Source organism: Sminthopsis crassicaudata, chromosome 5 (genome assembly GCF_048593235.1).
Source record: "Sminthopsis crassicaudata isolate SCR6 chromosome 5, ASM4859323v1, whole genome shotgun sequence".
Taxonomy (NCBI): domain Eukaryota; kingdom Metazoa; phylum Chordata; class Mammalia; order Dasyuromorphia; family Dasyuridae; genus Sminthopsis; species Sminthopsis crassicaudata.
This window is the reverse complement of record NC_133621.1, coordinates 289,109,934-289,254,112: the sequence shown is the minus strand read 5'-3', so window position 1 is coordinate 289,254,112 and position 144,179 is coordinate 289,109,934. Positions and strand designations below refer to the sequence as shown.

The window sequence follows — 144,179 nt, the reverse complement described above, 5'->3', positions numbered from 1 at the left end:
TTCCCCCTGCCCTATTTGTTTAGCTAGGTGTTCTTAACCTGGAATCCATGAACCCCCAAGAAATCCATAGAAAGATTTCAAGGGGTCTTGTGAATTTGGATAAAGGAAAAAAAATCACATATTTACTATTCACTAACCTTCGTTTCCTTTGTAATCTTCTTTGTTTTGTTTTATGTATTTAAGAGCATTATTCTTTTGGGGGGGAGTCAATTGGGGTCACACAGCTAGTAAGTATCTGAGGCCAGATTTGAATTCGGGTCCTCCCGACTGCAGGGCTGGTGCTCTGATCTGGTAGCACTGTGTGGCCAAGTAAAAAAAGCATTACTCTGAGAAGGGCTTTTAGCAGGCTGCCGAAGAGGGCCATAGCCAAAATAAGATTAAAAAACACTCTGCTATAGACCCTGGGAAATGGGAAATCTAGGGATGTAAAAATGAACAATTTGATTTTTTTTTTTAATGGATAGGGAAAAAAAAATGAAGGTGATACTGAGACCCAAAGTGATTTCCCAGAGGTCCCGCAGCTGAAATCTGAATTCTGGTTCTCTTGATCCCAAAACCAGTGCTTGCAGCAACTGACATCTCTCATTGTCCAGGTCTCCAGCAGCATAGTACAAAAGGATTTGATGAATAGAAAGGAAATGGAGTGAGTTTATCTCAATAAATACCATATGCCTGTAGTTTCTGGACTGGCCATACTTTTTAAATCTCCTAGGGATCAGTTTTTTTCACCTGTAAAATGAAAGCCCTTACTAAAATACCTCTAGGGTACCTTCTGCCTCTAATTCTAGGATCTTATGATCCCATGTCATCACGTTGGAAGCCTGAACAAGAAAAGTACTGACATTCCTCCCTGGATAAAGGACATTAGGAGAAGAATTCAGCTCTCTCAGACCACACCTGCACTAGAGTGGAATCTAAGTTAGATATATTTGTTTTTAATTAGGGGAAAGGAAGATTTAATTAACAGGTCCCCAGTCCATAAGCTTATCAAGTCTAGAGTAACGTTATTCAAACAAAATGATCTGGTAACATTAGAGGGGGGGAATCATTAAGCTCATGTAGCCAAAAGAAGTTCTTATCTAATTTTGTTTTCATTGTCTCAGGGTCAGAAAAGCCACATGAGCAGCAACCAATGGGTTTCACATAACCCTGGCTCTAGGCTGGATCCCAATTATTTGTTTTAGAGCTTCTCAGAAAAAGAAACCACTTCACTCTAACCCCATGGGCCAGAAAGTTTTCAGGTAGCATTGAGCCAAAGGGTCTGGTTTGGTTCCGTGAGCCAAGGCATGAGTCGAGCCATTTGAGCTGACTAGACACATATGCGAGAGAAAATTCATCAATTTAGGTGGCCAGATAGACAGAGGGACAGATGGACCACATTGCATAGTCACAGCTTAGATTTGTATTTCTGTGCATCTCTATACGTATGTGTGTGTGTGTGTGTGTGTGTGTGTGTGTGTCAAAGCCCATTGTGTCTGATGGGGAGTAATAACAGAAGTGTTTTCATTGGCTCTGTTTCCCATTGGCTCATCCTCTTTACTGGATGTAGACCTGAGCCAGTGCCAGGCCCTAAATCCTACTCATTTACCTACCTCTCATTTCTTGACATTCATAAATAGACCTTTGCTCCCTCTGCAACTTATCCAAGACTATAATCAATCAATGGCAATCAACAAGTACTTATTAAATGTCAGGCACTGTCCTAGGCCCTGGATGATGCAAATTTTAAAAATGAGGTTATCCCTGCCCTCAAGGAACTTACATTCTTCTAGGGAGTAACAATATGGGCACCTCTAAGTAAATATGAACTATACCATAGCAAATCAGAGTAATTGGGTAAAAGGCACTAGCAACTAGAGGGATCAGGAAAAGTTTCCTGTGAGAGGCGACGTGATCTGACTTGTCACTGTGTGATCTTGGGTAAGGCAGTTTGTCTTCCTCATCTAAAATTTAGGGGATACCTCTGAGCTCCTTTGTAGCTCTATGTCGACAACCCTAGAGATTCCAGGAGGTGGTGGTAAGGGGGTAAGGTGTTGAATAAATGAATAAAAATAGTAGCTAAAATTTATATAACTTACCATGTATGCTAAGTGTTTGATAATCATTATTTCATTTGGTTCTCACAACAACCCTGGAAGATAGGTGTTCTACTGTGTGCCAGACATTGTGTTAAGCATAGAGTATATAAGTATAAAAATTAGCTAGTCCCTGCCATCCCAGAGCTTACATTTTTCCCCTGAGGCAATTGGGGTTAAGTGACTTGCCCAGGGTCACACAGCTAGGAAGTATTAAGTGTCTGAAGTCAGATTTGAACTCGGGTCCTCCTGAATGCTCTATCCACTGCACCACTTTGCTGCCCCCAGAGCTTACATTCTAATAGAAAGAGAAAATAGATGCAGAAGAAAGATAGCAAGGGAAGAGAGTTTTGGTCTAAGGAATTGCAGAGATGGTGAGTCGGTTCATTGACATAACATTTTCAGAAGCAATGATAGTACTGATTTGATTACTGTCACCAGAGCAAGAGGGAGAACAAGCTTATGGGTACCCATCAGTGGCTGGTGGCAAAGTGGCTAGAGTAGACAGACACATGGGTTGTATAATATGGCCTGATTTGGAACCACCTAAATAGAATGTGCCACATGAGTTTATTATCATTCATTCAGACCCAAATGGAAGTTCCAAAGCAGAATGGATTACCTTTTCCAGGGATTTTCTCCCACTTAAAAATGTCTCCCTTATCATATTTCTATTCATGCTTCTATTCACCATGAAATTTTCCATTTTCCATGTGGTGACTATTCCAGGTAAAGTTCTAAAACATGGAGCTAAGAATAGCATCTACTTCCCAGAGTATCTGTGAGGATCAAATGAGCAAACATTTATACAGTGCTTTGAGAACCTTAAAGTATGATATAAGTATTAGCTATTATTATTATTACCACTAATACAGATAGGGATCTTCTCTGTAATTTATCAGTCTGAGAGAGTTATGGGCTAGGTAACAGCATTGAGAAATCAAAAACCAGTATGTGTTAGAGCCAGAAATCAAATCCAAATTTTCCTGGTCTTGTGTGTGTGTGTGTGTGTGTGTGTGTGTGTGTGTGTGTGTGCATTCACACACACATACACACATATATATTAAGTATATATGTGTGTATTTCTACATGTGTATGTGGAAAGAGAGAGAGAGAAAGAGACAGAGAGACAGAGAAAGACAGAGAAACTACAGAATTTCAGAGCAGAAAAGAAACCTCAATAGCCAAATGGGTAGAAGCCTAACACAAAGCCTTCATCTGAAAGCTTTCAAGGACGGGGAGCACATCACTACTAGAGGCAAGCCATCTCACTCTGGGATATTTCTAATTGTTAGGAAGGTTTTTCTGACTTTGAATTTACAGAAGTCCATTAGCTAAACTACCAGTGACCACCTCATGAAGCCAATTTAAGACAGACCAACGCCATTAAAATCTCAATTTATAGCTTCTGTTATCAGTTTTAATTCTGCAAGTTGTCCAGATAAATCATTTAATCCATCTAATATGCATCTACTTTTTTAGCAATGCCTAAAAAAGGAGCCTCAGTCAATAAACTGGGGATTTTTAGCCAGACTTACGAAGAACATATAGTTTTCTTAAAATGTTTAAAAAGTGATGCATGGAAGGCAAATGTCATATGCTATTAAGAGGATAGAATCAAGAATTATTAGTATAAATGACAGGGAAATAGATTTTTTTCCAATATGAAGAAAAATATTTCAACAATTAGAGCCATCCAAACATAAAACGAACTTGCCTCAGAGGCAGGTTAGGTTCTCTCAGTTTACAGACAGGAAAATGAAACCAAAAAGAGGTTAAAATCCAGGATCACAAAGTACCACAAGAAATTTCAGGATATTATTCATTTCTTTATTTTGCTGAAGCAATTGGGGTTAAGTGACTTGCCCATGGTCACACAGCTAGGAAGTGGTAAGTGCCTGAGATCAGATTTGAACTCAGGTAGGTCCTCCTCATTTCAGGGTTAGAATTTCAGGATATTATTAACCCAAAAGTAAAGCATAAAGCTCATCTAGATATAAAGGAATTTGAAATTTGTATATACTGAAACAAAATGAATAATAATAGCAACAAAAAAACAATTTGTACAATGACTGCAATAACGCAAAGTAAAATAACATTAAAATACTTAAAAACTTTGATCAGTGCAGAAACCAATCTTGACTTCAGGGGACCGTCATGGAAATGTGCCTTCTTCCTCTTGGCAAAGAGTGGTCCATAGGTGCAGAGTGAGGTATATGCTGTTACATGTAGCTGGGAATGAGTCCATTTTGCTTAATTATGCTTCTTTGTCACAAGAGTATATAGAACTGAGTGTTATTGTTGTTGTTTTTTTTAAAGCATCAGTAATTTTTTTTAAAAAATAACATTCAGCATAATTCCTTTGCAGGCCTCTAGTTTAGTCTGAAGTTTGCTATCTTGTTTATTCTAGAGAAGTTGTCTGCTAAATGGTCTGCTAACTTTGTTGATTTAATTTTCTAATGTCTTAACTATTAGTACATTAGTTGACAATATGTTGCCAAAATTGCATAACTGAATAAAAGCTTTCATCTTGGCCTTGCCAAAATTTTGGCTGTATTTTGTTGTAGCTTATCAACCATTATTCGGAGACCTCTAACATGTTATAATCTGTTGATCAACCACCCCCTTATCTAAAATGACCACCAAATCTGCCAAACAATCCTTTTTATTGCCTAAAAATGATATAAAGTTGCCAGAGGAAAAAAATAACTCCTCACAAATTGTCAACAAAATTGATGTCTTTAAGGCTCAGTGAAAAATATATTCATTGAGTTCAAGGAAATGATATTGATCAGTCTAGAGAAAGAAAACTTATGATCAACAAGTCAATAAGAATTTATTGATCATTTTGCATGTGCTACTCACTGGGCTAACTATTGGGAATACAAATAAAAGGAAAAAGAAAGACAATCCCTGCCTTCAAAGAACTTACACTCTAATGTAGGAAGAAAGCACATAAAGGAAAGCTAAAAGGACTTTAATGACTTAAAATTTTGGGAACTAAATAAATACATGTAAAGATAGATTAGAAGATGGAGAAATAGGAAGGTATGTAGAGAGAGAAAAAGAGATAGAAGGACAGAGAGGGATAGGTAGATAGATGTTGGAAATATTGTACTTTTCTATTATTATAAATAATATAAATATAATGTTTATTATATTTATATACATATATATAAATAATAAATATAAAAATAATATAAATGTACTATTTTAGCTTTGTGATCTCTTCTATTTGGAAGTTTTTTCTAAGGTAGGTTGCCACTCCCTACCCTATCCCTAGGTGTACATATGTATCACCATCTACCTGCTATCCCTCCCCTTTGCTCTTGCAACATAGCCAGTCCATCTTATTTTCCCACCACAAACTTCCTTGATGACATTTTTTCTCCATTCTTTTTTTAAAGCTGATCATTCCATAAAAATTCTATAATGCATACATGAGGAAAGATATAATTTTCCAACACTTAATATACCACTTATTAGTCTATAAAGTGATTCCAAGAACTCCTCCTCCACTAAAACAAGGCCAGAGAGATTTATTTATTACTGAGAAACAGACCTTGGCTTGTTGGGGACTTAAGGTACAAACATTAAAATGCAACGAACTGGACTACAGCCACTATTCAAGGGAAATATTTAACAAATATTTAATTTGAAAAGAAATGCAAATAAAGCCATAGGAATTTCTAGCTACATTAAATGTCATTAACCACATTTATTGACTCTTGCAAGTCACATCAGGTTTCAAGGGAAGCTACCCAAGTTTCATATTAACATAATTCCACAGAATAGCAGTCACTTCAAGAATGATTATGCCGGTTGGATATGTGCTCAATGAGCATCATTAAGTTCATATTAACAGAGCAAAGAACTAGCCAATTTGATAAGAGTCCAGACACTTTCGGGGAATGTTTATGCTATTTGCTGACATAGATGCTGTCATTTTGGTCTTTTTTCATTATCTGGCAAAATTATAGTGTGTGAAGACTAAAAGGGGAAAAACTAGGCACTTTGTCAGATGCTTAGTATATCTGGATACTCCCAGACCCCACATCTTAGAAAAGTTCTTTGGTGCTGGTGTCCTCAAATTTTGGCTAGGTCCTTGCACTCCATGATTCCTTGCCACTAGTTGCCATATCTCTCTCATCCATCGAATTTGAGGTTGGACAGCATTTTGTTCTGTTCTAATGAAAATGAGCTAAGACATTATACAGCAGAAAGGTTCTACTTCTCCCCACCTTTCCAGTCTTTGTACATCTTACCTTGTCCTCCCCCCTCCAAATACTCTTTGATCCAGTCACACCGTCTTCCTTGCTGTTCATCAAACAAGACACTCCATCTCTGCATGCTGGGTGTTTTTCTGGCTAATCCTCAAGCCTAGATTATGCTCCACCACCTTCCATTTCTGCTTCCAGCTTTCTCTAGCTTCCTTCAAGTCTTAGCTAAAACCCTACCTTCTTTGGGAAGCCTTTTTCAAATCCTCTAAATTCCAATGCTCTCCCTTTCTCTGTTGACCATTTTCTAATTTTCTTGCATTTGGTTTATTTGTAAATATTCACTTGTATTTCTCATCTTTGTGTCCTCAATGCTTAGCACAGTATCTGGCACATAAACACTTAATATGTGTTTATCAACTGATTGACTGGACCTACCCTGGTAATCCATTGCAGGATTCAATGTTTTGTTTTGGCTTTTTTAATCACAATATTTGTTATAGATAACGACTCAAATTTATTATTTAACATTCGGTTTTGCTCAGTCCTCTCATGAAAACTTTCTGAGGCATGTGGGAAGAATACTTTTGTCATCTCCATTCCCTAGGGGAAGAAACAGTATTTGAGAAGCTATGTGTTATCAATATAAAGAGCTCTGGCTTTGGAATCTAAAGATTCAAATTCTGATATGACTCTGGGCAAGTCACAATCCCTCTGGGACTCAGTTTCCTCATCTATAAAAAGAATAAACTGGACTAGATTATATCTGAGATTCATCTGTGATTCCATGGGTCAGAGTGACTTATTTGATTCCTAAGTGAAATCAATTGATGGAAGGAACTTGGAATGTTTTGCCTGGAAAAGAGATTTATGGGAAATGTTACAGCTGTCTGAAAATGTCTTTCACATGAAAGAGTGAAAAAACGTCTCAGAATAAGGAATAAGGAGTTGCAATGAGGTCAATTTAGGGGTTGATAATAGGAAAAGCTTCCTAACAATGAGAGCTGTCCAACAGGGAAATGGGCCTCCAGAATCTAGCATATTTTAAGGTCTTCAGACTAAATGATTATTTGTTGAGTACATTATGAAAAAGAATTCTTTTTGAGCATATGGTGGATGGCTGCTAATGTCTCTTCTAACTCCGAAATTCTATCGGTTTGTTTTTGTTTTTGTTTTTTGCTTCTTTGTTTTGGTTTTTGCAAGGCATTTGGGGTGACTTTCACATAGCTAGGAAGTATTAAGTGTCTGGGACCATGTTTGAATTTAGGTCCTCCTGATTTCAGGGCTGGTATTCTATCCATCATGCCATCTAGCTGCCCCAATTCTGTAGTTATCATAAAATATTTAAGATAGGATTTGAACCCACATCTCTTGCCTCAAAATCATGCTCTCTTTTCCATTCCACCATGTTTCTTCTCAAGGAGAGTTTGCTGAACTGACCTATGAATTCTTTTTTCTTTTTCTTTTTCTCTTAATATTATCATCACCTAGCATAGTAACTTATACAAAGTAGTATTTAATAAAATATTACATATATATATTTATTATACATTATATTATATTATAATATGACTAGAGTTATCCAAACCTTAGGGTTGAACATCCCACTTTGCACTATGTAGATAACAGAGATTCTCAGGAAATATTCCTTAAATTAAATTCTTACCTAAGCTTATTATTCAAAGGGGACTGGGCCATAAATTGACTTTTCTTTGGAAAAAAATAAAAACAACTTTATTTTACAGCTAAGGAAACCAAATTCCAAATCACATTTTCCAAAGTCATAAATGTAACATAAGCATCAAAGGGAGGATTCAAACTCAGGTCCTCTGACTCCAGAGCACATGTTCTTATCTACTTTACCATAATGTGTTTAGTAAATCACTTAAGAGAAGAACCAAGCAAGATTCTCTCCTCGGATGACTTTTGAAAAGGCAGTTGAACACCAGGTGTACTTCGAAAACTTAACTCCATCGCATTTAAGTGACCTTTTCCTGTTGTGGAAAGCAAGATTTCTCATATCAAGCTGGGCACTTTCAAAAGTCAAACTTCTCTAAGGGAACTGGAAAAAGATGGCCCCATAACTCCAACAGGAGAACCAACCGCAGCAAAATAGCCACAGTTGGGGTTAGGTAGGCCCCTTTTCCCAGGAAGACTCTTCCAGGGAGTGTTTTTGTTTCTTGGTTTTGTTAAAATAAAACCCGAGTTATGGTTTCATAATTTCCCCATCGCCAGCCCCCAAATGAAGTTACTACAGCCCTTAAATTGGAGAGTCTCCCACTAGCTGCATAGCGAGCTTTTGTCCAAGATTCAAACCAAACTGAATGTTTGAGGGTTTGGGTTGTTTTGAGAGTTTTCTAAAATTCAGCTTTAAGTTTTCATGAACCTTGTTGCACTTCCTGATTGGGGAAAGGGATGGAGAGGGGAGGGCAGGGAGAATTGGGGACAGGGAAGGGAGTAACAAAATCTGGAGTGAAGAGAGTGGTATTTTCAGTACCAGTCATGCTGTATTCTAATACTGGCAGTACATGATGGAAGAGAATATGAGGATAGATGGGTATGGCTCCACTGAGATGAAAACATAGTATCTTAGAGCTGGAATCAATCAATAAACATTTGTTAACCATCTACTATGTACTAGGTCCTACACTGGGTGATGAAGGGATCATAGAATCATAGATCAAGAGCTGCAAGGGCCTCATAGGCCGTACATTTAATTTTTAAACTTTTTATCTTATTTTTCCAATTAACAAGCATTTATTTTTCTGTTTGTTCTATCTTCCCAAATGAAGAAAGAGAAAAAAAGAAGAGGGAAGGAAAAAAGGATAAAAAGAAGGAAAGAAGGAAAGGAGGGAGGGAGGGAAGAAGGAAGAGAGGGAGGAAGAGAGGAAGGAAGGAAAAAAAGGAAGGAAGAGAAGGAGGGAGGGAGGGAGGACATTCTTAATGCATTATGCATTTAGGTGATATTGTGGATAAAATACTGGACATGGAGTCTTTTAACCTGAGTTTGAATTCAGTTTCAGAGACTTATAAGCTCCTGGAACAATCACAACCTTACTATTCCTCCATTTCAAAATCTACCAAATGGTCTCTAAAGTTTCATCATCCTATAAACCTAAGAACTCCAACATCAAGAAAAAGTCAGTCAGCCTGTGGTGAAGCTATCAAGGACATGCTATTTATTTCTCTAGAGAATAAGAAGGTACATGTGGAGAAATGATATGAAATAAGGTTGTAGTTGTTCATCCTTCTTTCATGAAGAAGACCATGACATCAGAGAGATGATGCAATGACGTGTGAGTGAACTGGACTTAAGTGGGAAGGGTTCCTCCAGAACCATCTGGGTCCAATGGCAAGATCGATCAGGCTTGTATTAGGAGAGTGAAGTCAGATTGCAGAGGGACTAAAGAATCAGGGGAGGGATTTTAATTTAATGAGTAAGAGCCACCACTACTTTCCAGTTCTGGAACCATAATCAAATCAATGTTGCCATTGTTACCCCTCTTCTATGGCTCCAGTCACCATTGCTATGACATTTAAAGCCAAAATGCCTTCTCTGATCATTCTGACATCTCCCTCTCTGAAAGACAAGCTCCTTCAAGGTAAAGATGGGCTCACTTTGGGTTTTGTGTTTCCATTGCTTAGCAAGATGCTTGGACAGAGTATTTAATTTAATTAACATTTAATGTTTTTTCATTCATTCATTCTTCCAAGAATGTTAAAATGACATCCCAAAATGGTAGTTAATTAAGATGCAGAAACAACATATAGGATTAGTGTCTGCTAATATGAGTTGGAGTGTGCTTCCAAATTCAAATTAAGAACTCTTCCCATTTCTTTAGCTAGACTAGATTAGTAAAAGTTCCCACTCCTGATGGAATAACTCCAAGAAATTCCTACAGAAGCAAGATATATGCTTCATCCTCATCAAAACAGGCAAAGTGAAAGATCCCTGACTCTGAATTCTGGCTTAAATTTAAATCCTGTCTCTGATAATTACTGCCTGGCTAGCCTTGTGCCTTTCATCAAAACTCTCTGTGCCTCAGTTTCCTCATTTGCTAAAAAAAAATGGTGAGGTTAGACTAGGTGGTCCCTGAGATCCTGTCTTGTTTGACATCTATGAGTCTAAGTGATCTCACTTCCCGGAGCTTCAGTTCCCTCATTTGTTTTTGTTTTTGTTTTTTAAGAAGATAAGGAGGTTGGACTTCCGGCTTCTGAGGTCCTTTCTAAGGAAGATGGTTCTCATGCTCATGAGATTAATGATCTATGATGCCCCTTCATATACTTGTTGAAATATTTCCCAAAGTATAATTCCAACTAAACTTAACAGATGTGTTCTCTGCCCTCTAGAGACTGTCTAGATGTTGGTCACAATAAGCATAGGACTTCAAAAGATATCTTCATTTCTATCAATATAGCACAAGAAAAATAGATCTTGTGGCAGCTGCTAGGTCACTTTCCATCCCTGGCAAGACTCTGGCTAAAATTTTCTTGAATCAGCTACTACTCAACGATGTCAACTGTGTACTCCCAGAATAACTGTGGCTTTGAACCGCAGGGAAGCTCAATTGACGTGATCTTTGCAGTGTGCCAAAAATAAGAAAAGGGCAAGTGAGAGCATCAAGATTTCTGAACTGTCTTTGCCCACTGTACTTGATTCACCCTTGGTGGTGTCTGGAGATCTCCAGTGTAAAGGCAAAGTTGATGCCTTATAGATGGTTGGGATTCTTTTGCAGAGGCAAAATTGTCCAGTGTTCATTAAGCTGGTATCTCCCTAGCAGCTACTGCACGTGTTCAGATCTGACAGTTTTACGAAGGGCATTTTCTCCATCATCCCCCATGCCAAGATGTTCTCCCTCTTCCATATTGGTACCAATCTCCCCAAAATATCAAATCTTTAGCAGTATTATAAAGGACTATCTGATCAGCTCAGATCCTATCCCCTCAATGAAGTTTTTCCTAACCTTGCAGGACTAAAATAATCTCTCCTGATCTGATTTTCTCTAGTATGTTTTCATATTATCAAATGATGGCTACTTATCATATGCTGTCTTGTTTGGCTGATGTTAGATTTTTGACTAGATGCAAGTATGAAAAAAGGATCCTGATTTAGGGCTAATATTAATATCATTCTCTATTTCCATCCCCCAAATGTTCTTCATTACTCCAATTTTTACTTGGAGCCATTCCTTAACAGATTAGTGGTCAAAGAAGATAAATAAACTCTTTTCTAAAGGAGAATTGCAAATGACAAGAGAGTTTGTTATACAGTCATGAATTTAGTTGGGACCTGAGAAATCATCAATATTCCTCAATTTACATATGAAGAAACTGAGGCAAAAGGAGGCTAAGTGACACAGGTTGCAAGTTCTTTCATCCCCAATCCAATACTTTCCCCCAATATACCATTCATAAAATAATGCAAATTAAGTAACTTAGGTATTGCACCTCATATCCAAAACTTGGCAAAAATGAAAAAAGACAGAAGGGATCAACATTAGAAGTAGATAGGCACACCAAAATATTGTTGATGGATTTGAAAATTGGTCTGACCATTCTGGATACAACTGTAAAGTCAAGACAAACAAGGGTGTAAATCCATTCCTTGAAAAGTACTTGCTCTTTGATCAAGGATGAGTAAACTTCTTAAAACTTCTGAGCATCTGAAGAATTGAGAGAATATTAGCTCTATTACCTTCTTCACAGGCTGTTGGGGTAGATCAAGTGACTAATTAATATGAAAGTATTCTACAAACCTTAAGTATTCTATGGATTATTTTAATTGAAATCTGTGATTTCATTAGAAGAATAATAAGAGTTGATTTAGTCTCTGGAAAGCCATTTGTCACTATAATCAATAAGTTATTAAATTGTGAAAAGATGTTTTGAGACAGAAATATTATTGCTATACCTATATTCCAATGAAAGAAGAAAAGAAACCACAAATACAAGAATATTTATAGTTGTACTTTTGTGGTGGCAAAGAACTGCAAATTAAAGGACGTAACCCATCATTTGGGAAATGGCGGAACAAAATTAGAATATATGGATGTGATGGAATCATTTTGTGATGATGAAATGATTCAGAGAAATAGGAGAAGACTGTATAAACTGATGAAGAGTAACAAACAGAAACAAAAGAATAATTTATACAATAACAGCATTGTAAAGACAAACAACTTAAAAAAGAACAGTGATAAATGAAATCATTAATTGTGATTTCAGAGGACCAATTGATGAGGGTCAAAGAAGGGAATATAAAAGCTGGCTTGATGTTTAACATTAAAAAAACCTAAGATCTTGGCAACTGGTCCCATCACTTTTGGCAAGAATTGCAAGCAGTGTCAAATCTTCTATTCTTGGGCTCAAAGAACACTCTAAATGGAGAGTATGTATACTCTAAATGGAGGCTGCATGTATAATTGATCTAAACCAAATAATTTGATTAGAAATACTACAGCATCACTTGAAAATTAGTCCAATGCTATGTCTACTTTATCCTCAACACATAGTCATCAAATGTTGGGGTTATATTGGGCTTACAGCTGCTGTCAAAAATTGTTTGAAAAGGATTTGTAGATTTATATGCTCTAACTCCAAGCAGCTTATGCTAACAGCTGGCTAAATCCACATGGGACATTTAACAATGAACAAGGGTAAAGACAAGAGCTAAGTTCCCTGGTAAGATAGATGCCATTAAGTCATGACAAGTTCCTAATGAACTTTCAAGCCATATGGTGGGCTAAATTCCTAAAGAAGTTTACCCCCTCAAAAAGAGTTACTATAAAAAAGAGAAAGACACCACAAGACATAACAAGTTCCTAGAAAACGGGAGGAGAGGAAGGGGGAGTGTTACAGTAGACGAGGCTCTTTGATAAGGGAAGAATAATTTCAAGAGTTAATATCATAACTTGACTTTCTAATTGCATACAGTAATTGTGGATCCTGTTGGTTTGGTCAAAGCAAAAGATTTAGCTAAGAATTCAATCAGGGACCTCAACTTAAAGAAAACTTAAAGATCCACTTAAAGGTAACAAAAGGCCCAATTAAAATCAAAAGGTCAAGATATTCAGTGCTCCTCCCAATTAGCCTCTGAGTATGGCTTTAGCTATAACATATAGGCTTTCTCTCCATAGCACCACTTATCAAAAATTTGCTCAGATCAAGAATATGGAGGTCTTTTTATCCACCCTTGTCAAACCCTTTCTCCAACTACATTCAACAACATGTGAACAAGATTATTTCCACTAATGGGGACAATTCAGGATTGGGTTCTAAGAAAGAAGAACTTTGGAGTCAGTAAATTTCAATTCAATATGTGCCTTTTTTTATCTAATACTTGTATGATGTTGGTCATGTCAGCTTAACTTCTCTGGACCTCCGTCCCACGTCCCACCCCCACCTAAAATAAGACATTTGAACTCAATGACCCCTTCCAGTCCTAAATCTATGACCTTCCAACTCAAGGGCTGAAGATAGGATCAAGATTTTGAAAGGAATAATGACAGTGCCAGACAATAGCAGAAGGAGGACAAGGAAGAGGAGGAAGAGGAGGAGGAGGAGGAGAAAGAAAAGGAAAGGAGGAGGAAGAAAAGAAGAAGGAGGAGGAGGAAGAAGAAGGATGAGGAAAGGAGGAGAAAGAAAAAGAAAGGAGGAGGAAAAGAAGAAGAAAGAAGAGGAGGAGAAAGAGGAGAAGAAGAGAGGAAGGAAAGAAATAAAGAGGGAGGGAGGGAAAGAGGAAGGGAGGAAAGAAGGAAGGAAGGAAAGAAAAAAGAAAGGAAGGAGGACAAGGAGAGAAGGAAGAAAATGAGGAGGAGAACTAGTGATGAGATTAGATTCAGGAAGCCAAAATGATGAGATTAGGGTTCCTGGTGGTCAGGGAGTTAGATGATGAGGTTAGGGGCAGGTTCGAGGTTCGGGGAACCAAATGAAGAGGTTTGGCTCCCCTCAAACCCCTTTGGATTCCACACAAGGTAAGGACTTGTGGGAATCCCCTTCTGGTGATGCAGAGTTCCTTCGTAAAGGAATTTAAAAACTCGAAAACCTAGAGTGATAAAAAGAGGTTTATTATTAGCATTGGGAAGTCAGCCTTTGCTATGCATGAATAGAAAGACTGAATTCCTTAGTGGCAAAGTCCCAGTAGAGAAGTGGTTTCTAGTCGATAGATCCTGACCGAGAGGTATCAAGTCTGGTTAGGGAAATAGGTGAGGGAGATAACGAGAAGGTAACGCTGAAAGAGAATAGCACTTCAGCGGGCAAAGGGCTCCTTGGCATAGCATGGCATGTTAGGTCCTCTGCAAGGACTGAGCTTTAAATTGGCTCATTTTATAATGGCTACAAGCTGGGGTTGCTCTTGATGGGGGCTGGAATTCAATAGAATTGGATGCCTTTCTTTAATTTAATAGGGTTGGAATTCTCCAGCTCTGGACTAGATAAACCACTCTTATCTTGATCCCCTGGGGCAGGTCTCACTCCCAGAGGCAGGGTGCAAGGAGAATTTCTCCTTCAAGGAGCTTCTCAAGTCTCTACCTTCTAGCTCATTCCCAAAGTCAGAGAGAGAGAAAGCATTTCGGGGCTCCTCTAGTCATTAGGAGAAGACCTCACATTTATATGGAACTTGCTATATGCCCTGGTGGGGATGAGGTGAGGGAGCACCTAAAATAAGCCCAGAATGCTATGCTTCCTTCCACCTTCTGAATCTCAGACCTAGATGGGTCTACTCCCATCATGCTACTTAAGATTCAAATTTTCCCTTTTGGTTATTTGGTACTCATTGCCCAGTGGTTCTGCCTTCTGGGATTCACCCTGGCTTTTGATCTGCAGGAAAAAAAATAAAAGACATTTCTTCTCTCATCTATAGTATTCCTATTTTTATACTCTCTTAGAGAAGCCTTCTCCACCCTCTGCTGGGATGTCTTCTGGCTCCTGACCTCAAAAATTCTTCACTGCAAATTGATTGTCTAACAGCATGTGTCTGACAGTCTTCTCCCTTGAACATCCATCCATCAGCCTATCAATCATGTCTACTGGGCAAAGTCTTAAAATGGGCTCTCTGGCATCTTTTCCAGAGATATTTTAACTTTTCTTTCTCTCATGGTACTCTTTGGCAGTTTGGTGAATCTAATGGACCCTTCTCATATTAAATACACAAAATAAAAGACATAGGAGTACAAAGAAAAATGATTGTGTTGAAATATAATTATTTGAAGTGCGCAGACCTTGGAGGAACACAGAGTCTCCATCAGTACAGGTCAGGGAGGGATTTTGTCTGTTCCCTGCCATGGGAAAGTTTCTCTTCATCATAGGCTTGGAAAACAAAATGTCCTTCCTGCTTCTTACATCCTTTGGCTACCTCAGGCTTGCCCAGATGGGTTATTCTGCTGACAGATAATCCTGGGGTATTTCATTTTTCTGAATGCTGATAGCATCTCCTGGAATAGTAGTTAAAGCAAAAAAGCACCTGAAGAAAACTCAGAAGAGCAGTGTTTTATCTGGGTTCTGCCATTTACTAAGTAGTGAATATTGATCATAATTTTGCTATTACTGATGACTCAGATTTTTATTATGAATAGTAATTATAACAAAAATGGTATTTATTTTGCATTTTAAGTTTTGTAAAGCATATTGCAAAAATTATCTTATTTGATCCTTACAACTCTAAGAAGTAGGTGCTATTTATTATTGTACCCATTTTACAGTTTATGAGGCAGACAAGTGTTAAGTGACTCATTCAGGATTATACAGTTAGTGATTTAAGGCATTATTTGAACTCAGGTCTTCCTGATTTCTGATCTAACATTATTCTCTTCCTCCTCAACAGCTCAGAATCCATTAGGTAATCAGTCAATAATTGTTTAATAAATCCTTTTAATGTCAGGGATTCTTACTTATTTTTGTGCCACCCCATTGGCAGGTCAGGAAAGTCAATGGACTGCTTCTCCAAATCATATTTTTAAGTGTAAAAAGTAAATTGCATAGGCTCACAAATTGTATTTTGCTGTAATTCCTCAAATACAGCTATCAAAAAATATTTTAAGACATTCACGGAGGAGCAGCTAGTTGGCACAATGAATCGAGCAACAGCCTTGGAATCAGGAGAACCCAAATTCAAATCTGACCTAGCTGGGCGACCCTGAAGTCACTTAACTCCAATTGCCTCACCAAAAAAAAAAAAAAGTTCACTGACCCTAAATCAAAAACTCCTATTAAAACTATAGAATTTATAGTTTTTAATTTACCAAGAATTTAAAAAATAATAAGTGAAAGTGGCTACTTTCAAAGAGCTTTACATTATATTGGTAGAGGCAACATATGTGTAGACCTACATACAAATGTCTGTGCACATACATACATACATGTACACACATGTGTATATTGTGTATATATACCTATATGGTGTCATCCTGTTAGGAGAGCCTCCTTGGCAGGAGGTTTCCTAACATGGCAGTCTTACTCCTGGGCATGCCAAGGATCTCTGTCCACTGGAATCCTATTTCTGGTGCCCTTTTATCTTTACCTTTTACTAACTAGACTTTAACTTTACTTCCAAACCCCATAATAAACCTCCTTTATCAATCTTAAAAAAAAAAAAAAAAAAAAAAAAAAAAAAAAAGAGGAGAGCCTCCTTGATATCAGGGAATAATTTGCTTTTCTCTTTGCATCTTTGCAAATGCAAAGCTGTTTAATTAAATTATTGATAATTAATGCTTTAAAATTATCCATACAAAAGGATATGCAAAATACTAGGTAATTAATTTGGGGAGGAAAATTCTCTAACAGCCAAAAGGATCAGGAAAGACTTCCCATAGAAAGTGGTGATTTTATATAGAATTTATAATAAACTACAGATTCTAGGAGGTAGAGGTGAGATTGGAGAGTATAAGGGGACAACTGGCACAAAAGTGGGAGATGGTAGTATGGAGGTATTTGATTGTACATTAATAAATTACTCATAATGATACTGAAAATAGTAACACATTTTATAGAAAGCTCCATGGTTTACAAAGCTTTTCTCTGATGGAACTAGAGTCACTTGAACTATAATCACATTAATTTGGAACCCTATATGGGTTCAGATTTTAGCTCTAGCAATGAGATCTTATAGCAGTCACTACACATGTCATCTGTAATATCAGTTTCTTCATTTGGAAAACGAGGGGGTTGGCTTGAATAAAGGAATCTTCCTGCCCTCCATCTTGTGATTTCATCTGAGTCAACCTAGATTCCAAATCCATCACAGAATGGCTACACTAATGGTCAAAGAGGGTAATTAGGAAGGAAGAGGTGAAAGTTAACTCTTTAGAAAATGTATTTTTCCCCATTTGTTTAAAATGTTTTGGTCTTTTCCCCAAGATTTTCTAAACTACCTAAACCAGTCATTTTTCTTCAAAGTGATATTATTGCTTGGGGATACCATTCTAAGCATCATTGAAAAAAATAACTATGCTTCATTGCACATCAGAGCAACCAGTGTAAAAGCAAAGCTATCTTTTTGTATTTTTTAAAAACTTGGATTGCTTCTACATAATTAAATGGTTATGGGAAAACCTCATAATGTTCAGAGGCTTATGATAGTTAAATAAAATAAAGGAAAACATTAACCAACCTTTCTAAAACCTCAAAATGGTTTGGATTTGGTCTCAATTTGGTGTGAAGATTAGCCAAACCAGTTCATCCAGTCATAATTTAAATCCAAATGGGTAATTATTAATACTGATTATCCTACCAGAACTGCAGCAGATTCAGAGAATTCTACTCCCAAGGTACATCTTCTCTACATGGGACAGACAGTTAGCTCCAAGGCAGGTCTTCAGACTGTGGGAAACATACAAGGAAAAAACTAATAACATTCTTCCTCTCTCCCCAAAGGAAGCTGGAGGATCAAAGAAGCCTGAGTACTTAAGAGCTTTCCTCCCTAAACACTCTTCCAAAGCAAATCCATCTAATGAGATTCCAACAACCCCCTAAAGGAATCAGCTGTTAGCACCATTCACTGCAATCCTGAATCAGATGGGGGAGACAGATTATTTTAAAAGACAGGGATAATTTAAGACATAATAATGGATATGTGAAATAATTATTTGTTTTCTCCTTTAACAATTACCTAGTTTAAAAATGAACACTTTAAAAGGGTAAAACACAATGGTATTGAATGAGCCCATCTTCTAAGGTTAACATTTGATTCAAAAACAATTTAATGAACAAAGTGGATACAGAGTTCTGTGCACCCAAAAGCTAATTCTTCAGCTTTAAGAATTTTTTGTTGATGATTGACTCCATTGATTTTTAGGTTATTCAGACAATGTTTTAAACTATTTGAGTTGGGCTTCCATCATTCATTAACTGCATTGAACTGGAACTCATGGAATGTCTCTGATCAACTTTTCTTTTTCTGTTTTTTTAGATTAGAGCTTTATTAGTGAAGAGATCTAGGGGTGAAGAATATCCTCTGAGTCAGGAAAACCTACTTTTCATCTCTGTCACCTTTTTTCTATATGATAATAGATGAATCACTTAATTTACTCAGGCAATTTTCTAAGCTCTAAGTTGCAGAGAAGATGTCCATTTGTATTGGTAGATGATCAGGGTTTCTTCCTGGATAAAAACTGGTGTATAGATCAAGAGAGCAATGACCGACCACACCTCTTCCCAGATCACACTGCCTTTAACTATTCCAGGAATTCTTGTTGGGCTTGTGTCCACTTAGCATTTTTCTTTGAGGTTTTATTTGTAGATATTCATATTATCTCCTTATTTTATCTTGGTCTTCCTTACCACCACAGAAACTTTTTATGTTCAAGTTCTTTTTGTTGTTGTTTTTTCATTTTTCTAGCCTACTTTGCATTTTATATTAAAGTTGGGCTCTGCTTACCTGGCTTTAGACTTTTTTGTCCCTAGCTTTAGACTTTTTCCATGTTGCTGTTTTCAGAGCTAGTTCTGGGAATACACAAATTTTCAATGCTTCCAAGGTAGTGTGATCTGGGAAGAGATGTCACAGTTCTGGTCTATGCTCCAGTTTTTACCCAGGAAGAAACCCGGATCATTTGCCACTGTACTGTGACCAGGTCTCCTGCTCTCATTCAGTCATAAGTGCTAGTGCTCATTTCTGCCTTGGAACTGAGACCAGAGTCCCTGTCCCTTTGTGGCTGTCCACATGTACTAGTCTTCTGGAAACTGTGAACCATAATTGCATGTGGAGTTGTTTAAAGTTGTTTGGAGGGGAATGTTGGAAGTGTTCAGCTGGGTTGCTAAATCTAAAATCTACCATTTTGGCTCCATCCAAATGAGCTTTTCATTGTAAAATCGTAATGACCTTTTCTCAGTCCTCATCATTTTTGCCTTCTTTGCCGTTTTTAATATCGATCATGTCCTGATCACCTATTCCTGATTATTTGCTCCAATTGGGAAGAGGGAAAAATTGGTGGGAAAAGGGAAGAATTGGTGGGGAAAGAATGAGTTCTATTTTGGAAATATAATTTTTTTTTTTGGTTTTTTATTTATTTTTTATTTTTATTAAAGCTTTTTATTTACAAAACATATGCATAGGTAGTTTTTCTTTTTTTTTTATTATATATATATATATATATATTTTATAATATTATCCCTTGTATTCATTTTTCCAAATTGCCCCCCCTCCCTCTATTCCCTCCCCCCGACGACAGGCAATACCATACATTTTACATGTGTTACAATATAGTCTAAGTACAATACATGTGTGTGAATATCATTTTCTTGTTGCACAATAAACATTAGAATCCGAAGGTACATGCAACCTGGGCAGACAGATATTAGTGCTAACAATTTACATTCCCCTCCCAGTGTTTCTTCTCTGGGTGTATCTACCTCTGTCCATCATTGATCAACTGGAAGTGAGTTGGATCTTCTTTATGTTGAAGATTTCCACTTCCATCAGAATACATCCTCATACAGTATTGTTGTTGAAGTATACAGTGATCTTCTGGTTCTGCTCATTTCACTCAGCATCAGTTGATTTAAGTCTCTCCAACCCTCTCTGTATTCCTCCTGCTGGTCATTTCTTACTGAGCAATAATATTCCATAACTTTCATATACCACAATTTACCCAACCATTCTCCAACTGATGGACATCCATTCATCTTCCAGTTTCTAGCTACAACAAAAAGAGCTGCCACAAACATTTTGGCACATATATGTCTCTTTCCGCTCTTTAGTATTTCTTTGGGATATAATCCCAGTAGTAGCGCTGCTGGGTCAAAGGGTATGCACAGTTTGATAACTTTTTGGGCATAATTCCAGATTGCTCTCCAGAATGGCTGGATTCTTTCACAACTCCACCAGCAATGTATTAGTGTCCCAATTTCCCCACATCCCCTCCAACATTTGTCATTATTTGTTCCTGTCATCTTAGCCAATCTGACAGGTGTGTAGTGGTATCTCAGAGTGGTCTTAATTTGCATTTCTCTGATCAGTAGTGATTTGGAACACTCTTTCATGTGAGTGGATATAGTTTCAATTTCTTCCTCTGAGAATTGTCTGTTCATATCCTTTGACCATTTATCAATTGGAGAATGGTTCGGTTTCTTATAAATTAGGGTCAGTTCTCTATATATTTTGGAAATGAGACCTTTGTCAGAACCTTTGTTTTTAAAAATATTTTCCCAATTTGTTACTTCCCTTCTAATCTTGTTTGCATTAGTATTATTTGTACAGAAACTTTTTAGTTTGATGTAATCAAAATCTTCTATTTTGTAATCAATAATGATCTCTAGTTCTCCTCTGGTCATAAATTCCTTCCTCCTCCACAAGTCTGAGAGGTAGATTATCCTCTGTTCCTCTAATCTATTTATTATCTCCCTCTTTATGCCTAAATCATGGACCCATTTTGATCTTATCTTGGTATATGGTGTTAAGTGTGGATCCATATCTAATTTCTGCCATACTAATTTCCAGTTTTCCCAACAGTTTTTTCCGAATAATGAATTTTTATCCCTAATGTTGGAATCTTTGGGTTTGTCAAAGATTAGATTGCTATAGATGTACCCTTTTTTGTCCTTTGTATCTAATCTGTTCCACTGATCTACCGGTCTATTTCTTAGCCAATACCAAATGGTTTTGGTGACTGCTGCTATATAATATAGCTTTAGATCAGGTACACTTAGACCACCTTCCTCTGAGTTTTTTTTCATTAGTTCCCTTGCAATTCTTGACCTTTTATTCTTCCATATGAATTTTGTTGTTATTTTTTCTAGGTCATTAAAATAGTTTCTTGGGAGTCTGATTGGTATAGCACTAAATAAATAGATTAGTTTGGGGAGTATTGTCATCTTTATTATATTCGCTCGGCCTATCCAAGAGCACTGAATGTCTTTCCAATTATTTAAATCTGATTTTATTTTTGTGGCAAGTGTTTTGTAATTTTTCTCATATAATTCCTGACTTTTCTTTGGTAGATGGATTCCCAAATATTTTATACTCTCAACATTTGTTTGGAATGGAATTTCTCTTTGTATCTCTTGCTGTTGCATTTTGTTAGTGATATATAAAAATGCCGAGGATTTATGTGGATTTATTTTGTATCCTGCCACTTTGCTGAAATTTTGAATTATTTCTAGTAGCTTTTTAGCAGAGTCTTTGGGGTTCTCTAAGTATACCATCATGTCATCTGCAAAAAGTGATAGTTTAATTTCCTCATTTCCTACTCTAATTCCTTGAATCTCTTTCTCGGCTCTTATTGCCGAGGCTAGCGTTTCTAGTACTATATTGAATAGTAATGGTGATAGTGGGCAACCTTGTTTCACTCCTGATCTTACTGGGAAAGGTTGCAGTTTATTTCTATTGCATATTATGCTTACTGACGGTCTTAAATATATATTGGAAATATAATTTCAAAATGTCTATGGGATAACTAATTCCAATAAATTACAAAGTACTATTGAAAGTTCTTCATGGTCTGGTTCCTTTCTATCTTTCCAGTCAAATGCCACAGGAGGCCTTTCTTTCCTTGTTCTCCCAATAGCTAGTGCCTTAACTTCTGAGACTACCTTCTTCTAGTCCACCGAAATGAAGATGATAAAACAAGGATTTTTCCCATCTCCAACCAACCCTTTTTGTCCAGTTGCCCAGTCCCCCCCAGGCACAAGATGTCTACTATTAGCTGATTGGTGACCCGTACTGGAAAGATCCCAGATCCTCAATTTCCTTTAACCTTTGGACCTTCTATCCTCTTGGGACCATCTGCCCACATTACTGCCCAAGGTGCTTTGCCATCTGCTTGCTTACTTCCCCTGATTACCACCTGGACTTTCTATCTGCCACAAACTGAACATGAATATGAATTCTGTGTAGTCTTTTATATCAGAACCTTATCTCAGTTTTGTTTGTATCTCCAACACTTAGCACAGTGCTTTGCACATTGTAGGTGCTTAAAACAAGCTTTTTTGGATTCCAAGGCAAGTCATCTGTATATATCTTGTATTTACATGTTGTCTTTCCCATTAGAATACAAGCTTCTTGAGATCATGGACTGTTTCTCTAGCACACAGTAAGCACTAAATAAATGCTGGCTGATTGATTGATTGCTCCTTCAACCATCTCCAAGAAATTCTTTTTGAACCTCTCAGGCAGTTAGAATTCTGGCCCCTTCCCAATAAACTCGAACCTTTCCTTGGCATCTGATTAACACTTTTTTTAGACACATCTGAATCCTTTTCTTTGATTATCCTTTGCCCATGGATTGTATGTAACTACACTGTGAACTGCATGAGCACTGATTGTTTAATTTAATCCTTTCATCTGCATCCTACAATTTAAGCTCAGTCCTCTGCACACAGACAGTGCCTAATACATGTTGCTCGAAATTGAAATGCCCTTAGTTACCAACTAGAAACAAATACATATCATCATACTCAAAACATATTTATTGAAAATATCACTTTACAATGTACCCAATAGACTTTGGACAGAAAATGCCATCTGTATCCAAAAAGAGAACTATGGAGACTGAATGTAAGTCAACATGCTGTGTTCACTTCATTTTTCTGTTATTTTTTTTCTCTCCCATGATTTTTCCCTTTTGTTCAGATTTTTCTCTCCCAACATGATTTATAAAGCAATATATATTAAAAATAAAGAAGTGAAGCAGAAAGCCAGAAAACAAACAATTTTTATATGCAATGTTTCTGATAAAGGTCTCACTTCTAAAATATAGAGAGAACTGATAAAAAAAAATACAAGTCATTCCCCAATTGATAAATGGCCAAAGGATATGGAAAATTTGGGAGATTGTGCTTCACATTTTTGTAATAAATATCTATTATTCCTTTTTTATCTATTCATTAAACATCTCTGCTTTGGGGGGAAAATGCTTTAACAAAATGATGGATGAGATATACTGTGAAATTGTCTCTTTTTTGCATCCTCAGCTCTTAGCACAGTGCCTGATATACAGTAGGTGCTTGATAAATGTTTACTGATTGATTGGGGAGAATGATGGAGGAGGAAAAGTAAGTAGAGAACTAAATCCAGTTGGGCAAATGAGGGTAAGACTCTGGCACCTACAGTAGGATGGGCAGAATCAGGACTTTTGTGTGCACAGACCACCAACCCTTCTGGGTGCTGGGCCTCCCGGACTCATATGTCCTAGTCAGGTCCTGGATGATAGATGCAGTCATAGAGGGAGAGATTGTCTCAGGAGCTTTTGTCTGTTCTTTGTTTGACCATGACATGAGGGAGGTAAAATCATGACATGAAAGCAAATTGAGTTGAAGGGAGGGAAGGCTGTGTAATTCACTTTCCCCCCCAGAGCCTTCGGGGTGCAGTGGCCAGACAATGTATCATGGTGAGGGCTTCCTGGAGGTGCCCTGGATTTCCCCCTTCTCTCAGGTATACAGCAAGTTCTCCAGATCTTTCCAGTGGACACAGCTTCTGGAATTGGTTCTGGCTCAGACCCAGGGGCTGCTGCCTCAGCTGGCAGCCACAATCCCACATTCCATCCCATCACCAAAGTAGTTGCCATCTGCTACGAACTTTGAGGCGATGGATAGCCCTCTGCTCATCTAAACCTCAGCATGAAAGCAACACGTAGCCCACGTTATGGTTGGAGATGATCTGGAGTATCACTCATGACCAAAAGCTTCAGTGGTCTCCAACATCAATGCTGCCCACATTCACCATCAGAATTTCCTGCTTTTCTACCCATCAGGGTCGTCCAGTCAAGTGTCTGCTTCTATCAACACCCCATTGCACTGTGACCAGGTCTGCCCTTATCATCTTTCTCTTTAGTGTTAAAGCCTGTGGGGAGAGCTGACTATACTCCCCAAATCAGGATTTTCACTGCACATTTATAACAATCAGATTGCTCACCTTACCTTCTGAGATGGTCCTTGATTATATTCCTGAGGCAGGGGACAAAAAGACCCTAGCTGATTTCTGATCATTGTTAAGATGCCGTCAATACCCAGGATGGTTCCTACCCTAGACCATCTGTCCAGAATTGCTCTGAGAAGGAAATCTTTAGAATCTAGCCTTTGCTTTAGGAATTTGCAAAGTTTTAAGGAAAATAAAAAGCCCATTCTCACTAATCCTGGTTGAGAACATACTGGATGACGTCCTAGCCTTGTAGATAGGAAGTGAGCACGCTCTGGAGGACTGATTTGGGGCAGGGGATAGTTACCATTGGGAAGTATGTCTTTTTCTTGCAAGAAAACAGATATTAAATTACTCTAATGTTTTATGTTTCTAGCAGAGTCACTGTACTGTAGTCCTTTTAATAATCTAAACTTTTAGAATAATACCATTAGTAGAACCCTTCCCTCATCTAGGAGAATATTGCAATGAGGGGACCTCACCTATCCCGTAGATATTGTCCAGAAGTAGAAATGATCAGAAGGGTCTCATTTAGGGTGAAAAACTAATTTCCTCCTGCCAGGTGTAAAACTACAGCTAAAATTCAGGATACCCTAACTGTTGATGGAAATGTCCTTCTGACAATGACTTGTAATGGGTTGAATTAGAGAGGGCAAAGAAGGGAGGAAGAAAAAGAAAGATCTGGGTGAACTACAGCTATATTGATACCAAATGCACATACTGGCAGCGGTGTTTTGGGAATTAAATTTTATCCAAAGGGAAAAAAATAAAATATAGTAATCAATCAACAATCATTTATTACGTGCTAGGCAATATGCTAAGCACTGAATATACAAAGAGAAAGAAAATATATCAATATCCTGTGAAATTATTTTTCCAGATATAGAGATAGACTATATTATGAATTCAGCTGTAATGCTTGAATTATAAACTTGTTTACAGTCATAGGCATTTCAATCATCAGGGATTTATTTTGTCAAGTGTTTATCAAAAAACTGTCACTTAAAAGCAATTACACCTTATTCAGGGATTAAAATGAAATAAAATCCTTCTACCTGTCATCTTTGAATAGTTGGGTTCTTAAATGCATTTAATCAGAAGGTAAGTTCTATTGAGAAGACGAGGATGAGCAGAGAGCCAGATGTCCTGTGGACTACGTTAATAACATCCCATTTACAAAGAACGTCTACTCTATTGTACACTAAGCCTTCCACAAAGAAATTTAATCACACTCTGAGAAAATTCATGCTGGAGATTAAAAAATCTACAATGGCCAAACCTATGTAAGGTTTTAGCTACACAAAAGGTAAGTGTCTTCGTTTGATGAGTCACTCAAAAAATGATAGATTTAAATCCTTGAAGTGGCTTCTCTTCACAGAGGTAAAACATATAAAAGCTAGGGATAGTGGAGGGAGGATGTCAACTGAGAAGACTTTCTTTTCCAAGGCACGAGCATCAACACCTGTGTGATCCTCGAGAAACGGCAAACAACGGAAGATGGGTTTCTCTTCCTACATGCTCATACTAACTTTGTCTTTTTTCTCCCAAGCATTTTTGCTTTCAGCGTCAAAATCCATGAGAACTGTTGAGGACGATGTGCTCCTAACTCCATTTGGACTGGGCAAATCCCTTCAGAAGGAAGACGTGGCAGACAAATCTGGAGCTGTGCCTTCCCTTGAACATTATAAATCTGAGGAGGGCGGTTTTATCAATGAAGAGGAGAGCAGAAACCCAAAGGTATGAATCAGTATCCACTTTCCTGGTCTTTAAAATCAATAGAAATTTAAATCATCTCTATCTGTCTTCTTAAAGCTCAACAAAAAATTATCTATGATTGATAGTTCTGACTTTAATGTAATCTTATTGATGCCTCAATAACATCAATTTGGTATTGTAAACCCTGGAAGGTTTTCAGTCCTACTAAAAACATTGTACATCTTTTTAAAAAATTAGATGGATGTCACTAACTAGCATACACATATTCTACCACTTTAATTTCATAAGAAAGCTGAAACATAATTCAACTTTTTCTTTTAAACAGAATGTAGGCTCCAAACATAGTTTCTTAAACCGTGGTCTGCCGTTGAACCTAGCTCTTAAGCAGCTCCCTTATCTTGCACTGAAGGGATCAGTGGCTTTTCCAGCTGACAATGGAGTTCAGAATATTGAATCAACACAGGAAAGGAGAGAGATTGGGGATGAAGAAAACTCAGTTAAATTTCCAATAGGAAGGAGAGATTTTGACAGTGAGTAGTTTTATTTATTCAACTCAGATATCTTAAAAATTGTGAAAAATGGGAAAATGGTTTTAGAAATAGGTAATTACAATAATATCAAATAAGAATACAATTATAAAAATACAATTTTTAATATAAAGTACTCAGCTCACAATAAATTAACACTGATAAATGATAGCAATTCTGGCTACTCAGAATTGCATTAATCTAATTATTCTTTGATTTCTAGTATAGTCATTGCAATGTAGTCCCTTTTAACAGCCTAAATTTTTGGAATTTTTTTTTTCCCTACAGTGCTCAGATGCATGCTGGGAAGAGTCTATCGACCTTGTTGGCAAATCTGATACCTGCAGGCTTCCATCTTCCTTTCCCAAGAAAACGAAGCTATTTGGGTGCCAGTGAAACAAAACATGAAAGTTATTGTGCTTCATAAATGTAGATGTGGTCAATGTTTGTATTTTGGAACAAATGATTGAGATTTTTCCTGGATATACTAAATGTAAACATTTTGCTGTATAATAAATCTCATGAAAATTCAGCATAATCATGACTCATTTGTCTATTTGTCCGATGGTAACACCTATATTCCACATTTCAGTAGGGCAAAGCACTAATGTACCTGACGTTGATCTTTCCAAAGGTGACAGCCATGATCTTTTCATTGATTGCTTTTTGATTAATGACTAATAAATTCAAACTCTAAAAAACTGAGTTAATTTTGCTTGTCCTGCAATTAATTTGTTCTTGGTGGCTGGTTTGCAGCCTTTTGCTGCTGATCTGGCTAGAATTTTATTTGTTTTTTTCTGTGGACTGCTTGATGTCTTAGGGATCTTACTCATTTGGGGCTGAGGCAGTTCATTTTCATGAACACAGAGGCCACTGTCACTGTTCAAATCCACCTGTTTCCTCTTGGGGCCCTTGTTTCCTGTCTGATCACTTGATCTTTTGGATACTTTTTCACTTTTACTTCTATTCAGCTGAACATTTCCAGAACTTGTTCCAAGGGTTGGTTCTCCATCAAATGAATTCATGCCTTCTATTGTGCAAGAGGTATTAAAAAAAAAAAAAAAAAAAGAGAGAGAGAGAGAGAGAGAGAGAGAAAGAAAGAAAAATAAATACCTATTTGGTACTATTGCCCTGAAGAATTCAAAACAGGTTAACACATTCAAAGGTTATATGTTTCCATCAAACATTATATAAAGCCAGGTCAGCTGATTAACTAAATAAGAATGCTCTGAAGTGACAGGATATCTAATGTAAGTTCATCCCTACCAACTCCTCTGTCTTCAGTTCTTATCACTTTATATCACCTAATTTGGTTTTCCACCAAATACTTTCTTTTAAAAAACAATCTATTCAGAATTTCTTCTCGTCCCAAGGGTTACTTATGGGAAAACATTTTAAATATTTAACTCTCCATGACTTTGAGCTAGTTTGCAATTAATCTTAAAAGTTGAATTTGTCACAAAATTTAGTACATGTTTAAAAATATTAGCCAGTTTCATTTTACATAGAATCTCTATCCTAATTTTGGCGAGGATTAATCTAGACCTAGGATTTCACTGCTAGAGGGAATTCCCAGCATGGAAACTCTACTGGTAAAAACAGGCAAATTATGTGCGGCTTAGTAGAGAGCTGCCTGGGACAACAGGAGGTGAAAAGACATATTCTTGGTCATATAAGCAATAAGTGACAAAGGCACATCTTGCATCCATATGTTCCTAAATTCTAAGGCTGGCTTACTATTCACTAACATCAAGTTTCTTCTTATATTACTACATTATTTAAAAGAATTTTGTAATACCCCCACTTAAAAGTTAAGCCTGGTGAGAAAAAAAAATGGCCATAGATAAGTAAAACACTATATTTGGGAAAGATAAACGCTCAGGGAAAAGTGATGTGTTTCATGTTGGATAAATTGTTTTTAAGATGTCAACTGGACACCCAGGAATAAGTGTCTAGACTGGAGTCCCAAAGAGAGATTAAGGCTGGCTTTATGCATTTGAGATTAGTATGCCTAAAGATAAAAACTGAACCCAAGGGAGTAAATGAACTCGCCAAGGGAAAGGGCATACAGACAGACTAGGGTATACAGACAGACTAGGGTCCACAGAGAGCTGTTGATGGATGATAATCCAACAAAGGTAACTGAGAAGTGGCCAGAGACGTAGAAAGAGAAATGAAAAACAACACTCAAGGAGGCCGAGGAGGAAAAAGGAGCATCCAGATGGAAGGGGATAATGTATAGTGGCAAGTATTATGAATACCTTAGGGCAGAAATGGCCAATGAGTTTAGTATTTAAGAGATCACATAATACTGCTGAAATAACAACATTATGGAGTACTGATAGGGTGAGAAGCCAGATGATAAGGTGGTAAAATACAACTGAGTAATAAAGAAGCAAAGACCGTCAATAAGGCCTCCTCTTTTTAGAATAGGGATTGGTAATCTTTTTTGTGTGTCATGGACCCTGGTAAAACTGATGGAACTCTTTTCCAAATCATGTTTTTGAATAAATAAAATTTTAAATTTCACTAAGAGGTTAAAAAAATTAAAGATGCGATTTCCCCCGCCCCAAGATCCTGAAAATCCATCCATGGAAATCAAACTAAGAATTTCTGTCCTAGAACCCTGGGGGTAAAAAGGGAAGAAAAATCTAGAAAGCCAGCTTAAGGAGATGTCAGTGTGAAGTAAAGGTTTCTAAGGAGAAGATCTGCAATCAGTGGAGAAGGAGCAAAATGATAGGGAAAGATGGAAAAACATTTATGGGGCAAGATCCTGGAGGAATCTAGAGGGAATGAGATCAAGGGTTTAACCTTAGCAAATATAAGAACCTTTTCTTGCTTAGAGACTGGAGCAAAGGAGAGGAAGAATAAATATGTGGAGGGGACATAACGTACAAAAGACAAGAAGTGAAAGGACTGGTGACAAATAATCATGATTTTCTCAACAAAGAATGGTATTATCTGTTAGCAAACAAGAAAAGGCATCAGTGGAGGCTTGGAAGAGAAAGGAATTTTAGGATAGTCATTGCATGGAATGGGAATGAAAATCAATCAGAAAAGAAAAGGATTTCCATTAAACAAGAAGAATGTGAATGAGAGATGAAAAAACAAATCAGTAATGGAAATTGTCAGCACTGTTAACTGCTTCCTTTCAGAAACATTCAGCATCTCCTTCCTAGACTCAGAGAAGGCAAATAGAGGAGACCAAGAATATAGGTGAGTAACAAGTAATAGGGCAACAAGGAATCAAGGGTAGAAGATGCTGGATCATTGAGCTGGTTCGCTGTAGGATTTAGACCATTTAGAGGGGAAAGTAAAGGCAGAGAAGGGATGATAGACTGGGAGAATAAATAGGTGGGGAATCAGGCAGGCATAGAATGAATATAGTTTTCAGTGAGGATAAAGAATAGGTTTAAAAAGAATAAGACATAGTAAGCTGCCTTGCGATAAAAAAAAAAAAATGATCACAGAGAAAAATTTAAATTGATATGTGTGTATAGGATAATTCTTTAAATCAGGGGTAGGGAACTTTTTTGTTGCCATGGGCCATTTGGATATTTATAACATTATTCACCAGCTATACAAAATTATCAACTTATAGAACTCAATCAATGAAGGTTGTTGTACCTAGCTTTTAGCTCCTCATCATTGTTACTTAGCAAATGATTTTAGGGGCTGGATGTTCCTCACCCCTGCTTTAAATAAAGAACAAAAATGATATATAAAATACTCAATTTTTTTTTAATTTATGAAGCTTAAGATCAATCAAAAGTTCCAGTAGAATATTCTTTGGATTTGCAAATTGTCATATAGATTCACGTAAGCAAAACAAAACATTCTGTTTCATTTAAAGAAATGTGTGCTTTCAGGATAAATTTCTAATCATTTAAAAGACTTAAGTCCATTTTGCTTTCCATTCCACTTTTAGCTCAGAGTTAACTGTTCTGATAATACGACAGCAATTACCAGTAAGAGCAATCTGCAGGGGAGTTGTAGACACTGGCTCTTCTGTGGAATGATTCCTACTGCTGCATCTTTCATAGCTAGTCATGAAATCATCCTTGTAGGTGCAAGCAAATTGGGATCTTATTAAGGTTTGTTTCATCTGGAAAAAGAAAACGAACAATTATTAATATGCTTATTGTCCAACTAATATTCATCTCATAATAACCTTCAAAATTCTTCTAATCAATAGAAATTTTGTTCAGCTTGAGTCTTGAAATTCTTTTCTGGTGGCTTGCTTCCTACTCCCTGTGTGATCTTGGACAGGTCACTTCTCTTCTCACCAAGACCCCAGTTTTCCTTCCTGATAAATCAAAGGAGTTGAACTAGACAACCTCTAAGGTCTTTTCCAATAGGTCGGTGAGCTTATGAATTCTTACCATCAATTTGCTTTTTTTTCCTAGTCTAAAATCAGTGATACTGAATTAAGAAAGTAAAATAACCTCAGAGAAAAGTATGCACTATGGATAGTATGTAGATATCTCAAGGAAATCTAAATCTGACAATTTGGGGGTCATCGGAAAAACAATACCTTGAATTAAAACTAAATTATGAAATGAATGACTTTCTAATGAGCATTAGTGCATTCCATCATTGAGTTATTGCATTCTATGACTGCTAACCTTCTGGAGGTGGTTGAAGGATTCAGTGTCAGTAAGAACTGAGTGTGAATCCTGCCTGAGACACTTAATTTAACCTTGCACAAGTTACTTAACTTCTTTCTGCCTCAATTTCCTCATATGTAAAATGGGGAAAATAATAGCACCTATCCTAGAGAACTGTTATGAAGATATAATGAAAGAATACAGTAAAGTAGCCCACAAACCTTCAAGTGTTTTATAAATGTTAGCTATTATCTTGGTTAAGAGTATCTGGAGTACACTGAAGTAAACAACTGTGAACCTTTCCAAAGACAATGGCAATGATCTCCACACCAAAAAGAAATGCTCTTCAGTCATGCATTAAACAAAATGAGAACAAGCTTCCATTCAGAGGGCACAGAGGAGCAGCCAATCCTTTCCAACAGCAGCCCATAACCCTAAAGGATAAAGGACTTTTATATCTCCCAGACTTGAATTTCCCCTGCCTATGACATCATCTTTTCCCACTAGCCCACTAAAAATCACTTTTGATTTGCCTCAATTACATGAGATGTTTTGTTTTCATTGATGTCTCTTGTTAAAGACAAAAACAAAATATATTCCCCATCCCCACCACACACACACACACACACACACACACACACACACACACACACTGCACTAAAAAAGATTATGAAGGTGGTTTTTGCTATCACAGAATACTGGTTGTCAAATTCACAGATGTACAAAGCGAGGCAGGATAACCAAGGAAACAGATGCCAGAAGCCAGATTCAAAAAGATTTCAACAGGCTGCAACAAGGAGCCAAAAGCAACAAGATAAAATTTATTAGGGCTAAATGCAAAGTCCTGCGCCTAGGTTCAAAAAAGTACTAACTACATAAGAACAAAAGGGATCTAGTTTAATAGCCTTTCATATGGGAGAAGATAGAGTGATTTTAGTCAACTGTAAGTCCAACATTGCCAATACTGTGTTAGAGCTTCCAAGAAAGTCATTTTAATCCTCGGGTCCATTAAGAGAAGTATATACAGGATAATGGTGAGGTAATAGTTCCATTATTCTTTGCAATGGTCAGGCTGCACTTGGAGTATATGCTCAGCTTTAAATACCACATTTAATGGAGGCCCAGACAAGCTGGAGAATATCAATGACTAAGATGGTGAAAAGTCTGAAAGTCAAGTTATATGGGGAAGAGTTAAATGACCTGGGGATGCTATTCAGAGTAGAATTGAGGAGATGAGAATAGCCTTTAACATATTGGAAAACTGTTATCGTGGAGAAGAAATAAGTTTATTTTTATTGTAGCTCTCTTAAACACATTACATATTAAAAGTAGCTCTGAAGGACCGAACCGAAACCAATGGGTATAAGATTAAAAGAAGTCAATGCTCTCTTAATATAATAAAGGACTTTTTAAACAAGTAACATAATCCAGAAATGGAATATAAATTCTTGAGGGCAAGAACTTCCCAGTGCAAAACAGAGTCGTACACATAGCAGACTCTTAGTAAATGCACTTTGGTTTGAACTGGTTGGAATAAGTCATCTAGTGAAATATAGAGTTTTGTCACTCAAAATGTCTGAGAGGGGCTAGCTGGGTTCCCATCAGGGATAGCAGAGAAGGAATTCTGAACTGGGAAGGAGGCTGAATTCTCTAAGGTCCATTCACATAATAAGGGTCTATTAATTCTACCCCCAAATTGGGGGGAAATGTTAAGTTGCTGCATTAGATTGTATTAAATAGAGGCTGCTTTTCCTTTGTTCATAAAAATTGAATTTCTGTTCACAAGATTAGTGGTTACTTAGAATTGAGATTGCTTCCTGTTGCAAATTTTCCAAATCTCTCTGTTTATTTGTATTGGAATCACAAATAGGCAAAACAATTCTCTCTTGAAGCAGCTTTTGAAGTGCTAAACAACTGAGAATAATGTCCAGATTCATGCGTGGCTGTTCAAATCATTTCATGTTTGAGTCACATGAGAAGAAGAGATCGAATTTTGCTTTGAGAGTGGTTCCCCCCCCTCCGCCAACCCTTTGGAAAGATTTCCACGTGCAGTAAAATTGCAATGAACTTCAAGTTTGCCAGGAATTGGTAAAGTCCTTTTGCCACAAACTGTTTTTAAACTGAAATTTTTAGGAGGTTCCCAGTTTGAGGAAAATAGTACCTCATATAGGAAAGCCTGACTCTGGATATATTAAGGAGAAGAATGAGTCAAACTACTAAAAAGTTACAACTATTATCATAAGTCAACTGCATTAACAGTGAAATGGAGTTTTTCTTTGGGGGAAAAAAAAAGTTTTACTGATGTCTTTTGTCATTCCATCAGTCATTTGGAAGAAAGGAGAAGGTCCCTTTCCAGACTGAACCCTTAAGAGACTCAAGAAAAACAATTAAGAAAGGATGGCCAATTATAATGCATCAGACAATGTTTACATTCTATTCTATCTAGCAGTTCCCTGACAGGTCTCCATGCTATAACAACAACAACAATAATAGCTAATATTTATATAGTGCCTATTATATAATCAGGCATTATATTATATATTATAATATATGTAAATAGATTATCATAACTGGGAGGCAGGTGCTGTTATTTACAAATGAAGAAACTGAGGCAGACACAGGGATGCCCAGGGATCCACAACTAGTAAGCATTTGAGGCTGGATTTGAACTCGGGTCTTTCTGACTCCAAATGTATATTTAATTATGTATTCTCTAGGACCATTATTTTGGAGGTTGGGATTTCAATTATTGAGGGTGAAAACTTCTTTAAGAATTATTTTTTCTTTTATGTTGTGTATAATAGTCTTTTGGCTCTGGTTACTTTGCTCTGTACCATTTCACTCAAATCTTCCAACAGTTCTCTGAATTCCTTATAATTGTCCTTTCTTATGAAATCTGTTTCATTCCAATCACAGGCCACAGTTTTTACAACCATTACCCAACTGATTCACACCCCTTTTATTACCAGTACATTATTACCAGAAGGGATGCAACTCTAAGTAGGAAGACTCAAACACTCTTGTGTCTGCCGGGCATCCTTGGAGCCCAGTGGCAAGATCACTGGATAAAAGGCTACAGACAGGTTAGTGCCTTTTCTTGCCTAATTTCAAACCAATATCCAGAACAACTAGATCAATTTACAGCTCCACTAAAAAATATATTGTTTTGTCAATCTTCCTACAGCCTCACGTCATCTTTGACATTTTTGGGGTGTGAAGTGAAACAGCAAATTCTGTTGTTTAATTTAATTTGCATCTCTCTTCTTGTTAATGCACTGGAAAATATGTTCAAATAATCATTTATATTTGGAATGAGTTTTTAAGGGTTAAAAATAATAAATCTTTAACTTTAAAATGATAAATATCTTTTTACATTCAATTGTTTTCTTTCTTTTTCTTTTCTTTTTTTTTTTATTTGCAGAGCAATTGGGGTTAAGTGACTTGCCCAGGGTCACACAGCTAGGAAGTGTTAAGTGTCTGAGACCAGATTTGAACTCAGGTCCTCCTGACTTCAGAGCTGGTGCTCTATCCACTGCACCACTTAGCTGTCCCCTTTTCTTTCTATCAGTACTATCTTCCCACATGAAAATTAAAATAAATTTTCTTTTTTTTAACTAAAAAAATTTTCCTATATACAATAAGCTCTTTTTATATTAGCAAATTTAAGGAAATAGATGGCACAGTAGATAGTAAATAGGGCCTGGAGTCAAAAAGTTCAAGTCTGCCCTCATTTATGGGTTGTGTGATTTTTGTACATGTCATTTAAATCTCTATTTGCCTTACTTTCTCAACTATAAAATGGGGATAATAATATTACCAACCTTCTAGGGTTATTGTGAAGATCAAATGAAGTAATATTTGTAAAGAACTTAGCATATTCCTGGCACATCGTTGTTGTCATTATATAAATATTAGCTGTTATTATTATTTATATTTTCCCACCTTACTATTACTTATCATTATTAATTATAATTAGTGTACCTTCATTTATTCCTTTTAAAAATTCTAAATTTACTATCATTCCAGATAGAACTGCAGCAGGCCAGTTTTGGTTTAATTCAAGTCATCAATTATTCCAAGTTGTTTATATTGGAAAAAGTAAGAATTACCCTTTTCAGTTAACTTCTAATTTTTGGTTCTGTATAGACTTCAAAGTAACAATTCATGTTTGACTGTGACTAATGCAAAGTAAACAAAAGGAAAACACAAAAATCTCACAGTTTGGATATATTTTTGGTTTAGTTCCTACTTTTAAGTATTCTTTATGGGAATACTACAAATGCACCAATTGACCATCTGCAGCATTTGACAGTACTGACTACCTTCTCCTTCTTAAGCCTTCCCTTGGCTTTCATGACACTCTACTGTCCTGTACATTCTCCTCTCCTTGACTCCCATTTGCCTCAACCCTCATTGTAATGAGGAAATGCTAGTTTTTTGTTTTTCTTTGTATTCCCATCATTTAGCACAGTTCCTGGCACACAGTACGGGCTTAATAAGTAACATGTGACTGATATGAAAAGCAGCAAACATGGTGCGGTGGAAAGGAGTTGGAGTGGAGCACATGGACAAAAGCACCAAGAGTGATACTTTCTCCCCATAGGACACCAGACAAGTCACTCTCTGGGATGCAGAAGACGACAATCTGCCTTGTGTTTACCTGTTCTGTGAGAGACATGTATCATTTTATAAGCAGCTTGCTCAAAGAAGAAGTCTGACCAAAAGATTTCCCTATTAATCAGAAAACTCATTCAAGCCATTCCAATTCAGTTATAGTAATGATGGAACAAAGAATGAGACACTCCAGAGCAACAAAGGAAACAGTGCCCACAGACTTCAATTATGGTTCTGAACTGTGTATCAAAAGGAACACTGGTAATGTGGGCACATTAAGGAAAATGACTTCTCCGAAAAACTAAGGACATTCCCCCTAGATCAGGTCAAAGGCTCTGATGAGTCAGGGGATTAAGAATATATACAGTGCTTTCAAATTCGAATCTGGTCAGAGATTCCAGGAAGGCCATGGACAGACACCATACCAGATTTTCATTTTTGTAACATAATGAAGGCCTGAGGGCTACAGGCTTAGAGAAGGCCTTTAGTCTTTTTCCAACTCTGATCAAGGGACAGGTCATGATGTCAAAATACCCAGCCTAATTTGCTCAGTTAAAAAAACAGCTTTTCTTGGATCTAGTGACATCCACATTCTTTCCCTTTTCTAGGCTTAAATCTAAATCTTTGATTTCTCCCTCAACTTCTCAAACTAGCTATTATCAAATCTTGCCTTCTCTCCTACCACCGGTACCGCTGTCTCTTATTCAAAGGATCTACTTAAGATAACATGTGTAAAGCGCTTGGCAAAGGTTAATCTACAAATGCCAGGTATTATTAGCTATTATTGCTCAGGCCCTTGAAGATCAGAGAAAGATTATCCCTCCTATCTTCCCCCTTCAAATTCTTCTCAATCTGAGCTGCACAATACTGCTATATTTATTTTCCTCAAACAAGGCTATTTATATTCTAAAATGGGACCCTATCGCCTAGAGCATCAAGTTCAAGCCTGGTATTCATGGCCTGCCAAAACTGGACCCTATCATATCTCTACGACTTTATTTTCTACTACTTTCCATTGCTTTGCATGCTGTTTCCTGTCTCGGCCCTTGCTGGTGCTGTTGGCCCTAGGCCAGAATGGTCCCTCTCTTCCTTTCCATCTCCCACCCATTCTTCAAGACCCAATTCAAGTTTGACCTCTTTCTAGAAGCCTTCTTGGACTACAATTATTACAGAACCAGAGATTTCGAGCTGGAAACGATCTCAGAGAATGACTAATTCATCCCCCTCATTTTCTAAAGAGTCTTTCTGTTTCCAAGTCCAGGATTCTTCTATTCCATACCTGCTTCTTCTCTAATTTTCTAATTAAAATTACAGAAATTGGGAGTTCCAAGAAATCTCAGGGATCATGCATTCCAACTTCTTAGACACTTAGGTGGCTCAGTGGATAAGAACTCTGGGCCTGAAGCTGGGGAAAACTAAGTTCAACTCTAGCCTCAAACATTTTCTAGACCCTAAGCAAGTCACTTCATCTCTGTCTGCCTCAGTTTCCTCAACTGTAAAATGGGGATAATAATAGCACCTCTCTCCCAGGGTATTGTGAGAATCAAATGAAATATTATTTATAAAGTGCTTAGCATAGGGCCTGGCACATAGTAGGTGCTTAATAAAAGCCTGTTTCCTTCCTTCCATTTGCACAGAGCTGAGTTTGATTTGGAGGATAACTGCCTATTCACTTATTTCTAGCTGGCCTCAGATCACACTTCCCATCAATCCATTCTAGACAGCGCGAGACATTTTGCTATACTGCCAGCCAGCCATGATATCTCCCTAGCTTGTCCCTCTCTCCTTCCCCCCATCTTTCCCACATACAAACTCTTCCCACCTCCTTCTCAGGAATCGGTGATCATAATACCAGAACTGCTTCTGAAAATGGTGGAACGATCAACCGATTGCTCCTTGGCTTCCCTCAGCATCCCCATGCCTCCTTTCTCTGCCCACTCCTCTCCTCTAAACATTGCTTTGAGGACAGGACAGCCGCTGGGTCCCAATCTTTAACACTAGAAAGAACTTAATGCCTTTTTATTCATCCAGAGTGGAGTCAGAATAATACAGGTTATTGACCGAGATATACGAGACAGGCAGCTCACAAATGAGTCGCCAAACATACCAACTCTCCAAAATTTAGCCTCATTTCCTACTTAAAAATACACTTTGGAAGTGTAGAGAAGAGATTCTTTTATAACTGAAAAGGAAATTTTCTATCAAGAGAGTCAGTTAAAAAGCATTTATAAGATACTAAGCTTCCCATCCATAGTTAACTCAATGACGTTGTTTTCTTTTACAATTTTGTCATTCCAACAAGTGCTGAGTGGAGCCATGAGGAAATCGGTTGGTCATTCCATCATTTCCAGAAGCAGAGCTGGTCTTGTGACTAGACTTGAGTTGCAGCTATCTGCTGACATCTTGCTCTTTTTGCTCACTATCCTTTATCACACTGGGTGAGGAGGGAGGGAGGAAAGAGTAGGGAAGAAATGCTTTGACTTTTGCCTCTATCCCATTCCTCTGGTAGTATCTATTCAGAACTCACCTAATCTCTGGAGGCTAACTCCCATCAAATAATCAGTCATGAAGGAGGTTGTGTTGTTTAATGGGAAGTGCTAAAGGACCTAGTCCTACTACTACATACACATCTTTACCGTGATCTCTTAAGATCTATTCCACCTCTGGCTGGAAACTCCTCACACCTTTTACTTCGGAAGCTGGTCATCTATGGAGACATCTACTCCCTTTCCCTTATGTGAGATCTAGACTTGGGAAGCAAGTCATTACAGGGCCATTTCCCTAAAGAAAGTCCATTACTCTTCTGTCTACCCTTATAGGTACATGCTTCAATGTCTCCCTCCATCAGTAGTCCTTCTAGAGAAAGACTAGCCTCCTATATTTCTTTCCTCCATCCAAGTCTTTTCCACTCCCTCTTTTTACCCCGCTCTACTAAATCTTACATACATATGTTCAGATTACCAAATGGTTATTCTTTCTGTGCTCAAACCCATGGCAAACTGGGATGCATCCCCAGCTCCCCTCAAACTCTCCTTTCCCATGTTGATCTTGAGTGACTTGCCTGTTTTATCTTTACTCATCCCATTTTTGAGGGAATGTGGATTTCAGCCTGCCAAACAGTAATCCAATTCCCGTCCATTCCTTCTCCTTCTGCTTTTAGCTAGCTTCTCTTAAATCTTTATCCTCGTAAATCCTTTGGTCCCTTGATAATTCTACTTTGTTTTCTTTTTGGCCTTTAGTTATTGTTTTTAAAAGGGTGGGGTGGGGGAGGTTTTAAGTCTTGTCTTACCTTAGAAAGCTGAACTGATTTATGGTTTGGTCTTTTCTTGTTATTGTACCTTCTTATTTTTTTCCTTTTGGCATTCTTTTGTAACCCTAGTGCTTAGTACAATGCCTGACTCATAGAAAGAAGACAATAAATGTAGGATGAAAGATTGGTTGAATGGTTTAGAATTCAATTTTGGCTTCTTTTGAAGGAATCAATCAAATGTTTCATCTTTGTTGAAATTCATTTCTTTTTTAACCAATGCTTAGCTTTGTAGATTATTTAATTTGGGGATACATGACAATCTTTCCCTTGATTTCTCTTAGAAAAGTAGTCCTAGCCCATTTAAATAAATAAACATTCCTTGAACTCAGTCTTTCTCTTAGCTACTTTTAGCTATTTTAATTTTTTTTTTTTTTTTTTTTGGCATTGAATTACAGAACTTAACCACTGTGTGCCTTGATGTTTCTGTCACAAATATGTACAGCTCTTGTATTCATTTATACAGATCCTGATGATTAATTCTTTGTTCTCTGTTTTTAATATTTATAAAGGACAGTTCTGTTGAGACTTTCTAGAATACTGTAATCTAATTCCATGAATGATTTTTTCTGAGAATCCTATGATGTTTATATATCATGTCTATAAGATCGTTATTTCAGCTCTCATAAAATATATATGTTCTTCCCACATGATTTTTTTGTTATTGTTCTGCTTAATTTTCTTCCATTTATCTATTTCCAAGTATGTCATTTTTTCTTATAGACACTACTATTACAAAAAAAATTCTGTCATCCTTAATAGTCTACCCTCAGACTTATTTTATTTCTTTTTTAAATATCCTGAGCCCTCCACGAATTTCCTCTAAATTTCTTCCTATAATACTTCAATTTCTCATTTAAATGTTAACCCTAGAGTTTCTTGTTCCATGATTTCTAGGGATGCTGCATAATTATTATCTTTATTGTTCATTACAAAATTTTTGTTTAGTTTTCATAACACTGTAATACCAATTCATTGCATTATGACCTTTTATTACTTTCTTGCTCATTTTTCGCTTTCTAGATGATTTTCATTATTGTTTTATTGTCTAGTTTATATCCAACCTCTCAAGAAGCTAGGTGGTGCCACAATGGATAAAGCACTGGACTTGGAGTTAGAACAACTCATCTTCCTGAGTTCAAATCTAGCCTCAGATTATTAGCTAGGTGGCTCTGGGCAAGTCACTTAATCCCATTTGCCTTAGTTCCTCAACTGTAAAATGAGCTACAGAAGGAAATGATAAAAGATTCCAGTATCTTCACCAAAAAAAAACAAACAAACACAAAAAACTTAAATGACCACAAAGAGTCAAACAATCAAATAACACCTTTCTCCTGACTTTCTGGTCATTTGCCATCTTTCCTCTGTTCTCAGCATCATTCCTCTGCTTTTGGTCCTTCCTTTGTCATATGGTTAAGGTGGGTGAGTGGGAATTTCAGGTAGTTTGACTCTCTACTATGATTTCAGCAGGCTTTAAACAACAGAGATATTCTCCACCTTCTTCCCTTTGTGGTGCAATTTTAATTACAATAAATGTGGTGGACATCTCATTGTTTTGAGGTTGCAGAACCAGAAATTGGGGCTTTAGATATATCATCATCTTTCAGATCACATGATGCCTTTAACTGCAGAATAGTTCATAAGATCCCAGTGGAGAAGGTTTGTTATTGACTGGGGAAATCAAAGAGGGACATTTGAACTGGATCTTAAAGGATCGTTAGATTTTCACCAAACAGAGAGGTGAGCAGAAGGCCTTATAGGAACCTTGATCCATGTTTAAAAAAATAAATAAATAAAAATAAAAATAAATAAAGGTACTGGGGCAGAAAACCAAAGATATTAAAACTATAAATAATGGAGAAAGTATATAGGTCTGAGAGTCAGAAGCTCTGGACTAGAGCCCTAGATGTGCCACATATTCCCCATCCATATGACCTTGAAAAGTCATTTAATCTCACTGGGTCTCAGTTTCCTCATCTGTAAAAGAAAAGGATTGGACAAGGAGACCTCTAAGATCCTTTCCTGGGGAAAAAAAAAAACTATGGATTTACCATCTTTTATGCTTCATTTTCCCTCCTCTTTTCCTTCTTTGAAACCATAAAGATTTAAATAGCAAGCAGTATATTAACCAGAACTGCAGAGAGAATTTTCATAGTTGTCTACTTAAAAATTACCATATTTTTTAAATTGATTTTCCAAATGTGTTGCATTTTACCCTGTATCACCTTTATGTAATACACTAGCAGATGTTTTTAGTTGTACTTCATATTTAAAATAATATAATTTTGTGTATTAACTTTATCCAAATTAATCATACTATACCTTTCTTTTTTTCTCTTCCATTGATTTCTGAACACGTTCTCTTAAAGGCTTGATCAGAAATTCATTTGCTTGTATTGGAGAACTGAATAAAAAAGAATTAGAGAGTGATAAAATATCTCATATTTTTAAAGATGGCTTTTTTTTAGTATACTTTTTCTTAAAGAAGCAGCATTTTTGTGATCTTAGATGATTTATTCTAAATTATGATTCTCTGAGATTTTACATAATGGTGTTCTCACCTCCTTTTTCTTTTCTTAGAATTCTTGGAGTTAATCAAATTTACAAAGGTCATTTTTAAGTCTTAAAAACTCAAATTTTATCCAATTATTTAAGATGGGAACCTTCAGGCAATTATTATGATAAAAACTATTTTAAAAACTAATTGATTTGGTACAGTTTCTGAATGCTGGTCACCATAATCTCAATACCACAGAATATCAACATTGGACAGAACCTCAAAGCTACCTATTACAAGACATACCTGAAAAAGAATCCTCCCTCATTCAGTCTTTGTTAGAAGACCTACAGTAAGAGCAGAGTTATCAGTGGGGAACAATACGGAGATCTTTAGAAGGTAGGAATATATAGGACTAAGACCAAAGCTGTAATTATTATCATCACTACTATTTGTTCTCATTTCTTGATATAGAATCTAGAACCAATCTGAGAAAAGAGGTTTTCTTATCACTTTTTTATATTTAGTGTTCTATGGTCAATTTTCCAAAATGGGTGAAATTATTATTTTTTGCACTTGATAAAGAGTATTAGAATGAAAATACATTTTCCACAGAGCCTCTATGAAAACACATTTTCCACAGAGCCTCTGAAGGCACCTTTGGAATAACGCTAATAGATGACCAAAAAGCTTTGGAGATCACTTTTCTAGAGGAAAAATCTGGTTATCATTTTTCACAAAATTAAGGGAAAAGTTAGAATCAGAGAACAAATAACTAAAAAGAATCCTTGAGAGCTCATCCAGCTTTACCTTCCCCGCTTTCCAGCAAACAAATAATTAAACTAATAAGGAGAAACAGATATGAAATTTTTATTATAGCTTTTTATTGACAGATAAATGTCAATGTCAAATGTTTAAATGTCAAAATGTTTGTTAGACAGAACATATGCATGGGTAATTTTTCAACATTGTCCCTTAGAATCACTTTGAAACAGATATGAATAAAGACATTTCCTCATTTAGCTTAATCTCTTGGCATCCATTTTTCTTCATATCTATGGCAGTTATTTTTTTTAAAGCCTGTATTACCTGCACATTTCACCTTTCTAAACCATTCACCCATCTAGCTGCCTACCCTGGCTATTCTACTTTCTGGCTGTCACTATCCTGCTTCTGCCCATCTGAACGGGCACCCACTACATCAGGCCTAAACTTCCAAGAATCCATCTACCCTTCCAGTCCTAGGGGAAGTTAATTGACTGATCATGGAAGCTCCTACTGGAGGGTAAATCTCAGTTGGTTAATGAACAAATGAATAGAAATCAGCTCTCTTAGTCTATGTCTACTGACTAGATTTAGGCACAAAACCATTATTGACTTTTATATTCTATTTAGTACTTCAACTGGCAGTCCAAGTCACTTTACCAACTATTTACCATGAACAGATAGCCCAGTCCACCCTGCTTTTATTTTCTCACTCCTAAATTCCCTAGACATATTGTTTTTCATCATAAGAATGTTAGCTCCTTGAAGGACTGGTGGTAATTTTTTTTTTTACATTTGTGTTCTTAATTTACAGTAAGCACTTAACAAATGTTCAAATTCATTTCAAATTTTCATTCATTTATTCCTCACCTAAAAAGAGTCAGGATAGGAGTGCCAGTGTATGAAGCTGTATTTTCATCTCCATACAAAAGTTCTGCTTTGTTTTCTGTAGGAGGATTAGCTGCTTCTTCATCCAAGAGAACAAGTAAAATCTTCACTGTGTCTCTGCCACAGTAGGCAGTGCCATGATTTATGGCATGAGATCTTGGCTGAAACCAAACATAATTTAAAGTTGATCATTAAAGATTGTATACACAAACACTCCCCTCTTCATCCCACTCCCCACCCCCCATTACTCGGAGTTTTCCATTATCTGTCAATACTCTCTTTTCTTGGTGGGCTGATCAAACATTATGACTCAATCAATAAACTTTTATTAAGATACTTTTTAATGTGACAGCCACCATGCTACCCAGATCCCTGCCCTCAGGGAACTTACATTCCACAATGGAAAACACCACAGACATAAATAAGCATATTCAAAATATAAACAAATTAAATGCAAGGCAAATTTTTTGAGAGAATGGCAAGAGGCTCCAAGGAGAAGGCAGTACTTGCTCTCAGTTTTTAAGGAAACAAGGATTCTGCTAAATGTAGGTAAGGGGGCGACTATTTTCCAGGCACAAGGGATAGCAAGGGCAAAGAACAGAGATGGAAGATGGAACGTCTACCACTTGTGAGGATAGGAGGTGACCAGTTTGACTGAAATAGAGAGTACAAGAAGGAGAGGCTGGAAAGGTGGGTTAAAGCCAGACTGAGTAGGTTTTAGCTTGTTAATACAAAATATCATTTTATTTTATTTTTTAGGTTAAATATGTGTTATTCTTTTAAACATAATTCCATATTTTTCATGTTGTGCAAGAAAAATCAGCCCAAAAGGAAAAGAAAAAAAAAAAAGTTTAAAATACTATGCTTTGATCCACATTCAGTATCTGTAATTCTCTCTGGATGTGGATGGCATCTTCCATCCCAAGTCTATTGGAATTATCTTAAATCACTCATTTTTGAAAAGAATCATGCTCTGGACAGTTGATCATCACATAATCTTGTTGGTTTTGTTACAATGTTTCTTGTTTTGCTTGGTTGTATAGGTTTTAAAAGCTAAACAGAAGAATTTATATTTGATCTCAAAGGGAACAGGAGCCACAGGGATATATGAGGGAGGGAAGTGACAGTCATAAGTTTGGCTTTGGAAAATCATTTTAGTAAATGTGAGAACAAGTAGAAATCACACTTAAAAGGCAGTGTCACTAGGCCTTAGTTTCCCCAACTGGAAAATCCAGGTTATAGAGTATATAAAATTTATATAGATGTAGATAGAATATAGATTAGTTATATCTTTTGTAGAAAGGAATGGGATCAAACAGAAAGAGAAGACTATATCAAGACACCCAAGCCCAAAACCTCCTCCAGTCAGGGAATGACCAAAGGTCTCTAGGAATGACACTTCTTTGTGTGTTTTTTCAAGTCACATATGGGGACAACACTCTCGGGCCGACCTCACAGGGCTGTCATGAAAATTAAATGACCAAAAAAAACCTCCAACAAAATACTGTAAACAGCTGTCAACAGGATTATAGGATGGCAGGCATCTCATTGTGATTTAAAATGGTTTTCCTTTTCCAACATTCTGTCTCAGAAACTGTGACACCAAAAAACTGTATTTATGGCAAAGTGTTCCTGATAAACCTCAAAAGGCTGGAGACATATTCCAAATGGCCTTTACTCTGCTTAATAACCTGTAGCTCTAACATCCATGAACCAATTTAAACCACTTCTAATTTGTTGTCAGGACCAGTGAATTCCATCTGTTTATCAACATTTGTTTATTGTTATACATAGACAATGTAAAAGCAAAATCAAGTCCAAGCCTCAAGTAATGTCCCTAGTCTTAGGATGGGACTTGCTTAAAAGATTACTTTATGAAACCAGGTTCTTGCTGCTTTTAACCCTTGCCACAAGAGACGGAATGCTTGCTTCTCAGCCCTCTGGAATAGAACTCACTGTTCATATTGTGCTGCTACTCTCGGGCTATTACCTGACTCAGATTAGGGTAGGGGGGCTTTAAGCAGTCAGAGGTCAAGGATCCTTGGGAGCAAGAGCTGGAACTCATCCCTTTAGGCTTAATCAAAATATACATTGGAGATGCAGAACTTTCTCCTAAGTATAGACTGTCACAACATGGGGCAATCTTAGCCATAAGGGTTTCCCTCAATATAGCTCTTTCTTTGCAGGGACAAGAATTATGCAAGAGTCTTTCTTTTTACACTGGTGCTCATTATAATTCTGTAAGGTCGATGCCATGGAGCTATTTTAAGAAAAGGTCCTAAACTAAATAATTCACAATTATTTATTATTATAATTAATAATAATATAAATATTTATAATATTTTATAATAAGTAAAAGCAATATGTTATATTAAACATATACATAATATAGAAATAATAAATAATAAAAGCCCTTAGGAAAATTCTAAAACAGAACCATCTTATCACAAAGTTTGTTTTTAGACATTAAAAGTAGTTCAATATTTCAAAGATTTCATCTCACTGATGAAGAATCTACAGTGATCAAGAATGTTAAAAAAAAAAAAAAAAATTCACCACCTGTAGGTAAGTGGGTCATGAGAGTCCAGAACATCGATCAATTAATTCCCTTCCTCTTTTTGGTATAGGTACACACAAAATTAAGGGATTTCCATAGTTTGATAGAGAATAAGAAATTCGAGAATAGGGAAAAGGGAGTTCTAGCAACAAGCACCACTTATCATGGTTTGAAACTGGCCACCAAAAAACTTTCCAGTACCATATAATGGTTGGCATGACATTATAAGTCACCTGAGAATTGAAAACAATGTCATTTATAACTGGTATCAATGGGGAAATATTGGAATATGCTTTAGACAAACTATGCTAATTAGCTAAATAGCAAATATTTACACATACCTATAAAGTACATTTAGAATATCACATGAGTTAAGAATTTTTAATATTTTTTATTAAAAATATTTTTCATGAGGAAAAGGAACGAAGATTATTTTGAATTAATAAAATGATTATACTGGAAGGGTTCCATTAGAAGCCAATTAGTCCAAACCCCACATTTTACACTTGAAAACTCAGACTCAGAAAAGTCACCTGCTAATATCACACAGGTAATAACTGTCAGAGCTGGAATTCATCCTCCGTTCAACTAACTCTAAGCCATCATTTTGTTACTTTTATTAAGTGACTTTTTTTAAGGACATGCAGTTATACGTAACGGTCAATTAAGGACTAAAACCAGGATGCTTTGACCCTTGTCCAGTGCTCCCACCACTGGATTATGCTGCCTCAGATGGTAACAGTCAATTTAGGAATATTTATATTTGTTAGAAATTGACAACAACAAAAAACTCTTACATGATCTTACTTGAAAAGATTTTCTTTGAACCACGTCTCAGTACAGAGGAAGTCACACTCCTCTGCCTTAAGCAAGTATTGAATCACATTTCCAATGAAAAAAGAGATAATTCTTTCTTTAAAAGGCTAAAAAGAAAAAAAAGCAGTCCATTACCCGTGCTGGGCTGCTGCCAGTGGTGTTAACAACTCCATCTTCTTCTTGAGAGTTGATAATGTTTTTAATCCTCAAATCCAAATCCTGAGTAACTTCCTCTGTCGCTTGCCGGAATGGATCCCCACTGCTTCGGCCTTTTATCAACTCTGTCTTTATTGCTGAGAGTATCCGACCCCCTGCGATTCTGAAAATAGGAATAAGGGATCATCCCTCATTGTAATATTGAAAATGCTTCAATAGACTTGTTATTTTGAAAATCAGATTTTCACAGTTAATCAACACTGTTAAAGAAGGTGAGTGATCTTTTAAGTCAAACAACAGCATGTTGGGAAACAGAAAGTAGTCTTTTGATGCGAGCAACTTAAGACAAAATAAAAGTTTGTTTTCTAAAGGTGAGAATCATTCTTAGTATTAACGGTAATTTCTCTTCTGGACTTAAAAGACTGGAGGAGAAAGATTTTTTTTTTTTTTAATGACAAAGTAAAGAAAATGTCAAGAAATTTTATAATGGCATCTTGGAATATTTCTAACAAAAAAAAAACTTAGTTTCTCATTAAAAATTAGGTTAGAAGAATTTGTCATGGCTGTAAATTTACATGAACAGTCCCAACAATCTCTTTTCAATGACTCTAATAAAATATATTATGGTCCATAAAGACGATAAATGATTATTAAGTATATTTCCTCTTCCATCATAAAAAAACCCTCATTTTAAAAATTAGATTACTTGCTAATTAAAATTAAAATTAAAAATAAATTAAAATATTAAAATAAAATTTAAAAGTATTAAAGACTGCTATTAATAACATTGAAAAAATATCTCTCTAGAACTATATGAAAAATACATGGAGATCTCTATGTCCCAGAAGTTCACTAGAAGTCAACAATATCTGTTCAGTCTGTGATAAAGAGTCAAGCAACCTTAGGTCGTATTAATGGAAGTACAGACTATAGGTTTAAAAGTAAGAATTGCTCTAAGAGCTAAGAGCAACTGGACTAAGAAGTCCAGTTCTGATGAAATCACATCTAGAATATTGTGTTAAGTTCTAGGAGGACACATTCAGACAAACTAGAGGATATTTAGAAGAAAGTGACTTGGACAGAGGGCACAAACTAGGTATTTAAACCAATATTCAGACCATATATTAAAATTGGGTCAAAATTGATGCAAGATTTAGATGAAAAGGAAGATACCATAAGCCAATTAGAAGAGCAAGAAATATTCTACTTGTCAGATTGATGAAGTAGGGAAGAATTCATGACCCAATAAGAAAGAAAGCATTATGAAACATAAAATAGATAACTTTGGTTATATTAAATTTTAAAATGTTTATACAAACAATACCAATGTAACCATGGTTAGAGGAAAGCAGAAAGCTGAGAAACAATCTTTATAGCAAGTGTCTCTGAAAAAGGACCCATTTCTCAAATAGAGGACTAAATCAAATTTATAAGAATACAAGCCATAACTCATTTAATAAAAGATCACAGGAAATGAACAGTTTTCAAATGAAGAAATCAAAGCTATCTATAGACATAAGAAGTGCTCTAAATCACTTAGAGAAATACAAATTAAAACAACTCAGAATCTACTATTTTATACCTATCAGGGTAGCTAATATGACAAAAAAAGAAAATAATAAATGCTGGACAGGGTAGTACACTAATGCACTGCTGGTGAAGTTGTGAACTGATTCAACCATTCTGGAGAGCAACTTGGAATTATGCCCAAAGGGCACAGTTTGATCCAGTAATACTACTTCTCTGAATCCCAAAATGATCATAAAAAAGAGAAAAGGACCTATATGTACAAAAAATATTTTATAGTAGCCCTTTTCAAACTATTGGAAATTGAGGTGATGACCATCAATTAGGGAATGGCTAAACAAGATGTGGTATGTAAACATAATGGAATAAGAAATAATGAACAGGAAGATTACAGAAAAACCTGGAAAACTGTACTGTAAAAATAAACTTTGTACAATAAAATAAGCAGAACCAGGAAAACACCATACATACCATCAGCAACATTATGCGATGATCAATGAGGAATGTGCTTCTCAGAAACACAATGATCCAAGATGAGAATGAAGACTAACTAGGGAAAATGCTATGGACATCCAGATAAAGAACTGGTGGACTCTGAATGCAGATTGAAACATACCTTTTTCACTTCATCACTTTTTGTGGGTTTTTTCTTTTGATCTGTTTCTTCTTTCATAATTGTGACAAATATGGGGATATGTTTTACATGTTAGCACATGTATAACCTATATCAAATTGTCTGCCATTTCAGAAAGAGGAGAGAAGGAAAAAAATTTGAAATTTCAAATCTTGTAAAAATGAAAGCTAAAAATTGTCTTGACATGTAATTAGGGGAAAAAAATACTGTTCTAAAAAAGTTACTGGGACAATGAAGAATCTAGAAACTATCTTTTGTGAGGATTTCTTGAGGTAACTGGGAGCATATTAAAAATAAGAAGACAGTGTCTTCCTGATGGTAAAACACCCGTTTGGAATGGTGTTAGGATTACAAGGTGAGAACTCAGGTTGTCTAAACAATTCTCTAGCTCAGAATTCACACCTTTGGTTGGGGCCTTTAAAGGGAATACACCTTTGGAATTCTGAGGGAGAATTTAAAGAAGTTTGTACCTTTAAAAGGAACAAGTTCATTGGCTGTGGGAATTCTCACAGGCCCATTCTCTGGGAAGATAAAAGAGGCAGCTTTGAGCCTGGAAGGAGTAGTCTGGCTGAGAGAGTGAGTTGAAACGGCAGTCTGGAAGGATAACTTAGAGATGACTGGACCTTTACAATTTGGTGCCCACAACGTGGGGCAAGGACTTTTGCTTATCCTGACAAGGACTGATTCTGAGCCCTTCAGAGGAGCTGGCCGGACCTTCACAGAATGGAAACAATTTAGTCAGTCAAGCTACTACCTCTAACTACATTCTCTCCTTCTGCATCATATCCCATACTTGGTATAATTGATTTTTTGAACCCAGCTCACAACTTTACATTTACTTCTATAAACATTATCTTTAGCCTTCTGCTCAAATCTGTTGAGATATTTCTGGACATTAATTTTGCTGTATTTTATGTACTGAATATCACTATTAATTTCACTTTTATCCACATTTGATAAGCCTACCAGCTGAATCTTCATCCAAGCTATTATAAAAATGTTAAAGGTTCTGACATGCAATTGCAAGAGAGATAAAGCAGAGAAAGAGAACTGTAGATCAATTTTGCTAATTAAAACTGACACAAAAATTTTAAGTAAAATTTTATCATAACATATTTATGCAATGATTGACTTTGACAAAATTGGATAGCTCAGCATTATGAAAACAATTATCATAATATATAAACCTCAATTATAACAAAAACTTACATGTAATTGGAAAAATAAATGGTAAAAAAAAAAAAAATCACAGAACCACATAATTATTTCAGTAGAGTAGAAGACAACACTGTAATTGGGGTATTAACACGATTAGTAAACATGACCTGGATGAAAATCCAACAAGTGTGAGGACTGATCAAATAAGCAGGAAGAGAATGAGAAAAGATTAGTGTTATAAATTCTATTATCAAAGAGAAGATGGTGCTCACTAAGTCAGTCAATAAACATGGATTAAATATCTGCTATGTGATAATCACTACAAAGCACTAGGGACACATATCTGAAAAATAAAGACAGTCCCTGCCCTAAAGGAACTTACAATCTAATGGGGAAAGACAACATACAAAAAGAAGCTAAAAAGAGAGGAGAGGTTGTGGTCCCTATCAGGTATAATCAAGAGTCAAAGACTGTAGAGAATTCAAGAACATTGAGAAAAGGCTCTTTGATTTGACAGTTGAGAAAATACTGCTAACTTTGGAGACAACAGATTCAAATGAATGATGAGGTGAGAAGCCAGAGTCCAAAAGGATGAGAAAAATAAGATAACAAGAAGTGGAAGTACCAAGTGTGGTCAGCCTGCCCCAGGAGTCTGGCCACAGAAGGCACAAGAGGTGGATGGTAATCTTGAGTGAGGTTGGGCAAATTAAAGGATTTTTTTTTTTAAGACCAGGAGAAAGACAAGGATATATCTGTAGATTGTAGGGAAGAAGCCAGTAGGCAAGGAAAAAATAAAGATTAATGAAAGAGTAGGGATGATAGGGAGGAGGATCTGCTGGGAAGATGTGAGGGAATAGCATTGTGTGTGTAGAGGGATTCACCCTGAAGAAAGGCTGCCTCCTCATGTGAGATAGAGTTGAAGGAGATAATGGCAGGTAGAAGAACTTTAGAGGAAATGGCTCACTTCTTATTTCAGGTACAGAGGGGAAGTTGGAATGAAACCGATGCGAAATCTATTATTGCTGTAGTATCAATTTCAAACAGAAAAGGAGGCTTTAAAGATGGCTGCAAGCTGTATATTGCATTAGGAAAACCACATATTAACATTATCTATGTTTATTGCTATTATTATTTATTTTTGTTAAATATTTCCCAATTACAGCTTAATTTGGCTTGGATTTCATTCAGGAATGTAATGGGCCCACAGGTCATGTGGCTGACACCTCCGACCTAGACCACAATCACATTTCTAAACATCTGAGTACACTAAGTACTAATACACAGTATTTCTTTCTTTCATCTTTGGCTCGTTAATGAAATACTCAGCTATTAAATTGAGCAACTACAATGACTCATGTTAGAATTCTTAATACAGACACATCCTGATTCTTTAAGAGTTAAAGTGGGACGTGTTTTCCATTTCAGAAAGTCATCAGCTAGTCTATATTGTCTTTATACGCATTTATACACATTGTCTCCTTCAGTAGAATGGCAGCTCTTTGAGGGCGGGGGCTTTCATTTCTGTCTCTGGAACTCCAGAAGATAAATGGTGCAGTTGGCAGACCTGCCGTCATTAAGATTTTTGTAAATTAGTTCAAATTTGGCATCAGACATTCCCTAGTTATGTGATCTTGAGCAAATCAATTAACTTTGTTTACTCACAAAAATATCTTTGCAAAAAAACCCAAACGGGGCCACAAAAAATCAGATATGACTGGAAACTACTGAACAACCACTCCAGCACCTAGTACAACACACCTGGTGCACGACATACATACTGGCTGATTGTCAGCTTTACAATGGCCCTGGGGCCCTCTTTGTTCATATCTAAAATACAACAGATGCTTGGGACATTATTTCCACTCACCTTTCAGATGTGAATTACTGGAATCAACTGATCTGTTTCAAATACATCACTTTAAATGTTTTTCCAATTCTATGCAATTTCCAAAAACCACTTTTCTAAAACACAATGATTGTTTCAAGCATACTATCTACCATCATTAACACTCCCTGGATTGTATCAAGAAAAAAAAAAAAAGCCTACACCATATTTGATGATTAATAATGTCATTCTTTACAAAATACTAGTTTCTTTGGATGGTTTCTTTATAAATTCCTTTATGTGAGTTCTTATGCACTGACTTATTTACTTAAGGATATTCAAGAATTGAGATACAGCTGAAATGAAGACTTAATAGAACATAATACCCAGTGGGTTATATAATATTCACTCTTTCTGGGAATAAACCCTTACTGGAAAAAGATTTTTTTTCAAAATAAAAAAAATAAAAAAAGGTATATTCAAAAACTTGATAAAATATGAAGCAGCTTCAATGCCTATTCTAAGAGCAGGAAAAATTAATTACATTATGGCAGAGTCAGCTGTGGGGACTTTTCCCTTTTTCTCATTTCCTCCACAGGAAACAAGCTGAGTTTTATGACTAATGCAACTCTTTAACTTCACTGTATGGGGACAAACTGTAAGACAGTGGCTCTTGACCCCGATATGACTTCTGGCAAACATCTCAAGAACAAGAGCTGAGATCCATCTTTGTTGGCCTGGGCAGTAGGTGTTCAGGCAAACATCTATTTGGATGTCACTAAACCCTAGAATCCTAGAGTTGAAAGTGACCTGAGAGGTCATCTGGTCTAAATCTCTCCCCATTCACTTCATGAATCCCTTCTCAAACATCTCAATTTCCATTTCAAGCCTTGGCTACTCAGGCTAGAACTATGCGGAAGAGTTTTACAGCTGTGTTATCCTGGCCCTAGGTAAGGCTTGGGGAGGAAGGGCATGTGAAGGGCAACAGGTTATTTTGGAAGTATCCAGCCAGTCTGGACAGATGCCAAAAGGAGAATGGGTAGAAATATGTTATTTTGGAACTTATAAGGTCCCTAGAGACCATTTAAGGGGAGGGAAATGGAACAAGCATTCACTAAGTACCTACTATCTGCCAAGTACTATATAAATATTATCTCATTTGATCCTCATCACAATCTTAAAAGGTAGATAGATGCTATTATTATTCCCATATTATGAAAACAGAAGCAGATTAAATGACTTTCCAGGGTCCTACAGCTAAGTGTCTGGGGTCAAATTTGAACTCAAATCCTCCTGATTCCAGACCTTTTATCTACTACAGTACCATCTAGCTGTCACTTGTTTTATACATGAGGAACTATGATCCTACAAGATGAGAGACCCCTGACTCTCCAGGGCTTTTTCTTCTACAACGGCTCCTAATGGCTTACTTACATCTCCATTCTCAGAACTTTGGAGATACTGAAGAAAAGTCTGAAATCCCAGCCCAATTCCCGAGATTATGTCAGAATACAAATGCTAAAGACCAGAATAAGGAGCTGTTCAATAGAGGAGGATTTAGAGGGAAGACGGGAAGGTATGAGGGGGAACAGCTAACTTTACTCATTCTAAAGAATTAAGGTGACTATTTTTTCCCTGACTTCTTCAAGGATTATGCAACTATTTCTTTTCTCTGTAAGGAAATGTGATTTGGTGCAAATATAAGCCACAATCCTCCCCTATGTCCTTTCCCAAAATCTGATTTCACTAATACCTGACTCCCCATAATCAATATTTTTCAATGTACATCTTGATACTTTGATAGATCATAGATTTAGAAATGGAACAGATTTCAGAAGCAATGGAGTTCAACTTCCTCATCTGACAGGGGGAGGCCCAGGGAGGAAAAGGACTTCCCTGAAATCACAAAGGTAAAAGCAACAGAGTCAGGATATGAATCCGGGACCAGTGACCCATGTCCAGTGATCATTCCCCTTGGCCACAGACCTGGGATGTCACCGATGTGGGCACTGTCCCTAATGGTACAAGTCAAGCCTTCTTATTCTAGTCTGACTCTCTTCCATGTTCCATACAAACTCCTTCAAATGTCCTTCACAGCATGCTGGGGTTATCCCAACTTTCAACATAGATAGATAGATATGTATAGATATACACACATATATGTATGTGTGCATGCATGCATGTATATATTTATGCAGTACATAGAAAGGATGTATAACATATATGCTATATATATATACATATATATATATGCTCACTCTCTCTCTCTCTCTCTCTAGATATATCGAGAGAGAGAGAGAGAGAAGAGAGAGAGAGAGAGAGACAGAGAGAGAGAGAGAGAGAGAGAGAGAGAGAGAGAGAGAGAGAGAGAGAGAGAGAGAGGGAGAGAGAGAGAGAGAGAGAGAGAAGAGAAGAGAGAGAGAGAGAGAGAGAGAAAGAGAGAGAGAGAGAGAGAGGGAGATGTAGCGAGCTGTCGTCTCCAGAAGCTGCTGGATCGCTCTCTGGGAAGAGATCTGCTGTGTCTACTCAAAACTCAAATCTCTCAGACAGATTCTTCTTCCTGTAACGAACCGTTGTCTCCAGGCAGTTGCTGTTAACTCTTGTCCAAAGAAGTGACTTCCCTTCCTGCAGAGAGCCCCGTCAAGCCTGATGCAATTCAGAGTCTTCCTCTTGAATCCTGGCTCTGAATCTCCTCCAACTCTTATCCTTCTTCAGGCCGATCTGCTCTCTGCGCCCAGTGCTCTCTCTTTTATTCTCCCAGAGAATGGGCGTGGGATAATGCAAGGGCTTCTGGGAAGAACCACCCCAGCCAATGAGCTTGCCCCCTCTATCAAGTCAACCTGAGTTCTCACCTTGTAACCGTCCAGAAAACCTGAGTTCTCACCCAGTAATCCTAACAGGGAGAGACAGAGAGAGAGAAGAGAAAGAGAGAGAGAGAAACAGAGACAGAGAGAGAGAGAGACAGAGAGAGAGAGAGAGAGAGAGAGAGAGAGAGAGAGAGAGAGAGAGAGACAGAGAGAGAGAAGAGAAAAAGAGAGAGAAACAGAGACAGAGAGAGAGAGAGAAAGAGAGAGAGAGACAGACAGAGACACAGAGAAAGAGAGAGAGAGAGAGAGAGAGAGAGAGAGAGAGAGAGAGAGAGAGAGAGAGAGAGAGAGAAGGTACAAAATTTGTATATATTTAATCATTTCAGTCAAGTCTGGCTCTTCATAACCCCATTTGTGATTTCCTTGGTAGAAATACTGAAGTATTTGGCATTTCCTTCTCCAGATCATTTTACTGATGAGGAAACTGAGACAAATAGGGTTAAGTGACTTGCCCAGGATCACAAAATAAAAGCGTTGGAATCCAGATTTGAACTCAGGAAGATGAGTCTTCTGGACTTGAGGCCTGGCCTCCTATCCACTGGGTGAACTACCTGCCCTTATTATTTTATATATTTGTATGTGTGTGTGTAACATTGTGACCTATGTGTATATATGCATATATAGGAACATAGAAATATTTATACACACACAAACACATCTTATAGATAGATAACAGAACTATCACTTACTATAAAATAAACCTGACAGAAAATTTAAAACTTTGCAGGCAATAGAGAAATTCAATTATTTTGGCTAATATGAAGCCTCTGATTTTAGGAATTTTCTGGGGAAAATGCAGCATGTGTCAGATGGTGGCACCTACTGGAAAAATGTGAAGATGCGACCCAGTAACAAATGTCAAGACCTATGGAAAAATAAAAACATGATAATTCAGGAGGAATGTTTGGCTGCTTCTTTCCTCATTCTCAGTACTTTTGAGGGATTTTCCAATGTTGTCTTTCCTCCTATTCCATCATCACCCCATTTCCACCTCCAAAAAAGGCAAAAAAAAGTAAATGTTAGGGGAAAACATTTTGGGTCGAATACAGCAGTTAAGATCAGGTGCTCATGTGCCACCCATCATCCAGTCCTTTTCTCATAAAAATCATGCCTAAGAACATGAAATATCAGAGAATGACCCATGGACAAGAGTTTCTCCTTAAATAATAGAGAAAGGACCTGCCATCTTTTTGGCTTATGAGCTCTCCCTTGTTGACTTTTGGCCTGTGTGTTGGAGAACTTGTTCCTATCCTTAAGCCAACGGAAGGCTTCAAAACCAGTAATATATTTGTTCTGGTTACTGCAAAAGAATACGTAGGGCAAAAAAAGAGTTGAAAAAAAAAATTTCAAACTATCACCTAGTCTAATCTCTACTGGCCAAAGTAGTCCCCTCACCGCACAGTCACAGGGCAGTCAGCCAGCTCTGCTCCAATGAGCAGAAAACATCTATCTTGTAAGATCTGGTAGCACAGCTCTGTTAGGAAGTTCTTCCTGGAACTGATTTCTTTGCAGCTTCAACCCTTTGTACCTGCCTGGTTCAGCCTTCTGGGGACAAAATGAACAAGTTTACTACTTTTTCCTCACGACAACCCTTTAAATATTTAAATATCTGAAATATTCCTTAAAACCAGTCCTCAAACAAACACGGACTCAAGATCCTTCAATAACTTGGCTGTCTTCCCTGGAAATTCTCCAACCCATCTTGGGCCTTCCTAATGGCAGCACACTAACTGAGGCTCATATTCTAGACATGATTGGAGCAAGGGAGAGAACTGCAAAACCAGAATCCATTCTGAGGCCTAGGAGGGCTGCCTCTCAAATGTCATCCATTAGCTTCTGGACTATCAGTGGAAAAATAAATGAAAAAAAGAAATGAAAGTTGGAGCTTGTCTCTTTCTCTCCCTATGAATCACAAAAGAGAGGAAATAAAAAAAAATCTTAATTTATGAAAAATAAGCACTTTTTAAAAAATCATTTTAGCTGCATTAGCATACTTCATGATCTAAGAAAATATTTAAGTATCTATTAATCTTATATTTAATAATAAAATCATATGGCCAGATTTGACCATAAGATCAGCTTCCAGGTATGTGACTACAGTTTGTTGAAAGAGAAATCACCATATTTGTACATGTTCTATGAAGCTCCATGGAAGCCAAACACCAAAATACTTTTTTTTTTTTTCTTATTTTTCCCTTCAAAATGCTGAGCTCAGATTGTACTATATAGAAGCATTTAGATTCTATAAATAATTATGAAGGGAAAAATGTACTTTTCCCAAAACCATCAAATGAAATAAGCAAGTTGTAAATATTACTAAGGTATTTTTTTAAAATCCATTTTGATCTTTTTTTCCTTAAATAGGGCACCCAGAACTCTAGATGTGATCTGATCAGAGGCCAGTACAGGCCTTTCTCTCCATCTCATAACTCTCTAAGGACAACCTAAGATCCCTTGGGTTTTTCTAGTCAAGTTATAATGTTCTTTTATATTGAGTTTGCTGCTCACTAAGCCCTCCAGATCTTCCTCACAAGAAGTCTCCTGTAGGCACATCGCCCTATCCTGAATTTCTGAAGTTTATTTTTTAAGCCCAAGTTTTCTGAGCTACCAAAGTAGAAGAAAGCTAAGGCTTCTCATCTGAGGTGAAACAGAACTGGTCTGCAAAAGGTGATCAGTCCCTCCTGAAACTATATTCTATTAAGAAATACTATTGGATTACACCAAGGGGCAGTGTGGTCCAGTGGGTAGAAAAAGTCAGGAAGCCCTGGGTTCAAGTCTAGCCTCTGCTATACATGGGCATATGACCCTACTGGTGAATCACTTCCCTCCTTTGCCCTAGCAACTCTCTAATTAGACATAGCAGAGAAGCCAGCCTCAGTCGTGAAGGGAAGCTCTTCATGGGGAACTTCAGACATTAGTGAAACCCTAGGTCCAATTACAAAGAATAATCTGATGCGCCCCCCCCCCCAGGTTTTCCAAGAGCACCATTGAATCTCTGCAGTCTCCCACTTCTGAATCCGGACCACACGCCTCATATTTGTATCCCATAGACTTGACTTGGGTCAGGGCAACAGACAGTAAGGTTTTGGCCATAGCAGGCCCATTCTGCAGAAAGTCCCAGGACCCTTTCCAAGCTGTAGCAGCAGTAAAGTTTACACTACAACATGACATGCCCAGTAATAGATGAATTTGCCAGGGCCCAGTGAGGTGGCTGGCAAGCCAGCCTTTGCCAATCCTGCCCCATAACCCACCCGCCATCAATAGTTTGATCCAATCCCAGCAGAGAGGCAGTGGGATGGACAGAGTTCTGGGCTTTCAGTCAGGAAAACCAGGCTGGCACCCCACTTCAGATGCTCACAGCTATGCTTTCGGCAATCTGCGTCTAAGCTTAATTCCTTATCAGTAAAATAAAAGGGTTGGCTCTGAATTTATAATCCTACATCCCGTGTGATCTAGCAGCAAACTCTATGAATTTTAGCTTATTGCTATCTACCCACTGAGACACCCATTCTTGCAGGAATGTAAAATAAATCTTTCCTGCATTCATCAGTGAGTTAGGGGAGCTCTTGGTAAGATATTTTGTTTTTTATGAATGGGGGCTCTGTCCAAGATGGGGGGTCCTGTCAAAGCACGAGGAGATGCTTCCCTTTTTCAATGGCTTCGTGGTTCATCTCTGGTGTCCCCACTCATAGACTGTCCAAGGTCCCAGAACCACGTTGGTAAGTAAGGTCACTGAGGAATGCAGGAAACAGCAAGGGAACTAGAGTAAGTTCTGCACCAGGCAACTGCACAGATCAAAGGCAAGAATAAGGACTATCTAATATTGTCTTTGATGACTGAGTCCATCTTATGGGGTCTCAAGTGTCAGATGGGGAAGATGGGGAATTTAATGGCATCAAGGAGTGGGAACCCTAGAACATACCTCTCATATAGCCTTGGAAGAGAGGGAATCTAGAGTTCAGTAACAAGAAACTAGTAAAGAAAAAGTGGGGTTCTGAAAAGAAGAGGTTCTTCTCCAGGTAGTAGGGAAGTAACAACTCTGTACTAGACAGGGAAAAAAAAGGAATTTAAAAGCAATTGCTTGTGTGTGTGAGATTCTGTTTTATCTTCCATGTCAGCTGAGTTACAAAGGGGGAAAAAAGGGGGCCCTTTTGGAGTTTCTGGCATGTTTCCAAGGCTCTAACTACAACAAGGGGGCTCCAGCTCTCAGTCAGTCAGTCAGTCACGTCTTATGTCCAGGATTTAGGATTAGGGCCCTTCTGCTTCTCTTCACGAGCTTTCACTCCTCTTCTGAAGGATTACCATTCACCAGCCCATGAGCATCCCTAACGACTAGACCAGGGGTTCTCAAACTACGGCCTGCAGGCCAGATGCTGCAGGCTGAGGACGTTTATGTGCCCGCTGGGTTATGGCAAATGGGCTGAGGGGCAGAGACACAGTGCGAGCTTTTGTTTTACTATAGTCCGGCCCTCCAACAGTCTGAGGAACAGGGAATTGGCCCCTATTTAAAAAGTCTGAGGACCATGTACTAGACCATCTAAGCAGGTAAGTTTTGGCCCTCAAAGAACTTGGTCCTAGAGTCGTTTTACTCTTCATTAATTTTCATTGGTTTCTACGTCAATTAGCTTTTATTAAACACCTACTATATGCTGAGAATTGTGTTAAATTATATATTATATATATATATATATATAAAATTATATATAAAAGAAAGGCAAAACAGAGTCCCTGCTATCAAGCAGTTCATACTCTAATGAGGGACACAAATAACAAACATGTTCAAGCAAGCTTAACACAGGATAAGTAGGAAATAGTGGACATAGAGAAGATGCTCAAATTAAGAGGGAATAGAAAGGCTTCCTCTGACGCGTCTTTGTTTCGGTTGGGACTTGAAGGAAGTCAGGAAAGCTGGTAGGTAGATGTGAGAAGGGAGAGCATTCTATTCATGGGGGATAGCCAGGGGAAATGCCTGGAGAAAAGGGATGGAGTGTCTTGTTTGTGTAAGGGCCAGACCAGTGCCCTTGGATCAAAGGCTTCATGTAGGATGACTGGAAAAGTAGGGGGTTGGGAGACATAGGGAAATAAAGGGCTTTGAACCCAAATGGAGGGTTTTGTATTTGCTCCTATTAGCAACGGGAGCCCTTGGAATTTGCTGAATGGCGGAAGGGAGTGACATGGTCAGATGTCACTTTGTGACTTTAACAGCTGATTAGAAGACGGACCAGGATGGAGGGAGGCCTGAGGCAGGCAGACCCACCAGCTGCTATTGCAATAGTCAAGATATGGAGATGAGGACCAGCCTCAGTGGAGGGAAGAGAGTATATTTGAGAGATATTTCCCACAGGGAATCAACAGTTCTTGCCCACAGATTGGATGTGGGGGGGGAGAAAGATAATGAGGAAGCAAGCCTGGGGACTTGTAGAATGGAGTCGTCCTCTATAGCAATAGGGAAGGAATGGAGTGAAGGAGGGGGGGAAATAATGAGCTCATTCTGAACATATTGAATTTCAGATGTCGCCTGTATCTAAAAGGTGGTTTGGAAATAATTAGACCAGAAGTCAGCAGATAGGTTAAGACTGAATGAATAGATTTGAGAATCATTAGTAAAGAAATGGTAATTAAGTCCACAGGAACTAACTAAAGAGATCAACAAGTGAAGAAGCAAAGAGAGAGGTGAAAAGAGGGTCTAGGACACAGCTTCATGGGACCCACTAAACGTGACCCACAGATCCGGCAAAGGCGGAGGAAAGGTTAACAGCTCTGCTTGGTAAACTTCCTGCCTCCCATCCCCAGGACAAGGTGAACACCTGAAATCCCATCACCTGCAGACCCACTGGCCTCTCCCTTCAGACTGGAGGATTGGAAGGAGAAGAAGTAAATTAAACTTTTAGAACATTTCAGGTAACTCCACTTTCCTGCAGCAACTCAGTTACAGAACATCTTTTTGTTACTTTGAAAATTCGGGCCCATGATTTTGTATTTACTTATCTATGTACTTGTTGCTTTCCCCAAGTTTGTCATAAGCTGTTTGATTTCGTTCTGTGTTTCACAGACCCTAGCACACAGTGCCTGACACAAGCCTTTGGGAAAATTTCAAGAATTGTGGAATTGTAGGAATGTAAGAAACCTCACGCAAGCTAATGTAAAAGATTTTGATAAAGTAGAAAGAGCCCAAGAGTCTGGTGTCTTCCTGCCTCCTCCGTTGGCTAGGTGAGTGAGCTTCTTTGAGAGTTAATTAAAATAGTCTTTTTATCTTTAGCAAAAATCTTGATATCAGAGCTAAACAAAAACTCTTGAAAATTCAAAAATCACATAGTTCCAGTTTGGTCAATTACTTAAAAGTCCAGTATTTGCTTATTTGGGGGAAGATATACAGTATAGTGGAATCAAGAATCAAGAAGACTCATCTTCCTGAGTTCAAATCTGGCCTCAAACGCTTATTAGCTGCAGAAATCACTTAACCCTGTTTGCCTCAGTTCCTTATCTGTAAAATGAGCTGGAGAAGGAAATAGCAAACCCCTCCAGTGTCTCTGCCAAGAAAACCCCAAATGAGGTCACGGAGAATTAGATGTGACTGAACAATAACAATAATAATAACATCTGCCTGTTCATTATTCATTGGATCACCTTGATTTCATAATTTGAAATACTTTTTAAGTGTCCAGCCATCAGTTAATAAATTAAAATTGAAACTGACTATCATGAATATCACATGAGCCATTACCTTGGATTTGGTATTTCTCCCAGAATTTCTTCCAGTTTGTCCATAAAAATAATAAATTTATTCAACCCCTTTCCATGAGTCCTCAGAGGGTCAGATGGTGAGGGTGCATATCCTTTCCCTCCAAGCTCTATCATCCTAATGAATGAGGTGGCAACCTATAAGTTAAAAGAAGTTATTTAGCAATATTTACTGCAATTGTAACCAAAAGGTAGATGTTAAGATATGATAAAAAATATCTTAGTCTGAAGATTTTTATTAATGATATCAAGTTAAAGCAGATAAGGTTGAGAACCAATATTAGATGATAGAAAGATGACCTGATAAAGACATGTTCAAAGAGCCAGAATTTAATTTATAATAGTCAAGAGGCTGGCAAGCTAGGGCCTAATAGAAGATCAGAGGGAAAGGCTGAGATCTCTTCCAGAAGGGAAGGTTGTGATAAATTTGGAGGTTTCCTATAAGTAAATGCCACATTTTCATGGCTCACTCCAAGCTTTCCCAAACAGCCCCTCTCCGAGTAGGGGCTATCTTGCCTGGAATTTGAGGGATCCAGATATCTCAATGGGTTTGATTTATTTAAGTCAGGATCTTTGCCTCTCAGCCAAGGAATCTTGTAAGACACTAGAAGGTTATATCTACTTTTCAAGAAAGACCAGAGTTCTGCTGACATCAGAGTAGGTAGGAATATTGTAAACCTCTTTAGCTTTTTGCTATCATCTAGAAGTGGGAGGGAGGAAGGGCCTTCAGCGCTGGTCTTCAAAATGCAAGCTCCTTGAAAACAGAAGCTTTTTCCTCATTAATGCAACAAAATTCTAAAATTCCATGAAATTATGATCATATGTTCATACTCATCATGCCTAGAACAAGAGGAAATTATTTTGGCTTCAGATAATGGTATAATAGACGTATGTTCAAAGGATCTAAAAAAATAATAAATATTTTAAATATTTATTAAATATTAAATTAAATATTTGTTTAAGGTATTTATTAAAATATTTAAAATAAATATTTTTTAATGAAAAAAATAAAGGGTCCTCAGAAAGCCATTTTGTCCAACTCTTTCATTTTACAAATGGTGAAACTGAGACCCAAGAAAGTACTTTTATTGAAAGTCACTCAAATAAGAACTTTTCTATAAAAAAAGCAAAGAAAGTCTTGACAAATTTTCTTTGGAAAACAATCAATTATGTGAAGGAGCCCCTACACAGAGATGTATAAAAAATTATTAGAACCTAAGTAATACAGATGCAATTTCTTCTGACTCTCAAACAATCTCACCATAAAATTCTTTAAAATAAAACAACCTCTTTATAAAAACATTAGAGGAAAGTTTTAAGTCTAATGACAAAGTAACTGAAAGCACTTTGAAAATTCAGATTTCCATACCAGGAAAACAGGCATTTGTTTTTCTCGAGCAGCATGTTTAAGATCCGTGAAAGCTTCTCTTCCAAGTTCTCTATCAGGAATGTTAATGATGTGGGCCAAGGCTAAGTCATTCTTTGAATTCACCAACAGGCTTAAATATGAACAGATAATTTTCCTTGCTATTGACCGTACCTGTTCAATAAAACACCATATGATTATTTGGAAGATTACAATCTCATATACACTGAAGAAAATGGACCCACCAAAGAGCTGTTTGGGAAAGAGCAGTAATGAAGCATCTAAATAATATTTTCTCTTCTCTATTAAAAGTATTTCCTTTTCTTAATCACCAAACCTACTCCCAAATCACCTTTCTTTTAGATAGATAGATAGATAGATAGATAGATAGATAGATAGATAGATAGATAGATTTTTTTTTTCTCTTTGGGCAAATATTATGCACTCTCAAAGTTGCTATTATCTCTCATCCAAATGTAGATTCCCCATCACATCATTCTATTTCCATCTCCTTTGTAAAGGCTGTCCATTCCTATATTGTTCTCCTTTAAAGAATCCTTAGCTTCTTTTTTGTGATAGCAAAGAATTGGAAAATAAGTAGATGCCCATCAATTGGGGAATGGCTGAATAAGTTTTGGTATACAAAGTAATGGAATATTATTGTTCTATAAAAAATGATGAACAAGCTGATTTTAGAAAGGCCTGGAAAGATTTACAGGAACTGATGCTGAATGAAATGAGTAGAACCAGGAATACATTATACACAATAACAGCAAGAATGTGCGGTGATCAACTATGAAAAACTTGGTTCTTCTCAGTGGGTTCAGTGATTCAAAGCAATCCCAATAGACTTTGGACAGAAAATGCCATCTGCATTTAGAAAAAGAACCATCAATACATGCTATGTTCATTTCTTTTCTCTGTTTTTTAAAATCGCTCCCATGGTTTTTCCCTGTGCAGAAAGGTTTCGAAATACCCAACAAGTTCTAAAATTCTGGGGCTGATCCTGAAACATATAGAAAAGATCGACATCATGGGCAAAGGTGTCATAACTGCTGTATTCAAACTTCAGAACACCACTGTAATCAAGAGTGGGAAATGATACCTGGAAAACTTGAACATTTTAATGGTAACCTAATAGCAAGAACTGAAAGGGATGTCATGGGGAATGTCCGACTTTCCAAGATATATATCATCCATTTGGTAAAAACGGATGCTTTTCAATGAAAATAGCTACACCTAGAAAAGTGAAGTAGAAGTCCCAGAGGATTCTGTATCCATGAGTGGCCATTAGTTGGTGTCCTTGGAGAATGTTCTATGAAAAGTGGGGTGGGAAGGACGGAATCCCAGAGCAGGGGGCCATTCACTATTGAGCTGCATGTTCCCCTAAGGCTTCACTCCTGACTCCCAACAATGTCCATAATCTGGACTTCTCCCGATACTTCCTGTCAGCCAAAAACAGATGTACAATTGGACTAAAATAAGGGCCCATAAAATCTGCATGTTTATTTTAACCCTTCACACATTATGTGTATGTAAGAGAGGCTCAATAAATATTTGAATGAACATCTGTATGTTTGGTTTATACTTTTAATATTCCTGATGCTCTCCATAGTGCCTGAGACTGCTGACTATCCTGTCTTCTCCGCCAACTCTCCTCTCTAGGTTTTTCTATCACCCCTTCATGCTATCTCTGCTTCTCTTCCCCCTGACTGCTCCTTCTCAGTCTCCTTTGCTGAATCATCATATCATATCCTCTAATTGGGGGTTTTGAAGGCTCTGTCTTGGTGCCTTTCTCTCTGTCTCTCTATGTCTGTTTCTTTCCTTCTTTCTCTGTCTTTCTATATCTCTCTGTTTCTTTAAGTCTGTCTCTTTCTCTCTCTCTCTGTTTCTCTCTGTGTGTCTCCTCCCTCTCTCCTTCTCTATCTCTGTCTCCCCCCGCCCCAAATATCCCATAGGCATCTTAAATTCAACATCTCCAAAACAGAATTCATTATCTTCCCCCCTAAAGCCACACTACTTTTGAACTGTTCTTATTATTGGTGAGGATTTCACATCCTTTTACTCTTTCTGTAACTTTCAACTCTTCATAGTCACTGGCCTTCTTTTGTAAAGGCAAAAAAGGCCATCTTTGGCTTTAATTCTTATCTAGCCCCAGACAAACTCAGACCTGGAAAAGACTACTTTAAAAAGGCAAAGCTGTCCCACTGCATCCAGAGCTACCACCAGTCATTCTGAACTATATCTTGCCAATAAACTTTAATGACACTGGAGTAGGGAGTGAGACTTAGGTATCTCACTTAAATACAATCTACTTGGAAGGCAAGACATCACCTTCCTGATGCCATTGGTCCCCTTCCAGGTTGAAGCATAAATAATAGCAACATGGTCCTTAACCTTATCAGGAATCAATCAGGTGCCCTTCTCTCCACTCATAAGGCTATCCTTCCTTGTTCAGGCCCTTATCCCTCTTGCCTAGATTATTACAATAGTCTTCTAATTAGTCTCCCCCATCTCAACTAACATCTCAAGCTCCTCCTTTCCTCCAATCCATTCTCTATATAAATGCCAAAATGATTTTCCTTAGGTACAGATCTGACCATGTCATTCCCCTACACAATAACCTTTCTACATGAGGCCTTATTGAGCTCTCCAAATGTTAACGTTTCCATACTAAATTACCTGTCATTTATTTTGTATGTATTTATATGCATAAATATTTTACGTATCTTCCTTTATAGAATGTAAGCTCCTTGAGGACATGTTCTGGTTCATTTATATCTGCATTCTTATAGTGGCAGAGAGTCAAACACATGGAAGACACTTACTAAACACTTAGCAAGTAGTAGATTGGTTATAATTTGGGTCATAAATTAGTTATAACTTTTCTAATATTTAGTTTGGATTCTGGAATATTTTAATTTTTTTGGTTTTGTATATCAAATTTTATGTTTTGTATATTCTAAAAGTACCCTTCAATACTTGTGGTCTTAAATTGGTCCACTAATCAATTGAGGTAATATTTGTAAGGGATTTAATACGATGCTTAACGCTTAGTTGTTAAATAAATTATTCCTTGTAAATTATTAAATAATTGTAAGTTATTAAATAAATTGTTCCTTGTAAGCACTAAGAAGTAATAAAATTCCTTAGGAGTTTTCCAAGAACTATACAACTTTACAACCACATTTAGAAATTATAAAGTTAGATAGTCCATATTACTTTAGAAGTGAGCTACCTGGAGATGCCAGTTTTGGTCTGGAGATATTGCAAGCAAGGTATTAATCTTAAAAAGAATTTCTAAATAATAAATGACAGTTGTAAAGAATATAATGCAGTAGGCTAGATATTTAACAAACTTTTTAATTCTCTCTATGTATCTCTTATCTATTAAACACTGAAATCCTATTTGCACCTCTCTGACATCTGGAAGAAGTATTACTTTGACAAAAGATTAAAATCTCAACAAGGCAAATAAAAGCTCTTAGTTATTAATAACTTAATTTTCTATTTTTTCTACATTTAACATAATTTAGTTCCTATTCCTATTTTGCTACCTGTTCGAATGTCCCCACCCACTCAGAAGGAGGAAAAAAAAGATTAATCACTACAGATTTACCAATTCTCTGCTGGGTAAAAGTCTAAAGCTTTAGTTCTCACATTTACAACTTGCTTGCTACAATTGGCACATTCTCTCCTGACTTGTGGGCCTGGGCAAACTTGAAGGAAAAATATCTTGGATTCTTTACAGTTAGAGTCATTTTGACTTCTGTCTACAGTTGGAGCTCTCTCCCTCTCATTATGGTCAGATAACATGGCAGTTATGGTACCCTTGCTGTTGTATTCTCAAGTGGCTTTGAAGAGGCACTCTCAAAAAGCATTCCACAGAAGAAGAGTTCTTTGGTCCAGAAGAAATGGCATATATTGGAAAAATCCACAAGATTGGAACTTTTCTGAAGATACCAAAAATAAAAATTCCGCTATTTGTTTTTGTGAAATGGACTGATTCCACAGATTTCAAAAAGCATTTGCAAAACTTATTTTGATATTGAAGAATTCAAGTTTTTTTTTCTTTCTTCATTCCTTCACTCCCCACTTATTTCTTATAGAAGAAAACCAGTCTTTGTGCCAATTTGTTAATAATACATAAGGGAGAAAAATAGAACAGAGGTAGCAAAGCTATGAGATTGTGAATGTTCTGCATTTGTTGCTTCAGAATTTCCACAGCACCAATTTAGCCTAACTAAAGCACATTTGACCAAAGCACACATGTGTGCATATACTCACACACATGGACACACACATACACATGGACACACACACAACTCTCTCTCTCTCTCTCTCTCTCTCTCTCTCACACACACACACACACACAAAACAACAAAAAACTCCATCTAGAAATATTCATTTTGAAATAGCAAACATCTTTGGTGTCTATTCTCAAGGTTAACTAGAAGACTGTCTCAGACATTCAGTATGCTTTTAATGCTTTCTAAGAATAATTTCTGATAGGAAATTATGTTTTATAGCTTTTCCCTTTACAAAATACATGAAAAAAGTATACAACTAATAAACAGAATATATGCTACTCTATGTTCAGGTAAAAACATAATAGAGATCTAAAACAATGACTACCTAAACAGTTTCAATCATTTTAGAAATAATATAAGCAATGCATAAAAGAAATGAATTAACACTTAAGAATGTATTAATATCAATATTCCTGAAAACAAAATGATTGGAATATTTCTTGTGATTCTATAAACTTCCATAGGAAACCTGATACTTTTGCTAGACCTAATAGGGGAAAAGAGTGAACTGAACAGGGACCAAAAAAAAACCCCTCCCTCCATTTTCTCCAGCTTCTCTAGTTGTTATATAGATTGACTAATCATTTGCGGGAGGGAATAAAAGGAATGAAGACTGATTGTTGCCCAGCCTATGCACAGTCAGGTCATGAAGCTGGTCCACAGCTATAAATATCTTTGACAATCACTGTGCATGGCCAATGAGCTGGGGCCAAAATTGAATAGAAAAAAGTGGGCCAGAATGCTTTTGTGAAACTAAGCAGTGGTTTCAATAAATGCAAGCTTCTACTGGAGATTTTTAAAAAGCTAATCTTTTTTTTTTTTTTTTTCCTTAGGCTGGGGTTAAGTGACTTGCCCAGAGTCACACAGCTAGGAAGTGTTGTGTCTGAGGTCACATTTGAACTCGGGTCCTCCTGAAATCAGGGCTGGTGCTCTATCCACTGCGCCACCTAGCTGCCCCCCCCCAAAAAAAGCTAATCTTTTAAACTTTAATATTTTTTTGTGATATTTTGTGATTGTTGGTCATTGACCACCCTTTCTAAAACATCAAAGCAGATCATTCAGAAAGCAAAGGCTATGCACATGATGGGTGAGAGTGAGCTGAAGAATAAACAGGTGCACTGTGGATGCACTGAAGGATGTCAGAGATGGATGCCCAGATTGGTCAGTTGTAGTCCTTCATTCTCAAAGGGAACCAAAATGACATTGCTATGTTAGAGTCAGATCAGCACGAGTTCAGAACGTACTGACAGATGTCAAACACAAATAGTCTCTCAGAACATTTGGGGAGCATCTTGTAGATGAATTGGTCATGGAGGGAGACCAGGGATTCACAGCATCTAGAAAGCTAAAGGATGGCACCCAGCATTTTGGCTAGAGGGAGATATGGAAAGACAAGTCTTACACAAGGCCCCATCATCACTGAAGGGAATACCAACATCAATAAGCTCATAGATTTTTCTAAGTATCCAGACATTGTTTATATGGTAAACCATATTATTTAGATGATTTATGGCAAAACACATTATGGGGCCTCTAATCTTTCAATCTCATCATTCATCTTACATTAAAAGCACCTTCAACAAAAAATACTAATCAATTTTTGATCTGTTCATGGTCACATAGATTTAGCCTATGGAAAATCTAATTGACCCTCATGTCTTTTTCTATTCTATTTTGTATATAGAAATGTTCATTTTATTTAGTATTTGTTAAGATTAGATTAAAAAAATAAAATTTTTAGGGAAAAAAAAAGTCTTCATAAGAAGGTTCTTGTTACATGGTCATTTTCTCTACCAGCCAATTGCTAACAACATGCAAATAAACAGAGATGTTGGCCAATGCTTTATTTAAATGAATTTTTAAAACCCAATCAAGTCTCACTATCACTACAACCTTCATGCTCTCATTACACATACATATATACACTTGTGAGCTGTGTTTTAATAAAGATTAGATACAATATAATCAATTGACCAGTAATTATAAGCAAAAGGCACAGGTTTTTTAACTATTTTCAGACAAAAATAAAAGTGAAACACTTTCTGTCCTCAGGGAGCTTACATTCAAATTCAAGAGAATCAATGAACCCAGGACTTTGAGCTCACAAGATAAGAAGGACTGGTCAAGACACCATCATCACTGAAGGGAATCCAGTATGGCCATTCTTTCTACCAAGAAATCATTGAATCCAAACCCCTTGTTTTACAGGTGAGAAAACTGAGCCTCGGGGAAGGTGAGTGTCTTGCTTATGATCCCACAACTACTAAGAGAAAGAAGTAGGATTTGAACCCAAAATACCTGACTCCAAACCCAACTCTCTTATTTATGTAGAGGTGCTTCAGGGATCATATTCTACTAATCCCATTTTCCTGGTACCTTTTTATTATCCAAGTTGCATTTAGTGGTTGGAGATTCTGATCCAGAAGAATTTATATTTTCATAGGATGTGCACGATCTTCCAGATATGAAATCTAATAGTTGTACCTGCAATAAACATACAAGGTACAATGAATATGTCACATTATAAAGGACTGAAAAGTTCTAATAAGTACCTCTGTAAGGACAAGGATATATCAGAGGAGTTTGCCATGGTATTTCTGAACCATAGCACTCCCAACAATTTATTTTACTATGTATTTTACTACTAAAAGAGGAAGCCTGAAGTTTAGAATAATTTCACAAGACTAAAGACATATTTTAACATATTTCCATTCCTTAGACAAATCGTAATATGCATCATAATTAGCTGAAATACCTAAAGATGATAGTCAATTATGTATAACAGGTGAATATAGAAAAAAGTAACTGTAAAGATAACTAAAAATTGTAAAGAAATGTTTATTTTGAAATGCATTTCATATTTATTTAAATAGGATTACAGTTAAAATGCTTGGAAGTCATGTTACTTCAGATACAAAAAAACAGTCACACTATGAAGATTTAACTCAAGAGCAGCTGGAAAGTTGTCTGGCTTGTTAATTCTATTCCCACTCTCTATTCCCTAATTCTTTTCTAAGGACACAAAGAACCACAAAGAGCAGAATTGTTTCTTAGGTGAGAGAGATTCAGGAAGAAAAGAAAAGTCATTTCTCATGAGTAATCCCAGAATAAAACTGAACTGACATAATCCACATCAGTTTATCTTTTTTTTTTTCCAAGTTCAATTTTATTTTTGGCTTCATATTCTTTCCCTCCTATCCCCTCCATCCTTTAGTCCTACTGAGAAAATAAGAAAAACAAAACCCATTACCAACATATATATTCAAGCAAAACAATTTCCTGTCTTAGTTAATGTCCAAAATCAGGACAAAAACAGGCAGCCATCAGCTTTTCATCTGGAGATTAGTTTCATCATGAGCCTTCTGGAATTATGATGAATCATTGTGTCGATCAGCATTCCTAAGCCTTTTCAAATTTGTTTGTCTTTACAGTATTGCTGTTATTCTCTAAATTGATGATCTGCTCACTACACTTTGCATTAGGTCATACAAGTCTTTCCAAGTTTCTCTGAACCTTTTCATCATTTCTTACAGCACAATAGTATTCCAACACCTTCATATACCAGAATTTGTTCAGCCATCGCCTGACGACGAGCACTTTTATCAAGAAACTTGCAACAAAGAATTCCTATCTTCCCCCATTTCCTGATTCTTTTCTAATTTTAGCAACATTGGTTTTGTTTGTGGAAAAAAAAAATTTTAATTTCAAATAATAAAATTATCCATTTTGCCTTCCATGAACCTCTAGATCTCTTTTTTGGTCATAAACTCTTCTCCTATCCATAGATCTAGTAGATTATTTCTTATATTTTCTTCTAATTTATGATTTCACTATTTATGTATAAATCATGTGTCTATTATCTTGGCATATGGTGAGGCATTTCTGCCAAATTATTTTCCAACTTTCCCCAAAGTTTTGTTATTTGGGGCTTGTTTTTGGATTTTCTGAAATAATGAGTTCTTATTCCAATAGTTTAGATCTTTATGTTCACTAAACACTTATTTATTTGCTTCTATATGTTGTGTACCTAATCTGTTCCACTGAAGAATCATTATGTTTCTTATCTAATACCAAATCATTTTGTTAATTATGGTTTTGAAGTATAGTCTGAAATGTGATACTATTAGGCTCTCCTCCTTCCCATTTTTCCCCTTAATTACCTAGATAGTCTTGAACTTTTATTCCATAAAAATTTTATTTTTTCTAGTTCTTTATAGTAATCATTTGGAAATTTGAAATGGCACTATTAGTAAATTAATTTGGATAGTATTGTCATGCTTATTATATTGACTTGGCCTACCCATGAGCAATTAACATTAACATTTTTCTAGTTATTCAGAACTGCATTTTATTTCTGTTAAAAGTTTTATAAATATAGCTATATAGTTTCTATTGGTGTCTTAGTAGTATAAAATACATTCTCATGTGTTTTATACTTTCTGTAGTTGTTTCAAATGGAATTTTTCTTTCTATGTCTTTGTACTGGATTTTGTTAATAATGAAATGTAGATGATTTGTACACGTTTATTTTATATCTTGTAAATTTGCTGAAATTATTGTTTCAGTTATATAGGTGACTTTCTGGGGTATTATAAGTATACCATCACATCACCTGCAATAAAGTGATAATTTTGTTTCTTGTCTATACCTGTTCTCTCAATTTTTCTTATTATTGTGTATCTCTAACACTATACTGAATAGTAATTCTGATAACAGACATCCTTGTTTTACCCCTTATCTTATTGGAAGAGCTTCTAGTTTATCTTCCTTACAGTTAATACTCATTCTTGATTTTAAACAGATTCTACTTGTCATGTTGAAGAAAACTCCTTATTAGTGCTATGCTTTCTAATGTTGTTGGGTTGTTTTCTTTCAAGAAGTAGGTATTATGTCTTCTCAAAAACTTTTTCTGTACATCTTAATTATGATTATTACTTTTGTTATTCATATGAATTATATTTGTAGTTTTCTTAATTGATACAGCCCTATATGCCTAGCAAAAATCCACCCCAATCCTAGTATGTAATCTTTGTGATATATTGCTATAATCTAAAAAATTTGCCTTCAAGTATTATTGGGGTTCAACTGAAAGCCACAAAAATAAGAATTAAAAAGTCTTTCTTGAACTGCCATCTCATCAGAACTAGCAGATTTATCATGCACACTGGTATTGTACAAGACATACTTAGCCTTAAAAAGCATGTGTCAACCCTAACTTGATCGGATTTTTCCTGTATGTAAAAGTTATTTGGGGCTATTACCAATGCCAGTGGATCTGTGATAGTAGCATTAAATGATCTCATGTTTGCTAACAGCCTTAGCTAATTATTGAGGGTTCTCTTCTGGCTCCACCTCCACATCAGCTGTCTTGCCTTGCTAAGGATGACTCTTCCATCAGGCTGACTCAGAGAATGATGAATTCCTGCCTGGAACTGGGACACCAATGCACTGCTCACTTTCTTTCTGGCTCGGCCTCCACCCAGTAGCCTTGCCCCTTGTCCATTCTTCTTTCCTTTTCCAGCTCCCTTTTAGTGTGTTAACACCTACCATGAGTCTGTAAACTCCTGGTAAATAGGGACAATCTTATTTTCTCCTTTGTTGGAATTTGTTTTAATAAGAAAAACTGAGACTCAGGAGAAAGCTGTTACTCAACTAAACAAAAAGGGGCAAGGGCTAAGGGCAGACATTACTAACCAGAAGAGACCTGTCTTCAAGAAGACTCCAGTCAGAATTAAAGCAAAAATTAAAGAAATCAAAGCAAAATGGACCAAGGGCAGATATCTCAGGGAAGTTGGGGTGAGAACAGACAGGACACAGAAACTAGAAACTAGAAAAAGATATAGATTCTTTTTAATTGTGCCTAGAAGCAAATTTTCTACTTTGTCTAACTGATGGCCAAGGCCAGTCCTCGGCAGTCAGTAAAATGAGTTTGCGGCATCCACAGCAAGTTTGAGTGGAGGAGCCCTGAGCTCTGTCTATCAGCACCTGGGCCATCCTAGGAGTCCTGGGTAGCTCCTCCTCTGTGAAATAAGACAGCTAGAAGAGACTGTCTTTCTCCTCTTGAAATCCCCAGTCCTTCTTCACAGTTAGACCTCCCGATACATCATCCCAACTCAGTCTAGGCATTTAATGGTCTGGAGGGCAAGATTTCAGCTTGAAGGAAATGAGAATCCACTTTGGCTACCTACGTCTCTCTCATTTCTACCCATGACTCCTACTCTTGCCCTCTGGAATCAATATGAAAGACTTCGATCTCTTTTCCACAGAGAGCTGTTCAAATAGCTGAAGATAGCTTTCATGTCCCACCTTCACATTCCTACCCTCTCAAGTCTGCTCAGTCAATTAATGTTTAATAATTAAACATTAAAGTTAAATCACTTACTATGTGTCAGGCAAAGTGTTAGGAATTCAAAAAATGGCTGAAGATACTCCTTTTCAAAAGGAGCAAAAAATCTTCTCTAGTTCAAGCAGCCCTTTTCATTCAACTGACCTTCAGACAGCATTTTGTTTCTCTTTCTCTGGTTGCAGTGGACCCTCAGACCCTCCCAAGCTGGGCACCCCTGCACAAATTATTTAACTTAGTTTCTTTATCTATAAAATGGGGGCAATAAAAGCTTCTGTCTAGGTAAGGTTGCTGTGGAGATAAAATGATATAACATCTTTAAAATGCGATGTAAATGCTAGCTATTATTATAATTAATTTGTCCACATCTTTCCAAAAATGCGGTTCTCACAAAAACTCATTATTTTAAAATACTGCTTGGAAAAATGGAAAACAGACTGACAGAAATTAGGTCTAGACCAATATTTCACATTGTATAACAAGATAAAATCAAAACGGGTACATGATTTATACTTCAAGGGTGACAACATAAGTAAATTAGGAGAAGATGGAATCATTTATCTATCAGATCCAGGATAAGGGAAGAATTCATGCCCAAACAAGAGATAGAGTATTACAAAAGGTAAAATATATAATTTTGATTATATTAAATTAACATGTTTTAGTACAAACAAAACCAACACAACCAAAACTATAAAGAAAGTAGAAAACTTGAGGGAGGGGGTAATTTGCAACAAGTATCTCTGGCCTCATTGAGAAACAAAAGGCTTCATTTCTCAAAAATATAGAGAACTGAGTCTAATTTATAAATATACAAGTCATTTCCCAATCAATAAATGGTCAAAGAAAACAAACAGCAGTTTTCATATAAAGAAATTAGAGCTATATGTAGTGATATGGAAAAATGCTCTAAATCACCATTGAATAGAGAAATGAAAATTAAAACATCGCTGAGGAACCACTTCACATCTATCAAATTGGCTAATATGTCAAAAAGAAAACTGATAGATGCTAAAGGGGATCTGGAAAAAACTGGAATACTAATGTACTGTTGGTGGAATTGTGAATGATTCAAACTTTTTGGAGGGAAATTTGGAACTATGCCTAACAAGATATAAAACAGTGCATTCCCTTTGATCTAGAAATTCCACTGCTAGGTCTATATCCCAAAGACATTTAAAAAGGGGGTGGGGAGAGAGACGTATTTGTACAAAAACATTTATAGTAGCTCTTTTTGTGGTGGCTAAAAAGTGGAAAAAAAAGGCATGATCATGGAGAATGGCTAAAAAGCTGTATTATATGACTAGCATACAATATTGTGCTAAAAGAAATGACAAGGAAGATAATTTCAGAAAAACTTGGAAAGACATATAAACTGATGCAAAGTAAAGGGAACATTATACAGGAAAACATTGTACATGATAACAGCAATATTATGGGATGAAGAACTATGAATGACTTAGTTATTCTCAGCATACAATGTTCCAAGACAATCCTGAAGGGTTAATGATGAAGCATACTCTCCATCTCCAGAGAAAGAACTACTGAAGCAAGCCATTTTTTATTTTCTTTCATTCTTTTTCTCTTATTCCAATTCTCTTATTCCTATACAAAATTATGAATATGGAAATGTTTTACATGATTGAACATGACTAACTTATATTTACTTACCATCTCAGAGTTGAGGTGGGGAAGGGAGGGGATGGTGAAAAAAGAAAGGACAGGCAGAATTTGAAACTTAAAACTTAAAAAAAATGTTAAAAATGTAATTGGGGAAAGATAAAATATATTTTTAAAAAAATTTTAATAAATAAATTACAGTTCTCAGAAATAAACACAGTAGTGCAGATATCAGGTAACCAAAGGAATAATCATCTCCCTCACTCTGGACTCTCTCTCTCCCTCTCTCTCTCTTTCTTTCTCTTCCCCCCCCCCTTTTTGTGTATGTTTGTATACACACACACACACACACACACACACACACACACACACACACACTATTAAGGGGGTGTTTAATATCATGTTCCATACTGACTTGTATTAAACTTGAAGTCCATTAAAACCACCAGATCTTTTTCACAGAAACAGTTGTCTAACCACACCTCCCACATCCTGAATTTGTGAAGTAGATTTTCTTAAACAAGTGTAGGCTGTACACATGAGCAAAACCAAAAGAAAAATACTTCCTTTGTGATAGCTTCTAGCTTGGTAAAAAACAGAAAGAAGAAAAAAAGAGAAAGTATTTGGAAAATCCATGAAGAAAAAAAAAAAAAAAAACAATGGAGGAGAAAACAAAAAATAAATAAATAAATAAACTTTTTGGAATAGACAGAGCTCAGAGCTAAGAGGAGAAACTAATAAAGTGAATAATAAAAGTAATAATAAGTAAAACCATGAGCTGGATTAAAAAAAAAAAACAATGAAATTGATAAATAATTTGCAGATGTGATCAAAAAATAAAAGGAAAATTTTAAATGAGAAAGGGAAAAAAACAATGAGTGGAAAAACTACAATACTACTAAAAATTTTGAAAGAAATATAACAATAATATTTCCAAAAATGCAAAATTATTCAAATTAAGAAAAAACAAGAATTTACTTTATTTAGATCTCTCAGAAATAAAAATTAAGACAGTCATTAGTGAGCAGTCACATAAAAGGTACTTTTACTAGATGGTTTCGCCACTACTCAAAACTGTTTCCAAATATAGAGAAAGATGGTTTTCTTATTCTTAATGTGAGTCACAAAAGGTTCAATTCACAAAAAGGCTAAGATAAGTCAGAAAAAGAAAATTTTCTAGTAACTTCTTTGTGCAAAGCCCTGTGCTAGGCTCTGAAATATATTGACCTCTCCCCCAAAAAACAACCACCACCACCAAACTTCTAGCCCTAGTCCTGATCTCTATCTGGCCACTAAACCCAGATGGCTCTGGAGGAGAAAATTAAGCTAGATGACTTTGCACAGCCCTGCCTCACCTAATTCCAATTCACATGTACGTCATGACATCACCTTCCTAATGTGATAGTCCTCTTCAAGAACAAAGGATAAACAATAACAATCTATAAATCTAAATGGGCAAACAAAATTAGCCCTTGAGATATTTTGTAGGAAATTAGATTTCTAGCAGTACAGTTTTACAATCACATGTGCAAAATAAATAGTAAAAGTAAAGTTCCTGGAAGTAAATATTATGATAAAAAAATTTGGTCTAGATCAAGAATCTAGAACTGGAAGGAATTTCAGAAGCCGCCAAATCTAACTTAATTTTTTGCAGATAAGGAAATTGAAGCTCAGAGATATTAAGCCCAAGGTTACATAGAGCATCAGAGAGAGGATTTGAAATCAGGTGCTCTGATTCTAGAGCCCTTGCTTTTTCTACTTTTCTACATAACACTAAATTACATCATTACAGAACAGTTTTCAGAGATTTTGTACTTTTAACATATTTCCCAAAATAAAAGTAGCATTAAAAAAAAAGCCTATAAAAGCTCATATTTTGTTAAAGAGTAAAATAATATTTTTAAATTACTTACAGGAGACATTACTTTATTTTCACAAGTAGAAGTCAATGTTTGACACTTCTGGTACACATCAATAAGGTCAAGAATGTTAGCATTCTTCAAAAAAGCATCGTAGGTCTTTCTGATGTCTTTATAATGTTCAATCACTTCTATATCTTCAAATGGCAGATCTAATTTCTCATGCAGTAAGTGCTTCCAAGCCAACAATACATCACTAAGAGAGACAGTGAATTCTCCAAAGTGCTGGTGAAAAATGAAAATTAGAATGCATCAAAATGAGAATTTTAAGTTGTTAATGTCAAGATAAATTAAAAGTTTGCTACAATTGATCTTATGTTAGCCACTGGTTTTGGGGTTATCCCCTTTCTTCCCTCCCACCCACAAAAAGAGAGCCAATTTTAGGTATTAACCAAATATTGGAAGACAAATATCAGGAAAAAGATTTGGCAGTTCTATAAGTGGTTAATCTAAGGCTAGTTTGTGATAGTCAAAACTGGTAGATTCAGACTTGAATAAATTTCCTGGGCTTCCTTGAAATTCTACTTTTTAACCAAAGGATATAAAGTTTATTTGTATATTTTACAGTATTTCAGAACTGTTAAGGAGGGAGATACTAGATTCTATTGTTTTATTTTTATTGTTGTGTTATTTTTTAAGTTTCTTTTAGATTCTTTCACCCATATATTTTAACTATGTTTATATTTCATTATTTTCAATTACATGTAAAATTTTTTTAAGCATTCTTTTTTAAAATTTGAAGCTCCAAATTGTCTCCCTCCTTCTGTCTCTTCTCCTTGAGAAGGCGAGCAATTTAATATAGATTAACATAGATTTAATATAAATGTAAGGTCATGCAAAACATTTCCACATTAGTCATGATGCAAAAGAAAACACAAACAAAATAAAACAAAAATAAAGCATGCTTCAATCTATCTTAAAAATTCATTCATTCAAAAAAAATTCATTCATTCTCTCTCTGAAGATGGATAGCAATTTTCATTATATGTCCTCAGGAATTGTCTTGGATCATTGTCTTAATTAAGGTAGCTAAGTCTTTCATGGTTGAGTAACTTTACAATGCTGCTATTACTGTATACAATGTTCTTCTAGTTCTGTTCATTTTACTTTATGAGTTTGTGTAAGTCTTCCCAGATTTTTCTGAAACTATTCTGCTCATCATTTTTTAAAGCAAAATAACATCCCATCACAATTATATGCCATGACTCACTCAGCCATTCTCTAACTGATAGACATCCCCTAAGTTCCAATTCTTTGCTACTACAAAAAGAACTGCTATAAATATTTGTATACAAATAGGTCTTTTTCTTTTTTATTTAATTCCATTGAGATACAGACCGAGTAGTGGTGTTGCTAGGGCAAAGAGTATTGCAGTTTTAAAGCCCTGTGGGCAAAGTTCCAAATTATTTTCCAGAATGATTGGACAAGATCATAATTACCAACAATACATTATTGTCCCTATTTTTTCCACATCTCCTATATTTATCATTTTCTTTTTTTGTCATGTTGGCCAATATGACAGGTATGAGGTGGTATCTTGGAGTTATTTTAATTTACATTTCTCTAAACAATAATGATTTGGAGCATTTTTTCATGCGGTTATTGATAGCTTTAATTTCTTAATATGAAAACTGCTTGTTCATTCCTTTTGACCATTTATCAACTGGGGAATGGCTCTTATTTTTATATATGAGGGCTTTTTCAGAGAAACTTGTAGCAAATTTTCCCCTCAGCTTTCTGTTCTCATAATTTTGGCTATATTAGTTCCATTTGTGCAAAAGTCTTTTAATTTCATGTAATATAAATTATCCATTTTACATCCCACGATCTTTATCTCTTGGTTGGTCATAATCTCTTCCCTTATACCTAGATTTGGCAGATACATTTTTTCATGTTCCCCCAACTTACTTCTAATATCACCCTTTATGTTTAAATCATTTATCCATTTCATCCATCTCTTGGAATATGATATGAGAGATTACACCTAGTTTCTGCCAAACTGCTTTCCAGTTTCCCCAGTAATTTTTGTAAAATGTTAAGTTCTTAACATAAAAAGCTTGGATGGGTTTATCAAAAACTATTTTGTATCCAATCTATTCCACTGATCTAGTACTCTATTTCTTAGACAATACTATATTATTTTGATGATTATTACTTTTTTTTTTTTTTTTTTTTTTTTTTGCTGTGGCAAGTGGGGTTAAGTGACTTGCCCAGGATCACATAGCTAGGCAGTATTATATGTCTGAAGCCAAATTTGAGCTCAGGTCCTCCTGACTTCAGGGCTGATGCTATGATTATCACTTTTCAATGAAGTCTGAAAACTGGTACTGGTAGACTACCTTCCTTTATATATATATTTTTCCCATTGACTCCCTTGATATTCTTGGTTCTCTTCTTCCGGATGAATTGTTAGGACTTTTTCTAGCTCTACAAAATAATTCTTTGGAAGTTTGATTGACATGCTCCTGAATAAGTAAATTAACTTAGGATAGAACTGTTACTTTTATTATATTGGCTCAGCCTACTTATGAGCAAGTAGTTTTTCTCCAATTGTTTGAAGTTGTCTTTATTTCTGTGAACTGTTTTGCAGTTGTGTTCATATAATTCCAGGGTTTGTCTTGGTTTAAATGGATTCTCAAGTATTTTGTCTGCATTTATTTTCTCTTTTTTACAGCTTTTTTTTGAAAACATATGTATGGGTAATTTTTCAACACTGACCCTTGCAAAAACTTGTGTTCCAACTTTTCCCCTCCTTCCTTCCACTCCCTCCCCTAGATGGTAGCTAGTTCCATACATATTAAATATGTTAAAGTATATGTTAAATACAAAATATCTATACATATTTCTACAGTTATCTTGTGTAGTTATTTTCAATGGAATTTCTCTTTCTATACTTGCTGCTGGGTTTTGTTGGTAGTATATAGAAATGCTGAAGATTTATGTGGATTTATCTTATATCCTGAAACTTTGCTGAAGTTGTTTCGAGTAACTTTTTAGTTGATTCACTAGGGTTCTTTAAATATACCATCACACCATCTGAAAAGAATTATAGTCTTATCTCAGCAATTTCTTTTTCTTATTTAATTGCTGTGCTAGCATTTCTAGCACAATATTGAAAAACAATGATGATAATAGAAGTCTTTGGTTCACTCCTGATCTTATTGGAAATGTTTCATATATAAATCCATCAGAGATAATGTTTGCTCTTGATATTAGATAGATAGATAATATTTACCATTTTAAGGAAGTTGTATTGTATTTTATCAAAGACTTTTTTCTGTATCTATTGAGATAATCATGATTTCTGTTGGTTTTGTTATTGATAAGGTTAATTATGCTGATAATTTTCCTAATATTGAACCAACTTTGCATTCTGGATATAAATCTTACCTGGTCATAATATATCATTCTTGCGATATACTACCATAATTTACTTCAAGTATTTTATTTTAAATGTTCACATTTATATTAATTATAGTTTCCTTTCTCTTTTTTCTCTCCCTAGTTTAAACATCAAAACCACATAAAAGGAATTTGGTAGGACTTCTTTGCCCTTTTTTTTTCAATTAATTTACATACGGGGGCAGCTAGGTGGCGCAGTGGATAGAGCACCAGCCTTGAATTCAGGAGGACTGGAGTTCAAATCTAATCTCAGACACTTAACACTTCCTAGCTGTGTGACCCTGGGCAAGTCACTTAACCCCAGCCTCCAAAAAAAAAAAAAAAAAAAAAAAATTAGTTTATATACTATTGGGAGTAATTATTCCTTAATTCACTTGAAAATCCATCTGGTCCTATGGATGTTTTCTTAGACAGCTTATTAATGGCTTTTCAAATTTGTTTTTCTCAGATAGGCTTACTTAAATATTCTATTTCCTCTTCTGTTAATCTGGGCAGTTTATATTTTTGTAAACATCCATCCATTTCACTTAGATTCTTAGTTTTATTGGCATTTAATAGGAAAAAAAAGAGCTCTTAATAATTGCTTTAATTTCATCTACATTGGTGGTGCATTCACCCTTTTCATACTAGTGATTTGGTCTTCTTTTTAAAGATAAATTAATCAATGATTTATATATTTTATTAGTATATAAAACCAGCTTCTACTTGTATTAGTTCAAAGATTTTCTTACTTTCCATTTTACTAATCTCTCCTTTGATTTTTCAGGAATTTCATTTTGACATTTAATTTAGGGCCTTTTAATTTGTTACATTTTTAGTTGTTGTTGTTGTTGTTGTTGCTTCTCTAATGTATTGATCTGCCTTTTTTTTTAAAATTGATATACACACCTAAAGATATAAATTTTCCCCTAAGTATTGCTTTGGCTGAATCCCATGAATTGTGTAATGTCCCCTCATTGTTGTTATTCTTTTTAGTAATATCGTTTCTCTGATTTCTTTTTCAACCCATTCGTTCTTTAGGATTAGATTGTTTAGTTTACAATTAACTTTAAACCTATGCTTCCACAGCCCTTAATATAATTTTTGTTGAATTGAAGTCTGAAAAGGTTGCATTTAATATTTCTGCTTTTCTACACTTGCTTGTAGATTTTCCATGCTCTAATGTATGGTCAATTTTTGTAAAGGTGCCATTTACAACTGAGAAAAAAAGATATAGTCCCTTCTATTCCCATTCAATTTTCTCTAGATGTCTATTATATTTAACTTTTCTAAGATTCTATTCATCTCCTTGACTTCTTATTCTACAGTTAGATTTATCTAGCTCTAATAGGGGAAAGTTGAGGTCTCCCACAAGCAAAGTTTTATATCTATTAGCTCATTTAACTTTTCTTTAAGAATTTGGATGTACATGTTTAGAACATTATACTTCATTGTATATGTTTCCCCCCCCCCCACAAGATGTAGTTTCCCTCCTTATCCCTTTCAATTAGTTCTATTTTTGCTTTTGTCATGACTGCTGTTTTAACTTCAGCTAATGCAAAACAGATTCTGCTCTAGCGCCTTATTTTAGTTCTGTATGTCTCTGGGTTTTAAATGTATTTCTTGTAAACAACATGTTGTTGGAGTCTGGTTTCTAATGAGTTCATCCCATTCACATTCACAATTATGATTACTAACTATATATTTTCCTTCATCCTGTTTTCTTCAGTTTATTCTTCTCTTTTTGTATCCCTCCTCTCAAGTTATTTTGTTTCTACCATTCTACCTTGAATGTGAGGATCAAGCATTGGCTCTCCACTCCACCCCCAACCAATTCCCCTTTCATTGCAAAAGCTTTTCCTTGCATGCTTCTTTTATGTGAGATAATTTTTCCCATTCTATCTCTTCCTTCCCCTTTATCCCAGGACATCCTTCTTTTGATATAAGGAAGGAAGGCAGGAAAGAAAGAAGAAAAGAAGAAAGAGAGGGAGGGAGAAAAAGGAGGAAAGAGGGAAGGAACATAAGAAAGGAAGAAAGGGAAAGAAGAAAAGGAAGGAGAGAGAGAAGAACAAAAGGGAGGAGAAGGAAAGAGGGAGAGTGGGAGAGATAGAGATGCTTCAGTCTGCAATTGGGTTCTCTCTTTAATCATAATTTTTTAGGTAATCAAATAATTTTTAAATTATTTCTCCTTGATCTTTTTTCCCAGATCAGTTGTATTTTCAATTATTTCATATTTTCTTCTTTTTCCTTTTCATTCTTTAGACTTTGTTATGTTGTTCCTTGATTTCTAATGAAATCATTAGTTTTCACTTGTCAAATTCCAATTTTTTAAAAAATTATTTTTTTCAGTGAGCTTTTGTAATTCTTTTTCCATTTGACCAATCTGCTTAAGAAATTATTTTCATTGTGAATTTTTGTATCTCTTTTTCCTTTTGTCAATTCTTTAAGGTTATTTTCATCAGTATTTTTGTACCTCTTTTACCAAGCTATTGTCTTTTCATAATTTTCTTCTTTTGTTCTCATTTCTTTCTTTTTTTTTTTCTATTTGCACTATTTGCTAGTCATATAATATTTTATAATTATAACATTTTTTGATAGTACATATGCATGGGTAATTTTTTACAACATTATCCCTTGCACTTACTTCTATTCAGATTTTTTTCCCTTCCTCCCCCAACCCCCTCCCCCAGATGGCAAGCAGTCTTATATATGTTAAATATATTACAGTATATTCTAGATACAATATATGTGTGTAGAACCGAATTTTTTGTTGCACAGGAAGAATTGGATTCAGAAGGTAAAAATAACAGTTTACATTTATTTCCCAGTGTTCCTTTTCTGGATGTAGCTGGTTCTGTCCATCATTAATCAATTGGAATTGGATTAGCTCTTCTCTATGTTGAAGATATCCACTTCCATCAGCATACATCCTCGTACAGTATCATTGTTGAAGTGTATAATGATCTTCTGGTTCTGCTCGTTTCACTCAGCATCAGTTGATGTAAGTCTCTCCAAGCCTCTCTGTATTTCTCCTGTTGGTCATTTCTTATAGAACAATAATATTCCATAACATTCATATACCATAGTTTACCCAACCATTCTCCAATTGATGGACATCCATTCATCTTCCAGCTTCTAGCCACTATGAAAAGGGCTGCCACAAACATTTTGGCACATACAGGACCCTTTCCCTTCTTTAGTAGTTCCTTGGGGTATAAGCCCAGTAGTAGTATGGTTGGGTCAAAGGGTATGCACATTTTGATAACTTTTGGGGCATAATTCCAGATTGCTCTCCAGAATGGTTGGATTCTTTCACAACTCCACCAACAATGCATCAGTGTCCCAGTTTTCCCACAGCCCCTCCAACATTCATCGTTATTTGTTCCTGTCATCTTAGCCAATCTGACAAGTGTGTAATGATACCTCAGAGTTGTCTTAATTTGCATTTCTCTGATCAATAGTGATTTGGAACACTCTTTCATATGAGTGGAAATAGTTTTAATTTCATCATCTGAAAATTGTCTGTTCATATCCTTTGACCATTTATCAATTGGAGAATGGCTTGATTTCTTATAAATTAAAGTCAATTCTCTGTATATTTTGGAGATGAGGCCTTTATCAGAACCTTTAACTGTAAAAATTTTTTCCCAATTTGTTACTTCCCTTCTAATCTTGTTTGCATTAGTTTTGTTTGTGCAGAAACTTTTTAATTTGGTGTAATCAAAATGTTCTATTTTGTGATCAATAATGGTCTCTAGTTCTCCCTTGGACACAAACTCCTTCCTCCTCCACAAGTCTGAGAGGTAAACCATCCCATGTTCCTCCAATTTATTTATGATTTCATTCTTTATGCCTAAATCTTGGACCCATTTTGATCGTATCTTAGTATGTGGTGTTAAATGTGGGTCCATGCCTAGTTTCTGCCATACTCATTTCCACTTTTCCCAGCAGTTTTTGTCAAATAATGAATTCTTATCCCAAAATTTGGGATCTTTGGGTTTGTCAAAGATTAGATTGCTATTTTTATTCACTATCTTGCCCTGTGAACCTAACCTATGCCACTGATCAACTAGTCTATTTCTTAGCCAATACCAAATGGTTTTGGTGACTGTTGCTTTATAACATAGCTTTAAATCAGGTACACTTAGACCACCTTCCTCTGACTTTTTTTTCATTAGTTCCCTTGCAATTCTCGACCTTTTATTCTTCCATATGAATTTTGTTGTTATTTTTTCTAGGTCATTAAAATAGTTTCTTGGGAGTCTGATTGGTATAGCACTAAATAAATAGATTAGTTTGGGGAGTATTGTCATCTTTATTATATTTGCTCGGCCTATCCAAGAACACTGAATGTCTTTCCAATTATTTAAATCTGACTTTATTTTTGTGGCAAGTGTTTTGTAATTTTGCTCGTATAATTCCTGACTCTCCTTTGGTAGATATATTCCCAAATATTTTATACTATCGACTGTTATTTTGAATGGAATTTCTCTTTGTATCTCTTGCTGTTGGATTGTGTTGGTAATGTATAAAAATCCTGAGGATTTATGTGGATTTTGTTCTCATTTCTTTACCTATTTTTTCCTCTATCACTCCTTTCACTTTTAGAATCAATTTTTAGTTCTTCCTGGCATTCTTGTCAGGTTTATGTTCAATTCCCATTTTTATTTGAGGTTTTGTATGAAGTTGTTTTTGTGTGTCTTTTGATCTTCCCTGTCATCATAGTAGCTTTTTATGGTCAAGTTCTTTTTGCTGTTGAAGTTTGTTAACTTTTCAATCCTTTTTCTTGATTTGGGACTCTATGTCAATGTTAGGCTCTGTTTGGAGTGGAGGCAGGGGAATTGCAGCAGGAAGGTCATTGTCTCAAGCTTTGGGGTTTTTTTTGCTCTATTGTTCTCAAAGCTAACACTGGGGTTTGAAGGCTTTAGGGCTTCCAAGATGGTACGATGTGGGGAGAGGTGTAGTCACTGCTTTCCTTATCTACACTCTGGTCCTTACCTACAAAGGACCCTGATTCCTTGAGATTACAGTCAATACTGCTCTTTAGGACCCTTGGGATTAGAACTAGTACTGTTCCTCGAGTCCCTGATGTCTTGGGGCCAGAAGTGATACTATTCCTCAGGGCTTCTACTTTCTCTTGACTGAAAGTTTTCCTTCCTGCCCTAGAGCAACAACTCAGAACTGGGTATAGATAATGAAGCTGTCAAACATCGTTTGGTCCTGTGTCCAGTGCTAGTAAAGGGATGCCCTATAATCCTTTCTGACCAGCTGCCAGGTCCCCTTAACATCTCTGACTTAAAAGCTCCCAAAGCTGCCACCACTGGTGTTTCATCTGTTTGGGCGTCCTCTCTGATGTCACAGATCTCTCTTTCTAACCTCTACATTATCTTGGGCTGGAAGAATATTTTAGTGACTTTACTATGGTTTTGTCATTCCAGAAAATAAGGTGTTATTTTAAAAGTTGCTTGAATGGGAACATTGGAAGACTTCAGCTGAGTACATTCCCTACTTTACCATTTTGGCTCCACGTCCATCTATGTAATTTTTAACCTCATCTGAATCTGTCTAATGTCTTTGTGAATTCCCATAGCCCACACTATTCCAAGAAGTGTTTGTCTTAAAATATGGGCACACAGATATAGAGGGAGGATTAGATTTCATTTCTTTAATCTGTTCCAGGGAAAGCAAAATATCATTGCTAAAATCTAACATTACACTTTCCCACCTTAGCCCCAGCTTAGTGAGCATGATTTTGATTCAATGCTGAACTTTTAAAGTAAGCTTATGTTAAAAGTCAGTTAGTTAGGATTCCTTTCAAGAAAGATCAGACTACAACTAATATACATAATCAATATCTTTTCTAGTCCTTTCTGCTTGGCCTGCTGCCCAGGAAAATAGCATGTATTGCAATCTGGCTTGAATTACATCCTGGTTGCTTAGAGACCCAATATTTTGATGGGGACATTTTGTTACTTACTATCAACATTTCCTTGCAAATCTTAGATAAGTGTATAGTTTTCCTGAAAGTCTCTTCAACATTTCCATGATAGCATCACTTAATGACTATGGTTGGGATTCATTACTAATTGTTTTCCTTCTTATAATCCTCTTTTTCAAAGAATCTATAGTCAGACAGTTATTATGAGACCTTTCAGAAAATGCCAACCATTAATTCACTCAGTAATTTCGCTGCCTCTTTCCAACAGAGCATATTTATGAAGTTTAACTGTGTTTATGAGATGGCTATATAGGGCCTTGAGAAATTTCACATGCTGTTCTAAGAATCTATTATTTATGAATAAAAAAATTTCTACCTACCAGCACCCAGGTTGTCTCTGTTACATTTAGAGATCTGTCACAGTAATTCTCTAGGATCACTTTTTTTATTCATTAATGGTAAGGAGATGATGGTCAAAGAAGCCTGGAAACATAGGAAGGAATCCTGCTACTGTTGCTCTTTTATCTCTATTTGATAATCATCTTTAAAACAAGATAACCTGAAATAGCCTGAAAATTTCTTCTTTGCACTTCTTTGTAAAGGTCAAATAGTGTTTTTTAAAACACTAAATCTAGTGTTAAACAATCTAGGTTTGCATCCTGGCTATTAGTTAATAACTATCTGGCTTAGGCAAATCACATGCTTCCTGGATCTGTTTGCTTTATCTGAAGATTAAGGGGGATGGACTGAGTGAACACTGAAGTTCCTTGAAACTAAATTCTAAGTTTCCAGACATCTACGTAAAAAATTCATCCTCAATGTCATCTCAATCAATTACATCAGAATCTGGGAAAACAAAATATTTCATAAGACTGGCCCAATTACCAATCTTTTTTTCAAAAAGATTATTATTTTGATAAATGATAATTTTCCAGTTTTATAATTATAGTATAAACTATAATAAAAGGCAGCATGATGTACCTACCAGCTTCCAAAGTCATGAAGATATGGATTCAAGTCATGTCTCTGACATACAGTGGCTATGTGACCCCCAGTAACTCACATAACCTCTCAGTACCTATAGGTAACTCTTTTTTCTTTTCTTTTCTTTTCTTTTTTTAATTTTTACAGAAATTTTATGCATAGGTAATTTTCCAGCATTGATAATTACAAAACCTTTTGTTTCAACTTTTCCCCTCCTTCCTCCCATCCCTTCCCCCAGATGGCAGGTTGAAGGTAACTCTTTAAGGTGAAAACTGCTGACCAACATTGATAGAAGGCCTATGGGCATCAACTGAGGAATGTTCCCTATTCTAATTAAGTCACAGGTCCAGTGGTCCCTCCAAAATTATACACATATATATATAGACTCAATGAAACAGATCATAAAGTAGAATAAGGAACCTGGCATTCTTGTATCAGTTCTTTAATTAATTGGCTATGTGAGGTGAGGCAAATCATTTAACCTGCCAATTTCTTCACTTTTAAAATGAGGATATCATTTCCAACTTTCTTTACAGCTCTATAATTCACTGATTTATGCTTTTAAACCTACCCCCCAATTAAGCAAATTCAGTATTTCTAAAAAAATATGAATTATGTGAATTATCTTAAATATTCCAGGTACAATTTTTTTTCTCTTATAACATCCTTAAGAGATCAAATCTAATAAAAATGATAGTGAGCCTAAAATGTTTTCTCACACCATCCTAAAATAAATTTCTTTGAATGTACCTAGTTAAAATAAAACTTTGCAATCCCTTGATCATATGAGAAAAGGTTTTGACTAGATTAACAGCATTTATATTGGGGCTGAAAAAACATTTTAAATCTAAATAAAAATGCACTCTATATATCAGCTTTCATGATCAGGTGTCCACCATGACAGCATATTCTATGATTCAAACCAGTAACGACTGATTGAGAGAGTCTGTGGTCAAATCACAAAATGTTTTGCTAGGAAAACATGCCAGCTGGCTAATGTTTGAAGGAAGTTCAAAATGTTCAGTGCTTTAATTCTCTGATGGACATCAGAAAGATTATATTTCACAAGAATATAATGAAAAAGACAAGGTTTATGGATTTTTCAGAACACAACGGTTGTTCTTTTTGATGGTGTCAGAACAGTTATTCTTTTGTAATAATTCAAAGTTTTACTCCTTTAAAAAAAATGCTTACATCTAGATCTAGTTGGAGAGAGCTATGTTTAAAAAGAAAGAAAGAAAGAAAGAAAGAAAGAAAGAAAGAAAGAAAGAAAGAAAGAAAGAAAGAAAGAAAGAAAGAAAGAAAGAAAGAAAGAAAGAAAGAAAGAAAAGAAAAGAAAAGAAAAGAAAAGAAAAGAAAAGAAAAGAAAAGAAAAGAAAAGAAAAGAAAAGAAAAGAAAAGAAAAGAAAAGAAAAGAAAAAAAGAAATGGAGTATTTTTTGTGAATGTTAGTTGTCTTTTTTGCTCTATCAGAACCGATGTCTCTGTAGGGTCTATTTATCCTACCAGCAGACTGACCATTCAAACACTTGCACAACAGTCCAGATAATAAGGGTTTTTCACACATTTGGGTTGGTTTTTTTTTTTTCCTGTTGGCCAATCTCTGTAGTAATCATAAATCTTCTGGAGCTTGATACAATCAGCACAAGGTCATTCACAAACAAGCATCTGAAAAACCTGACTATCTGTAATGATACTCTTTCTGCTTGAACCTTGGGCAAGGTGTCCTTTGCAGCTTTGCAGTACAGGTAAATGTTTTGATGGGCAAATACTGCCTTTTCTATACCTCCCTTCCCTTGAACAATTGATAGCTCTTAAACAGAAGTCAACACTGTGATAATATGTGTATCAAGCAGTCTTGTATAATCTTCCTTTATTCATTCTTCATCGTAAAAGAACCATTTTGAAGTTGTTCCGCAAAATACAGTCTCACATATTTTAAGAATCAAACACAATGAGATCCTATATCCACTGCACATCTCAACCTAAGGATGTGACTATAAGGACACAGTCAACCTTAGAAAATTACTCACCAACGTAAACAAGCAGGGCCCAGAAGTGAATGGGAAGATAAGAGAATTCAGAACTGCACTTAGATAACTGTAAAGTGCTTTTAAGGATCATACGCTGCTCTGCAACACAAGAACCCATCTCTTCATTTTTTTTAAACACAAATATTTTTCCAGGATGTAGAATGAATGGTGATTAATTCTGAAACAACCCAATCTCAGAAGGACTCACGGATCATACGAGAGGCTGGATGTAGCCTATTTCCTACCTGACAAGTGAGCGGGTGGTTAAGGATGTGGATTTAGCCTGACTTTCTAGGAGCTAGGGAAAAAATGACACAAGACAGTCTGAGAGCAGCATCAAGTGGTCAGTTTTTTTCTGCTAGGGAGAGCTGGAGATGTCTGCTGGAGCCAGCAGGAAGAGAAAGACTAAAGGAGAAGGGGTGGCCAGTGTTCTGAACAGCCAGAGAAGATTGAAGGGGGCATTATCAGCCAGGAGCAAGTTTTGGCCTTGGCTTTGGCCAATAGAAGGCTCTATTCTCCAAGGCTCACTATCGAGGGGCAAAGCTATAATTAGAGTCACTATCCCTTCCAGGGTCTGATGCCTGGCTCACAGTCTCTCTCTTCACTTTAATCCATCTTCTGATATTCTGGGACTATGATAAAGATGCTGAGGGTCTTACTTATCAACCTTTTGAAATCTCTTTTCCAATTCCCAAATCTCAACTAATTTTAGTAGGAGCAAGACACATAATGTCTTTTTTTTTTTTTTTCATATTTATTCTTCCCTGTTCAGTTTTGCTGTGGAGTCATTTTTCAGTCATGTCTGACGCCATTTGGAGTTTTCTCAGCAAAGACACTACAGCAGTTTGCCCTTTCCTTTTCAGCTCATTTTACAGATGAGGGAACTGAGGCAAACAAAATTAAGTAACTTACCCAGGGACACAAAGCTAAAGTGTCTACAGTCAGATTTGAACTCATTAGGATGAGCATTCCTGCCTGTAGGCCCTGAGCTCTATCTACTGCACCACCTAGCTGCCTTCCTGATCTAAGCAGGATGAATGAAAGTACTCAAACTGGTAAGTTCAGAAGACCCAGAAGTCCCATCAGTGATCTTAAAGGTATTGCAAGGTCTGGAAAAACTGTGAGACAGCAGGCAAGCAGCCCAGCCCAGCCACAGCCAAGTGGTGTTTTGGAGTCTTCCCCAGAGGTCTGTATGTGCTGGGGATGGGTAAGGGATGGAGAATATTGGGGGAGAGTACACAGCAAGAGTCCCTAGCCCAATCCAGCAATGGATGGCCTGAAACCCAGCAGAGAACTTCACCTGAAGAGAAATTCATGAGGACTCCATGAAGGATTTCTAGGTTCAGAAGTGGGGAGTTTAGCCACACATGTTCCATATATATATATATAATTCATTATCTCTGTTACTTTAATTTTCAGCCTATTGTCCCCAGATACAGTATAGGTACAAGATACAAGGAGAGAGTATACTCCTAGTTTGGGGAAAATGCTTCATATTGAAGATGTATTCTGATGAAGTGGATGTCTTCAACATAAAGAAGATCCAACTCACTTCCAGCTGATCAATGATGGACAGAAACAACTACACCCAGAGAAGGAACACTGGGAAGTGAATATAAATTGTTAGCACTACTGTCTATCTACCCAGGTTACTTATACCTTCGGAATCCAATACTTAATGTGCAACAAGAAAATTGGATTTACACACATATATTATATCTAGATTATACTGTAACACATGTAAAATGTATGGGATTGCCTGTCATCTAGGGGAGGGAGTAGAAGGAGGGAGGGGAAAATTTGGAAAAATGAATACAAGGGATAATGTTATAAAAAATTACTCATGCATATATTCTGTCAAAAAAAATTTATAATTATAAAATTAATAAAAATTTTTAAAAAAGAAAGAAAGGAAGGAAGGAAGGAAGGAAGGAAGGAAGGAAGGAAGGAAGGAAGGAAGGAAGGAAGGAAGGAAGGAAGGAAGGAAGGAAGGAAGGAAGGAAGGAAGGAAGGAAGGAAGGAAGAAGGAAGAAAGAAAGAAAGAAAGAAAGAAAGAAAGAAAGAAAGAAAGAAAGAAAGAAAGAAAGAAAGAAAGAAAGAAAGAAAGAAAGAAAGAAAGAAAGAAAGAAAGAAAGAAAGGAAGGAAGGAAGGAAGGAAGGAAGGAAGGAAGGAAGGAAGGAAGGAAGGAAGGAAGGAAGGAAGGAAGGAAGGAAGGAAGGAAGGAAGGAAGGAAGGAAGGAAGGAAGGAAGGAAGGAAGGAAGAAGGAAGAAAGAAAGAAAGAAAGAAAGAAAGAAAGAAAGAAAGAAAGAAAGAAAGAAAGAAAGAAAGAAAGAAAGAAAGAAAGAAAGAAAGAAAGAAAGAAAGAAAGAAAGAAAGAAAGAAAGAAAGAAAGAAAATGTTTCATACTAACTATTTACATTAAACCTCCACAAATTCTCTTTCTTGAAAAACAAAAGGGGAGGAGGTGGGAGAGGGTCATTAATAATCTTGGGAAGAGCAGTTATGAGGTTTTTTTTTAAAGGCTCCAGGGGCAGCTAAATGGTGCAGTGGATAGAGCACCAGCCCGGAAGTCAGGAGGACCTGAGTTCAAATCTGGTCTCAGACATTTAACACTTCCTAGCTGTGTGACTCTGGGCAAGTCACTTAACCCCAATTACCTCAGCCAAAAAAAAAAAAAAAAAAAAAAAAAAGAGAGAGAGACTTAATCATGCATTCATTCATCAATATTACAACCTCCATACATATATAGATAAATAGACAGATAGATAGTTCTTAAAGACTGAAAAAGAGCTTTCTTACAATATCCTTGTAAGATATAGTGTGATTTAAATGGGTGAACCCTTTCTTTCCAAAATACAAGAAACCTTCTCGAGGGAAGATGCCATCTCTTTTGTTTACTCAGCTGAATTAGAAGACCTCAAACCCAATTAGTACTCAATAAATTGCTGAATAAAAGTACAGCAGCCTTCTACAAGAATGATCTGGCTCAGTGCTTCCAACCTATATTTTTCCCTATCACACTGAAATAATTCTACAAACTATAACTTAACTCTGCCAATGTAAAAATTGGCTTAAGCCTCACATAACTCATTCATTCCTCCATTTACAAAAAGGAAGTGGAAATAAACAGATGAAAGCCAAGTTTGATAGTGATTTACAAATCCAACCATGTGAATCAACAGTCATCCACCTGTCATCAATGCCTATAGACAGGTGAATTACCAATTGGAAGAACATCACACAGGTAGCTATCCAAAGTCAGATGTCAAAGGTGAACGTGGCTTTAAATAGCCTCTTGGGAATATGATTAAGTCAAGACATTTACTCTCAGGGGAGAAACAAAAGTTTGAAAAATAAGCTTTTCCCAAAAATAAAATGTAAAAACAAAAGTTTACAAAAATAGGCTAAAACTAACACACATAAGTTCCAAGCCTATTAGCATTTTTAAAAAAAGTATTTGTGTCCTTCAGTTCACACTACAGATAGATCAGCTTTTGAAAGGGAGTATTTCAAAATTCATCTCGATAGTCTGATCATGATAGAAATAAGAAGGCAGTTAGAGCAGCAGAATTCTTACAGAGGCATAATAGGAAACTCCAGAAGATCTTAGAGCATTTATGTTTTTTACAGAGTTCTCTTAAGCAACTGGTACCTGAAGTTACTGAGACTATTTCCACTCTCACCCCCTGGTAGTCTACCGACCTGTTTATTGATCTCTGCCATAGACAGCTGCAAAGCCTGGAGCATGAAATCAGCACCACACACAGTAGTTCTCTCAGAAGGACAAAGGCTGTGCCAATTTCTTCTCAAGCTCTTGATCATTTCCAAGACAGCTTCAGAAAGTGAAGCCATTTTTCCTAAGTGGAAAAAAAGGGACCTTGTTAATCAAGTTACTTAAGTTTATTTGCCAATAACCCATGGTGGTTGTAAACAGGAACAGTTGAGACCCAGAAGATAATAATCAAGGAAGAAATTCCTTCATATTCACAAATTAGGGTTTTCATTTAATTGGGGGGGGGGGGGGCGAGTAGATTGGGGAATAGGAGGGATGAGAGGAAAGGAGAGCAAGGGGACAAATAGCAATAACTCCCACCCAGTCAAATTTGTCTCTTTTAGTTTAAGGAAAATCTTTCAGCAAGAATAATCCAACAGTATGACTAAAAACAGATACAAAACACACATTATGAGCATAGAGAACATATACAATTTTCAGACACATAAAAAGAATGGTGTCAAGTCAGCAAGTCATTAAATTTTCCTGGGTTATTTTATCTGTTAAAAAAAAAAAAAAAAAGTTAGTCTAGAATAGTCTCTGAGTTCCCTGCTAGGTCTAGAACTGTGATCCTTTGAACCTAAAGATTTATGCAGATAAAATAGCTTCACAGGTACTGGGGTATCAAAGTGGCTAGAAGAATGGATCCAGAGCTATTTTCATGAATTCAAATCCAGCCTCAAACATTTTCTAGCTGTGTGACCCTGGGCAAATCATTTCACCCTGTTTGCCTCATTTCCTCAACTGTCACATGAACTAGAGAAGGAAATGGCCAACCATTTCGGTATCTTTGCCAATGGGGTCACAAAAAGTTAGATACTGAAAAATCACTAAATAAAATATCTTCCCAAGACCTTTGCCAATATTCCCAAAATACAATACTATTTCTATGCCCTAGAAGGCAGAAACCAGGGATATAAAACTAAAATCTGCCCTCAAAATATAGAGTAAGAAAACCACAAATTAACATTATCTGTGTTGTCTTTTTGTTTATTTTGTTAAACATATCTCAATTGATTTTTTTTTGTTTATTTTTTTGGGGGGGTAAGGTAATGGGGATAAGTGACCTGCTCAAGGGTCACACAGCTAGGAAATTTTAAGAATCTGAAGCCAGATTTGAATTCAGGTCCTACTGACTTCAGGGCCTGGTATTCTATCCATTGTGCCACCTAACTGCCCCTGTTCCAGTTGATTTTAATCTGATCCCCTTGGAATCTTAGATTACCACAATTTGAAATCTCTAACAAAAACAACCCAATTCTGAAATATTTCCCCTCCTCTCTTTTCCTGGTCTCTATCATGCTGGCATCTACAATGAGTTTCTGCTAGAAAGAATCTCAGCAGGAACAGGGCACATCCCTGACTTACTCTGGCTCAGTTTCTCTGTAGTACCTACCAGATCTAATTCCAAGGCCTGTTGGAAGAATCAGATGAGATTAAAGTTGTGGCAAGGAGGCTTATTCTGTAAAAGCCCTTTATATAACACTTTCAACTCAGTAAGGTAATTCTTTTATTCTTCCCTGAGTAATTCCCTAATTCACTCCCCACAATTTCTTTTTAAAATCATACAGAAGAAATACACAAATGAATTGGAGATGAGTTATTGTCTCTGCTCTTAAGAATGAAAGATTTGGGTCAGAAAACAAATACAGCCAAAAATTGAATACATGCTTACAAAAATAAATAAATAAATAAATCACTTAAGGAAGCAAGTGTATATACATCATGTAGAAGAAATAAATAATTAGGCTTGATATAAGGTCAGTGCCTTTTATAACTACTAAAATGTAATTTTTTTTACACATTTCTATTAAAAACACCAGAGAGCCTAGAAATAAATGGAATTTTCCTTAAAATGACATGTAGGGGGACAGCTAGTTGGTGTAGTGGATAGAGAGAGCACCAGCCCTGAAATCAGGAAGACTTGAGTTCAAATCTGGCCTCAGACATTAACACTTCCTGGCTGTGTGACCCTGGGCAAGTAACTTAACCCCAATTGCCTCAGCAAAAAAAAAAAAAAAAAAAAAAAAAAAAAAAAAAAAAAAAAAAAAAAAGGTAGGTTCTATCTAAAACCATCAGCAGCATTATATGTAATGAGGATAAGCTAGAAGCATTCCCCATAAGACTGGGATGAAACAATGTTGCCCATTGTCACCACTTATTATTCAATATTATACTAGAAATGTTAGTTTTAGTGGTAAGAGAAGGAAAAAAAATGAAAGAATAAGAGTAGGTAATGAGGAAACAAAACTATCACTTTGTAGATGATATGATAGTGTATTTAAAGAATCCTACAGCACCAACTAAAAAAACAACTAGAAATGATTTTTGCAAAGTTGCAAGATATAAAATAATGCACATAAAAGATGGGCCTTTCTATGTTATCAAAAAAGCCCAGCAGCAAGAGGTAGAAAGAGAAATTTTATTTAAAATAATTGTAAATAATATAAAATATTTGTGAACCTACCAGCCAAGATGAAATGTGGTTTTTGCATTGTCTGTACTCTTCCCCCTAAGGAAGGGATGTACCCCCATTATGCCCTCCATTACCATCTTGTTTCAGAATCCTTCATTCCCTTTAAAAAAAACAGCTCAAATTCTGTCTCCTGTCTCACTCTCTTCTTTTACAAGTGTATATGGTATCTTTCACCTCCTTTCCCCCCAATTGGAAGGTCCTGGCGAGCAAAAACCACTTCACCCTTGACTTTACATGGCACAGAATAAGTACTTAATAAATGTTTGCCTCTGTCACTTCACAGACTTGTTTATCATCTGGAAGACCTGAATCTGTTTTTGCATCTGTAAAATGGGAATATTTTCACTGCCTACTTCATACAAAACCATGTATATAAGGTAGTTTGTACAAAAATGTGATAAAATATAACTATTATCATTCAACATATGGGCTAAGGTCCCAACTAGCATTAATAATGACAAGTATATTTATATATATTTTTTAGATTTGCAAAGCCTTCATCCCCACAGTGATGAGGTCTAAAGCCATGGTTAATTCAAATTAGAAGTGATATGTTCCTCAGATTTTCCCATAGTACATTAACTTTTTCCTTTGGTCCAAATGCTATTTGTAGCATCCTATTTAGGTGTTATATATCACAGCATCTTGAGAATTGAAATCATCCACAACCAAAAAAAGGAATCTTCTCTAAAACATGGTTAACAAGGGATTATCCAGCTGCTGCTTGGAGATCTCTAAAGTCACAACTTGTCAATCCATTCTACTTTTAGATAGTCACATTAAAATTTTTCTAGTAATTTAATAATAATTATTATCATTATCGTAATGCTAATAGCACTCATGGAACACTTTAAGGTTTGAGGCTCACAAATAAGATTTGTGAATCCTGTCAGATACATGCAACTGTTTTTCCACAATATGCACCTAAGGAAATTGAGGTTGAAAGAGGTTAAGTAACTTGTCCAGAATCACACAGTAAGTTTCTAAGGCAGATTTAAATTCAGGTCTTGCTGACCCAGGTCTCATTCATATAATAAGTAGTTTGTGGGACAGTGAGGTAGCAGAATGGATGGAGCACCAGCCTTGGAATCAGGAAGAACTCAGTTCAAATCTGGGCTCAGGCACTTAACTGTGTTACCCCAGGGCAAGTCACTTAATCCTGTTTGCCTCAGTTTCCCATCTGTAAAAGTGAGCTGGAGAAGGAAATGGCAAAGCATTTCAGTATTCCTGACAAGAAAATCCCAAATGGAGTCAAGAAGAGCTGGACAAAATTAAACAACAACAAAAACTGTAGCTTATATGTTATTTATGGACAGAGATTATTGACTTTTCCCATATTTGTGCCTCTAGGCTAATTTATAATTTTAAAAAATTATCTCTTGCAGAGTAGATACTTTAAAAAAAAAACTATGTTGAATATAGCATTTTCATCTTTCTCGTTGCTTGCTTGTTTTTTTCCTCATATTTGTCCTTTTTGATCTGATTTTTCTTGTGCAGTATGATAAATGTGGAAATATATTTAAAAGAATTTCACATTTAACTTATATTGAATTGTTTGCTATCTAGGGGGAGAGGGTTTTGTATAGATGAATGTTGAAAACTATCTTTGCATGTATTTTGAAAAATAGAAAATCTATTATTTTTAAAACTATGTTGAAATGGGGTAGTTAATATTTTATTTTTAGACCAGATTTATTATTTCATTGACATAAGGAACTCTAAGGCAAAAAAAAAAAAAAAAAAAACTCTAGTTACTGATCTAAGGTGAATATCTTCTCTGCAAATGAATCAAGAGTATGGCATAGACAGAGATGTCAGACACCTAAGGGCTTTATGTGGCTCTAAACATTACTGAGTGTGGCCTGAACCAGAATAAAAGTAGGAAATACTTTATGTATAATAAGATATAACATATGATAATTATTAATTAATAATATCAAGAATTAAGAAATATTACAGATATTTCAGAATTGAGAAATAAGTAACAAAAAGATAATATTGACTCATTGCATTAATGCAAAATCACATTAGTTAATTAATTGCAAAAATTGTTAATTTATTAGTTAATTATTAACATCAACTAATTAGTTATTGCAAAAATGCAATAATTGCATTGATATTGCAAAATTTCATTCGTTAATTCATTGCATAATGCAAAATGTATTAGCTAATTGTATTGCTGCAAAATGATTAATAATAATTACTAAAAGTATGTCCTGCAACAGTTGGTCCTAAAATCAGGTAAGATTTGAGTTCAAATTCAGTTTTTTGATACCCCCAAACTGTGTGATCTTTGCCAGATCATTAAACCTCAGCCTGCCTCAATTTGCTCAGCTGTGATTTGGGGATAGCAGCTCCTACTTTGTAAATTGTGAGCATTAGACACACAGTCCCCACCTCCAAACATTTTTTCCTCCCAAGAGCTGGCTCTTAATGCAGCTCACTATTTTGCAACATGCCTGGGAGTGCGGACTGGCCCAAGGTCCTGGAGGCAAACGGACCCTTTATCCCATATATCATGTTGATGCTGATGCTGAGGGTGGTAGTAGCAAAGCAGCTGCAACAGTAGCAGCAAGTGCTTTTCCAGCCAGGCACAGTGCCCGGTACATTGTTGCAGCTTTACTAAAATGAGCTCAATTTCTCCCTGGGGTCACAAAGGTTGTAAGTGGCAAGGGGAAGGATCGGAAATTAACGAGATTCCTCAGCAGGGAAAATGATGCTACTGACGCGGGTTTGCATCTTCTTCTGCCGCCTAGAAGTCGCGCTTGCCCCGCTCTCCCACTCTGCTAGCGTGCTTGCTCCGCAGGGGGGCAGTTGCACAGAGGGGCAAGTCTGCAGTTAGGAAGACTCATGTTCCGAGTTCAAATCCAGCCTCAGACACTTCCCAGCTGCGTGACCCTGAGTAAATCACTTCCACTTGCCTGCCTCAGTTTCTTCATTTGTAAAAATGGGCTGGAGAAGACAAAAGCCAACTCCTGCACAATCTATGCCGAGAAAATCCCAAATGGGGGTCACAACCACAAAGATATTTATTGTCATTGAATCCCACCCCGGGTTGGGTGGTCTTCGGGAAAGTGGCTCTGATTCAGTTTCCCTCTCTGTAAAACGGAGGTGATACTGACAAGCATCAATCCCTCCCCCCAGGACCCAGCGTAATGCGCTTCACTAGGCGCCCGTCATTTTACAGGTGGAGAAACTGAGGCCTCCGACTTGCCCCAGGTCACTGGGCTGGAAAGTGACGGTCAGGACTTGAACCCCCTTATTCCCGGAGTTTGTCCTCCCAATCTCCCCCGGCTTCATCTGACCAGGACACCCCCGGGCACAAACAGCCAGCTCTTACCTCTGCTGCTCCACCTGCTGCAGCTCAGTAGATTTAAACTCCGGCTCCAGTAGCGGTTGGAGGCCACAGACCAATCAGCGGCGGCGCCCTCTGACCCGGAAGCTCTAGCTCCAGAGTCCTCCGGGTGCCGAGGCCAGACTGCGCATGCGCTCGTGGCGGAGGCGGTGGAGAATTGTCTCGCGCTTCCCTGTGTAGTGTCTGTCGAGAACCGAATCTTCTTTTCCTCTCTTCTTCCTCCTCTTCCTCTCCCTCCTCCTCACTGACAGCAGCCTAGCGCTTCTCTGGAGTTTCGCCAGCGCCCCGGGAAATAGGTGCCCTTACATCCCCATTTCGCAGGTGAGGAAACTGAGGCCAGGAAGAGGGCGGGGGCAGGAGCCGGGATAGTCCTCCCATCTGTGACTCGGACTGACGTGGGGGTTAGGGGCCCTTGCGTCCAATTTCAGAGGTATTGACCCCCCCCACATAATATTATTATCATAACCCATTATATATAATTCTCATTTTTATTAAATTACTTCGTACTAATGCATATTTATATATAATTATTCCAATTGTCTATACTTTAAAGTGCTTTAAGGTTTGCAGAATGCTTTAGGAATATCTCATTCACCCTCACAACAAACATTTCACAGATAAGGAAACTGAGGCAAACAAGATCAAGTTACCCCTTGAGTAGCACAGCTAGTAAGTGACATGTGAACTCAGACACTTAACCTCTGTGCTACCTAGAGCATCCTAGAACTGGAGGGTCTCAGACTCCCCGCCCCTCCCACCGCCTAATTTTGCAACTGGGGAAACTGAGGCTTAAGGTCATAAAGGCATAGACCTAGTACTGGAGGAGCTCCAGAGACCACGCACTGGAACCCCTTCCACTGAGGGAAACTGAGGCTTGAAATGATAGGCTGTTACATCTAGAACTGGAAGGAACCCGTCTGGTGCAACCTGTGGTTTTAAGAGGAACCACGTGAGACTTAAATTCAAAGGCTCTCAAGTTTTGGAGCTAGAAAGAAGACATCTCTTCGAGCTCCCTCATTTTACAGAAAAAGAAACCTTAGAAAACATCTAAGACTCTTAATTTTCCCTTTCAAAAGGAGGAGGTCGGACTAAATGTCTTCTGAGTCCATTCCAACTCTAGCTCTACATCTAGGAAAAATTTAGATTCAGAAATCGCAGTAGAGATTCTCATTCATTCACCTGTTTTGTTTGTGTTATTAGTTGTCAAGCATTTCTTTTCACTTCATCCACCCCCACCCTAGTTTAAAAGAAAAAGGAAAAAAAAAAAAAAACTCTCGTAACACATATCCGAAATCCGGCAGCACAAATCTCCACATTGTCTCATTCTGCCTCTCTGATCCATCAGGAGGTGAGCAACGTACTCCATCAGCGTTCCTCTGAAATCGATCAGCATTATTACATCTTTCATAGTTTTCTTTACAGTGTTAAGGTATAAATTCTCATTCTGCCATTTCATTCTGCATCAGTTCATGTAGATCTTCACAGTTTTCTCTAAAACAGCCCTTTCCATCATTTCTTACTGTGAAATAGTATCCCATGGTTTGTTCACTCATTTTCCATTTAATGGGTACTCTTACTTTTTACTTTTTTGCCTCTGCCAAGAGCTGTAAATATTTTTATACAGATAGGTACTTTTTCTTTGATCAGGATTATATATCTAGTGTGTTGTATAGTATATATAGTAGATAATATATATCTAGTAGAGATATGACTGAGTTAGGATGTTTAAAAAGGGTATGTTAGTGACTTTTAGGTCATGGTTCCAAATTGGTTTCCAGACTAACTACTGTTGCACTAGTGGGCATTAATACACATGTTTTCCTACAACTCTACCACTGCAGTTTTCCATTTTTGCTGTATTTGCCAATCTGGTGAAACCACAGAGTTGCTTTGTCTTTCTTTGATTATTAATTAATGATTTTCCTTATGACTGTTGATAGCTAAGTATCTGATCATATGTTTTGACCATTTCTTAGTTGAAAAATGATGTTTATTTATAAGAATTTGAGGCAATTGCTTTTATATCTTTGAATTGAGGCCTTTTTCAAAGAAATTCAAAGTAATTTTCCCCCAGTTAACTCTCTCCCTTCTAATTTGAGCTTCACTGATTTTATTTATGCAAAAAAAATTTTTTTCAAAATTGTCTCTTTTATCTTCTGTCATCCTCTTTATCCCTTGTTTGGTCATAGACTTTCCCCATCATGGATCTGAAAGAAAATTTCTAACTTGATCCTCTAGGTTATTCAGGATGTCATCCTTTCTTGGCTAGGTCATATAATTCATTTAGAAGTAACCCGTTTTGTGTGCTTCAGTCAAATAGTAGTGGATCATGCTACAAGTATCTCGTTAACCTGGTGTTCCGGGATAAGATGTTTCCGAAAGCCTGAGTAATCAGGATATTCTCAATGTGTCTGTCTTGACCTCTGAGTGTTATATACTTAATTATGCTGACACTTTTTTTTCCTTCCTTTCTGGAGATGAGAGATCCACAAGTGTTGCACATTGCACACATTTTCCGACTGCCTCAACCACTTGGACTGACTTTATTTTCCTCCCACATGCACACAAAGAATCCTGAGATTGCCCCCATTTTACAAATGAAGAAACTAAGGTCTCCTTACCCAACGTCACACAAGTTGATTTCGTTGGTCTGAACATTGTTCCAGCTGCCAGTACAAGTCAGCACTGTCTCTGCATGGGCATACTGAGCTGATGGTCCAAGTTCTTCCCTTTGTAACACAATGTCACTTCTGTTTATGTGACCTCTGTCTTCTCATTGATAAGAAGGAGAAAGATAAACCAAATGATGCATTAAGTACCTTTATTTCTTTATCTGTTATGGTGCCAGCACATAACATCTCAGTTTTTTTGTTTGTTTGCTTTTTAGGTTCAGGAAGATTTGTTTCTTTTCACACATATTTTCAGTAGGGGCAGCTAGGTGGCTCAGTGGATAGAGCACCAGCCCTGAAGTCAGGAGGACCCGAGTTCAAATCTGGTCTCAGAATTTAACACTTTCTAGCTGTGTGACCCTGGGCAAGTCACTTAACCCCAACAGGGGGAGGGGCAGGACGACAAATATATTCAGTAGCCCATAAATGGGGGGAAAAAATTGTATTTAAATGTCAAATTCAATAATCATGTAGCGGTAGCAACATTACTCTTTCAGAATAAATGATAATGTGGTGGTGGCTATTTTGTGCCATTTCTCCATTAAATACTTACTATTAACTAGGGATTCCACTTGTATCTTTTAGAATAGTCCTGATGGTGTTCTCAGTTAATGAGGCAGCTGTGGTACAGCAAAAAGAAACTGAATTTGGCATCAAAAATGGCCTGAGTTCTCATATCATATCTAATTCTGCTACTTGGAAAAGGCAATCTCTGAGCCTCAGTTTCCTAAAAAAGAGGTTGGATTAGATGATCTCTAGATTTTCTTTATACTCTAAATTTTATGATCCTGATCCTCAATATAGTCAATTACATGAGAATTTTACAGTCATGTCTTGCAGGTATCAATCCCTAATGTTTGTGGAGAAGCATCAAGCATAACCTCATAGAATTTGGCTTAGATTTTTAACATGGATTTGAAATATTGGGAAGTTTAAGGTTTTGGGGGGGAAGGAAATGGAAAGGGGACAATGATCATTTAAAGACTTTTATCTGTTTATTACTTCTTGAAATAATATTGGGCTACATAAGCCCTTCCATGTTCCATTACCTGAATGTGTGGTGCTCTGGTGACAAATTGTCTGTATCTAATTGAATCTGTTTATGCTGCAATCCACAATCTTCTGACTTTGCTTTAACTTTGCTTATGTTTTGTCGTAGAAGATGAAGCAAGATAACTCTCGAAATGCTGCCTATACAGTGGATTGTGAGGATTATGTTCATGTGGTGGAATTTAATCCCTTTGAATGTGGCGATGCAGGAACCTTAATTGCATATGGTGGCAATAATTATGTGGTTGTTGGCACTTGTACATTTCAGGTGAGTGTGCAGTATTATAGCAGTTACTGAAACTAGATAAGGGGAAGGATGCAGTGAAAATTTTAGGAAAGAGATGACATTGAATTGTTAAATTAGTAGAAACCAAAGTTTATCCCCTTCCATTGAACCTGAATTATAATTCAAGATTCTATTCATATTAATTTAAAGAATAATTATGTAGTACAATCAATATGCAAATTGTGGAGAAGGAAATATGACCAAAGAACTATAAATTCCTTTTTATTCTAAAATCTTTGAGTACTAGTATTAATATTCTGGTTAGGTGAGTTACCATATGCAATAAAATCTCCATCAAATGAGCATCATGAGAGGAAAAAAGGCATGACAAGCTGGTAATTGGGATTTATTTAAAATAACTTCCAGGTATAATGTAGGATTTGTACTAATTATTGGTCTTAAACACCTACATTTACAGGTTTCTTAAACACCTACATTTATAGGGTTGAGCTATATAATTAGTGTTCAAAATGAACCCTAAGGTATTACAATACGTTCAGTCATCAAAAATTTAATTGCATCAAGCACATTCTATTTTACAAAAGGAAGTTGCTTTTATCCCTCTACAAAAAGACTTAAAGCAAAAAAAAAAAAAAAAAAATTATGATTAACCTTTTATCAACCACTCTATTCAGTTAATCATTCCAGCTAATACAATGCATGGCTTACTAGTTTCCAGAGATCTGAAATATACCTTTCACATTAAATCTGTTCTGAAATTAATTTTATCTTTCTTTGTTTTAAAGGCACTTTTGGATCAAGCAGAGAATGATAAACATTACTTAGTTTTACACACTTCTATAGCTTTCTCTAGGAGGTGTATATGCTTGGGCTAAATCTATACTGACCTTGCATGGTTCCCTTAAAAAGATTAAGACATAGATGGTCTCTGGGTGATCCAAGAGAACCACACCAAATTATCATATATCAAAAGCGAGATACCCAAGATACTCTGGGCCCACAAACTGGATCTTGTCTGGGTATTGATTACATTAGGCCTACTAGGTAATAGCAAATCAAATAGTGAATCAAATAGTAGGCTTATTAAACGGCATCTATTGGAGCAAATTGTTATAAAGGAAGTATTAAACTTTTTTTTTTTTTTTTAATTCTAATGCAGGTTACTTGCCCACTCCATTTGGAATCACAGGTTTTATATATAATAACAATTAGGTGTGTGTGTAAAATATGTTCAAAACTCTGTCTTTAGAAACTAGGAGGAGATGTAAAGTTTTATATAAAAAGAACAATAAATACTAAGGAATATATTTCAGTTCTTGATGTCAGTTACTGGAAAAGTAGAATAGAGATTGAAATTTCAAAAAAAATAATGTGGGGAAGAGGAAGAATAGAATTAGATAGTCAGGAATTTAGAGGGCAGGGAGCCAAGCAGGTAGATGAGGGAAAGGGAGCATGAAGGATAAAGAGACAGGAAAAGGAAGAAAGGGAGATAAAAAGATCCATAGAAAGAATAATAAGAAAAGTAGAAAGGAAAATTAGAGGAGTTATGGTTAAAAATGGCTAGAGATAGGCCAGTCCCTACTGGGTAAGTTGTTACCACTTATTTGAAATTCTTAGTAAATTTTTATTGACTACTCTTTGGAGATTGTCAGCTTATCCAGGTTCCATACCACCCAGTAAAATGTGGTGTTCGTGGAGATTATAAAGTAAGCACAAGCTGAGAAGAGTCTTCACTTTATAACATGTTTAGAATGGAGACATCCGAGGAACTTCTGTCAAATTTACATCTTTATCTGTGACCTTAGACTAGGCATTTTGACACTAAAACTTCTGTTTCCTTCTCTGTGGATTCAGCTGGATAATTTTGAACATCCTTTTTAGTCCCAAAGTTAGGAAACTTTCATTCTTACTTTTCCATCAATCAATAATGGCTCCCACATCAAATATGATGGAAATATATGTTAGCAACACTTTGTCTAGTTTTCAAAAGCAGGTTGTCTTGATTTCTGGTCTCTACAATAACTTGCAGTCAGTTTCACATTAGCCACAAAATAGCATCCTTCTTTGCCTCTACCACACCCGCCTGCCCTTTTAGCTGGCTCAGGACATATTATTGACTGCCAGGAATAAGTTTCATTGGTGACACATGATTGTATAGTCTATACAATCATTAGGTTTTCTGAAGTTTTTTCTACATAAAACTCCCTGTGGTAGTATAGCAACAAATTACAATGACTAATTTTCATATGTAATGTTCCAGTATCCACAGAATTATATTTTGATCTAAAAATCTGTATGATTCATTTTTCAAAAGATTGATTAGTCAAGTGGAGAAAATTTTTTAAAATTAAGATTAAAAATAAAAGTGAAATATTACTGGACTCTCTAAATTATTTTTAAGTTGTTCAGTAGATGTCCCTTGACAAATTGAGATTTCATCTAAAATTACACATCTAGCATATATGTGAGCCATAAAGTTCTAAAACCAATTGTGTTTTTCTCCTTGATAAATCAGTGTCCATTACTTCCTTTTCACTTATTCTTTCATGTTCTTTATTTGTTTGTTTATTTTGCTGAGGCAATTGGGGTTAAGTGCCTTGCCTGAGAGTCACACATCCAAGAGGTGATAAGTGACTGAGGTCAGATTTGAACTCAAGTCCTCCTGACTTCAGGGCTGATACTCTAGCCACTACACCACTTAGCTTCCCTCTTTTTATTTCATTTTAAAGAAATAGTTGGTAGTTACTCTGAAATAATCTAAAATTATAATTATTTTCTAATGATATGGAATAAGTATGAAGGAATATCGTGAGCTTCTTTACCAAGCTAATGCCCTAGTATCCTAGATCTTTGTGACTGTCCTAAAGTGGCCAGAAAGAATTTGTAATAGCTATCATGTAGAAAAACCTTTTAGCAAACAGTTTGAATTTAATCTGAGAGGGAAGTTCTTGGGTTGATCTTAGAAAAAAATATTCAAGTAGATGCCCCTAGAAAATACTAACTCCTGCATATTCTGAGTATATTTTATCATTGACCATGAAATTTTATGAGATTTTTGGCAAAGAAATGCTTCTTTGCCAGATTAGGTTTAATATGCTTTACAAACTTAATTTCTTCATAGCAATGCAGACATTGACTAACTTCTTAGTTAGAATTTTCTATTTCTTAGAATTGCTATTACTGTCATGTAGTTAGTAATCCTAACTCAGTCACACAGCTACAAGGTGTTTCCTTGTAGCAATCAATTAGATCTACTTAAATTCCTTTTGCACAGAATCCAACAAATAACCCAAATAACAGGAATTTATATATTCTTTACTTTTTGAGCCAGGCAGATGGCATGTAAATAAGCTAATATCAGGAATGTGGTCAAAAAAGCAATTCTCAGATGAGCTTGAATGGGGGAGGAAGGGGAGAGATTAGTGAATAGTCTTTACCCAGGCTCCTTTATAATAATATGAGAAAGCTAGGATTGGGTCCTAGATCCCTTGGGGAGGAGGGGCAGCACAATGACAAGCATGCAGTAAGAATATGACTTCTTAGAAGTGTACAAATCATTATTTTCAGAAATTTTTGCTTTTCAAGATAGCATTTCTTTTGTGATCCCAGATATTTTTCTGATTCCACAAAGCTTCCACACATCACTCAATTGCCATATATCCTCAATGTTAATTCATTGGGGCTGTTCATAGTAATGACCCTAAAGCACTACACAATAATGAAATGTCTCCTAAATAACAAATTAATTGTCTTTTTTAAAACATAATTTTTTGCAAAGAAATAACTCAGGGGCAGCTAGATGGTGCAGTGGATAGAGCCCCAGCCCTGGAGTCAGGAGGACCTGAGTTCAAATCTGGTCTCAGACATTTAACACTTCCTAGCTGTGTGATCCTGGGCAAGTCACTTAACCCCAATTGCCTCAGCAAAAAAGAAAGAAATTACTTAGTATGGTAACTCATTTAACAATACCCCATTTTCCCTATTCTTGCTAAACAGCTTAACATATTAAAAAATATTATAACATTAAAAACTAAAATTTATTTATTTGGTAAGGCAATTGGGGTTAAGTGACTTGCCCAGGGTCACACAGCCAGGAAGTGTTAAGTGTCTGAGACCAGATTTGAACTCGGGTCCTCCTGACTCCAGGGCTGGGGCTCTATCCACTGCTCCACCTAGTTGCCTCCTAAAACTAAATTTTTTTATCTAAGAAAATGGGAGATGATGTTTGATTTGCCTTAGATTATTCAAATACTTGAGGGGATTTTTCTTCTCCAAACAATGCCTCTCGTTGCCTTTCTCCCTAATGACTGTGTAACAGTGCTTTGCTCTCTTCAGGAGGAGGAGGCAGAAGTAGAAGGGATTCAGTACAGAACGCTGAGAACATTTCACCATGGGCTCAGAGTGGATGCCATTGCTTGGAGCCCGGAGACCAGACTCGATACTTTACCTCCAATGATCAGGTAAAGTGAAGGGAATTCGGGTAGTGAACTCGAGGCCCCACAACTAGAATTGCTGCTCTTGAACTTTGGAAAAGTTGCTTCCCCTATCTGAGCTAAAGCACTCCCTGGAGAAGACACTTTGTCCAGTTCTCAGTACCATCTCAGTCAATAATATCGACAGCACTTACGTCACAGTGAAAGAATCAATGTCTTTGGGCCAGTTCATCACTTTTCTAACCAGTGTTTAGCTTCAGAAGGCTCTCCCCATTTCAGCAGCTCTCATACCCTCCATGTGAGCTTCTTGTCAGGGGGTCTTTGTTCATTGTCCTGGGATCATAAAAAAGGAAGTAGAAGAATCTCCGAGGCCATAGAGAGCACCATCTTGTATGTGAAGATCTGGGATCTAGAGGGGAGTGCTCATACTGGGATCACTCATGAAGCCACTCCCACTCTGCCTCATATTGGTAACAGCTTATTACTTGGCTACTGCTGTGTTTTTGTTTCAGCCACAAGTTACTTGAGCTATTCAGCCTAATTAAGAGACAGTCATAATTTGACTACCTAGCCCTTTCCTGTGCTCTGTCTTTGGTCACAGGGACTGTTTCATTTCTCTGAATGCCCAGCATTTGACACATAATAGATGTTTAATAGGTGGGGGTTCGTTGGTTAAGTTTCACAACAATCCTGCAAAGGACTTAGTTGCAAATGTTATTCTGTGCCTATTTTACAGATTAGGAAATTGAAACTCAAAAAATTTGAGTGTCCCATGGCTGTCATGAGTTGTTGATTCCTATGATACTTTTGCAGGTCTTTAGGCTTTTAAACATAGACTCCCTAAAGGTTATGATTTCTTTTCTTTTCTTTTCTTTTCTTTTCTTTTCTTTTTTTTGAGGCTGGGATTAAGTAACTTGCCCAGGGTCACACAGCTAGGAAGTGTCAAGTGTCTGAGACCACATTTGAACTCGGGTCCTCCTGAATTCAAGGCTGGTGCTCTATCCACTACGCCACCTAGCTGCCCCAAGGTTATGATTTCTATAACAATTTTTCTCTCCATTTTGTTTTTTAAAAAATTACCAAGCAACTCACTATTCTCCCCTTTGTTGTTTGCTGGCTTTAATTAAACTCAGTTGAATAGTAATTTTAAGCATGCTACTTTCCAACCTGTTGACTCTACCAGCAGTTCTTTACAAATTATCTTACTGATATGTATCCCCTACTACTAAATATTCAATTCAATTAAAGATAATTCAATTAGTTTCATTATAGTTTCATTTAAGATAAGAGGATATAATATAAGCTTTCTAGATTCTAGAGATTCTTCTGAATGTGGAAATCTAAGTGTACCCAACCTCAAGACAGAGGGGGAAGCAGAGAGGTTACTGCCTAATTTTTAACCTCAGCAGTGAGTTTATCCTTTTCCACCTGCTCCTCCACTTTCTATTTCTCATCAGTTCCACATGCCAGTGAGAGAAAGCTGGAAACTGCCCTGGGTGTCCATGGGCTAAATTTTTAAAAGGTTTGATCAATTTTTCTTTTTAATGTAAGTCAAATGAGGTTTTTTCCTATTTTAAAAATCGTTAAAACATTGCATTTGTGATTATATCAACACTTCAATAAAAAAAGAAAATCACTAATATCTAAGTATCATTATTCTGGTAGATAGGAAAGATTTCATCTACTCAGTTACAAAATTATTTGATTCAGTTAATTGTTTGTAAATACAATAATGAGGTTGTTTTATATATTTGGGGAGGGGGAAGCCATTGCTTTGCATATGTTGTGTGTACTTTTTTGGGAGGCCCTACAATGCTGTGGACCTGGTGTTAAGCTGGGAGTCAGAAGAACCTGATATTACATCCTAACATTAAATTAAATGACTCTGACCAAGTCACTTGACTTCTTTCTGCTTCTGGCAACTGTGAAGGACTCAACTTGATTTTGATGAACTTAATGATCTTTAACAAGCACAAAAGTTACAATATAGCAAAAGGGGGAAAAAAAAGGAGATAGTACATGAAAACATAAATTTGTTAAGGATAATTATTTTTTAAGCATGTATTTACTTTGCCAAGATAATAACAGAATTACACCTTCTAGAATTTTTTCTGTGTAGATTTATATAGTATTAGAAATAATATTGATTTTATTTCTATGTTTATTATATGTTTAAGTTCTGAAAAGTTTTGAAGTATTTTCTATAAGAAAAAAGATTATATACATTGATTCTTCTTGACTAATGATCAAACTTTTATGTCACATTTTATCATTGTTTTGTCTCCCAACCTCCTTATTTAGCTTTTCATGAATTTATAAATTGTCTAAATTATAATTTTATAATTTACAAGCTGTAATTTTACAGCTAAATTGTAATTCCATTAAAGGTACAGATTATATCTTATCATTTTTATCCTTCACAGCCTTTTGCATAGTACTTTGCAGTCAGTATTTTATTGCATAGAAAAAACAAATGGGTGTGAACATTTATCTATAAAGTCCCCCGGGTTTTGTTTGTATTTTATTTTTTATTTCACTTCTACTGATCAGACTTAATTTTTTTTTAGATTTTGTACTGCAGCTGCTGATAAGAAGTTGAGACTGTTCACTTCAGATCTTCAGGAAAAAAATGAATACAAGGTACATAGTAATAAATTTAATAATTTTTAGCCCTTTAAGCTTTTATAAATCATTGGTCCATATTTGTTTCTCTTTTTTAAATTTCTGCAGTATATAGAAAATATTATATTTTCATTACCTGCTTCTCTGATTTTCTTGAGCAAAATGTGCCTCTTCTCTAAGCCATTTTAAAAAATTGTTATTAGCAATAAGCAGAAACATCCAAAATAATTTCTTTAATCTTCTATCTATGCTCTAAGTTAAGCATAGATATCTCTATCATTTAATAAAATGATTATCTCTGGATGACTTCATTTGGAGGGGGTCATTTGAGAAGTCCAGGCTCTTCAGTCTAGTGTTCTTATTCATCATCATCTCCCCATAAATGCCCTTCCATTGCCTCCTAGAAATCATGGACAGCCTCCTAAAGGGGACATCCTCCGTACTGTGATTGTCCTTCATAATGGGTCAGTGTGTGGCTCTGAGCCCTCAGACAGGTTTAGTAGAAGGCTCCTTCCTTCCAGGTCATTCCTGCCATAGTAATAAGGACAGGCCTTGCATCATCGAAGAAGTAGGTAAGGGAGCAAAACAGGAAAAAGGCCTGCATGATAATCAGAATGTTCCCAGAATACATCTCTCTCAGAATGTAATTTAATTACCTTCTACAGGAAGTAAAACATAGATAGCAGGAGGTTAGGCAATAGGTGAAGAATGGAGTATCTCCATTTTAACAACTGTTACACATTTGAAAATCAAGATCTAGCTATTACCAGTGTAGAATTGTCAGCATTTTTCCAAGATAAACTGCAGAAAAGTGTATGTGTCATACTTTTAAAATATCATCTTGCTTAAGAAGTGTTTCTAGAAAAGTCACATTCAGCAGAAGTTGTTGAGGCAAGGAAGTAAAAATAGAAATGCAATATTTTTCTATTATGTTTTTGTTACTTTTTTCCCCATGACAGGTTTTAGCCGGTCATTCAGATTACATAAATGATTTGGTGTTTTCTCCCAAAGAAGGCCAAGAAATTGCAAGCGTGAGTGATGATCATACATGCAGGTGGGTTGTATTTCTACAGTGAAACTGTATTTTGATCATCAAAAGGTAGCATGGTATAGTGTTTGGAAGCCTGGTCTCAGAGACAGGACAACTGTTTGGAGGATCCTGGCTAGTCACTTAGCAGCTAGCTCAGGGCCTCCTGATGTCTCTTGAGCAGTCAGTTTGATAGCAGTAAACAAGGGGTTACCTCACTAAGGATTTCTTTAGAACCTAATATGGACAGAGCATCATATTGAATAATTTCAATGGGAATTGGGATATGAATACATATTTCAGAGTCAGCAATAATGAAGTTCATTCCTGATTAATATGTGCTTCCTATTTGCCTCATGCAAGCTACTTTCCCTGCATAGTTAACTTGTTTAAGATTTTCCTATATATAAAAGTACTCAAAATCTCCATATTTTCTGGTGTGGTCAAAAAGATAACAAAAGTCTATATGTAAAGTTGGTAAAGAACCACTGTTATAAAAAAATGAAAATTGAATTTGAAAATGAACTGTGACTATTTTTTATTTAAAGAAAATCCACAATTTCATTCATTCATACAGAAATTTTATATGTGAGGATCATGTATTTTGTCCAGGATTACATACTGATGGGATAGCTGTGAAATGCTAATAATTCTAAAACTTGTGAATATCACAAATAAAAATGCTAAGAGGAAGAGTAGGAGAAGGAAAGAAGCTATGAAGGGGAAAAGGAGAGGAAAGAAAGAGAATTGAAAGAAGGATTAAGTCATAGAGAAGGATTAATTTCTATGTAAAATTAATACTTTATACAATTTTGTTGTAGAATAATATTTGGTGATATAGATTTATCTCACCTATGTGCATGTAGAATATCTATTCATATTAGTATCAGTTAATTTTTTAGTTTAGGGACAGCTAGGTAGCATATTGGATAGAGCACCAGCCTTGAATTCACGAGGACCCGAGTTCAAATCTGGTCTCAGACACTTAACACTTCCTAGCTGTGTGATCCTGGGCAAGTCACTTAACCCCAGCCTCAGGGGGGGAAAAAATTTAGTTTAAAATTTTTTTCTACTTTCATCAAGTAATTTATCTGTTTTCTAATACCATCAGTAGCTTTTTTAAGATGCAGAAATAAGAGTCAGTATGTATGTTTTATAATGACATTTTTATTATTAGAGACCCAAAGCTCTCTGATGTGTACTTTTATCATTTTTGTCATCATCACATATTCATTGACCATCTGTTAAAAGTTGACATTTCCTTAGGAAATCCAAAACCAAGCTATCCAAAACTTGACTAAGTCCTGAAAAACCTGTTTGAAACTACTGGGCTATAAGGGAGTTTTGAATTTGGGGGTCAGAAGATCTGGGTTCATGGCAGACTTCTGTATTTATGAGCTGCGTGTCCTCGGAGCAGACCCTGTACTTCTGCCCATGTCCTGCACCGTCATGCAGCCACCCTGGCCACTTGGGGGAGAAAGCATTCTGAAAGTCATGAGCACTAGACAGGTAGATGTTAGACAGCCTCTCTTGAGACAAATGTACAGAGGTTGTGCTCAGCAAATTGAAGCTCCAAACTCTCATTGAAGCTGGCAGGCTCAGGGTAAACAAGTCTCTCTAGGAAAGAACAGCCTGGGAGCACCAAAAGGAAAGACCAGGGTCCCACATTGGGGGATCGTACCCAGTGAGTCATGGTGCTTCAGTCTGCCCAAAAAGAGGAAGGGAGTGCTCAGATGGGCCAGACCTGTTAGCAGGAAAGCCCAGCCATGTGGGCAGAGCCCCAGGAGACCGAGCCAGCAATCAGAAATGAGGGGAAAATGGAGAGCAGCCAGCCCCCAGACCCAGGGAGTAAGGGCCAGAGCTGAACTGCTAGGGAAGGGCAGCGACCATCTGGACTTGGTGTGACTGTAAGTGTGACCCTGCCAGTGACACCAGCCTGGGCCTGAGTTCTGCTGTCCCAGGAGGCCTACATCCATGGATGAACAGAGCCTGCCCTGTCTTGTCCGCGTGGCCATGGCTGCCAAACTCTTCTGAAATATCAGTGATATTCCTTTCATTTTAATAGTTGGAGAGAGTGTTAGGGAGATGTACTGCACCATGACTAACAGGTGAGCACAGATTACATGAGAGAAGTATAGAAGCTTACTTAGCCTTGATGGGGACCTCAAACTCCATCACATCAGGAACAGAGTGCCCAGCAGCTTGCATGACAGGCTCTAGCACTGGGCTTGTGAGCTCCCTCCTCTGTACAGGAAGCCCTTCCCTTTAGGGGCAGCTCTCATTGGTTCTGCACAAGGAAAGCCTTCCTAAAAAGCCTGCATCCTAGGACTTCCAAGCATTTCTTCTGCTTCTTTGGCTATGAGAGCATGTCCAGTTGCTGTTCTATAGGCCTCCTCCACCCTTCTCCAGATCTTTAGTTTTCCTGGCTCCCGCCCAGTATAACTGAGTTTTGAATCTCCTTGACATGTTTTTCCATAATATGCTTGTTGGTATGCCTTCCAAAATGTGGTGGTTCTCACTTTAGTTTGAGTTACATTCTTTTTATCAAAGGGCAATAGTCAGTCATTGCCAAATTTTCCCATTTAATCATTTCCCTCTTGTATTTTTTTTATAAATGGCTAAGAACCTTTAATAATGAGATGCAAATATTCTGTATCCTCACCATTCTCCTAATCTGTGGTAGTTTAGTCATAAAAGAAAATTAGTTTAAACTAATGTGATTTATTCTTTTTTAAGGTAACAATTTATCTTATTATGACAGTTTTTGACAGAAATAAATCATGTTGTTTTCTTTTTTATAAATCTGTCTTTTTAGTTAATAAGTGTTTTCTTCTCTTTTACTTAAACTTTCTTTAAAACAAAACACTTGTAACAATATACATAGTCAAGTAAAACAAAACCATATGACTAGCTATGAGTCCATCACCAGTCAGGAATGGAAGCATGTGTTATCATTGGTCCTCTAGAGTCACAGTTGGTCAGTACATCGTTCAGAGTTCTTGAGCATTTTGGCTGTGAACTGATGTTGGCTCACTGTGATCTCCCCATGTAGATATATTTAAACAGTAGGAAAAAGCTCACATGTTGTAATCCTTTAAAATGGATTATTAAATTCTTTCAAGTAAAGAAATCTAGTACTCAGCTTCCATTACAGATAATGAGCATATAACTGTTTAATGGAAAAGGGTAGGGCCCATAGTTCACTGAAAAGATGTAAGCAATTTATAATCAAAGGCAGTTTATTGAACCATGTGTATTTTCTTTGTATGCAAGGAATAAGACATAATCAAATGTGTATAAGATAAGAAAACATTACCAATTAGATGATAGACAACATAGGAGCTATACTGGTACCCTCAAGATACAGAAAAATAAAAATAGGAACACCTCATCTTCCATGAAATAAATAAATGACCATTTTCCCAGGATGAGAAAGCCACACTTTGGAGTGTAGCTTTGATCTGTTTTGCTGGTCCTTTCTACAATACTGAAATCATGATAAATGTATTTTCTGATGACTGTCAATACTTAGCAAAAAGCAACCAGCAATCTATAAACCTGCAGAATATTATGGATTTTTCAGAGATGTCCTTTCTAAATAATACTGATGAAATTTGAAGTATGATGAAATAGAGTTAGTCTTGAAGTCAAAAGGCCTAACTTAGAAGTTGAAATCAGATAGCAAATTTATGCCTAAATAGTCAGGATGTGAAGGATGTCAGTTAACATTTATTAAGTGCCTATCATGTACTGGGCTACTAAATTCTGGGAATACAAAAAGAGCTAAAAGATAGTCCCTGTCTTGAAAGAACTTAAAATCTAACAGGGAAAGAACTTGCAAATAAATATATACAAAACAAAATATATACAGAATATACGTGCTCTCTACAGTTTTGACTTCATGTACTTGGATTTCCTTTCCTAAGTATGTGTTGTTTCACTACCCTTTTTTTATCTAGTCTGTTGGGGGTTTTTTAAACAGTTAGTCCCTTTCCTAACAATACTGGTAATCAAGTCATATCCTAAACCAGTAGTAATGACTCCCTATATCAAGTTTAGTATTTGTTTATCATTCATAATTGATTCATTGGTATATAAATATTTGAAACTGTAAGTTTTATTATTGCCTGTCTTGGTGGATATTTGTCTCCTAAAAATTATTCTTCACCACTGATTTCCCAGTATCTTGCCTATTAACCTCTATAGTAACCAGCTTAGTGGTTAAATAAAGGCCATTTTCTTTTTTTTTTTCTTTTATAATTTATAATTATAATTTATAATTATAAAAATTTTTGACAAGTATATATGCATGAGTAATTTTTTTATAACATTATCCCTTGTATTCATTTTTCCAAATTTTCCCCTCCCTCCCTCTACTCCCTCCCTAGATGACAGGTAATCCCATACATTTTACATGTGTTACAGTATAACCTAGATATATATGTGTGTAAATCCAATTTTCTTGTTGCACGTTAAGTATTGGATTCCGAAGGTATAAGTAACCTGGGTAGATAGACAGTAGTGCTAACAATTTACATTCACTTCCCAGTGTTCCTTCTCTGGGTGTAGTTGTTTCTGTCCATCATTGATCAGCTGGAAGTGAGTTGGATCTTCTTTATGTTGAAGATTTCCACTTCCATCAGAATACATCTTCACACAGCATTGTTGTTGAAGTGTACAGCGATCTTCTGGTTCTGTTCATTTCACTTAGCATCAGTTCATATAAGTCTCTCCAAGCCTCTCTGTATTCGTCCTGCTGGTCATTTCTTACAGAGCAATAATATTCGATAACCTTCATATACATAATTTACTCAACCATTCTCCAATTGATGGACATCCATTCATCTTCCAGTTTCTAGCTACAACAAAAAGAGCTGCCACAAACATTTTGGCAAACACAGGTCCCTTTCCCCTCTTTAGTATTTCTTTGGGATATAAGCCCAATAGCAGCAATGCTGGATCAAAGGGTATGCACAGTTTGATAACTTTTTGGGCATAGTTCCAAATTGCTCTCCAGAATGGCCAGATTCTTTCACAATTCCACCAACAATGTATTAGTGTCCCAGTTTTCCCACATCCCCTCCAACATTCATCATTATTTGTTCCTGTCATCTTAGTCAATCTGACAGGTGTGTAGTAGTATCTCAGAGTTGTCTTAATTTGCATTTCTCTGATCAGTAGTGATTTGGAACACTCTTTCATATGAGTGGATATAGTTTCAATTTCATCATCTGAGAATTGTCTGTTCATATCCTTTGACCATTTATCAATTGGAGAATGGTTTGATTTCTTATAAATTAGGGTCAGTTCTCTATATATTTTGGAAATGAGACCTTTATCAGAACCTTTGCTTTTAAAAATATTTTCCCAATTTGTTACTTCCCTTCTAATCTTGTTTGCATTAGTTTTGTTTGTACAGAAACTTTTTAGTTTGATGTAATCAAAATCTTCTATTTTGTGATCGATAATGATCTCTAGTTCTCCTCTGGCCATAAATTCCTTCCTCCTCCACAGGTCTGAGAGGTAGACTATTCTCTGTTCCTCTAATCTATTTATGATCTCATTCTTTATGTAGAGGCCATTTTCTTTTTCCTTTTCCATTTTCTACTTAAAGTCTATTTAATCAGATTCATAAATTCTCCAGGTAAATATTAATTTTTATTCATTCTTATTTGAAGTGCCCCATTCTTAGTTCATTTTTATATTAAAAACCTTTCTGCGCAGATTGAAATTTTACTCTCCAGCACTATCCAAGCACTAACCTCTCTTTTATGAAGCTATTCCTGTCAGCTTTATAGCTGGGATGAAATTACTAGCTATATCCTTAAGATTTTTTAGTTACTTTCCCAGGACTTCCTACTATTCAGCATCACTTTCATGGTTCATGCTGGCATTGTCTTTCATTCCCATGTGAATACTCCAGATGAGTGCTGATCTTCATGTTGGACATGGAAAGGAAAGTTCTGGTTGTGTCTGGGGTGTTCCCCCCCTCAAGAAAAGCAAGATTTCCCTCCCTAATTTTGCATTTTAGATCCTGTAAAAATCAGCATCATCCAAACTCTCTCTTCCCTAGTCAGGAAGGACCTTCCTCCCTCAGGTCTCACAAAGCACCTGCTTTTTCATACACAGATGGTAAGTATGTGATCCAAGTGCAGCCCAAACCAAATTAAAATTTAATGAGGAAATAATAAAATAAGTAAAATAATAAAATGTCAATATTATTATATCTTAAAACGTGGCACACAAGCATCCTATGTGTGGGTTAGTGGCTCTATTTCTCTTTGATTTTAATGCTGCTGTTCTAATTTGTATAGATTTTTTTTTTTAATTTTTTTTTTTTTTTTTTTTTTTGGCTGTCTAGGTGCTTGTTGTATCTTGCCTTTGGGCTATAAACTCCTTGAAAATAGGGACTTGCCTTATCTGCGCTGAGTGCCAGTAGAGCACTCCTGCAAGTATTGAGAAGGAAAGAGGAGCTATCAGGTTAAGGGTGCAAGGGTCAGGGATGATGAAGGGAGAGAAGCTGTTGGATTTAGCAATAAAGTAAGGTTTATCCAAGAATAGGAGTAGACTTAAACAAGTTTGCTTGAAGCAAGGAAGGAGCCAGTGGAAAGGAAGAGAGTATAGATTAAAATGGGCATTGTAGAGGATGGGAGAGGTAATCCACATGTTAGTCAGTGTAGCTATGTAACCTCCTCTAACAGGATACCAGCTGCATGTGATTAGGAGTAATCCAGGGTTAATATTTGGCAAGGGATGAACAATAATAAGACAGGTGGGCAAAAAGTATTAAAGAACTGTCTAATTGGATACCTATAGGATCAATATTGAGAGAAGGGGAAAGTGGACTCAGAGTAGAGTTTGGTGTCTGAGTTTTCATCATTGAAGGGACAGGGAGATTAGAAATCGCGTGGTTTAACAAAGAGGGAAACATGGAGAAAGATGGGAGAGAAATTCCATTTGATGGTACCTTGCACTTACCCTTGTACATACGTAGTCCTAAGCATGTTTTCTCCCCATTAGAATGTGAGCACCTTAAGAGCAAGGATAATGGTCTGTCCTCTCTTTGTATCCTCAAAGCTTACAATAGTGAGTGGTCCATATGCTTTTTGGAGTATCTAAAAAGACAGTACTGAAAAGTTGATCGATAAATTTCCAGAGATTACTAACATACATCATCTCTGCACTGTCATATAGCCTTGCTATGTCTGTACTTGTTAAGATGATTCTGTGCTTCAACAGGGAACCTTAAAGGCTGTCTCCAAACAAGTAGTTTCCCAAGTTTATTAAAAAGCATACAAGAAACCATAACCAGTATGACCATGGATGTGATTTTGTTCAGTGATTCTCAATGAGTGTCAACATAAAGCAAGATGTAAAACAGGAACATACTTGCTCAGAGTCGTGGCCATGTCACAGGAAGAATCCAGGCAGTTCTCTGGGCCCCTGGGCAGGTCATTTAACTTGAGGGAGAAGGTTAAGTTACCTTGCACTTGGGTGCAGTAAACTTTCAATATTTATAATAATCCCAGTTTGCTTGCTGCCACAAAACCCACCTTCAGTACATTAATACAGTCATGGCCATGTCTTATGCTTATGGATTTACGAAGACCTATGTTAGAATTTAATAGGATGAGAATTCATGAAAGAGTTAATATACAAACCAGGATTAATAATGGTCATAGTTACATAGTGTTTACCAAGCACTTTACAAAATTATCTCATTTAATCCTCACAACAGCCATGGAAGTTAAGTACTATTATTAGCTCCATTTTACAGTTGAGGAAACTGAGGTTAAATGACTTACTCAAGATAACACAGCTATAAGCATCTGTGGCTGGATATTCCTGACTCTAAGCCTGTCTACCATACCACCCAGCCACCTAGGTAGTAGAGAGGATATAGTTACATAGATGAGATCATGGATCCATCAATAAATGAAAGGACACTTATTCATTGCTTATTTTGTACCTGGCACTGTTCTAAGCTTTAGTGCTACAGATATAAGCAAGCAAAATATCCCCTGTCCACAAGAATTTGCATTCTGTTGGAGGTAAGGAGGCAGCCATTATAGGGAGCTAATGTTGGAAGAGGGTGGGAAGATACTGATCCAGAGCACAACCATATGGTTTGGAGCTGGCAGGGAAAGAATTCTGCTTGGGGCTGAGGAAGAGAAGCTAAAAGGCCAAGCCCAAGAGACCTGGAGAAGGAGGGAGACCAAGTTCTGATTGGGGGGAGAGGAGAGGAGAGTTAAGGAGCTGTGGCCTAGTTGGAACTAGCCAGATATTGAAATGCTGATCCAATGCAATGGCAAGGTTACATTAGGATTTGCAGTAAGATTTAAGTGTCCAAATCGAAATGGTTCCTGAATCCCAATGTAATGTTCCTGTGAAAAATTTTTATTTGCCCACAATGTGTTATTCAGGGTGAGTTTACTTAGTACTCATTCTATTATCCTTTAATTACTACATTAGTTCTTATAGAAATTCTAATTTCTATGGATCTCATGGTTCCTAGAAAAATAGATGGGCTGCACCAAAGAATCACGAAGCATCATTCAGAGAGGTGTTTGGGTTTGTTTTAAGTCTGTCTGTTGATGTGAATGGTAAAAGGTATTTTCTTTTAAAGTTGGAACTGTTATTTAGCAGAGAGTTAAATCTGAGGCTACAAATTGAACTCATAGTTTTTCTTGGAAATAATGGAATACTAATATTCCCTGAGTGATATTACTGGTAAGTTTATGTTAAAACTTATTATGTTGCAGAAAAATTTCTCCTATTTATTCTGCATTCCTTAAAAATGAAATCATTGCATGTGATCTGCTGGAAAATTGACATGTGGTATTTCGGTAGCAGTGGGAATGTATTGATTTTGAGGCTCTCTACTGCTCCTGCTGAACTACCAACAAAATTCAGCAAGTTTACTAAGAACCTATTTTATCATAAAAGAAATACAATTTAGAAAAGACAGGGGCCCTGTCCTCATGGGGAGTGGGGGGTGATTTTATCTAAGATAGACACAGAAAAGTAGAACACATGAACATAATATAGAAGTGACAAATCTTTCAGTGTCCTCATCTTTCCAAAAATATATCTAATCTGAAAAGATGTAAGGTTTGTCTATACAAATTAAATCATGTTAATGATTCTTCTGTAGACTGACCTTATATTAGCTTCTCACCTCTATAAAAATAAAGGTTGTTTCACAATCTTTTTAAAATATCTATTAGTTAATCCTTTTCAAACAATTCAAATGTCAGACCTTACTATTTTTAAATTTATTAAGAATATTCTTAAGTGACTATTTTTCCCTTCAAAACTTCTTGAGCTTATCTCAAACATGTGATTGGTTTTTAAAAAGTATGACCTTTTACAAAGAATAATCATTGAAATGTTTGGTTTTAAAAATTAAGTACCTAAATGAAATTCAGAGGTATTTTCCCCTGAAATTCTATCTAGTTTATTGTTTAAACCAGATAGTAATGTTTTTACCATTTAAGGATTTAAAAAAGATATGTTTATGCAGGACTTCCTTAATTGGGGCCCTTATTTTTATCTGAAAGTAAAATTATTAATATTCCCAGACAGTTTTAGATAATGATTGCATACCTGGATACATATGTCACTTTTCTAGGTATTCCTCAAACATCTATTTAAGTATAATCTCTGTCCTTCAGGAGTCTATTTTTAGAAATTCTTAGAGATTCACTAAGGAAGTCTTGAAAGCCATAATATAACCAATTTATCCCTTTTTTTGTCATTGTGACTTTTTGCTTTATAAGTTTCAAAGCTATTTACAGATGACCTGGAAAGATAATTAATCTAGCCCTGCCCTTTCCTGGTACGTCCAGTAGAGGGTTAGCACATGTCCTCCTAATGCTATATTTTTGTTCTATTCTTCTTAACTGGAATTCTTCCTTATTTCCAAGCTATTCATATTTTCCCATTCATCAATGTCCTGCTTAAGTTGTGCCTCTCTGGTAAAGTCTTCCATATTTTACAAGTACCTTTCAATCCCTCTGCTGAATACTTTTTCTAGTAATGTCTTTGCTAATTGCTTCAAGTATATTGTGGAACCTGAGTCACATTTTACAGAAAAAGTCAGGTGAAGAGAAATCCAGAAATGTCCCGTTGAAACCTACCTTGTCTCTGCCTAGTCCATTAGGGTAACCGCCTCATTTAGTTTTCTTTCCACATGAGAGGAAATCCACCTCACACAGAGCTGCCACATTATTGTTGCTAAAGCACAGGTCTCCTCATATCACTCCCTTGCTCAACATCTCCGTGTCTCCCTTTTGCCTCCAGGATAAAATGTAAGCACAACAGCCATTTAAAGTTCTCAACAATCTGGCTCCCACCATCTTTTTTGACTATTTCATATTAACTCTCCCCTCATACATGCTGTTTTCCAGCCAGACCAGCCTGCTTGCTGTTCTCTGTGCATGATATTCTTGTCTCTCTCACACACACTCCCATCTCTCCCATCCCAGGTATGCTCTGCCTTCCCTCTTCTTGCACATTCTAACTTCATCAAAGCTCAGATCAGGAATCAGTTTCCACATTCTTATTGAGTAAATATACCTTGTTCCTTTTTTGTTATTCCATAGAGCTCTTGGCACATAATAGTATTCATGAATCTTAATTGATTCATCTGAGTAAAGAAGAAAACAGATTTGCTTTTACAATCAATGTTATAAACAAAATTAGGATCATATGGGCTGACCAGATGTTGGAAATAGTGGAAAAAAGGTATAGATGGTATAAAGCCATAGTATGGACAGACATTATCAAAAGACATAGATGTACCGGAAAATCTCTTTCCCTGACCACTCCTTATTACCTTTATTTCCCAAGATATTGGAGGAAATCTGTCCTCCCATGCAACTCTCCAGGATGGCCTTTAACCACTTAGATTATATCTCCAAGCTACTTACCAAATTTTATTGTGCATTATAGTTCATCAGACACCCCTATTTCTTTCACAAGGGCCATGGTTTTACCAGTTAAAGGAGCCAAGTGGATACAGATGTGTCAGTTAATACCATCCATTTTCCTTTTGTCCATATTGACAAAAACATTTGGTAGCGGGAATTTCCTTCTCCAGTGAACTCCCAGGCAGATAATTAGCCAGCCAGAAATCAAGAACAATAGAATAAAAAGAATAAATTATTACCCCAAAAGCTCCTTTGGAATCCACAAAAGAAACTTTGCCCTCTACTAATTATCATTTTTAAAAGACCCTTGTGAATATCTAAGTTTTTGTCAGTTTCCCAGTACTGAATTTGCATAGATCCTTTCATCTTGTGAATATATGTTTTTTAGAGAAGAGGGCAGGGGAAGAGTGAGAAAGAGCACAGATCATTTCATATGCCATAAAAAAATCCTCTTTGCTCCTAAGTGAAATTAAGCAATTATTTTAACACTTAGTTCTAGCCGACAAAAAGCAAACTAAGTATCCAACCTCAGACTCTCCAGAAATGACCTTGGAAGTCACCTAATCTCACTCTTCAAGTTCCTTTCAGCTTTCACATCTTATGAACCACACCTAGTAGTCTTAAGATTTTTATACTCAAAAGGGACATCAGATATTTTCAATGGAAACTTTTCAACATACAGGGTTCCCAACAGCCATGGTAGCCATTGCTTTCTGTTAGCGCAGAGGTTGTGCTCTGTCCAGCAGTGTTAGCCTTTGCCCCGAGGGTGCTGTTTTTAACTCTACCTACCATACTGTGTTGATTTGAGCAACAACACAGAATCAGGGCTTATTCAGACCTATCCTATATAATATTATCTCTTTCACAAAGGACATAGGAGCTCCCTTTCCATTTGATTTTGCCTGCCATTCAAGCTGTATAAAACCCAAACAGTTTAACTATTTCCCCTAACCAAAGTAAGTTTTTAAAAGGTCATTCTGGCATTAGTATGAGAATAAGTGACCCATTCTCAGCATAGAGTAGGTTGCAGAGGAAAAGTTTAGCAGGGGGCAAGATGAAGAAATTGAACTGCTTCCCAACTCTTAAGTTAGATCTTCGAAATGTGGTTTCTTTTTTTTTTTTTTTTTTTTGGTTTGAAATGAATCCCAGAATATCAGACACACCCATAGTCAAATGTAAGTACAAAAACACCATCTAAAGCCAAGTATAAATGATTTTTTGGATTATCTGCCGCTTTGTATTATCCTTACCTCTATTTGTAGGAATATTCAAGAGTCAGTTGAATTTAGTTAACAACAGGCAAGCTGGTATTCCAAGAAATCTTTTCAAATGACAATATGTTATTTGGCAATGTTATCAAGCAATATTCTGATGAAGAGTTAAAAACAAAACTCATTGTTTTTCCTCTAAACATACCCATTTCTGTCAAGATTATCCCTGTTCTCTTCAGTCATCCAGGTTTGCAGCCTTCAAATCAAGCCTTGACTTTTTACTCTCCCTAGGCCCCACCACCACCACCATCCAGTCCATTGCCAAGTCTTGTCACTTAAACTTCCACAACATTTTTATTTTCATTCCTCACTTTCCACTCATACATCATCTGCCTCAGCTCAGAACTAACACTTCTCCCTCTGCTTGTGGCCACGGTTTCCAAATTAGGCTCCCTACCTCCAATCTTTTCCCTCTCTAATTTATCCCCTCCAGCTACCAAATAGATACTATAAAGCACAAGGCTGATGGTGTCATTCCCTTTCTTAAGAAGCTTCAGTAGCTCCCTATTGGTTCTAGGACAAAATACAAACTACTGAATTGGACATTTACAGCTTTTTTATAACCCAGCTTCAGCCTGTCTTTCCAGACTTATTTTCCCTTTGACATACATACTACATTCTGGCCAGACTAGCCTAATTGCCATACCCTATACATAATATTCTTTCTCCTGCTGCCTCATCCCTTCTCCCTCTTAAAATCTCTATTCCCTTCAAAGCTCAGTTCAGGTATCACTTATAGGTAGCCTTTCAGGATTCACCTACTTATTAGCTTGTTAGTTCTCCTTCAAAAATCAAGGGTAACTAGATTGCTCCACAGTGCACAGGATGCCAGACCTGCCCCCTGGAAGATTCATCTTCATGAGTTCAAATCTGGCCTCAGATACTTCTTAGCTGTATTCTCCTGGGCACATCACTTAACCCTTTTTACCTCAGTTTTTTCCTCTGTAATATGAGCTGGAGAAGGAAATAGCAAATCACTCCATTATCTCTGCCCCAAAAAAAAAAAAAAAAAATCCACAAGGGTTCACAAAGAGATGGACACAATTGAAATAACTTGACAACAATTTTCTGTAATGCTTTGTACTCTTATCATGAAACCCAGCACCCAGTACAGTGTCTAATACTTAGGAAGCACTTAATAAGTGCATCTGTTGTTAGACGCCTGAGATACAAGCGATCTTTTCTACAGGCACCCCCAGAACTCTTTTTAAATGCTTTCTGCCATCTAAATTCTAAAGGAAAAATATAAAATGGAGCCATTTCTTCATTACAAATGGCTTCATAAAGGCTGAATATGCTGAACTTAGATCTACGGGGGTTTAACTCTTTGAAGTGATTAACAATTTAAAAGCTAATACTGAATTTCAGTTTCAGCTTATAGGCAAATAATATAATAGTGAAGAACACAAAACTTTTTTTTTTTTTTAAAGTACACTAAGATCTACTATACAGGCAAATCCCCAACTTCCAAATAGCCTTTTTTCCAAAACTTGATATGTAAGTTTGGGATTTAGAACTTATTTAACCCCTAGTTATCTGAACTTAACTACTGTTTATAACATTGTTTCTATGGAAACCATATTCAGAGTTGAGTATGAGGAACATGTCTCTTCCCCTTTTTTCCCTTCTCCCATAAGGAGCTTCTGTTCCACTTTATATTTCCTCCTATAAAAGTCCAGAGCTTGGGGCAACTAGATGGTGCAATGGATAGAGCAGTCAGCCTTGGAGTCAGGAGGACTTGAGTTCAAATCCTACTTGATACTTAACACTTCATATCTGTGTGATCTTGGGCAAGTCACTTAACCCCAACTGCCTCTCAAGGAAAAAAAGAGAACTCGAAATAATTATAGCACTCACTTTGCAGGGTTGTTATAACAGGTTAGCACTGTGTCTGGTTCATAATCAGCTTTTAAAATACCTTATTTTGTATATTTTCATTCTCTAAATATTATTTGATACCATCAATGGTGTCTTAGAAAAGAAATTTTTTTTTTCTTATATGCTACATTTTTTCCTTGGAATGATAAAGATGAATTGATTTAGACAACATAAAATATTCCTGATTTGTGAGTTTAAATTATTGAGATTTTTAAATATAGAAAACGTCAATAGTTACTCATAAACATTAAAATGTAGCCAAATTTCTAATGCAGAAGAAGAAATCTCAAACTTACTTTCTGATAAAGAATATAGAAAAGCTTTGCCTTTTCCATGCCTTGAAAGTTAATTAGGCTAGGTCAGCAGGCAGAGTCAATTTAGGTGTATAAATTAAATTCGCAATTGTGCCACATTTGGGAAAGATAGGAAGACTCACACAGTGAATATGTGAATGCAGGTTTAAGTTCCACCAAAATTTCTGCACTTCTACTGAGAACTCCCAAGAAATAGAAATCTGTTGAATAAATCAGACAAGACAATCAAAAGTCATAGAAAAGTCTATTGAGCTCTAATAAGTCTTGAAAGAAATTGAATGAAAACTTTTCAAAAGATGTATCTATAGCTAATTTAGTTATGCTAATTGTAGCCCCATTTATTATCTTTTGCATGTTTGAATGGGTTATACAACCACTGAAATTTGTGAATAAATGTAGTTTTGGGAGAGGAAGTGAAGGGAGCCCAGGCAGTTGTAGTTAAATTGACTTGCCTCTGTTAAACAGCTAGTGTCAAGTGCCTGAGGTTGCATTTGAACTCAGATCCTCCTGATTCTTCTCTAACTACGGGAATAAGCCTGTAATTTTACATCACAAATCATCCTATCCCAAAGAGGAGTAGGAAGAAGTTTGTGGAGTGGTTGTTATTACCTGGATTAAATCAAGGCGGTTTGAGGTAATATTAGGGGATAGGGTTAAGTGAAGATAGCAGAATGATCAGATAAGACTTTGGGGAAAATCCATTTCCTTAATTGACTAGCATTTAAAATTATTGTTATCCTTATTCTGTAACTTCCACATCTTGCTTCCTGGTGTAGATTTGTGTTTTATATAATGACTAGCTCAACTGTGTATTAGAATGGGATCAAAAGAATGGGGATTTACAGAAACCATTCTCATAGGATTCATTAAATAGGCAAAGCAAAATGTTATTATTTCAGTAGAATAGTGTTAGTATTAGCACTTTATTACTTGCTTGTTACTATGTATGTCTAATAAATGTAGCTTTTGCCAAATCTAACAACTTTGTAATGTAACAAAATCATAATGTTTCCCCCATACACCAAATATAGTTTTAAAAAATTTATTTTACTTAAATGGGTCTAAATGTAGCATGTCTGGTAGTTGAGAAGATGTGCTTAGTCAAGTATACTTTAATAGAAAAACACGAGTTTAAAAGCAAATATATTGATCTTTCAACTTTGGGAATGGGCATTTTTCACTATAAATATATTTTCTTACAAAAATCCTAGAAGTAAAATTCAATGAAAGATATTTTGGCACAAACAGAAAAGTGTGTAATTATTCAGATGACTTATAAAAGAATAGTGTGGCCATGTCACTCCCCTTTCCCATGTCAGCATTGTTCCTGCATTCTATAGAAAAGAGGGAGGGAAAGAGAGAAAAAAGAAAGGAATAAACATTAAGCACCTACTATGTGCTGAGCACTATACTAAGCACTTATAAATATCATCGTATTTGTTCCTTACCACCACGCTGGTAGATATCCCTGTTTACTGAAATTGAGTCAGACAGAAGTGAAGTAACTTGTCCAGAGTCATACATAAGTATTTGACACCAAATGTGAATTCAGTTCTTCCCAATTTCAGACACAGTGCTCCATCTACTGTGCCATTTTGCTGTTTACAAGTGACAGACAATGAGCATGGGAAGCTTTATGGGGGCAAAAGGAAAGATTTAAGATAGGTTTCTGAGAAAGCAATCTTTCTCAGAAATGGTCTGACCAAAGTTGATTGATTGATGGACGTCTATCATCCTTCCAAGGAACTAATACATCATTTCCCCTATGCCTGGCACTTGAGTAGGCACTTAATAAATGCTTATGGATTGATTGATGATAATCAGATATGTGCCTTCCTTAGACTTTATTACTACAGTGTATCCATAGTGGATTTTCTTTAGACCCTCCCTCCACTATTCTTGATGGTAGTTTATTTATCCTTATCTTCCCATCAAGAGTCCACCCAACAGGCATTAGCTCTCTTAACATTAAGTGAGCATGGGTATTCTCTTATTTTGTCCTGCCCTTCCTACCTTATATACTCAAAAGTTTGTTATCCCAAAGTTTGAGCATTATATATATATACTTAGTGCCTTCTTCAGAAATAATAAGCTGGCGACCATTATCACAGATTTTTGTTTAAAAAAAAAAAAAAAAAGTTACTGGAACAACATTCCATTTGCCCAAACTTGAGTTCTGCTGGGGGACAAATTTGTAACAAAGAAGCTGAATTTTTGGTAGCAACAGTAAAAAGAGAGGAGAGTTAAAGCTAAATAATAATGAATAAGAGTAGTTATTTGGCTAGGATGATCAGAGAGGTCAAGGGAATACCAAGTAAATGGCCATTGACCTCAATGAATTCAATTTTGTCAAACCACATTAGAAGCTACAGGATAATTATATGTTGTTATTTTGAAAACAGGAGGCCTATTTTTCTTTTAAGCTTCATTGATGGAAAGTATAACATGAACTGACTGTAGAATTAGGGAACTGCAGTCTATTAGTGAGATTCAGCTCCTGGAACCTCCAGCATATAGCCCACAGTATAGAAAGTAATTAACTTAAAACTTTCTACCATGTCACAGGACCAGAATGCTTTGGCATGTGTAATAGCATATTAATCACATCACAGAAAGAGTATGGCAACTTCCTATATGCTTGAGTATAAAAATACTTGAATTTTTTATAATGCCATAGAGAGCAGGACTTGAATTTTTGTAATATTGTCTCATTTGCTTTTTTTTTAATAATAATTTTTTTAAAATACTGAGAAATTATAAAATCTCAGTTTATTAATTGCTATAAATAATGTCATGTAAATGAACAGAAATCCTGTCATTCTCTTATTAGAGTCTGGGACTTAGAAGGAAATCAGAAAGCTCATTTTGTTCTCCGTTCCCCTGGAAGGAGTGTCTGCTGGCATCCTGAAGAAGCTTGTAAGGTGAGTGAAAAAAGATTTTATTGTTTGTTTGTTTTTTAATCAGTGCAAATAGAGTTTGTACATGGACTATGACTATCATGAGACTGATTCCAGGGGCTAGGCATATATCCTTTGCATATGTAATTTATAAGGTATATGGTTAAATACAAAAATCACCTGTTAGATCCTATCTCTTAGTATTCTCACTCAGGTCTAGGCCCAACTCATTTGGCCAAATTGACCTTTCTAGTCTCAGAATTCTGTATTCCTTCTACCACTGTGCCTTTGCCTAGAAAGCATTTTCTCTCTCTTCCTCTTAAAAATCCTTAGTTCCCTTCACAGTTCAACCTCTGTCCCCTGAGCTTAACTGATTCTTCCTGCCTTTTACACTTCCTACTTCTTGTGGTTATCTTGTTTCTCTGTATTAGTTTTATCCCTCAATAGAGTCTTAAATTTCTCTGGGGCAGAAACTGCCATTTTTGTATCAGTATTTTCATTGTCTATTATGGTGCTATGTCCAAATGAAGCATTTATTAAAACTTATTGATTTGAACTTAATTTCAAGGCTTAGTTCAAGTGCTGTGTCTCTGGGAAGCCTTTCCAACTTCTATCCTATGGCCCAGAATTGTTAATACTTTCCTCATCAGATTATTCTAGAGTACTTTGAGCTCTCCCTCATCCTTTTTCTTCCCTACTTTTACTTTTCAGTCTACATATGATTTTGCCATAGTTGACTGTAAAATCTCTTGGGGAACAGTAGCTGTTTTATTTTTGCCCTTTGTATATTCCCATCATGAAAAGAATCTCACAAATGGTATGCACTTAATAAATGCTTGTTAAATTGAAGGGAAAAGAAGGTAAAATAATCTTAGTGATGCATTAAATCACAGTAGCCTAGTGCCCACAAATATGAAGGTGATCATTTTATTGTTCTTGCCTCTGGTCAAATCACAACTATATTATTATGTTACTTGTGAGCATCATACTTTTAGAAAGGACATAGATAACCTGTACAAAGTGAAGTGGAGGGAATGGGGGGATAAGGCTTTACCATAAAGGTGATTATGGGAAGGTTGAAGAAGCCAGAGATACTTGGAGAAGAAAAGACTTAAAGGGAGCAGCTATAGTGTGGGAGAGGAATTAGGCTTGTCCTACTGGGCTCAAGAGTTTAGAACCAGGGGGACAGTGAGAATTGCTGAAACAAGAAAAAAGTAAGTCTGCTGAGTGAAACAAGCAGAACCAGGAATACATTGTACATGGTAACAGCGAGAATGTGCAATGATCAACCATGAAAGACTTGGTTCTTCTCAGTGATTAAGTGATCTAAAGCAGTCCCAGTAGACTTTGGACAGAAAATGCCCTCTGCATCCAGAAAAAGAACTAAGAAGACTGAATGTAATCAGCACATGCCATGTTCATTTCTTTTTTTCATTTTTTTATCTCTCCCATGGTTTTTCCCTTTTGCTCTGATTTTTCCTCTCCCAATATGATTCATAAAGCAATGTGTGTTAAAAAATAAAGAAAAAAAGTTTAAAAAAAAAAAAAGAAGGGAATCTACAGATCCCAAAATTCTAACTGTACTAATAAGCAGCAATCAATTTTTTTTTTTTTTTAAGTTTGGTAAAAGAGAGAAACAGAAGTGAGAAGAAGAGATTGAGCAAGCAATGGAATGGAATTAGTGGGAAACATACAGAAGAAGGCATCATGTTATTGGGAGCTTTATTGGTTATTGGGAGGATTCACTATTCGACAAAACTTTCTGGGATAATTAGACAACAGTCTGGCAGAAATTAGATTTAGGCCAGTAGTTAACACTATATACCAAAATAAGAAAGATATGTGACATGTATATAAAAAGTCACATCAGAAAACAGATTTGAGGAGCAAGGAAGGAATTATCTTTCAGATATTTGGATAGTAGAAAAGTTTATAACTAAACTAGTGGGAAATATATCTGGAAGAAATACTTGTCTGTACTTGATAAACTCTTGAACTTATTCTCCTAATCCAAGGGACATCATTGATGTCATTCTATAAAAATTATATTATTAATAAATGCATTCTGAATAATAGTCTTAGCAGTTTTAGGGAGGGAAGACCTTTCTTCCTAGCCATTAATGATTTTACTTTATCACTTGAAATTGTACTAATGAATTTCTTCACTAAAATTTATTTTTCTTACTTTATCCAAGGTCTCCCACTTATTGAATACTTACACAAAACCTTTTGCTTCCCAACCTTGTGACCTCTAGGAAAATTTAAGCCCTATCCCATATAACCTGGCACAATACCTTGTACATTAAATTCTTTTAAATTTGCTTGGTGAATTGAATGTATTACCCCATATTTTAGCATATATTTTAAGTATTAGCAAAAAATGTTTGGGGGAGTTTGGATCAGCATCTTCTTTGTTTTTTGTTTTTTTGCTGAGGCAATTGGAGTTAAGTGACTTGTCCAGGATCATACAGCTAGGAAGTGTTAATTGTCAGAGCAGATTTGAACTCAGGTCCTCCTGATTTCAGGGCTGGTGCTTGAATCAGCATCTCATACCACAGATTTGCTTATCAAATTGTTTTATCTAAATAGCAGATAAATATAATTACATTTTCAGTAAATTTATCTTTTTCTGTCTTTTAGTTGATGGTTGCAGAGAAGAATGGAACAATCAGGTTCTATGATCTCATTACCCAGCAGGCTATCCTGTCTCTTGAATCTGAACAAATGCCATTAATGTCAGCACACTGGTGTTTAAGAAATACCTTCAAAGTTGGAGCTGTTGCAGGAAATGATTGGTTAATCTGGGATATTACTCGGTCCAGGTATTTCCTTAGCATTTTTATTATTTTAAAAAAATCTTTATTCTACAGGAATATCTATTATGCTAAACATTATTGTATGGTAGAGTGAGTGAATATTTTTTAAGTGCTTACCTTATGCCTGGCACTGTGTTAAGTGCTCAGGATACAAATGCATGAAAACCATCAGTCTCTACTCTTGAAAGTTCACAATTTTATGGGGAGGACAAAACACTAAGGAGAATTGGGAAGTGGAGGATCAGAGGGGAGAAGAGATGGAGTGGTCTGGAGAATGCATCTAACTGGGAACAAGTAAGTTCATGGCTAAGGATTCTCATGAAAACCACAAGCATTGTTGGGGCCCCTCTTATGTGCCAAGCACTGTACTATGCCACACTGGTATCACACCACTACTTTTGGTATCTCAGTCACACACAAAGATGGTCACATCCTGGATCTTGCTGCTCCATTTCTTTGTTCTCAAATTCTGAAATTTCTTTATCTGATCACAGTCTATTGTCAATCTACCTCTCCTTTTGGTTTTCAACCCCATACCCTATTTTTCATTTACACTGTAATGACCAGTCCTGTAGTTCTCTCCCAGGCCATCACCTCTGTACTAGCGACACTCTTCTTTCCATATCTTGACCACTTCAGCTCTTCTTTTGAGTCCCTTGCCCCTTATATTTTTGCCAATCATTCCCTGCTAAGTTTCAGCTTTCAGTCATTCATTCATTGTTTTCATTCCTACAAAGCTAGAGAGAAAATATGCTGACTTCCGTCTCAAATCACACAAATCCCTTTTTCTGCTTTTTCCCCTATTTCACATGAAGAAGTGATACTTCTTCCCAAGGTTAACCCCTCTATATGGTTGTCACCCTGTTCCATCCTATCTTTTCTGACTGATTACCCCTATCATCTCCACAGCCATTTATCTTCCCTCCTTTTCTGTCTGCTTCCTGAATGATAGGACTGTGCTTCCCCATTCTTGAGCTTGATTGTCCTCATTTGTTCCATCCATCCTGTTGGTCACTGCCCCAGATTTTTTCCCTTTTTCAGGTGAATTCTCTGAGAAGGCTGTCTACAAGGAATGGGGTCTCCACTCCCTCTTTGCCCTCTAGTTTGGCTTCGGCCCCATCATTCACCTGAAACTACTGTCTCCAAGGTTGCTGATGACCTCATGGTGGCCAATTCTAAGGGCCTATTCTCCTGACCACTCTGCAACCTCCACTGTCACTCTCTATTCAGTGACAGTTATTCACTTTCTTTGCTCTCGGTTTTCAGGACAAGATCCTCTTCTATTTCTCCTTTTCTCTCTGGCCTCTCCTCCTCAATCTTCTCTTTCTTACCCTCTCCTCTCCATGCTCAGACTTCTGTAACGTGTCTTCCACATACCCCTTCCCTCCTCTGACTCCTTTTCCATAATGATCCAGGCTTTCATCACTTTGTACCTAGGCTACTGTAGTAGCCTACTACTTGGTCTCATTGCTTTAGGCTTTTTCACTCAGCTGTCAAATTGATTTTCCTAGACCATAGGTCTGACCTGCAGTGATTGATTCAGTGATTGAGTTCATCTTGCCTTCTCCCATACCTTTTCCATCTCCTTATACTTTATTCTCTCTCTACCTCCCATACTCTCTTTGATTCAGTGACATCAATCTCCTGGCTGCTCTATAAACAAGACACTCCATCTCTCCACGTGGGGAATTTTCTCTGGCTATTCCCCATGCCTGGATTGCTGTTCCTTCTTACCTCCACCTCCTGGTTTTCCTTCCCAGCTACCATCTCACTTTTTGTAAAAAAATCTTTCCTATCCCAATTCTTATGTCTTCCCTTCGCTGATTATCTCCAGTTTATTCTGTTTAGGTCTTGTTCCTACAGAGTTGTTTGCATCCTGGCTCCTTCATTAGGATATGAGCTCCTTGAGAACATGGACTGTATTCTGCCATTCTTGGATTCCCGAGCCTAGCATGTAATGACTATTTAGTAAATGTTTATTGGATAACTGGTTGAATAACAGGTTGTAATTAAATACTTTTTTTTTTTCTTAGTTATCCTCAGGATAAAAGACCTGTCCATATGGATCGAGCTCACTTATTCAGGTACAGTTTCCCAGTTATTTGAAAAATTACTGATTTAATCTTTTGAATCTTCTATATCACAGCTAGTAAGGTAACCTTTAAGTCAAGTTCAGTTTTTAATTTTTAAAAAATGGATAGGGATAAGGGGGAAAAAAGCATCATACATTTCACAGGGATCTTAGAGACCAGGTAATCCAACCTCTTCAAAATACTAATATAGTGTCTTATTATATGAACTGACTTCTCTTGTCACCCAAAAATACTCTCCGGCTTAGCATTTTGGTAATACTTTGCACTTTCTCTTTCACCTATCCAACTTTCCTCCAGCCTTCGTGGTCCAGTTCAGACTTCAAGATCATCCTTTGACTACTCTAGCTCTTCTCTGTATGTCCCTCTTCTCTGAACTCTTATAAAATGTATTCTATGTTCCACACAGCTTGTCATTTGTTTGTTTTCTTATTAGGGACAATTTCACATGTATTAATTTCTTTTATAAGAACTTTTATAAGTTCTGAAGTTAGAGATTATCCTCATTTCTTTTGTTATCGCCCACAATTCATTCTCTACCACTGTCACCACTCATTCTCCTCCTTTCCCCGAGTTCCAATCACAAAGCAGACAGATATTCAGTAAATACTTTTTGGATGACTGAAATGGAATAAAAAAAAATACAATGGTGGAATCATCATCACCAATATTTCAAGAATAACTTTTTTTTAAAAGTTCCAAATAAAAACGCATAGATTGGTGAACAATTTTGGTTTGGGGGGGAGGGGGGGAAGTGTCAGTTTGGTTTAGTAAAACCAAAAACAAGTTAGAGAATACAGAGAATAGAAAGATATTGCAAGAAGGAAAAGAGGCCCTTGTCTATACCTCTGGAAAAAAACAAATATAAGTCATCTCTACAGTCTACTATCCTTTCCTTTTCCATTGATGGTAATAATTTGTATTACAGTGCACAAGATTATACTTTGAAATTATTCATTCAGTAAATATATGGGGAATCCCTCTTCCATTTGGATACTGTATGTGATAATGTTTCATAATGACGGGAGACATGTCTACTTTTTAAGGATTTCTTTGATATTAATAAGCAGAGAGTCATCAAAGTTATGTTTATTATTACATCATTTAGGGAATTTTATATGACTTCAACATTGCTGAAAGAGAGCTTTTAAGGCATTATTTAGCTCTACCCAGTCAAGTGCTTTTTTAAATAAATAAGCTATAAGTGCAATAAGATCTTAAATTGTATAAGAAAAAAATGAAGGAGGCATCTACTAGCAAATATCATTTGCAAAGCCCTGCCTGTTCCCTCTGATACTTTCATTGAGAATAAACCTCAATATAGGTATAACTTGTTTTCATAAAAATTTTGCAGATGGAAAAGTAGGTACATGGATCACTAGTTTTTAACATTTTCTCAGTCACATTTATTGTTATTATTATTGTTAAAAATAACAATAAGCTCCAAAACATTTCCCAGGCCTTTGGCCTCCTCTCTCTCTCATAATTGTGCCCTTTCAAGCAGGGGGCTTCCTGTGGATGCTGGCCATGAGTAGTCCAGCTGCTCTGTTTCTCCTTCCTCATGTAGCCCATCAGGGAGCATCCAGATGTGGCTGCTCCACTGTTACTGACAGCAAAAAGTTTGTTAGAAAAATCTGTACAGATTGTTTCCATTTTTGTCTCTTTGTCATCATATTCTTCGCTTCATCCTTAAATGCCCCCAGGATTGCTTTTGCTTTGATGGGTCTCTTGCCAGACTTTCTTTAAACTTGTTTCTTCCCTGCTCCCGCTCCCATTCCTTAATGAGTAAAATCTAGTTGGGCTTCTTTGCCCAACACTTGTGTCTCTCCACTTGGCCCAAAACTAGCTTTCTAATCTAAATTTCATTAATTTTTTTAATACACTTTCAATACTTCCATAATCAAATAGCTATCAATATTGTATACAATTACAGGAGTTGCCTTGAGGCATAGTTTTTCCATCATAGAGTACTTTCCCTCCTTACCATACCCTTCCAAAACAGGGATCTACACTGATTACTATGAAATCTGTGCATTAAACATACTAGTTCCTCTAGCAGTGGCTTTGGCAGGCTTCCAATTAAATTACAAGTCCTTTGATTCTATGTTTTCTATATGAGAAAAGGTCTTTGTAGTCTATATTTTGGGAAGAGGATTATTGGAATAGCCCCCTTAGTCATCTCCCTCTCTCTACACTCTTTCTAGCCAATGACCTTGTAGTCATTGTTGATTATTTCTGTTGAGTCCAATCTATCATTTTCATATCTTTGTTTGAAATTTTAGTGTAGGCTCTTCCTTTCACAAATACTGCCACCTTCCTAATGCAGGATTCCATTATCTCTACTCAATAAATCCACCCCTATCTTTACTCCAGCCTCTTAGAAAAAGACTGGGAGGTTTCAAGGGCATATATGTAATAAAGAAACATGGAATTTGACAAAACTGTTAGAAAGCAATCTAGCAGAAATTTAGGTTTAACCAACATCTCACATTGTATTACACGCTAAACCAAACACATATGTGGTCTAAAGATAAAAACAAATATAAGTCATCTCTACAGTCTACTATCCTTTCCTTTTCCATTGATGATAATATTTATATTATAGTACACAAGATTTTAGGTACAGGTGTCTAAAGGAAGAGTTGATGACCAAACAAGAGATAACAAGAAATAAAATGAATGATTTTGATTATGTAAATTTGAAAATAATTTCACTAAGTCAGTGTAGCTGAAATTAGCAGGAAAACAGTTCATCAAGAGGGGAAAATTGCAGCAAATTTCTCTGATAAACATTTCATATCTAAGATATATAGATAATGATCCAAATATATAAGAACAAGATCTATTCTCCAACAGAAATATCTTCAAAGCATACAAAATAACAGTTTTCAAAAAGAGCTATCAACCATATAAAAAAAATTTTCCAAGTCATTATAAAATTAAAATAGCTATGTTTGTTGTAAAACAGCTCATCAGTTTGGCAAAGATGAAAAATAACAATGACATATGTCAGAGAGACAGGATGCTAATGCGCTGTTATTGGAGCTATGAATTGATCTAGTCATTCTCAAAAACAATTTGAAACTACTCACTCAAATGGGCAGTAGTGTCAAAGGCAAAGAAAAATTTAGAAAGCCACAAAATGGCATTATCTGTGTTTTACTATATTTTATTTTGCTAAAGTTTCCTGAGTATGTTTTAATCTGATTTAGGCCTCAGTGGGGAGTTTTGCAGGCTGCAAGCTGCCCAGGTCCTGAGTTTGCCATCTGTGCTGTGGGAGATACAAACAAGAGTCTCTCTTCATAGAATTTTTAATCTAGCAGGTGATGATACAAGATATAATGCAAAATGAAAAAGGAGAATCACAAAATGCAGTGATGCTGCCAGTGTGGAGTCAGCATGGCATCATCCTAATAGAGCACTGAATTTGGAATTTGGGGACCTTTTAAGTGACCTCTGAAAAGGCCCTTCTCATCTTCAGGCCTCCGTTTCTGCATCTGTACAACAAGGGGTTGAATTAGATGGTTCCCAAGATCCTTGAGATAAAAGGTTAATAGGATAGCAGCAGATAGATGAGTTTAAAAAGGAAAGAGACTAGATGCAGCAGTCAGTCAGTTTAGGAGACTGTTGTGGCAGCCCAGGCAGAAGTAACAGATGTAGTGGGCCAGTGAAGCTGGGAATAAAAAGCAAACAACAGGACTGACATGATCAGAGTAACAGAAGCAGAATTTAGTCAATTAGTCCATCTGTGGGTTGACCTCCAAGCCTGAATCAATAATAATGATAACTTTCTCAAATTAGAAGCCAAAGTAGGATTGGTATTCTAAATAAATTTGAGTTTTAGATGTCCCTAGGATTAGATGGAGATGTTCTCTTAGGTAATATGGGATTGGATAAATATTTAGGATGGAGTTTAGGCTCAGGATTGGGTAAAAGAACCATCTCAGTTGCATAGAAAAGACAGAATAACTGATATTGATTCTTTTCTCAGATGGTCGACTGTTAACGAAAACCTGTTTGCAACCACTGGCTACCCTGGCAAAATGACCACTCAGCTTCTGATTCATCATTTGGGGCACCCTCAGGTAGTACTGGCTTGGAGTTTTCGTCATCATCTATACATCCCCCCTTCTACTTGTTTTCCTCTCTCCAAACTTAAAACCCTTAAATTGGCTGCTCTTTTAGCCATGTAAACTACATATAAAGGTATCTTTTTTACATTCTTATTAGCAATTTAGTAAAGTAAGCTTTTCAAATTTGGAAGATGATCACATGCTAATATTTTCTCCTGCTGCTTTTATATTTTCCTCCTTTATTCAAATTATGTCATTGTGTCTTGAAATTGTCTGGCTGAACTACAAGGCCACAAGCTCAATTCCTTAAGGAATAGACTGGTCATCTTCCTATGCCCTTGATCTCAGATGAGACCCTTTTTATTCTACCATCCCAGTAACACATTCTTTGTGGGGCAGAAGGAACTGGCCAAGTACCTGGTCTCATCTCCACTCCTGGATCATCAGTCAGAATGGCATTCCCCTGAATCTGTCGGTGTGGTCATCCGTCTAGATGACAGATAAGAGGAATATTAATTGATAAAGCACATATTGTTAAATGAAGACCTGTTTGTTTGGAGGATGCTTTGTTTAGATTTGTTGTGCCTTTTGAATTTATTGTTACATTCTAACTAACTCCTCTCCCATGATCTGCTTTCTGGTTTTAGCCTATCCTCATTGGATCTGCAGCTGTGGGATCTGGTCTGTCCTGGCATAGGACTCTCCCTCTTTGTGCAATAGGAGGTGACCACAAGTTATTGTTTTGGGTAACTGAGATGTAAAACAAATATCTTCCTTGTACACTAAGTTCTCAAACTATATTTTTAATAAATATTTTGGTTAGAATCTTTATTTTTTATATTTCCAATGTACCTTAAACAATCGAATGTTTTAATACTAATGCCTAAGTGTTTGGTCTTATTATTAAATGATTTATTCGTAATCTGTTCTAAATTTTCATTTTTTATATATTTTTGAAAACAGGTAATTGGCCTTAATCCAAAAAATATCACTTAAAAGTTAGTGCTTTTGTGTATACAGTAATATACAAAGGGCTTCTCCTGTATTGCTCCCAGTTTTCCTAAATGCAAACACTTTTTACAGGAAGAAAAATGTCAGAAAATTATTTAGTTACCTTACATTACTTCTCCACCACTTCCAGAATGTGTATATACATATGTATTTTACATTTGCTTTGGCAGTTTGACTTTATAGGAATGTTGGACTTAATAATCTATAGAACATTTTGAACTCGTCAGTGAGTATGAATTGTTATTGTTTCATTTACCATAGGAAACTTATTTTGTTGTTCAAGTTCATCTGATTATTTGCTCAACAAAGTAGAACCAACAGATGATTTAACAGATGAGTCACGCAATAAATCATAGAAATCAGTTCCACTCAAAATCTGAATCCCAACAACATACTTTTAATGAGACTCCCTTTCTTCCAAAATTCCTCCACTATCATTAAGACAAATGTACAGGAAGCTAAATGACAGAAAGTAAATAAAAAAGAATAATGTTTCTCCTTACCCATAAAATCTCCCTGGTTACCTATGTCCCTCTGATTTTTGGCAGATTCTGGGACTTTTTTTTCCCCATGATGCTAATATACATCCTTTTAATCTAGTACCACCATATATCCAATAAGCGATTGATTGGCTTTAAAGTTCAAGAAAGTTCTTATGATACTGATATCACAATCACATCATTTATCATTGAGCTGTCAGTATGGTCTATTGAATCTCTTTTGCCATCATTGCCATCAAAATTTCATTGCCTGAAATTTTCTTGCCTCCAGTTTTTATTTCTTCTCAAGGTAAATTGGTTTGAGGGGAACTGTGATGTACATATTATCTCATATTTCTGATTGCAAGGATTAATGTTCCCAGGACAGATGTGGTCACATCACTGCTCAGAAATCTTGAGTGGATCCTATGGCTAGCAAGTTTGCCTGACCTTTGAGTTCCTCTATAACCCAACACTACCCTCTGTTGCCATCTCTGATTCAGGCTGTTCTCCTCAACATACAATAGGTTCTATGCAAAGAGGACCACTCTTGTGTCCCATACAGGCCCATCCTTTCCCCTGTGCCTGTAATGATACTTCCACTCTTTAAGTGTTTTTAAAACCCAACTCAACTTCTCCATGAAGCCTTCCCCATTCTTCTCTCTCAGATTTCACATAGTACATTATTTAAGGTGTAATAAGTAAGCCATTATTAAGCACCTACTACGTGCTGTACACAAGGGAATCAGTGTAGATACATTATCACAAGAGTGAGATTTCATGTAAAGAGGGTTGTCATTCAGCATTAGAGATCTGGAGGAAAAAAAAGGAATGTGTTTCACACATAGAAAGAGGCAAGAAGATAGAAAGTAGAGTACTGCATATGAAGAAGCGTATATGAAAGGAAGGATTTTTTTTTTTTTTTTTTTTGAGGCTGGGGTTAAGTGACTTGCCCAGGGTCACACAGCCAGGAAGTGTTAAGTGTCTGAGACCAGATTTGAACTCGGGTCCTCCTGAATTCAGAGCTGGTGCTCTAGCCACTGCGCCACCTAGCTGCCCCCAAGGAATATGTATTAAGTAAAACTGGAAAATTAACTAGATTGTGAAAGTCTTTAAATGTCAGAAGGAATTTTAGATTTGATCCTAGTGATGGTAGGGGCCACTGGAATTTAATGAGAAGGAAGAGGACATGGCCTGACCTGTGCTTCAAATAAAAATCACTTTGGCAGCTGTATAGAGGATAGATTACAAAGGGAAGAGGCATGTGGCAGGGAGACTGTTGGGATAGTCCGAATAAGGGAAAATGAGGGCCTGACCCCAAGTGGTGGCCATGAGAATAGAGGGAAAAGGACAGATGAAAAAATGTGTAGATGAAATCAGGAGGATTTAGCAAGTTAGGTGGATATGTGTGGAATAAAGTAAGAGATGTGTCAAACCTAAGTAACTGGAAGGATGGTGGTAATCTTTAAGAGAAGAGGGATGGCATTGGGAAGATCGTGAGTTGTTTTGGAATTCTGAAACACTGAATTTGAGATCCTATGGGACACCTATTTGGAATTTACAATACTGAAGTTAAGATCCTATGGGACATCCATTTGGCATTGAGAATATTGATCCCTATGGAACATCCCTTTGGAATTTACATACTGAAGTTGAGATCCTATGAAACATCCATTTGGAATTTACAATACTGAAGTTGAGATCCCTATATCTGTTAGGAAATGTCTAGTAGGCAAGTGATAATAGGGGACTAGCGCTCGGGTAAGAGACTGGCTCCAAGTCATCAAGACAGAATCATCATTAATGCTATTTGAGCTAATGAGGTCCCAAGAGAGTGAGAAATGTAATAGCATTGTTTTAATAATTAGCTCTACTGTGTTACATTTACCAAAGTCTATAAGGACAAGCACCACATCAGTCAACAACATTTATTAAGTACTTGCTATGTGTCAGACACCAAGCTAAGGACTGGGGATACAAAGAAAGGCAAAACACTTTCTCTGTCTTCGAGGAGTTCGTAATCTGTTGAGAGAGATGACATTCAAACAAATATATACAAAGTGAGATATATAAATACACACACACATATACATAGGTGCATATTTGTTATCAGTAATATATACAAATTCAAACTTTGTACTCTTTAGCATGAAAAAAACTGCAAAAAAGCATCACTTAATAAATGTGAAATACAACTCCATTCCTCAAAAGCTCCAAAGGCCTCTGGACAACAAAGAAAAATGTGAATACAAAGTGCCTTTTGTTTACTCAACAGCTATTGTGCTTCAGTTAACTCCTTATGTGCTGAGGATAAAAAGCAAAAATCATAAGTGGTCCTTGCTCTTGAAGAGCTTACTTCCTCCTGGAAGATACAACACCTAAACTTACATCAATAAAAGATATTCGAGAGGAGACAGATGTTGATGATAACAAAGGAAATGATGGTCTTTTTGAAGCAAGTCAAGTGTGTCTGCCCCAACTCCAGCTGGAAATCCCTGCCTTCTTTGAACCCTGAACCAGCAGTAGAGGACAGACAGGGAAAGATTTCCTATGCCATTTTCACACAGTTCTTGTTAGAGTCCTTCCCCAATCCTCCTAAATCATAAGCTCCATGGGTTCAGGAACTGTAATTTGTTTTCTATATCCTCTGGAATCACTAGTTCTATTCCTTAGTCACATAATAGACTATTAAATATTTATTGAATTAATGACCTGTGAAATTTCTCAGTTGTGCTGTGAAAGTCACTCCCACACTCAGATTATGAGAAGCAGAAGCAAGCTTTAACTTTACATCTTCAGACTTCAAACCTCTGACTCTCCAAGAAGGTTTGCCTTCTCAGAATACAGGGATTGCTGGGTGGCACTCAAAGGATGTCTTTGGCACCAATTATTGCAGGATTTAAAAGGATTTGCCCTTAATTGGAGGGTTAGATTTAGAGAATTAAAAAATTGTGTTTGGTAGAATTGAGAACTATATTCAGCATGTGCGTTCAAGAATGACAGACAATAGCTCTACCCTAGGAAATATTCAGGAATATAATCTCTAGTTAAATGATCCCATTCATTTGGTGTGTTTTGGAGGGGAACTATCATGAGAAAAGCAAATCCAGATTACTCATAATTATTACCAAAGATTGCTATGGTAGGATGCTGGAGGTGCAAGAAAGAGGCATCTGTGAAAGAGCTGTTTTGTTTGTTTTGTAAATCATGGGCATTTCTAAGAGTTAAAAGAATTAAGTCCCAAAAAATGTTAGATCTCTATATGGCAATGATGCCCTTATATCCCAAGAGCAAGAAAGAAGTATGCTGGGCCTGGGTTAAAATCCTGTTTTTCTCACACTGATTATTTTTGTGTCCTTAATCAAATCACTTCTCTGCCTCAATTTGCTAGGAAATGAGAGGATTAAATTACAGCAGGGGAATTTTTTATTGTTGTTTTAGCAAATAAATCCATTTATCTAAGCTAATAGCAAACAGAATCAGAGACAATAAGCAAATGAGAATATACCACATAATACCTAAAATGAATAAACTCCCTTAAGAAAGATAGCTCACTGGGCTTATATCCCAAAGAGATCTTAAAGGAGGAAAAGGGACCCACATGTGCAAAAATCTTTGTGGCAGCCCTCTTTGTAGTGGCAAGAAACTGAGTGGATGCCTGTTAAATTGGACAATGGCTGAATAAATTACGGTATATGAATGTTATGGAACATTATTGTTGTTAGAAACAACCAGCAGGATGATTTTAGAGAGACCTGGAGAGACTTACATGAATTGATATGAAGTAAAATGAGCAGAACCAGGAGATCATTATACACAGCAACAAGAAGACATGGCTCTCTTCAACAATGAGAGGATCCAAACCAGTTCCACTTGCTCAATGATGAAGAGAGCCATCTACATCCAGAGGGAGGCCTGTAGGAACAGAATGTGGACCACAACATAGCATTCTCACTCTGTATTGTTATTTGCTTGCATTCTGTTTTCTTTCTCAGTTTTTCTTCCTTCTTGATTTTATTTTTCTTGTGCAACAAGATAACTATATAAATATGTATACATATACTGGATTTAACATGTGCTTTCACATATTTAACAAGTATTGGACTACCTGCCAGCTAGGGGAGGGAGTGGGGGGAAGGAGGAGAAAATTTGGAACAAAAGGTTTTGCAAGGGTCAATGTTGAAAAATTACCCATGCATATGTTTTGTAAATAAAAAGCTTTAAATATATATGGAGAGATTAAAAAAAAAAAAAGAAAAAAGAAAAAAAAAGAAAGATAGCTCAGCCAAGAAATTCCTAGATCTCACCCAAAGAGGAAATTTCCCTCAAGTCCCTAGCATAGTAAGCTAGTGATAAAAATATGATCAAGGTACTATTTTCTCTCCACATATTGACTTTATCCCAGAGGTTTTCTCTCCATTCAAGGACCTCTCCCCAAATGTATCAAGGACTTTCCCCAAACAGAATCTGGAACAGAGGATCTTTTGTTCTCAAATAATACAGCTGGGATTCTTAATCTTTTTTTGTATCATGGACCCCTTTTGTTGTTCTGGTCAAGTTTGTGGACCCATTTTCAAATGCATAATGCAAATGTATAAATAAAAAGCATAGGATTACAAAAGAAACCAATTATTTTGGAATAAAGAAGAAATTTCTCCCATCAACATTCATGGATTCCCTAAAACACCTGCCCACAAACCCCAAAGTCCAGGACCAGAAGACCTCAAAAATCCCTTCAAGCCTTAAATCTCCAACCTTTAATGTGTCCTCAGAGGGATGAAGTACTTGAGCTTCTCCTTTTTTACCATTTCATCCACAATCTAACTCTTTCCCCATTCCTGTCTTCAACATTCTTGTTGCTATATGCTCCATAAAAAAGGACAGCAATTTTGCTTTTCTTTGTATATGTTCCATCTTTGGAAACTTGGTGAGATGTAGCCCTAAGACAAGGAGAGAGTGGAAAGGGAAAATGAATGGATGTTTATAGCTTTTCAATTCCTAACACATACTGTGCAATCTGACTTTTGTAACCTAAT

At 36.5% G+C, this 144,179-nt stretch overlaps 3 protein-coding genes across 7 annotated transcripts; 2 read left to right on the top strand and 1 right to left on the bottom strand.

The window, feature by feature from the left end:
* Positions 1-26,051: 26,051 nt before the first annotated feature.
* On the top strand, positions 26,052-27,416 carry PMCH (pro-melanin concentrating hormone). The gene is made up of 3 exons (XM_074271407.1): positions 26,052-26,372; positions 26,677-26,881; positions 27,167-27,416. The coding sequence occupies exons 1-3, from the start codon at positions 26,133-26,135 to the stop codon at positions 27,214-27,216; spliced, it is 495 nt and encodes a 164-aa protein (XP_074127508.1). The 5' UTR covers positions 26,052-26,132; the 3' UTR covers positions 27,217-27,416.
* PARPBP (PARP1 binding protein) lies at positions 26,980-99,427 on the bottom strand. 3 transcript variants are annotated; one of them, XM_074271400.1, is made up of 11 exons: positions 99,321-99,427; positions 93,435-93,589; positions 77,390-77,620; positions 69,890-69,997; positions 63,207-63,377; positions 61,821-61,975; positions 47,065-47,248; positions 43,539-43,717; positions 41,729-41,810; positions 30,845-30,983; positions 26,980-27,908 (listed from the first exon to the last, which is right to left on the bottom strand). In XM_074271400.1, exons 2-11 carry the CDS (start codon positions 93,582-93,584, stop codon positions 27,565-27,567), a joined length of 1,743 nt encoding a protein of 580 aa, XP_074127501.1. In that variant the 5' UTR covers positions 93,585-93,589; positions 99,321-99,427; the 3' UTR covers positions 26,980-27,564. The 3 variants fall into 3 exon arrangements, with proteins under 3 accessions (XP_074127501.1, XP_074127503.1, XP_074127502.1); XM_074271401.1 differs by having other exon boundaries at positions 27,444-27,905; XM_074271402.1 differs by lacking the exon at positions 77,390-77,620 and having other exon boundaries at positions 99,321-99,426.
* A 22-nt stretch (positions 99,428-99,449) lies between these two features.
* On the top strand, positions 99,450-138,572 carry NUP37 (nucleoporin 37). Of its 3 annotated transcripts, none has more exons than XM_074271404.1 (10): positions 99,450-99,656; positions 103,164-103,322; positions 107,637-107,761; positions 110,302-110,374; positions 111,316-111,410; positions 128,608-128,698; positions 131,315-131,496; positions 133,524-133,574; positions 137,572-137,665; positions 138,301-138,572. In XM_074271404.1, the coding sequence occupies exons 2-10, from the start codon at positions 103,167-103,169 to the stop codon at positions 138,412-138,414; spliced, it is 981 nt and encodes a 326-aa protein (XP_074127505.1). In that variant the 5' UTR covers positions 99,450-99,656; positions 103,164-103,166; the 3' UTR covers positions 138,415-138,572. The 3 variants fall into 3 exon arrangements, with proteins under 3 accessions (XP_074127505.1, XP_074127506.1, XP_074127507.1); XM_074271405.1 differs by having other exon boundaries at positions 99,461-99,656; positions 103,167-103,322; XM_074271406.1 differs by lacking the exon at positions 99,450-99,656 and adding an exon at positions 99,661-99,765.
* Positions 138,573-144,179: the final 5,607 nt, after the last annotated feature.

Coding starts and splice junctions, on each gene's coding strand:
- PMCH (XM_074271407.1), top strand. CDS start 26,133: ATGGGTTTCTCTTCCTACATGCTCATACTAACTTTGTCTTTTTTCTCC. Junction 26,373..26,676: donor AGGAGAGCAGAAACCCAAAG/GTATGAATCAGT, acceptor TCTTTTAAACAG/AATGTAGGCTCCAAACATAG. Junction 26,882..27,166: donor AGGAAGGAGAGATTTTGACA/GTGAGTAGTTTT, acceptor TTTTCCCTACAG/TGCTCAGATGCATGCTGGGA.
- NUP37 (XM_074271404.1), top strand. CDS start 103,167: ATGAAGCAAGATAACTCTCGAAATGCTGCCTATACAGTGGATTGTGAG. Junction 111,411..128,607: donor AGTGATGATCATACATGCAG/GTGGGTTGTATT, acceptor TTCTCTTATTAG/AGTCTGGGACTTAGAAGGAA. Junction 131,497..133,523: donor TGGGATATTACTCGGTCCAG/GTATTTCCTTAG, acceptor TTTTTTTCTTAG/TTATCCTCAGGATAAAAGAC.
- PARPBP (XM_074271400.1), bottom strand. CDS start 93,584: ATGGCTTCACTTTCTGAAGCTGTCTTGGAAATGATCAAGAGCTTGAGA. Junction 77,621..93,434: donor TGGCAGAGATCAATAAACAG/GTCGGTAGACTA, acceptor ATTTTTCACCAG/CACTTTGGAGAATTCACTGT. Junction 41,811..43,538: donor CCTATCCTGACTCTTTTTAG/GTGAGGAATAAA, acceptor TTTTTTATTCAG/TTCTCCAATACAAGCAAATG.